We start from the raw sequence: 144,179 nt of genomic DNA, 5'->3' as shown, positions 1-144,179 counted from the left end.
AAAGGTTTTTGATTAAATAGCGGAATAGAAAATATGATCCAAAAAAAGTGTATGTATATCACACGTACACAACCACACTAGGCCCCAATTACTATTGTTTGTACCCCTAAAAGGCTAGGAGTAGGGGGGGTATGGAACAGGCAGCACCCTCAAACCTTCAGAAGTATGAGATGAACCCCAACAACTTGGAAAGGTGGATCTCTCTCACACGTACCAACACAGACTATCCCCCAATTTAACTGATCCCCAAAGGTTTTTGATTAAATAGCGGAATAGAAAATATGATCCAAAAAAAGTGTATGTATATCACACGTACACAACCACACTAGGCCCCAATTACTATTGTTTGTACCCCTAAAAGGCTAGGAGTAGGGGGAGTATGGAACAGGCAGCACCCTCAAACCTTCAGAAGTATGAGATGAACCCCAACAACTTGGAAAGGTGGATCTCTCTCACACGTACCAACACAGACTATCCCCCAATTTAACTGATCCCCAAAGGTTTTTGATTAAATAGCGGAATAGAAAATATGATCCAAAAAAAGTGTATGTATATCACACGTACACAACCACACTAGGCCCCAATTACTATTGTTTGTACCCCTAAAAGGCTAGATGAGGAGTAGGGGGAGTATGGAACAGGCAGCACCCTCAAACCTTCAGAAGTATGAGATGAACCCCAACAACTTGGAAAGGTGGATCTCTCTCACACGTACCAACACAGACTATCCCCCAATTTAACTGATCCCCAAAGGTTTTTGATTAAATAGCGGAATAGAAAATATGATCCAAAAAAAGTGTATGTATATCACACGTACACAACCACACTAGGCCCCAATTACTATTGTTTGTACCCCTAAAAGGCTAGATGAGGAGTAGGGGGGGTATGGAACAGGCAGCACCCTCAAACCTTCAGAAGTATGAGATGAACCCCAACAACTTGGAAAGGTGGATCTCTCTCACACGTACCAACACAGACTATCCCCCAATTTAACTGATCCCCAAAGGTTTTTGATTAAATAGCGGAATAGAAAATATGATCCAAAAAAAGTGTATGTATATCACACGTACACAACCACACTGGGCCCCAATTACTATTGTTTGTACCCCTAAAAGGCTAGATGAGGAGTAGGGGGAGTATGGAACAGGCAGCACCCTCAAACCTTCAGAAGTATGAGATGAACCCCAACAACTTGGAAAGGTGGATCTCTCTCACACGTACCAACACAGACTATCCCCCAATTTAACTGATCCCCAAAGGTTTTTGATTAAATAGCGGAATAGAAAATATGATCCAAAAAAAGTGTATGTATATCACACGTACACAACCACACTAGGCCCCAATTACTATTGTTTGTACCCCTAAAAGGCTAGATGAGGAGTAGGGGGGGTATGGAACAGGCAGCACCCTCAAATCTTCAGAAGTATGAGATGAACCCCAAAAACTTGGAAAGGTGGATCTCTCTCACACGTACCAACACAGACTATCCCCCAATTTAACTGATCCCCAAAGGTTTTTGATTAAATAGCGGAATAGAAAATATGATCCAAAAAAAGTGTATGTATATCACACGTACACAACCACACTAGGCCCCAATTACTATTGTTTGTACCCCTAAAAGGCTAGATGAGGAGTAGGGGGGGTATGGAACAGGCAGCACCCTCAAATCTTCAGAAGTATGAGATGAACCCCAAAAACTTGGAAAGGTGGATCTCTCTCACACGTACCAACACAGACTATCCCCCAATTTAACTGATCCCCAAAGGTTTTTGATTAAATAGCGGAATAGAAAATATGATCCAAAAAAAGTGTATGTATATCACACGTACACAACCACACTAGGCCCCAATTACTATTGTTTGTACCCCTAAAAGGCTAGATGAGGAGTAGGGGGGGTATGGAACAGGCAGCACCCTCAAACCTTCAGAAGTATGAGATGAACCCCAACAACTTGGAAAGGTGGATCTCTCTCACACGTACCAACACAGACTATCCCCCAATTTAACTGATCCCCAAAGGTTTTTGATTAAATAGCGGAATAGAAAATATGATCCAAAAAAAGTGTATGTATATCACACGTACACAACCACACTAGGCCCCAATTACTATTGTTTGTACCCCTAAAAGGCTAGATGAGGAGTAGGGGGGGTATGGAACAGGCAGCACCCTCAAACCTTCAGAAGTATGAGATGAACCCCAACAACTTGGAAAGGTGGATCTCTCTCACACGTACCAACACAGACTATCCCCCAATTTAACTGATCCCCAAAGGTTTTTGATTAAATAGCGGAATAGAAAATATGATCCAAAAAAAGTGTATGTATATCACACGTACACAACCACACTAGGCCCCAATTACTATTGTTTGTACCCCTAAAAGGCTAGGAGTAGGGGGAGTATGGAACAGGCAGCACCCTCAAACCTTCAGAAGTATGAGATGAACCCCAACAACTTGGAAAGGTGGATCTCTCTCACACGTACCAACACAGACTATCCCCCAATTTAACTGATCCCCAAAGGTTTTTTATTAAATAGCGGAATAGAAAATATGATCCAAAAAAAGTGTATGTATATCACACGTACACAACCACACTAGGCCCCAATTACTATTGTTTGTACCCCTAAAAGGCTAGATGAGGAGTAGGGGGAGTATGGAACAGGCAGCACCCTCAAATCTTCAGAAGTATGAGATTGTGTTCACTGTACCCCACAAAGATTGTGTTCACTGCACCCCACAAAGATTCTGTTCACTGTACCCCACAAAGATTGTGTTCACTGCACCCTAAAAGGATGTTGTTCACTGCACCCCACAAAGATTGTGTTCACTGCACCCTAAAAGGATGTTGTTCACTGCACCCCAAAAAGATTGTGTTCACTGTACCCCCCCAAAGATTGTGTTCACTGCACCCCACAAAGATTGTGTTCACTGCACCCCAAAAAGATTGTGTTCACTGTACCCCCCAAAGATTGTGTTCACTGCACCCCAAAAAGATTGTGTTCACTGTACCCCCCAAAGATTGTGTTCACTGCACCCCACAAAGATTCTGTTCACTGTACCCCACAAAGATTGTGTTCACTGCACCCCAAAAAGATTGTGTTCACTGTACCCCCCCAAAGATTGTGTTCACTGCACCCCACAAAGATTCTGTTCACTTCACCCCACAAAGGATTTTGTTCACTGCACCCCAAAAAGATTGTGTTCACTGCACCCCAAAAAGGATTTTGATCACTGCACCCCAAAAAGGATGTTGTTCACTGCACCCCAAAAATGATTTTGTTCACTCCACCCCAAAAAGATTGTGTTCACTGCACCCCACAAAGATTGTGTTCACTGCACCCCAAAAAGATTGTGTTCACTGTACCCCCCAAAGATTGTGTTCACTGCACCCCACAAAGATTCTGTTCACTGTACCCCACAAAGATTGTGTTCACTGCACCCCAAAAAGGATGTTGTTCACTGCACCCCAAAAAGGATGTTGTTCACTCCACCCCAAAAAGATTGTGTTCACTGCACCCCACAAAGATTGTGTTCACTGCACCCCAAAAAGATTGTGTTCACTGCACCCCAAAAATGATTTTGTTCACTGCACCCCAAAAAGGATTTTGTTCACTGCACCCCAAAAAGGATGTTGTTCACTCCACCCCAAAAAGATTGTGTTCACTGCACCCCAAAAAGATTGTGTTCACTGCACCCCACAAAGGATTTTGTTCACTGCACCCCAAAAAGATTGTGTTCACTGCACCCCAAAAAGGATGTTGTTCACTGCACCCCAAAAAGGATTTTGTTCACTGCACCCCAAAAAGATTGTGTTCACTGCACCCCACAAAGGATTTTGTTCACTGCACCCCACAAAGATTGTGTTCACTGCACACCAAAAAGGATTGTGTTCACTGCACCCCAAAAAGATTTTGTTCACTGCACCCCAAAAAGATTGTGTTCACTGCAGCCCAAAAAGATTGTGTTCACTGCAGCCCAAAAAGATTGTGTTCACTGCAGCCCAAAAAGATTGTGTTCACTGCAGCCCAAAAAGATTGTGTTCACTGCAGCCCAAAAAGATTGTGTTCACTGCAGCTCACACACAGAAAAATGGATGTGGATCACTGACACCTGCCTATCTCCAATCCCACACCACACAGCAATATCGATTGTAGTTTGTAGAACACAGTTTCCCTAAAATTCAGCAGACTCTGTCCCTAACAGGATTGAGAAGAGATCGTAGATCAGGATTGAGTGCAGATTCACCCCACCCCCCACACAGCAATATCGATTGTAGTTTGTAGAAGACACTGACCCTATAATTCAGCAGACTCTATCCCTAAAATGCCTACAACTCGCCCTGCCTAAACACTCCGACCTGTCCCTCAATTCTATCCGGACACAAATGGTTTTTTCCTGCCTATCTTTCCCTAATCAGCAGCCAGCACGTTGATGTGTGCTCTGTCCCTGATATAAGCAGCATAATGACGCCGCTGCGGCTGCCTCGAACTTATAAAGACTTGGTCACATGCTTCAGACGGCCAATCACAGCTACTAAGACATTTGCAGGCATGGCTGGGATGGCTTAAGGCACACCAGTTAAACGATTGTTGATTGGCTGTTGAAAGCCCGCCATGAAAAGAGCGCCAAAGCATGCAAAACCCGGAAATAAAATGACCGAACACGGATTTTTACCCGAACATACAGTAAAGTGTCCGTGTCCGTGTTCGGGTACAAAAAATCCAATTATTCGGTACGAACACGAATAATACAGTCCGTGTTCGCTCAACACTACTCCTAACACATCCATTTTAGGTAGGCTTTGCTTAAATCAGGGTGTACACCGATGTAGCTTATTCCTATGTCTATGTAATCTTACAGTTTATGTTGTTAAGACAAAATACTTTACCAATAAGCCACCCTTCGGGCATTTGTCCACTTTCAAACACCTCGTACAGAGTACTTGTTCTTAACATACTGGAATCATGGCACGACCCTGGGTGACCAGTGTTGACACTCATGATGCGCTGTTTGGCGTCACACACTAATTGGACGTTCACGGAGTGGTACTGCTTGCGGTTCCGGTATTCACTTTCGTGGCTCCTTGGGGGCCTAATGGCTATGTGGGTGCCATCGATTGCCCCTAGGATTTGCGGCATGTGTGCCCGCCGGTAGAAACCCAACTTGACTTCATTCCACTCATTTTCATTCTGTGGCCAGTGGATAAAATTGGGCACTATATCCACTATGGCATTAATGACCAACATGAACACCCTTGAAACTGTGGGCTGGCTAATGCCCATGATACTTCCCGAAGTGGCTTGGAAGCTGCCACGCCCTAAAATATACAAAGTGGCCAGCAATCTGGCCATGCCGGGCACCGCATGGCCGCGCTGTGTGTCCGGGTCAATTTTCTCTGCTATGAGCTGGTAGAGGTGTAGAATAGTTCCTCGCTCGAGCCGGAACTTCCTCCTGACATCAGAATCCCGCAGCTTGTCCAAATAGATCCTTGGAGCAAAAATGCGTGGCTGGCGAGGTAAGGGCACACGGACTGGAGGTGCTGCTGCTGGAGGTGCTGCTGCTGCTGCTGCAGCTTCCCCACCTTCTGCTGCCTCCTGTGCCAGGGCCTCCTCAAACAAGGCACCGATAAATGCCAGCATTGCACCATCTAATGCGTCTGGGATATCGTCCTCCATTTTGAACGCGCAAATTCGCGAATGCGCAGATATATATAGAAACGGCCGCTAATTATCACACCTGTGAGCCAGCTATAAAAGGAGCACATGGCCAATATGGCTGCTGGATGTTATAGATCGATGTTTCTTATGTGCTAGCAAGACCCTGTGACCCACAACCTACATTATCTGGAGGTAAGACAATTGTATCTCTCTCTCCCAAAAAAAAGGAAGGAGAGAATTTGTACTTATCTTGGGTGTGCTTAAGTTGTCTATGGTGAATCCCCTCCAACCCACAATAGCTTGGGAACCCCTCAAGTGTCTTTTAATCATTGGCAGTTGGCCCCATGTGCATGTGGTTTGGACATGTGTTTTCTCATGTTTGTTAAAGGTGTGCAGTCTAGATTTGGCATCTAAACCTGCCCCCTTACCTTCCCAGCTTCCAAAGACACCATTTTTGCTTTCCTGATAACTGTAATTTATTATGTGCACGTATGTAGGTCATGCGATTTCTCATGTATGTTTAATGTTTGCAGCCTCCTTTTGCCTATAAAGGATTACACCACCCCCCCTCCACCAAGTCTGTTTGTGCCATTAGGTAAGTGTTTGGAGGGCCTTGTGTGATTTGTACCCATATGCGTTTTCTTATGTGTTTTTTTTTTCCATTTCTTTGCAGCCTCTTCTGCTCTTTGCCACCACCACCACCACCACTGTGTTTGTGCCATTAGGTAAGTGTTTGGAGGGCCTTGTGTGATTTGTACCCATATGCGTTTTCTTATGTGTTTTTTTGTTCCATTTCTTTGCAACCTCTTCTGCTTTTTTTGCCACCACCACCACCACCGTGTTTGTGCCATTAGGTAAGTGTTTGGAGGGCCTCGTGTGATTTGTACCCATATGCGATTTCTTATGTGTTTTTTTTTTCCTTTTCTTTGCAGCCTCTTCTGCTCTTTGCCCACTACTACCACCACCACCACCACCAAGTCTGTTTGTGCCATTAGGTAAGTGTGTTCTGTAACTGTTCACTAATTATACTGTATATGAAGAGCAATCTGCAAATCCTGTTTTTTCTGTTTTCTCTTTTGTCATTTCAGATTTAGGAGTTTGGGGCTCTTTGCTGCTGCTGGACAGCCAGATTCTCTGCCCACCTCGTGCTCCCATGGCCCCACCCACTGGAAGGATGAGAAGGGGCAGGGTGGCCAGGGTGGCCAGGGTGGGCAGGGGGGGCAGGGGGGGCAGGGTGGGCAGATCGTCTGGCTCTGGTGTGAGGGAGGCTCCAGCTGTATCCATGAGGGAGTCCACCATCCCCATCCCGGAGGAGGAAGCCGGGGGAGGTGGTAACACACCAAGTGGACAAGCTGGCTCTTCTGACAGTAGTCCTGGAGCGGGTCCGTCCACCAGAGTCAGCTTGTCCACATTATCCCGGCTTCCCCGTTTCAACCACAATCAGTGCTGTGCCCTGGTCCACGCCTATATGGCCAGATATCAGGCGATACATGGGACCAGGGCCGCGTCTTACTCAGTAACAGAGAAGAACAGATTGTGGGATGAAATCCGGGATGCTGTAAATGCACTGGGTGAAGCACCTTGCCACCGTGACAGTGTGCGGAAGAAGGTCAACGACATCTGTGGGTCCGTTCGGAAGAAGCTAATTGCATGGGCTGCGGAGGGTCTTTATGACCGACAAGGTCGGCTGGATGAACGTGCACGAAGTTCTCTCTGGGATTATCAATTACCTTTCTTGAACATCATAGGACCTGATACCATCTTTACCAGAGAGGACTTAGATTCGGATGCTTTGCACCGAGGTAGGATATTATCTTGGATGTCAATTGTGTGAGTTGTTTGGAAAAGATTAACTACTATCCTATGTGTGACATTAATAGAATTTGATACTTGCCCTTCCAATTGTCCTTTTTTTGTTTTCCCCAACCTGCAATTTGTTCATCTGTAGCACGGATCTCAGCCCCTCCACAGCCCATGCAGCTTGGCGAACCAGACGGACTCACAGGTGTTGACATCAGTGCTGACCCTCCTCCTGGTAGGTCCAATATCATACTGTGCCAAACAATGTAGATGTTTTTTTTTTCCAAGATAGCTCATATTGCTATGTCCTTTACAGAAGATCCGCAGCAGGGAACACACCCAGTGCAGCTAGGCCTGGAGGAAGGTGTTGGTATGTCTAGTCAAATAATGTTTTTTGGAATCTTATTAACCCCATTAACACACATGTTTTTTCTTATGAAAGAGTGTTGCCTTTTAGATGTTTACCCTGCAAAACACAGTTGACAGCATTAATGGGTGCCGTCATTAGTAGGCAGACCAAGCCTTCTTAACCTTTGGGAGGGTTTAGCAAGTGTCCTATGAGCCCAGGAAAGCACTTTTGAATGTTTGGCCTCAATGCTTCATTCATGAAGCTAGGAGGGCAATCTGGCCATAATCATTACTGACTAAGGTTATGTACTAAACATGTTTTTTTTTTTTTGTTTTTAAAAGAACATCAGGCCCCTCTTGACGTTGCAGCTGGAGTTGGATCAGGAGCTGGCGACGATTCTGCATCCAGTGCTGTGGTATGTGATATAAGGGAACAAGGTGCACATGTAACATTTCAATGGTAGCATTGATTTCGGACTAGATGTGGCTTACATTGTGTGTGTTAAATTAGTGCTATGACATTCTGACGATGCACCAGCACAACAAGAGTTCTATCTTGAACATCAGGGAATTATGTTATAATTTGGTGTGCCACTAATGTTCCAAAAACATCCAGGATCTTTAAAGTCCGGCCCGTCTTTGATTTTCCAGGTCCAAATTCATGGGTATCGTTTGGTTGGGTTGTCCTCTAGCCGATTGATGGCAAGATTTTAGACAACATACGTAGATGTATAAAGTCATTGGTGTAGTAACAGATTTACCAAAAGCATAAACAACCTACCACACCAGGGTTAATTGGGAACACCTTCATGTTGAATCTTTTTTGCCTTTGTCATATTAGTCCTACCAATATAATATGTACCCATTATCAGAAGTGTTGCTAGCTTGGATAATCTTACAATGAACAAGTACTCATTAGAAGCACATCAAACTTTTCAACGTTCTGCTTGGGGTGTTAAGTTGTCAAACTAATCTGAAATATTTAGTCATGATGTTTGATAATGATTTGGTCTATTTCTTCTGCTTTCAGGTAGCCTTAGATGCAGAGGGATTGTCACCTACCCAACTTCGTCCATCTATGCTGGATGTAGCCGAGAGGCTGCTTGATGAGTATCAGGTCCAAAATGAGTTAAGGAGGCGTACTCAGCAATCTACTGAGGCAGTACGTCTGCTCGGGCTCATACAGGAATCTGTAGCAACAATGGTACAGGTTCACCAGGATATGTTACAGGTTCAACAGGATATGCGTAACAGCTTGGTAAGTTTAGCAGACAAGCATCAACGGGATCGGCAAAGTGTTGACACTCAGGTGCTGGCCACACGCCAATGCCTGTTTGGATCTGAAGATGCCCCATTGGCAGAGCCCTCCCAAACATCTCACTCACCTGCCACTGCAGGTTGTGGTAGTGGGAGGGTAATGCCAGTGTTGGCCACTTGTCAGGCAGCTGGGGATGGGACAATTCCTCCTGTAGCCACTCCTAGCACTTCACACTCCGTTCGGACTCCCACACCCCTCAATGAGCAATCCTCCTGCACAACCTCAATGCGCACTGGTTCCACAGTACCCCTTCCACCTGACTACATTCCCTCCACACCTTTATCACTTCACTCCTCCCCAGGCCGTTCTTCTTTTTTGTCACCAATGCGACATGTCGTTTGCCCCCGCACCGTGGACCACAACAACCAATCAACCACCACTCCCCACACATCTTCACAACCCTTGCACCACCAGCAGCATCAAATAGCCTTGGAGCAGCAACGATCCCATCTCATGGTAATGGCACACGTTACCCAAATTCTTAGGCTGAGCACAGAGCAGATGGGACTATTGGCACAAGATCTTCAGTCTGGGACATTTCCAGGGTTCAACACCCTGCATCAGCAGCAGCCTCAGACACAAGATCTGATCCTAATGGGCCACTTTACCAGAACTCTAAGGCTAACCCCAGAGCAGATGGGACTATTGGCCCACCATTTGATGGCAGGAACCTTTCCATTGCTCACCACACTGCTTCAGTCACCACCACCACCACCAACTTAATTTCTTTTTATTTTTTTTTTGGTTTAGTTTTGTTAATGATTGTTACATTGGCCAATTTGTGGGGCCATTTTTTTTTTTAATTTGAGGGTGGCACAATATGATTTATTATAGTGCTTTTTTTGGGGATGAAATAAAATTTTATGCAAAATGATTAGTTTGTGTTTGCTCTTTGGTTTTTTAGGAGTGTTGGTGGCCAAGTAATGGCCCTGGTTAATGTAGGCATTTATACACACGTGCTTCTCGATCTCCAAACATATGATTTCATGTAAATTTAGATAACTCAATGTTCACATAACGACCCAAGAAAAGGTCTCCCTTCAAATGTAGCTTCAAAACAAGTCTCAAGGCTAACATAAACCAAAGCCAACATACTAACAATTACAGACCACACCACTCGACTAAACAAATACAACACAAAAGACATTCGATGTGTACACCAAAAAGAAAACTTGGGTAATAAAATAAATGTTTTAATAACACATGTGGGTGTCTACCAACTGTAGCGTACAAAAAATATATTACAATATATAATAGAATGAACTAAATTGCCAATGTAACATTTGTGTTGCAAAGAGCAACATACTTTAATTTTATTTAGATAAACATATTTTATGTGTTTTATAATTTTTTTTGAGGTTTTCACTAAAACAAGTCTTTTTTGTAAACATTTTTGGTTTAGTTTGTTACCAAAAACAACAAGGCTTTTTTGTAAACATTTTTGGTTTTGTCGGTTGCCATAAAAACAACAAGGCTTTTTTGTAAACATTTTTGGTTTTGTCGTTTGCCATAAAAACAACAAGGCTTTTTTGTAAACATTTGTGGTTTTGTCGGTTGCCATAAAAACAACAAGGCTTTTTTGTAAACATTTGTGGTTTTGTCGGTTGCCATAAAAACAACAAGGCTTTTTTGTAAACATTTGTGGTTTTGTCGGTTGCCATAAAAAGAACAAGGCTTTTTTGTAAACATTTGTGGTTTAGTTTGTTACCAAAAACAACAAGGCTTTTTTGTAAACATTTGTGGTTTTGTCGGTTGCCATAAAAACAACAAGGCTTTTTTGTAAACATTTGTGGTTTTGTCGGTTGCCATAAAAACAACAAGGCTTTTTTGTAACATTTGTGGTTTTGTCGGTTGCCATAAAAACAACAAGGCTTTTTTGTAAACATTTGTGGTTTTGTCGGTTGCCATAAAAACAACAAGGCTTTTTTGTAAACATTTGTGGTTTAGTTTGTTACCAAAAACAACAAGGCTTTTTTGTAAACATTTGTGGTTTTGTCGGTTGCCATAAAAACAACAAGGCTTTTTTGTAAACATTTGTGGTTTAGTTTGTTACCAAAAACAACAAGGCTTTTTTGTAAACATTTGTGGTTTTGTCGGTTGCCATAAAAACAACAAGGCTTTTTTGTAAACATTTGTGGTTTTGTCGGTTGCCATAAAAACAACAAGGCTTTTTTGTAAACATTTGTGGTTTTGTCGGTTGCCATAAAAACAACAAGGCTTTTTTGTAAACATTTGTGGTTTTGTCGGTTGCCATAAAAACAACAAGGCTTTTTTGTAAACATTTGTGGTTTAGTTTGTTACCAAAAACAACAAGGCTTTTTTGTAAACATTTGTGGTTTTGTCGGTTGCCATAAAAACAACAAGGCTTTTTTGTAAACATTTGTGGTTTAGTTTGTTACCAAAAACAACAAGGCTTTTTTTGTAAACATTTGTGGTTTTGTCGGTTGCCATAAAAACAACAAGGCTTTTTTGTAAACATTTGTGGTTTTGTCGGTTGCCATAAAAACAACAAGGCTTTTTTGTAAACATTTGTGGTTTTGTCGGTTGCCATAAAAACAACAAGGCTTTTTTGTAAACATTTGTGGTTTAGTTTGTTACCAAAAACAACAAGGCTTTTTTGTAAACATTTGTGGTTTTGTCGGTTGCCATAAAAACAACAAGGCTTTTTTGTAAACATTTGTGGTTTAGTTTGTTACCAAAAACAACAAGGCTTTTTTGTAAACATTTGTGGTTTTGTCGGTTGCCATAAAAACAACAAGGCTTTTTTGTAAACATTTGTGGTTTTGTCGGTTGCCATAAAAACAACAAGGCTTTTTTGTAAACATTTGTGGTTTTGTCGGTTGCCATAAAAACAACAAGGCTTTTTTGTAAACATTTGTGGTTTTGTCGGTTGCCATAAAAACAACAAGGCTTTTTTGTAAACATTTGTGGTTTAGTTTGTTACCAAAAACAACAAGGCTTTTTTGTAAACATTTGTGGTTTTGTCGGTTGCCATAAAAACAACAAGGCTTTTTTGTAAACATTTGTGGTTTAGTTTGTTACCAAAAACAACAAGGCTTTTTTGTAAACATTTGTGGTTTTGTCGGTTGCCATAAAAACAACAAGGCTTTTTTGTAAACATTTGTGGTTTTGTCGGTTGCCATAAAAACAACAAGGCTTTTTTGTAAACATTTGTGGTTTTGTCGGTTGCCATAAAAACAACAAGGCTTTTTTGTAAACATTTGTGGTTTTGTCGGTTGCCATAAAAACAACAAGGCTTTTTTGTAAACATTTGTGGTTTTGTCGGTTGCCATAAAAACAACAAGGCTTTTTTGTAAACATTTTTTTTTTTTGGTTGCCAAAAACAAGGCTTTTTTTGTTTTTTTATTTTTTTTTGGTGCCCAAAAAAAGGGTTTTTTTTTAATTTTTATATTTTTTTTGTTTCCCAAAAACGAGGGTTTTTTTAATTTTTTTTTTTTTTTGGTCCCAAAAAAAAGGGTTTTTAATTTTTTAATTTTTTTGTTTCCCAAAAACGAGGGTTTTTTTATTTTTTTATTTTTTTTGGTCCCAAAAAAAAGGGTTTTGAATTTTTAAATTTTTTTGTTATATTTTTTTTTAGAATGTCGAAATGTGACAGTTAAAAAACATTGTAAAATTAACCAAACAAATTAAAAAATAAAAACTATAATCTTTTTAAGGGTGACACATTCCTGACAAATGGCTCCTGAGGGGCTGGATCGGCCCCATAAGTTTCTTCCAAAACTAAGATTCGGTCTATGCACCATGTTACGTATTCCAAAAGGACCTCATAGGTGAGGTGCGTGTGTCCTGGGTAGAAAAAGACATGACAATTAGTTTTATGCAAAATGATCCAAACAACGATTGTAATTAATGTGCCTCAACAAATATGCTTAGGAGTCTATTGGTTGGCTTTTATCAACACTCTGAAGCAAATATGCTAAATTGCTGGTGTAAACCTTAAACTCAAACTTTCACAGCAAATTGTTCAAAAGGTTACATAAGATGGCTTGGATTGTTAGTAGCAGTTCCACCAAAGCTAAGTAAAAGGCTTTTCTTCATGTCAACACAAGCAATCATTTAGAAGAATGTAAGGTGTTTTGGGTTCAATTAGTCAACACGATACATGTGCACACATTTATCTCTATCACCATTGGAGTTTGTGTAGCGTTCTCTCTCCCTCTTACTGTCTATAGATTGAACCTGACACATAGTAGAGACTTACCCTTTGGAATTCGGAGGGCCAGTTGTGGACGGAGCAGATGTGTCTGCTCCCCTGATCTCCTTTCCGCCATCCCAGCTGTGTTAAGAGAGAAGAAAAAGTTTATCAACAAATGGACTCACGCTAACTGTAGGTTAGGCAGTCATGAAAACGCTCTAACACCCACTCATTACCCCTCCACATTTCCCTGAAAGTTTTATTTAGACTTTGATATGGTGGTGATGCAGATTTGTACAGTGCAAGCGTCATTCTACTGGGTGAAGCTTGTAGCGTTAAGGATACGTACTCCCTGCTTTTGTGCTGATTGTGTTTTTCGGATGTTTTTGGTGCCTCAGCCCTGCCTGTTCTAAGTGTTGGAAACATATTTTGGGAGGGCTGTGGAAAACTAATCAGGTTAGACTTACACTCTCTAGGTTTTTGGGGACAAGATAAATAACAATCCTCCTTTTTACATGGCCCCTGTACACACCTCTAGGCACCTCCCTCCTGTTGGTTGACCCCACAGCAGGCAGCTTGCTATGGAGGCACATGAGATGAAGCCAAGCACCCTGTGCCTGTTCAGGCACCTAACTGTGAGCCAGCCTTGCCCCCCTCCCTTCCGATGGTCTCAATGATTAGGAGTGACAGCATCAGGAGGCAATATTGGCATGCTGTCACCTCAGTTAAGGAGGAGGGGGAGTCTGTTCCAGACAAGTATTAGTGCAAAAATGTGGACAGTAAAAAATGGTCCCAGTAAGTCTGAGGGGGAATATGCACACCTATCACTTGGAATACTAATGCATAGAATGCATTCACATAAAGAACCTGCTGCCTTTAGAGGAACTTGAAGCCTGAGCGGGGACATACACAGTTAGCATTTCTCCACTTACTAAGTAGACACATTACTGGAAAAGCACACAACTTACCATCATCAGTTTTTTTTTGGGCCCCCGAAGTTGATGGCGTGGCTGGCTCGGGAGAAACTGCACAAAAAGAACACAAATTGTGAACTGGAATGTGGTACATTACCGAGGAAGAGTATTTATGAAAGATTGACAAACACACATTTTCAGTGTTGACTAAATCAGGACATGATTAAATTACAATGTCCACAAAAAATTTACAAGTACAAAGCACACCATTTCCAATGTAGAGAAACTAACACCAATTTAGAATAGGGTGGCTTGAGATAACTTACAAAAGATAACATGTCCTGTAAAGCTCCCCAAAATCACCTTGCAAACATGAAGGTTAAGCAAGAGTGTTTCATGACCAACCTTCCTGTCACATATAGCAAAACTACACTTGCTTAGACTCCAACTTAGATTATCCTAGATACACATCATCCTAGCACACACAATTCATGTGAGAATCTAATTTTAGGTACTTACAGACTAGTTCAGGGGAGCCTGGAGTGGGGGAGGATGGGGGAGACCCTACATGGGGGGATGGTGTCCCTTCATGGGGGGATGGCGTCGTATCTCCTAGAAACACAAAGACACAAATACAATCCTTTAACCAAAGCTATTTGATAAAGGCACACAGAAAGTAGTTGGGAAACATTGAAGGTAGTAGTTACTTTGGACTGGGTAAGCAGCAGCCCCTCTTCCCCAGTCCTCCACAACTAACATCCTCAATGTCAGCTGCTACATAACCCCAATGGCAAAATATAGATATTACAGCCCTTAGATTTCCCAGGACACATTGAACACACAAACACATGTAGAATACTTACTTCCCATTTGAGGAGAGCCCAGGTCCTCATCCGGTTCAGACGAATTGGCCTCTTCTTGGGCAACAATGTGTTCCTGGCCCGGATCCAGGCGACTTGGCCCTGCCTGAGGCTCCTCTCTTGCTGAAGTTACATCAACCACAAAAGAAAACAAAACAAACAATCATTCCTCCAAGTTCGACCTAATACACAACACACCAGCACATCCACATTACTTACAGGGGGCCTGAGAAGGCTGAGCCTCCACATCCTGATCACTGGTTTCTAAAATAAAAGAAAAACATTATATATTATTTATGGACACAAATAGGCAGTAACCTCTCATCATGCTAGCACCATACTCAATGCCCCTACAATTCAGAACATAGAAGTGCACTTACACCAATGAGATGCATTGACCATGTTTTAAAACAGGAGGGCACCATGCAAATTAAGCGGGCGCCTAAGGCCTCGCACCTACAGGGGCCTTGCGGCCAGTGGCGGAGCACCAACATTTCGAAGGGCGCAGTCAGGGAAATCTCCCAAGTAAAAGATTGCTTTCAATCCTCGGATCAAAAAGTTGCAGCAGTGTGCTGCAGTCCCTTCACTGCGTCTGCCAGGTGTCTGTTGTCCGCTGACACTTACTCCTCCTTCTCTGCCTGGGGATTGGCCGTCTGATCATGTTATCCTAAGATGTGGAGGAATCGGTAGGTGTGTACCTGCACCAGTAGGAAGTGACTGGCCGGTCAACTCACTCTGCTATCATCATTTGTTGCTCTGGGAGGAGAGCTCCGCCCTGGACCCGGAACATACAGGTAACCAGGCCCAGACTTGATATTTTGCAGGCTGGTCATAGATTTGTTGTGTCCACTATGCAAAGGGGTTGAGTTGCCCAAGGGAAGTTGGAAGAGTCTGAAAATGGTTGGTGGAGGAGGAGGAGAAGAAGGCCCTGGGTGGCTGGGGGACAAGGAGAGGGCCCCTGGGTGTTTTCTAGAGGAGGAAAGATCCACAATGACGCCAGAGTCAATTGCCAAGGAAGAGAGTGGAGCTGAGCAAGTCCTGCCTATCTGACCTGAAAGCCAAACATGGTGTAGATGGAGCCCTTTGCCCTACACAATGACAGCACCAGAGGTGGAAGGTGAGTGGTAGCGGGTCTTTGACATTATAGAGCATATGGACTCTGTCCATTATTGGTAGTTTTGTTTGGAGTTGTCCTTTAGATGTTTAACTGTGTTGTTTTTGACCCGAGCTGTGAGGGACTGAGGTATGACAGCCCACTATGCTGAGACTTATAGTGCCCTAGAATGTTGAGGACTGAGGAATCCTTAGTCCCTAACAGAGGGCACTACAAGTCTTAGCATAGCAGGCAGTATTTCCTCATTCCCCTACAGAGAGGATTACAAGTCCAAGCAGGTAGCCTTCTGCAGTGGGACTTGTTGTGCCCTTGACTGTGGTGGACTGAGGAAGGGAAGTGTAAGAGGGTCTCTGTAAGCTCAGATGTATGGGGGAGCTTTGGGGAACACAGAGTTCCCTTTTACACCAGAGTCCCCAGCTTCCCCCCTCAAATAATGGTTCCCAAACTCTCCTTATATCAGAGTCTTCACACTTCCCTCTTACAGTGTAGTAAGTCTGGAGACTCCGATGTAAAGGGGGCTCTGTAAAATGTGATTAGAGATTAGAAATTTCTAACATTTTTATTTTCTACTTACGATCCACAATTTTCAGCTGCTCAAATGGCTCGCTGCCTCTGAATGCATATTGGAGTGTGGCCGTCCTCCTCCTCCCCTTCTTCACCAAAAGCACAAGAGGGTGCCGTCCGTCCGCTTTGGCTAGAAGCAGAAGAAAAAAAAGAAACATAAAAAATACGAATGTACATAGTAGTATTAAAGGTTGTAAAGAGACACTTGATGGAGGTAGGAAAGGTAGGAGCGAGAGGGAGGGGGGGGGGGTGTTGGTATTAGTGTTGTTGCATAGCTAAACACATGTCCACCTACCCAAAAAATTGTAACCTATCTGGTCACATGTAATGTATATTTTTACTTACCGGAGATTTGCTCCACAGCCTTTAGCAGGAGCCTGGGTGAGCGCCTTTTGGCATCACTCCAGGCCCGCTGCAGATCCACTATATCAGGCAGGAACTGAAATCTCCGCTGCAGCCTCATCCGGAGACGACACATCATCTTGTGCTTTTGGTGAAGATGCGTATAAACTTTATCATACCCCCAGAGGAGGAGAAGCTGTGGAAAGAGCAGTGTATGTTTGAGTCCAAGTATGTCCAAAATAGTACAGTCTTCAAATAACATGCTAGGTCGTCTTTGAGATATTGTAGAACAAAGAATTCCATTTCTGGTGATACATATACATCGATGTCCAAATCTACCTCCATGACATAGGTTGCCCCACACTGGTGATTTCCTCTACATGATATAGCCATTTTCTCAATTGGCCTTTCATGACACACCCAGGGCCGCCATCAGGGGGGGACAGGCAGTCACTGTATTTACAACCTTATTGCTGTCCATTTAGCAGGGTGCAAGTAACTTTACACACATGTAGCATAGGTATCAACTTTTGTCACCATGTTAAAAGGACAGCAGTATGGGTAGCATTACAGTGACTGTTATTAGTCCAGGCTCACTAAACTAGCCAATGCTTGGAAAAGCAAGCCATGCAGATTGCTTTTCAGGTCCCTTTTAACACGAGCTGTCTGATTGGGTGTGGCTGTTAATTTTTAACGCAGACCTGATAAGCCCCTCAATTCTCCCTTATGGAGTGTTATATGTAAATGGGATTGCCTCATTTGAGATGCAGATTTAAACTGTGTATGGCCAGGCTGAAGGTACCCAAGTTGATTGGTCGATCACCTGGAGGACAACGTACAACCAGTCTGTCAGATTTTACACACACTTATCGCTAGCATCTCTTGTAGCCACTAGCAATAATCACTGTGTTTTCCTGGCAGGGGCAGCACCAGGAGAACACAATGGCTCCGCAGGAGGGTTTCCCCTGTCTGTGTTGATGGTGGAATCAAGGCAAAATGTTTTTCCTGCAAGCCACGGGACAAACAAAGATAGTTTTTTAATTAATCCATGATTTTGCCAAAATGGAAAAAAAAAGATGTTTGCTTTGTATATTCTTAAGTTTGCTACATAACTAGAACATGTAACAGTGTTATATCATTGCAGGAGATTTCCCTTCACTTCCTGTCTTGGTGTCACCAGGACAGGAAGTGAGGGAATCTCCCGTGGGGATATAGCCAGCAATTCTTTCCTTTTATATATACTATGGACATTATAAGGCAACAATTGCAAGCTATTTCCCCACAGTGATATTCCCCTCACTTCCTGTCTTGGTGACACTAAGACAGGAAGTGAGGGAAAATCTCATGCAATGATATCACCCTACTAGAAATTGTAGTTCCGTCTAAAAAGTATACATAAAGTAAGCACTTGGTTTCCAAAGTGGCAAAATTATGGAGGAGTTAAAACCCCATAGTGTGATCGGGTAATCTGACGGTGTGTTCCTACACTCCTCAATGTGTCTGTTCATTAAGCTGTGCTGAATTATCCTTGATTCACAATTCCTGCAAGAGTTGCACATGGTATGTGGGAGATGCAAATTTAAGGTGGCATAATTATCCACACAATCACACATAATCCTTTTTAAAGGTCCCCAGCAGAATTTGATGGCATAGTGGTTCACAGCAGTGCCATCAGATTCCAGTTAGATCTGTAAATTAACAAAGCAATGTGATCTGGGGGTGTATTTAACTTGCAATGGACACCCCCATTCATTATCATATGGCAGTGTGAGATGGGTGTGTTGGGAATGTGATCCATTGAGACAAGTGATTATACACTCATGTGTTTCTTTTAGAGGTGATTTGTTCAAGGCAATCCTTTGAAGACATGACCATTCCAGATTTTTGTGATCACTGATTCCATCTCAGGTGAACCAATTAGCTGCTGTGTGCAGATCCAGCTTATGATGGTAAGAGTGTCAGACAAGACAAACGGTGCCGAGCTTGCAGTGTGTATGGATGTATGTAAGGCAATAATTTTTGGCATTATGCATTTAGGGAATATAATGTTTCTAATCTTGCATATATGAAAAGGGTCAATACATTTGTCTTTATCGAGACAGATTCCAAAGCGTCAGAGCAATCTGTCACAGATAATTGGGTTTCATTTTGTGTAAAAGTTGAAATGAATCAAATCTATCTATATACAGGCATAGCCCACTTTAAGTACACAATGGGACCAGGGCATGTATGGAAACTGAAAATGTACTTAAAGTGAAGCAATCCCTTTTTTCTTTTCTCGATGCATGAAAATACACCAGCTCCATTGTAAATTTTGGCCACATTGACATAGCCTTACTCCCAAACCATGTGGGAGCATGTTAAGGGGATCCAGGACTATGACATGATAGATTACCTAGGCAAGCTGGCCAGCCACAAAATGGATATGGTGTAGTCCTGGGTACCTGGGTACCCTGTCGTTGCTCCCTAAGTTTGTTATCCCTGTCACTTATGGTTTGTGAGCAGTGTCATGGCAAGCTGAACAAGCTGTGTCCTTACTCACGATTGTATATAAAGTGAGTGTACTTAAAGCAGGGTATGCCTATCTATATCTATATAGAAAGTTCAGAGATGTGAACCTGTTCCCTATTATATACACTAATATATGGTATATAACATATTCTATAATGTATCTAATGTATATATATTGTATATAATATATACATAGTATATATATTGTCTAATATATATTTTGTATAATATATATTTTTTATATACACATACATATATATATATATATATATATATATACACACACACATACATACATACATACATATACACATACACACACACACATATATATATATATATATATATATATATACACACACATACATACATACATATACACACACACACACACATATACACATATACATACATACATACATTATATATATATATATATATATATAGGGAACAGGTTCACATCTAGGAAGTTTCTATAACAGGAAGCTTCTAGATCACGTCTAATAGGCAGAAAGTGCATGCGCAGATCAGCAGACCAAAAGTTTCTTGCACACCCGCTAGATAAGCGACCCACCCATCCCCCATCCCCCATCCCCCATCCCGCACCCTGCACATTCACACCCCCTCCTTACCTTACACACAAATGCCACTATTTCGGCAGTAAACAGTGCAGGAGCCATGATGCACTCTTAAGACAGGGCCTGGACAATTTCCGGAAACGTGTGCACGCACCAAAAGTTTCGTTTCCGGTTTCATGTATAAATGTGAGAACGCGGTTTTGTATATTCGCGAATTCGCGAATAGTGAACATACACAACCATTAAGCAGATTTAACTTAGAAAAAGAAATACAAATACATACATTTGTGGACACCAGAAAACTTTATTTAGACACATGAAGACATTTTAAAAAAAAATTGGAAACATGCTGTTTATTACATTTGTATTTTTCAAACCAAAACAACCTTTGTACAACATTTAGACCATATACATCGACAAAGAGCCCATAATCAACAGATGCATGTGCAGATTGACAGAATTATGTTAACAGCAATAAATACTTACAGAGAGTCAACACACAACACAGCCAAATCTCACCTCCATAAATAACAAAGGGCCAAAAATGTTACCCATAAAACATGTGACACACAAATATATTGGACCTCTTCGTAGGTCAAATCTTTCCTGATGTCTGAGTGAGCTATATATAATCCAAGCAAACACACCCAAAATGGTAACGCCCAGTCCAAAAATTAACTGTGTGTGTCCTGTGTGTTTTGGAGCATGCTCAGTTGCCAAAACAAGGGAAATAGAAATGAGGAATAGAAATGTATGTAGGTGTGTATAGTATATGTGAATTGAAAAAATTCTCTCTTGAAGTTTGCTAGTCATTATTTAGAATGTTTAGATACAGGAATACATACATATATATACAATTACGTGAGAGAGAGAGAAATATATATTTAGGTAAACAATTGAAACACACCTTTTGGGATTTGGGAAGTGAGATTGTGACAATTGACCAGATATGTAAGCCAACAATCTGACTCATCACTCATGAACATCCCTAAATTTGGCGTGGCAATTATATCAGGCGTTCTTATGTGCATTTTGGCTGGCGTTTTCACAGGCGTTTTGACATGCATTTTTTGGGCAGGCATTGTTATATGAAATCACCTACAAAAGCCCCAAAAACAGACCACAAACACGTACATGTGAACGTAGCCCGTTTGGGGGCGTTTGAGGGGGATTTGTCCAGCTCAAGGATCAGCTCCCAAAACAGGCAAAAAATCCAATCCTATTCAGTTCAATGGCCCCTGTTCCCATGTGAGCATTTTGACGGCATGAGGAAAGCACCCAACGCTCACTGAGAAATAGCACAATGATTAGGGAGTCTGCCTTCCTGCTGTAGGTTTGTAAGTTCGAATCCGGAAGGTGCCCTCTGTATGGGCAACACTTGGATATCTCCAATCCTCCAAATGTTGACATCATTAATTTTGTTCATGTTTGAAAAAGGCATGTGTATCAGCAAACTTTTAATCTAAAGACATGAACAAAATACAAAAGATGCCACATAAAGTCAATATGTAGCAATATTGTGAGCTAAAGCTCTATTTGTTTGTTGGGCATACTTTGCTAATTAGCCAAGTATAAGGGATATATATATATATACCTTCAGTTAAATGTGTAGTAAAATGGTAACACTTGGCCATACCCATATGGAAGAAAATGTAGTATTTGCAATATATTTCTAAAAACATTCTTTGGAAACACATAAAATATTGTCAAAATTGTGACATTTCCTTGATATGTGTGAAATGCTAATAATCTTTCTTTGAAATATGTTTTACATCTATTTTTTTTCTATCTGACGACCAATTCCCCAATGTAATATTTTGTGGGTTTTTTCAGAGAATGTGGAGGTTCTATATAAACACTGTAGATTTGACTGCTATGATTTCGGAGTTAGCAGGAAAGGTGTATGGAATGTGATGGTGTTTACTAAAGGATCCCTTGTTGGAAGTGTGCATGTTTTTCCAATTCCGCCGGTTTTTGCCATTTTCTATGGGCGAGACAGCGGATTTGCAAGCGGTATTCAAAAAAAAATTGACCCAAAATCGCGCTGGCGAAATTTTTTGAGCCAATTTGGCGTTGCGCATGCGCACATTCGCGAGTTCGCAGCTCGCGGCTGGAGGAGCTGTTTAACCTTTCCACACTTTCGCAGATATCTCTCTTTCTAAGTCAGTTTTTGAGATTTTTTAAACGCAAGTCATCTCCAAATTGACTTCCACACCTTCCACAGTGATTTGGGATTTTTGGGGGTACAGGGGAAAATTTGGCTAAACTTTAGTCGAGCTTTTAGCTGGCGTGGTTTTAAGTCGCGCTCTGACCATATTGCATCTTAATGAATCTCACACTAGGCGCTATTTTCCGCCCGCCGTTCTTTGAATGCCAATTTCAGACTTAAATAGTCGCCGCTTCGCAAAATCACGCCGAAACGCCAATTCACCGTACTATGAATCAGGCCCTATATGTCTTGGCTAGAACCTGGATCCCAGTGTGGTATTTCTGTATGTAGCTGCAGCTACAGCTACATACAGTTTTTACCGTACATCCAGCAGCCTCACATGTTAGCGAGTAACATAATATTTTTTGGGCCAAGCTGACCCAAACAAATTACACTATTTACCAAAAGTATTAGGACGCCTGTCTTTACACAAACATGAACTTTAATGGCATCCTAGTCTTAATCTGTAGGCTTCAATATTAAGTTTGCCCACCCTTTGCAGTTATAATAGCTTTAACTCTTCTGGAAAGGCTATCCACAAGGTTTAGGAGTGCGTCTATGGGAATGTTTGACCATTCTTCCAAAAACACAGTTTTTGAGGTCAGCAACTGATGTTGGAGAGAAGGTCTGGCTGGCAGTCTGCATTTTAATTTATCCCAAAGATGTTCTATTGGGTTGAGGTCAGGACTCTGTGCAGGCCAGTCAAGTTCCTCCACCCCAAGCCTACGCATCCATGTCTTTATGGACCTTGCTTTGTGCATTGGTCAAAATCATTTGGTAGAGGGGGAATTATGGTGTGGGTTGTTTTTCATGGGTTGGGCTTGGTCCCTTAGTTCTAGTTTAGGGAACTCTTAAGGCGTCAGCATGCCAAGGCATTTTGGACAACTTCTTGCTCCCAATTTTGTGGTAACAGTTTGGGAATGGCCCTTCCTATTCCAACATGACAGCACACCAGTGCACAAAGCAAGGTCCATAAAGACATGGATGAGCGAATTTGAAATGGAGGAACTTGACTGGTCCTGACCTCAACTCAATAGAACACCTTTGGGATGAACTAGAGCAAAGACTGCGAGCCAGGCTTTCTCTCTAACATCAGTGCCTAACCACACAAATGCTCTTCTGGAAGAATGGTCAAACATTCCCATAGACACACTCCTAAACCTTGTGGACAGCCTTCCCAGAAGAGTTGAAGCTGTTATAGCTTCAAAAGGTGGGTTAACTCAATATCGAACCCTACAAACTAAGAGTGGAACCATTAAAGTGATTGTGCATGTAAAGGCAGGTGTTCCAATACTTTTTGTAATATAGTGTATGTAAACAAAAGATGGAGTTCAGCTTTAATGAGGCAACAAAGAGAACATTAATTTTTGAATTCACAGAATTAACAACAGAGTAGGAGTGAGACATAAGCATAGGTCATGAATGTTGTGGCAGATAAAACGAAAACCATTAAACTGAAGCAAAGGGTACCTTAAAATAATCAGTAAAATTGGGCAAGGTATGGGAGAGATACACTTGAGGTAGTTAACACATCAAGGCCATGCCATCAACGTAGGGACATAGTTGCAATAGGTACAAGGTATGGCAGCAAGCAGGACAGGAACTAGGACACAGACTCAGAGGAAAAGGGCAACCCAAATGACAAGAACCTGAATATACAGAACACTAGTAAGCAGAATACAAACTTAATCAATTCTGGAATTCAGACTTATTCAGAGGAACTAATCTCTAGAAGCTGTGCCCAAAAATACGTTCTCTTGTTGCACAGTAATTAAGGAGTATTTTGTGTGTACAATTACTGCTACATATACAGTATGTGCATTATATAAAACACATTGAGATAGACACTCTTTGATTCATTCCCCTCGTCACTGTAAGGCAACTGTTAGGTGCAATATGGCCGTTCTCACCATTTGCCGTAGAGTTGTTTTTCTCAGAGTGCCTCAGGGTGCTTGAGGTCTTTCACAATCCGAGAAATACCCCTGTATGTGTGGTGTGCAGATGCAGAAGCCTGACCCTAGAAGCTATGTGGCCTTTTTCTTGTTCAAACTACATAGGTGAGTGGTCACAGGATTTCTTCCACATACCTTTGTGTACAACAGGACACAGGACACAGTAGATCCTCTCACTCTCACCCTGCATCTTACCCTTTGTGACTAGGTAAAATGGTTGGCAACGGATTAGGAACACAATATAACATAAAGCAAAGTAATTTGTTTTAAGTGGCCCCAGTGCTATTCATACAAAACATTATCTTTGCGACAGACTGGTAAAATTAGCAGGTACCCAAATATTAAAAAGGTTCATGGTCGCCACACTTTCTGACTTATAGTAAATCAGGAAAAATTCCCTATTTAAGGCTACATTTACATGGGTAGCCTGGGTGAATAATTTGCTACATTTGGCAGTGGCTAAACACTGCCTTTGGACACAATATACTGTGCTATGGCTGCATGCAAACTGGCTGTTTGGTATAGCCAGTGTGTGTGTGTGATCAGAAACTAAGCAGAAACTCTGAGCCTGAATACACACTGTCTGCATCCAGGGTTGGTCAGAGGCTAAATTTGCATGTAACCAGATGAGCATATACAGTATATGGAAACAACAGCAGCACTGGCCATTGATGTGTACAAATCTCACAGTCTCTACTGACAGCTAAGGTTTGATGTAGACTGCTGTTTAGTCAGGGGGAATTTATAAAGGATGTCAAAGAAATGCTTTAGAATTTCTTTCGGGAGGCAGCACCAAAAGTATCGGTCGCTCTTTCGCTACCCTTCCCATCTGCTGCTTCTGTCACATTGACAGTAGCATGGCTTAGGTGACTTAGGAGTTTTGTACTGGGGTGGGTGAAGTCTGATGGGGAACTGGGAGACTAGTTCCCCATCAGATCCACTTTACTTTTCAAAAACTGTGCACAGCAATGGGCAGCCCATTAGCAGCTTTCTGCCCGCTGTAATTCTGTCAATCAAAAGTAAATGAGAAACTAATGGGAAACTAGTTTCTTAGTTCAACATCAGACTCCTCCCACCAAGTAACAAGTAATTTCCCAAATATGGGCATTGCCCATATTTGGGTAATAGCATCACTGGTATCTCCATTTGCATTTTGCTTTTGGGCAAACAGCTAAATGGGGCCAGGGATACAGCTCTGTGCTGGAATCTGTCAAATACATTCCAGTTTCCCAGCACATGCACGGTTCGCCCTGAGTTAGAGTTAATGACCACCAGTTTCCTTATTTGGGAAATGGTGTAATTGTTCAGGAATCTGTTGCTACCCTATTGTCAAGTTCCTAAAGTGGTGGTAGTAAGAAGTACCTGAATTTGTTGAATTTGCAAAATGTTTTAGTAATGTTACCAATGCTAGCACAAATGCTTGCCTGTGAGTGAATGAATGAATGTAGTCTAAATGATTGGATGTTGGGACAAATAACACAGGATTAGTCACACCCCAGTCAATCATTGTAACATAACCTACCCAAGTAATAAGTAGTATAATTCCTTATTGGATAAACATAATTACTAAGCATACTTCAGAAAATTGAAAGCTAAGCCTACATGTTACTGCAGTTTTTCATCCAGGCAGCCGGTCAACTTTTTTTCACAAATTGGATGGCCCTGAAACGTGCCTGCTTGTGATTCTAAAACACAAACACTGTGGGCTCTAAGCCTATCTTGAATGTTTGAATGTAGAAGATAATGGAGTAGGCAAAGAGGGGGGAAATTAAATAATATAGGCTTCAGGAATTGTTGTGAAATTTGGTCAAGATCACTCATTCTCATGGTTAACAAAATTGTTTATTGACAACATACACGTGTACGGACCAGCCCTGCAAAAGGACTGGCCAAGAGCTGTTCTTTTTACATACAGTATGGAAGACACATACCTGGTTCAACATTGTTTACAGATAATTGCAGTCTTGTCAGCATGACTGATTTGAACAGATTACCAAGTATGGCATGTCACTCAAATAAACCACAAAAAAGGTACTGATAGCCTTCAACATGTTTTTCTAGATGACCATGTCATAAAGCATTCTTAGCTTGCTTGTTTTAGCTACCTATAGGTCCCAGGGAGATTATGACACAGGTAAACCATAATGTCTAGAGCAGCAGTTAAAACATAGTTATGTAGCTTTATTTGATATCTAAGGCCTAATTCCTTGACATTCCTCCCTTTTGTTTGCAATTTAGCAAACATCTAATACTCATTCATACAACAACCCTGCCTTTCCTGACTTTGTCAACTGTGGGCCTCAGTTACCTCAAGGAGTTCTTCTGTTCCCACAATGTACAAAGCTTCTGGTTTCTGGGAGAATGGTTGGTGTCACACAGACGTCGCTGTGGTGGGATGGAGTTCCACCCTCTGCGGAGTCCTTTGCAGCGGAGCCGGACTTCAGCGCCTCTCTGGGGAAGAATCACCGAGACCGGACAGGATCCGCTTCTTTCTGTGGAGGGAGAGCCCCGGGATAGCAATGGTGGGAGCTGCCCTGTGATCAGAGGCTGTGTGGTGGGATATCGCAGAGAAACGATCTACACACTGCATGACATCGATTTTCCTCTCCTATAATACTACATCCCATAATGATGTTCTCTATATATAATATTATACTCTATAATGTCCCCTATATATATTATTATACTCTATAATGTCCCCTATATATAATAGTATACTCTATAATTTCCCCTATATATAATATTATACTCTATAATGTCCTCTATATATAATATTATATTCTATAATGTCCCCTATATATAATATTATCTATAATAATAAAATGCAAGTGTCTCTGCGTCCAGTCCCTGTGTCCGTGGGATTGTGCTACTGCGCATGTGCCCCACGGACAGCCGTTGGGACTTGGAGCGCAGAGACTTCGGGCGGCCGTGCGCCCCGAGAGCACGCCCATTGTGTTACAATAGCGAAAGAAAATCCGCTATTGTCACACGGATCCTCCTCCTGGCCAATCAGGGAGCAGGTCCTCCCACTTCCTGATTGGCCGAAAGGCCAACCCCATGCCATTGGCCGAGAAGGAGGTGCCGGGACGACTGAGGAGACGCGGGAAGCCGGGGGTAAGTGCACGGACGGGTCTCGCGTGGGGGGGGACGCTGGCATCTCTGCATTGATTGGGGGCAATGCTGTGGCACTCTGCAATGATTGGGGCAATGCTGTGGGCACTCTGCAATTGATTGGGGGCAATGCTGTGGGCACTGTGCAATTGATTGTGGGCAATGCTGTGGCACTCTGCAATTTATTGGGGGCAATGCTGTGGCACTCTGCATTGATTGGGGTCAATGCTGTGGCACTCTGCATTGATTGGGGGCAATGTTGTGGGCACTCTGCATTGATTGGGGGCATTGCTGTGGGCACTCTGCCTTGATTGGGGGCAATGCTGTGGCACTCTGCAATTGATTAGGGGCAATGCTGTGGGCACTCTGCATTGATTGGGGGCAATGCTGTGGGCACTCTGCATTGATTGGGGGCAATGCTGTGGCACTCTGCAATTGATTGGGGGCAATTCTGTGGCACTCTGCAATTGATTGGGGACAATGCTGTGGCACTCTGCATTGATTGGGGGCAATGCTGTGGGCACTCTGCAATTGATTGGGGGCAATGCTGTTGCACTCTGCAATTGATTGGGGGGAAATGCTGTGGGCACTCTGCATTGATTGGGGGCAATGCTGTGGGCACTCTGCATTGATTGGGGGCACGCTGGTCACTCTGCATTGACGTCCCCCCCCCCCATTGCTCAGTCTAAGTTTGCGCTCAGAAATTTTTTTATTTGCTCAGCACAGTAAAAAATTAGAGGGAACATTGGCGGCCGGTGTTCTGTCAGAAAACCCTACCCCATCAGATTTCCCTACCTACGTCATTTCCGGTGCAGGTTCGTCATGCACCAGCTGTAGTCACGTCACACGTCTTACTGCGCATGCGCAGAATAGGTAGGGAATTTTGATAACATCGTAAGGGCTGAGGCACAAGTCCTACTGCGCATGATCAGGCACATGCGCATCAATGGATCGGGCAGCGCCATCTCTTATAACAAACATACATCCCATCTCCATGGCACACACTGCGCCGATCAGACAATCCTATTCCCTACCCACCCACGCACACCCACTGTCTCATTGTCGGGTAGGTGCAGTGTGGGGCATGGGGATCGGATTGTCGGGACGGTGCAGTGTCGGGTCAGCGCAGTGTGTGCTATGGAGATTGGATGGATGTTTGTTATAAGAGATCCCGCTGCCCTACCTGTTGGTGCGCATGCTCTGGCGCATGCACACTAGGACTTTTGTCTGACCCCTTACGATGCTATCATAATTCCCTACCTATTCTGCGCATTCCCAATAGGACATGTGACGCGGCTACAAGCTGCTGCATGACGAATCCACAGCTGATCTCAACGGGAAATGACGTAGGTAGGGAAATCTGATGGGATAGGGAAATCTGATGGGGTAGGGAAATCTGATCGAACACCGGGCGAAACTTTTGAAGCGGCGGGTGTGCGCGGGCACGCGGCGGATGTGCGCTTGCGTGGACTTACTGCTAAGTGGCAGCGGGCGTTACAAGTGGCGGCGGGCGAGCAATGTCACGCGAGAGCCGCTCGGTCAGCTCTGCGTGTGTCCCCGATGTTGCTAGGGCAACAGGGACGCTATGCGAAGAGCTGGCTACGTCATGCGGCTCTCGCGTTGTTAGAAAAAAAGAACGAGATAAGCAAGAGCCGCTCAGTCAGCTCTGCGCATGTCCCCGACGTTGCTAGGGCAACAGGGACGCAGAGCTGACAGAGGCTCTCGCTTAACTGGAACAAGTCTGTTTTTACAAATGTTTGACCACATATGTTCTAGCGCCCGTTAATTTAACGGGCTTAATGTCTAGTATACATATAAAATGCATTAAAAATTTGCATAAAAACATTTTGTTAAGGTATTACTACCTTGTGCCAGTGTAGTGAAGAAATTTATAAGTGTCACAATTGTAAAATATACTCGGTAAAATTATAAAGACAACAAAATTATTCACCATCAATGTTCCATTATTAAGGTGCAATATAGATCATCAAAGTGCTGACAAATGATCACTATGTGGATTATTGACGTCCATAAAGTGCAATAAATACCGTTGATAAAGTGCTAACGAATAATCACAAAGAGGAAAAAATGTTTACAAACTGGGAAAAATATATACATAGTCCGTAGTGCAATAGTGCTGGTATTGGATAGTGCAAATAGTGCAAAAAAAAGTCCTTTTAGTGCAACTATAACAAGTGCCGGTGCAAGTGCATATGTTTATGCAGCAGTGGTGTTACCCTCCACTTCACCTCCGGTGCTGAATGGTAAGATGGCCCACTTACCAGATCCAATGGATTCCTGTTGGCGTACGCCAGCAGAATTCAGTACAGGCTTGGTCTCGGTTGTTCCGGATCCCTGGTGGTATATGGGGGTCCACAGCTTATGCCTGTGTGTGCTCAGGATGTAAAAGAAAAAAGGCAAACAGTTAAAAAAATCCTCTTTATTTTAAAAGCTTCACGCAGTCACAAGATAAAATATAACGCTGTATTGGAAAAACTGAAAAAACTGGTGCCCTTGCAGACTTTGCAAAGCCTTGCGGCTATCTCCAATGTCTGCTAGTTACCTGGAAGTGGGGAGACAGCGTGCGGTTCAACTAAGGGCCCAGAACGAGGCAGCGTGCGTTGCAACTTGACGCATTTCGCTTAAGACAGTAGCAATGTAATAAGGACATCCACTCTTTACCCAATGGAAGTTCCGCTTGTGGGAGGACAAATTGAAACAAAAGCAGCCTGTTGGGCTTAGGAAATTTTTGTCAGGCTAAAAGGCAGCACATAAGCAGCAGCAAACAACAAACAACTTTCTTGTTGGAAGGCTTCATTTAGCTCAAGGAGCATCTTGTTTTACCAAACAGTGACATTTCCTTTTGGCAGGTTACCTAATCACAGAAACTGCCTAGGGTGCTTTCATCTCAGAGGGAGTAAAATATCTGCTATGGTAGGGGTGAATCCAGGTGGGCTTGTTCTCACTCTTGGCATAGTAGTCCACAGGACCTGGAGAGGTTTCTCCCGGTGGGGCTGCAGAGGCTTGGCAAAGTGCTGCTTGACCAATTCTAAGTCTCCAGATAATGAGACAGTGAAACATGTCTTTTAGCCCAGGATCTGGCAAGACACTTGGGAATGCAGATCAGTAGGTGCATGACACAAATGCATTAGAAGCCTACTCAAAACTTCAAAAGATGTCTGTTATGAGAAAAACAAAACTCTTTGTCTCTGGTGCTTTATCAGAAATCGTAATTCAAAAAGGAAAACTTCAAGACTTTCTAGGTGTGTGCCTAATGGACATAATCTCTGTGCATCTGTCCATTTTCATTCCTGCAACAATTTAGCAAAATTGATCTTTTTAAGGTAGCAATATATCTGTCAACATTCTCATTATTTTGGGAGGAAAACACATTTAAGAAAAACTGTTAAGCAACCCCCCTCTGTTTTATAGGGACTCAACTATTACATATTAAGTTGTAAATTACTCTCCCTATCCCAGGAAAATGCTGCCACCTACACAAAACATACATAGTCATATAGAATTTAAAAAAAAATATAGAGCTGCTTTTCTCATTTCTTTGCATTACTTCCTGATAACATACCTCACTTACCTCGTATATATATATATATATATATATATATATATAAATATATATATATACAGTGGGTACGGAAAGTATTCAGACCCCTTTAAATTTTTCACTCTTTGTTATATTGCAGCCATTTGCTAAAATCATTTAAGTTGATTCTTCTTCCTCATGAATGTACACATAGTACCCCATACTGACAGAAAAACACAGAATTGTTGACATTGTTGCAGATTTATTAAAAAAGAAAAACTGAAATATCACATGGTCCTAAGTATTCAGACCCTTTGCTGTGACACTCATATATTTAACTCAGGTGCTTTCCATTTCTTCTGATCATCATTGAGATGGTTCTACACCTGAGTCCAGCTGTGTTTGATTATACTGATTGGACTTGATTAGGAAAGCCACACACCTGTCTATATAAGACCTTCCAGATCACAATGCATGTCAGAGCAAATGAGAATCATGAGGTCAAAGGAACTGCCTGAAGAGCTCAGAGACATAATTGTGGCAAGGCACAGATCTGGCCAAGGTTACAAAAAGATTTCTGCTGCACTTAAGGTTCCTAAGAGCACAGTAGCCTCCATAATCCTCAAATGGAAGACGTTTGGGACGACCAGAACCCTTCCTAGAGCTGGCCGTTCGGCCAAACTGAGCTATCGGGGGAGAAGAGCCTTGGTGAGAGAGGTAAAGAAGAACCCAAAGATCACTGTGGCTGAGCTCCAGAGATGCAGTCAGGAGATGGGAGAAAGTTGTAGAAAGTCAACCATCACTGCAGCCCTCCACCAGTCAGGGCTTTATGGCAGAGTGGCCCGACGGAAGCCTCTCCTCAGTGTAAGACACATGAAAGCCCGCATGGAGTTTGCTAAAAAACACCTGAAGGACTCCAAGATGGTGAGAAATAAGATCCTTTGGTCTGATGAGACCAAAATAGAACTTTTTGGCCTTAATTCTAAGCGGTATGTGTGGAGAAAACCAGGCACTGCTCATCACCTGTCCAATACAGTCCCAACAGTGAAGCATGGTGGTGGCAGCATCATGCTGTGGGGGTGTTTTTCAGCTGCAGGGACAGGACGACTGGTTGCAATCGAGGGAAAGATGAATGAGGCCAAGTACAGGGATATCCTGGACAAAAACCTTCTCCAGAGTGCTCTGGACCTCAGACTGGGCCGAAGGTTTACCTTCTAACATGACAATGACCCTAAGCACACAGCTAAAATAACGAAGGAGTGGCTTCACAACAACTCCGTGACTGTTCTTGAATGGCCCAGCCAGAGCCCTGACTTAAACCCAATAGAGCATCTCTGGAGAGACCTAAAAATGTCTGTCCACCAACGTTTACCATCCAACCTGACAGAACTGGAGAGGATCTGCAAGGAGGAATGGCAGAGGATCCCCAAATCCAGGTGTGAAAGACTTGTTGCATCTTTCCCAAAAAGACTCCTGGCTGTATTAGATCAAAGGGGGGCTTTTACTAAATACTGAGCAACGGGTCTGAATACTTAGGATCATGTGATATTTCAGTTTTTCTTTTTTAATAAATCTGCAACAATGTCAACAATTCTGTGTTTTTCTGTCAGTATGGGGTGCTATGTTTACATTCATGAGGAAGAAGAATGAACTTAAATGATTTTAGCAAATGGCTGCAATATAACAAAGAGTGAAAAATTTAAGTGGGTCTGAATACTTTCCGTACCCACTGTATATATATATATATATATATATACAGCTGCAAGAAAAAGCATGTGAACCCTTTGGAATGATATGGATTTCTGCACAAATTGGTCATAAATTGTGATCTGATCATCATCTAAGTCACAACAATAGACAATCACAGTCTGCTTAAACTAATAACACACAAATAATGAAATGTTGCCATGTTTTTATTGAACACACCATGTAAACATTCACAGTGCAGGTGGAAAAAGTATGTGAGCCCTTGGATTTAATAACTGGTTGAACCTCCTTTGGCAGCAATAACTTCAACCAAACGTTTCCTGTAGTTGTAGATCAGACGTGCACAACCGTCAGGAGTAATTCTTGACCATTCCTCTTTACAGAACTGTTTCAGTTCAGCAATATTCTTGGGATGTCTGGTGTGAATCGCTTTCTTGAGGTAATGCCACAGCATCTCAATTGGGTTGAGGTCAGGACTCTGACTGGGCCACTTCAGAAGGCGTATTTTCTTCTGGTTAAGGCATTCTGTTGTTGATTTACTTCTATGCTTTGGGTCATTGTCCTGTTGCAACACCCATCTTCTGTTGAGCTTCAGCTGGTAGACAGATGGCCTTAATTTCTCCTGCAAAATGTCTTGATAAACTTGGGAATTCATTTTTCCTTCGATGATAGCAATCCGTCCAGGCCCTGACACAGCAAAGCAGCCCCAAACCATGATGCCCCCACCACCATACTTCACAGTTGGGATGAGGTTTTGATGTTGGTGTGCTGTGCCTCTTTTTCACCACACATAGTGTTGTGTGTTTCTTCCAAACAACTCAAATTTGGTTTCATCTGTCCACAGAATATTTTCCCAGTACTGCTGTGGAACATCAAGGTGCTCTTGTGCAAACTGTAAACGTGCAGCAATGTTTTGTTTGAACAGCAGTGGCTTCCTCTGTGGTATCCTCTCAGGAAATCCATTCTTGTTTAGTGTTTTACATATTGTAGATTCGCTAACAGGGATGATAACAATTGCCAGTGACTTTTGTAAGTCTTTAGCTGACACTCTAGGATTCTTCTTCATCTCATTGAGCAGTCTGCGCAGTCATGGGTCTCTTGCAGTCATCTTTACAGGACAGCCACTCCTAGGGAGAGTAGCAGCAGTGCTGAACTTTCTCCATTTATAAACAATTTGTCTTACCATGGACTGATGAACAGCAAGGCTTTTGGAGATACTTTTATAACCCTTTCCAGCTTTATGCAAGTCAACAATTCTTAATCCTAGGTTTTCCGAGAACTCTTTTGTGCGAGGCATCATTCGCATCAGGCAATGCTTCTTGTGAAAAGCAAACCCAGAACTGGTGTGTGTTTTTTATAGGGCATGGCAGCTGTAACCAACACCTCCAATCTCATCCCATTGATTGGATTCAAGTTGGCTGACATCTCACTCCAATTAGCTCTTGGAGATGTCATTAGTTGAGGGGTTCACATACTTTTTCCACCTGCACTGTGAATTTTTACATGGTGTGTTCAATAAAAACATGGCAACATTTCATTCTTTGTGTGTTATTAGTTTAAGCAGACTGTGATTTTCGATTGTTTATGACCAATTTGTGCAGAAATCGATATATCGATATCATTCCAAAGGGTTCACATACTTTTTCTTGCAGTTGTGTATGTATATATATATATATATATATATATATACACACACAATTATGTGAATACCCAAAATTCTCTCAGAACTAAATATTTGATCCCTAACATAGGGGAAAACTATAGATCATTATCAACACTTGCCATGCCCTGTGTGATTCCCTGTGTGGAATGTGAAAAGAGTAAAGCATCATTCATGACAATCAAGCCCATCCATTTCAGTTTTTCCGACAGACAACGTCTAAGCTACACATGCCTGTTGTACCTATTAGAAAATTTTCAGCGTACTGGAGAGTTTTGTGACTGGCCTATGTACATCTTGCATTAACAAAAGATAAAAACTTATTACCGCAAAATACAAGTGGTTTGGTCATTTGGGTACTCAAAGATCAGCTGAGCATGGCCAGTTCAAGGAAGTGGCAACCAAAGCAAAACTCTTCATTAATGCCAATATATGCATTTGAAATTCCTTCTCTTCCCATCTACTTACTTAAAAACTCCTTGTGTGTTACTTAAAAATACAATTAATCACATTGTTGAGGTCTGGCCTCAGGAGGCTGCACATGAGGTTCAATGCTTCATACTCATTAATGCAAAATAGCATAATAACATTGCATTGTATTGTCAGAAAAACATTCTTAGCTTGCTTGTTTTAGCTACCTAAAGGTCCCAAGGAGGTTAGGACACAGGTTTGAACCATAATGTCTAAAGCAGCAGTTATAACATAGTTTATTTATTTTATTTGATATTTAAGGCCTAATTCCTTGACAGAAGTACAGTCCTACGGCTTTCCTTTACTTTTAATGTTGCCTAGAATTACTCTTATAAGCATGGTTTTCCAGTAGAGAATTGTACACTGGAGTGAACTAATTAAAAAGGAAAAAAAATAAAATGTTTGTAAAACAAACAAAAAATCTTGTTACTATTCTATTATCGGATTGTTGCTATTTGAATTTGCTAAAAGATCACAGCAACAAAAAATATTTAAGTGATTATATGCGATGATATGTGAAGACAAGTGGACAGGTTAGGAAAATCTATGAAAGATTACCAAAGCAAAACAAAATATAATTAAAATGTATATCAATGCTGCATGTATTCTGGGAATCTAACTCAAAAGTGGAATTAAATATTAGTGTGCTTTAACTTTTTCCATGTCAGAATTTGCTAATGTTTAGTAGGGTAAGTACACAGATCAAATATAAATTAATATTATTTTGAGGTAATATGTTACAGGAAAATAGGTGCTCTGCTATTCATACATACTTATGGTTATTATGTAGCATAGGCAAAATTCATAGTGACTTTCTCTAGCTGTGCATGTTCCTGCAGGAGCCCACGCTAATGATCGGCAGGAACATTGACTGATAATGTAAACCAATAAAGATGTAATAAAAAAAGCCACAGGCAGAGAAAATGTGTGAGCATAAACTGCACATATGGTAACTCCCTCTCATATATTCCATACTTATGTATTGCGTAGTTAAAGGCTGTTCAGAAATGTTGCAGTGCTATTTATGTAATCTTTGCCATTATAGAGAATTCTTGTGCACAAGAAAGAATCTGCCTGTAAATACAATGTGTCTCCTATTTGATGTCCTTCTGAAGTCACTTTGTTTTCACCCTGATTGCATTGCTTTAGTATAAGGGAAACTCATTTATACAAGAAACAAATGCATTCTGCTCATGAACTGGAAATTGTCTCTTTAATTACCAGCTGCTGAAAATGATTTTCTTCTGATCATTTTGAATTTCATTATCTGCCAGCCCCCCAAATCGTGTGTATCTTATTGCCTTCTGTGTTCGAATAGCCCACCTGTTTCCAATTTATCAAACTACTGAAGCCCGCATTAGCCTCTTTACATTGCTTATCACAGCTGCTGGACCACTGCCTGTATACATCAGTAACTCAGTCATATACCATATTGCAAAGGTAACAGAGCTTATCCAGCTACAATGCTAAAACTATATTGACATCTCAAAACACTAAAGTACTGTTCACTTAGTATAATTCAATTTTGCAGTTTGAAAAAAAAAAAAAAGTCAAGACAGTGCCACTAAGTTTTAAAGGAAATACATACTCTCTTTAAATATACGTTTGCATGTGTGGGTAGATTTGTTTAGGATATGTATGTGGAAATAATGTATATTTGTTGGAATACTGTCTATCTATCTATCTATCTATCTATCTATCTATCTATCTATCTATCTATCTATCTATCTATCTATCTATCTATCTATCTATCTATCTATCTATCTATCTATCTATCTATCTATATACAGTATCTCACAAAAGTGAGTACACCCTTTACATTTTTGCAAATATTTTATTATATCTTTTCAAGTGACAACCCAGAAGAAATTACACTTTGCTACAATGTAAATGTGACGGGAGTCACTTTGGGCATGGGGTGACCAGGAAACTGGGGGGCACTGGGGATATGGTTTGGATGGCTCCAAATGGGACAGTGATATTCAGGAATGATGTCTCTCTTAAAATATGAAGATTTTATTCCCTGTACAGTATGAGGTCCACGACCAGGAAGTACAACTCCTAATATGGGCATTCCAGGAAGTTCAATGTGAAGACTGACTATCTAACGATGTTGCTTTTGTCTGAGTTGGCTTTCCATTCACCTATTGTTAAGTGTGCTAATTAACTCACCTGTTGTCTGCTAAGGGATGTATTGACACTATATTTGGGTCATTATCCTGTGATGACTGCATTACTTCTAACGTGTATATAAAGCATGTATTCCTTTTCAATAAATAGTCTGATTCCTGCTTGACCCTCAATACAGAGCCTCTTCTCGTACTTGGGGGGGGGGGGTGATTATTCGTATGGATTTCTTGTTTGGCTCTTGAGTGGAGTGTCTGGTAGCTGCTTTTGTGTTCTGGAATGAAATGTCCTAAACTACTGTAACCCCTTTCATACCCGGGGTGTCGTTACAATTGGTGGCAAGCGGTGGTATAATTCCCACAGCCCGGAAGGACAGCTACAACAGGACACAGGCCAATGGAAGCACAGTTTGAATGGCTAAAGCGCTCTACCCTCAAGGACTTACTGGAGAACCGGGGCCGACCGGCCAACAACCGTAAGAGGAGGGACATTATCGCAGAACTTGTCGAAATGGATAGAGCTGAAAGACCCAACATAATGGAAAGGCCCATCATAACAGACAGGACACCGGAAGAGGCAAGTTTTGATCGGGCTGTTAACATAAGACTGGCACATTATGGTCCTAACCCTACAGCGGACATCATAGACTGAGTTATAGCGGCTGTGGAGGCAAATTGGCTACAGCAAAGAGGTGCTCCGGCAGCAGAAGTCACAGCAGCATCAACTGAAAGGAGAAAGGTACATTTTGCTGCTTTTAAAAATTTAATTGAAACGGAAGGGGAGATTGATGGGTACCTTGCCGATTTTGAATGGCAATGTGCCCTACACCGGGTGCCCACAGAAGAATGGGTTACCATTTTGTCTGGGAAATTGTCCGGCCGGGCCAGTGAAGCGTTCAGGGCCATCCCAGACGAGGATATTATGAACTATGGGCTGGCAAAAGAAGCACTTTTGGCCAGGTATGCTGTCACTCCGGAGGCATACTGGAGGCGGTTCAGAGAGACTAGCAAGCAGACTGGAGACTCATATACAGAGTGGGCATGCCACCTACACCACATGGCATCTCACTGGGTCGCTGGATGCCAAGCAGTATCCGGGGAAGAGGTGCTGCAGCTGTTCCTGCTGGAGCACTTCTTTGACAAGCTGTCCCCGGAAGTCAGAGAATGGGTCCGGGTCCGAAAACCCTGCACCTTGCCTGAAGCAGCTCGCCTGGCGGACGAATACACAGACGCTCGCAAACTGGATAACCCTGTAATCAGGACAACAGCTCCCGCCTACCAACTACAGATGTACCACCCTACAGAACTACCTCCAGCGGCCACTTATTCTCAGCAGCCCAGATTCAACTCCCAGGACTACTCACAACCCATCAGGTGTTTTGGGTGTAAACAACTAGGGCACAAAAAGCCAAACTGTCCGTTGAATCCAGCCAGGCAGTCCCAGTCTGGGAGAAAGCCAGCAGGGGGGAACCCCCGCACACCCATGCCTGGGGCCCACTATGTTGAGGAGGTAGAACATTGGGACGTCCTGCATGAGGCTGATACAGTACAAGCGGCTAACCGGGACAACAGGCAGCAACACAGGCAGACTGTCTGGGTTAATGGAAAGGTAGCCAATGGCCTACGTGATACTGGCACCACCATGATCCTCCCCAGAGAGCCAACACACCGGAGACACTGTAGTCGTAAGAGTAGCGGAAGGCACCATTTTCCGGCTACCCATTGCCCGTGTTCACCTGGATTGGGGAGTTGGTTCGGGACACGTGAATGTGGGGGTAATGAAGGATTTGCCAGCAGATGCACTACTAGGGAATGATTTGGCCCCCGTTGTTTCTGCTTACGCCCTGATGGGCACCGCTGAAGCCAACCCAGTAACTACCCATGCCCAGACCCATGCTGCTGGAACCGGCCCGCGCGCTGCTGAGACCCTGGTAAGACTATCTTCCTCGACATGTACCTTAATTCAGGCTCCCCTAGGCTGGGATACCCCAGAGGCATTCGGGAGGGAAACCCGAGAGGACCCAAACTTACACAAGTATGGGACTAAGGCAGATACTCAGGAAAGAGGAATAGATGGGGAGCTTTATGAATGGCTGGGGGATAGACTGTATAGGATCCCTAAGCCATCCCCGAGAAGTAAAGCCCATTTGCAGAAAAGACAGCTGGTAGTGCCTAAGAAATACCAGCTGGAGATTCTGCGAATCGGGCCACTAGCACTAGCAAGACATCTAGGGTCCCGTTGCACAGCCCATAGGATTACACAGAATTTCTTCTTGCCCAATTTTAACCAGGATGTGCGACAATACTGCAAAATGTGTGACACGTGTCAACGGGTAGGTAAGCGGGGGGACCACCCTAAGGCCAGACTTATGTCCATGTGTCCATGCCTATTATTGGGGAGCCCTTTTACCTCATAGCTGGTGACATTGTGGGTCCCTTGGCCAGGCCTAGTCCATCTGGGAAGAAGTATATTCTCACCGTGGTGGACTACGCCACCCGTTACCCAGAGGCAGAAGCTATGTCCAACATTGAAGCAGAGACAGTAGCTGATGCCCTGGTTAAGATATTTACTAGAGTGGGGTTCCCTAAGGAGATTCTCTCTGACCATGGAACACAGTTTATCGCTGTGCTCACCCAGCAGTTGTGGAAGGTGTGCAATATTAAGCCCTTGCTGAGCTCACCTTACCACCCCCAGACTAACGGTCTCAGCGAATGCTTTAACGGGACCCTCAAGCAAATGCTGAGGATCTTTTTGGATGTTTGCAGAGACTGGGAGAGATTCCTGCCTCACCTGTTATTTGCAAACAGAGAGGTACCCCAGGAATCTACTGGGTTCTCTCCCTTTGAGTTACTCTATGAAAGAAGGGTCCGCAGGCCCCTCGATCTCATTAGAGGACACTGGGAGGGAGAGACAGAGCAGGAGGGGACCTGCATAGTGCCCTATGTAATGGGAGAATCTCCAGGCAGCTCAGGGGAGACCGAAGAAATGGTACGATCGGGGGGTCCGTCAGCGTATCTTCCAGGTTGGGCAGAAGGTCTTAGTGCTCAAGCCGGTGAAGACCGACAAGTCACCCATTCTCCCACAGCCATTACGGCTATATTGGAGAAATATTATGTAGATTTATATGCTAAAGTGTCTATCGACTCAGAAGCAGCATTGGAATTATTGAACGATATTAATCTCCTTTCCCTTTCAGAGGATCAAATAGGCTTAATAAACGCACCAATATCTCAAAGCAAAATAAGCAACATTATTAGAACACTAGCGAATGAAAATGCCCCGGGACCTGATGGCTATACAAATGAATTCTATAAGAAAATGCTGTACAGTTTGCTACCCCATCTTACATCCTTGTTTAATGAACTATGGACAAAAGGCACTTATCTCCCAACAGGGTACGAAGCATATATTAAACTTATCCCTAAAAAGGGTAAGGATATTTTACAGCCTGGTTCGTACCGTCCAATTTCGTTTTTTAAACATAGATGCAAAGATTTTGGCTAGGTTAATATCCTCTAGAATAGCAGTGATCTTACCATCTCTTATTCACGAGACACAATCAGGTTTTGTTCAGGGCCGGTCAGCTACTTTAAATATTCGAAAGATTATCGCAGCTATGGAACATGCAAAGGCAAACCTGACTAAATCAATGGCCATAGTCTCTCTTGATGCAGAAAAAGCCTTTGATAACATCAACTTGGAGTGGCTATTTCTGAGCTTGAAGAGATTCGGCTTTATGGGATGCGCCTTAAATTTCTTGCGAGCCATGTATGCTAAACCAACAGCAAAAATTGTATCCTCAGCGGGGATCTCTGCCTCTATATCCTTATATAAGGGTACGAGGCAGGGATGCCCGCTCTCCCCGATTCTTTTTAACCTTGCCTTGGAGCCCCTATCCAGTTTTTTTCCTGGAACAAGCCCCAATACAGGGTATCCAAATAAGGAATGAAGAAATAAGAACGGCATTATTTGCCGAGGATATGCTGATATTCACGTCCAATCCCCAGGCCGATTTAAAAACCATTAAACACATCTTAAATTAATTTGAAAAACTTACAGGTCTTAAAGTAAATTATAACAAGAGTGAGGTTCTTCCGCTTACTTCTCCTACTATACTTCATTGGGATACATCCTGTCCCTTTCCTCTAGTACAGTCATATATTACATATTTAGGAATTAAAATTGGCAGAGAATTATCCTCATTATATGTGTTAAACTTTACTGCAGTGCTTGAAAAGATAAGGAAAGAACTGCTTATGTGGCAAAAACGACCTCTGTCATTCTTTGGGAGATGCCACCTAATTAAAATGATCAGCTTCCCAGGTCTACTATATCAGCTACAAACGATACCGCTTCTATTGAAGCATAAAGACGTTCAAATTTTGAACCAAGCTTTTTCAAAATTTATCTGGCAAGGTAAACTATTCAACAACACGTTTTGCTAAGAGATACCTTTATAGCCTGGAGTGAAATTCGTAAGAAACTACACGTACCACTAGGTATTTCAAAGTATTTACCGTTGGTGGGAAATCCAATGTTTCCTCAGGCAAGGGATCATCTAGCCTTTGAAAGCATATTCTTTGATACAAATGGAAAGTGGGACCTCTAGACTTACATTTAAACCTTTCCAGGTTCTTGCTGCAGAATATGATCTTCCTAAATCACATTTTTTGGCCTACCATCAAGCAATTTCGTATATATCTTCATGTGCTCCAAGCCTGTCAGAGGGCTTCTAACATACAATGATCGACACTCTGATACAACAGAGGTCCTATTCAATATCTATGATATTTAAAACCTTACAAGATGAACTGCTTCCTCCCTCTACAGATAGGCTTTTTGAAAAGTGGCATAAAGATTTTCCTGGACCAGAATTTTCACACCTGATACTTCAGGGCTATAGGCATATCAGGGCACTTACTGTGAATGAAATATGGAGAGAGACTCAATTTAAATTTATTGATAAAGCCTATATTACAGCTCTCTTCACCAGAGATAAGAGAACCAAAGCAGTATGTCCTCTCTGTATGTCAACGAGACCCACATTGGCCCACAGATTCTGGCACTGTCCCAGAGTGACTCCATACTGGGATAGGGTGGTAAACTATGCCAACACGGTAATGAATACCCGTCTACGGAAATCCCTGTATCATATGTTATTTGGAATTAACTTGCCGATTACTATTGCCCAGGTGAACCTACTGCCTACCGTCCCTACGTGGACACATCTATGTTTTTTAGCTGCTAAAAGGACCATCCTAAAATCATGGATTCAACCTAGCCCTCCTACCCTATCTGCTCTTAAAAGGGAACTTCGTTCATTATTGTATAAGGAATGTATGGAGACAGTCCTACAACATTATATTCCTACAAAAAGGTTTTTTGACAAATGGCAACCCTTCATAGAGCAAGAACTTACGGCCGCGGACATCCAATATTTTATGAAACCTGTCAGATTCACGGACTGGTATTTAAAGGCGGAGATAACAAGAACCTTGGGAAAATTAAAGATAAGTGTTCCGTAGGTCTGACTATTATGATTGCTCTCCTTCTTAAATTCCTAAATTGATCAATTGACTTATTTCCTGTCTATATTAAGGCCTTGTATGTATAAATGTGATGTTGATGGACCAATATTCTAGGATATATATGAGAATACCCATCTGTGGGTAAGATTGGCCAAGTGGACCAGCCTATGTTGAGATGTTGAGAAAATATATATTTTTTTTGTACTATATATATATTTTTTTTTCTCTTTTTTTTCTCTCTATCATAGAGTATAGATTTTGATATTGTGATCATTATCTTTTTTTTTGTCTTCTTCTTTTTCTGTATGATTGTTGGTTATAAAATTAATAAAAAAGAGATTTAAAAAAAAAAGAAAAAAATGTCTAAGATGCATACTATATCCTCTGTAGACCACGTGGGCAAAGATTTTTCTGTAAAAAAAAAAAAAAAAAATTAAATGTAAATCGCATGCCTGATTGCAAAAGGGAAAAACATTTTGGTTGAAATAAACTTTAATCTTGAAAGACCGACAAGATGCAGGCATCTTGGCAGGGCCCGTATAAAGTAGTAGCCCAGGTATGTGATACTACCTATGTTATTGCCAGCTGTGCAGATGAAAGAATTCAGCGAACCTTTCATGTGAACATACTGAAGGAGTATCAGGAACGGCAGGAGGATGTTGCTGCAGTATGTGCCCCTGCTGCGGATGACTCAGAAAGTTTACCCTTCCCTGACTTACTAGAGAGAGACCCCCAGACTGACCTCACTAGCCTTGTACAGCTAGGGGACCGGTTAAGCACCACAAAGAAGGAACAGGCTAAGCGGCTTCTGTGGGAGAAACAGATGACTTTCTCCCAAGAACCGGGTTACACGACCCTGGCTGTGCATAAGGTAGAGACCCCGGGACAAGCACCCTTTCGACAGCCCCCCTACCATATCCCTGAAGCAGTCCGAGAAGGAATGCGGAAGGAGATACAGGAGATGACTCAGTTAGGAATCATTGAGCCCTCTGACAGCCCTTGGGCCTTGCCTGTAGTCCTGGTGCCTAAGAAAGACAGAACTTCCCGGTTCTGCGTGGACTACAGGTGACTCAATGAGAAGACCACCTCTGACGCCTACCTGATGCCCAGGGTACATGAACTACTAGATTGTATAGACAGGGGACGTTATTTAACTACAATAGACCTGTGTAAGGGCTATTGGCAGATTCCCCTGGCCGAGGATGCTATCCCCAATTCAGCATTTGTTACCCCATTTGGCCTGTACCAGTTTAAGGTCATGCCATTCGGGATGAAAAATGCCCCGGCTACCTTCCAACGTATGGTGGATGAGCTCCTCGATGGCTTCCAGGATTTTGCATGTGCATACCTGGATGACATTGCGATCTTCAGTGGGTCTTGGGAGGAGCACCTGGTTCTGGACAAGATTCGGGCCGCAGGGAATGTGTCCTGGATAGCATTTACTTTTATCCGATATTTGAGCTGTGATCATTTTAAGGGGTCACATTTTTGGAGACATTTGCTGAGTACTCGGGAATTCTCATTCATGCAGGATGAGATGTTCTGGGGAAAGTTTGGCTGAAGAACACTGATTTCCAGTACTGTCTGGATTGATAAGTCCAAATTAGGGTCTTGGGATTTTGGAGGTTCAAAGAGTTTTGGGTGGAATGAATCTCCAAACCCTGACTACCAGGACTTTGGTTTCAAAAGGGTTAAGCCCCAGGCAAGGGAAGCTTGAAAGGCAGCAGAGGGAAATTAGCACCTGTTTCAGTAAAGCAGTGTGGAGTAGCTCACAAGTTGTAAGCAAGGGTGAATGCTCTTCGGAACTGAGACACCTGTTACTGCACACCTGTGGTCTGCTCGGCATCCTGAACCATAGAGGAAACCTACCCCAGTGGAGGAGAGACCAAGAGTTTGGCTGTGAGTTAGTTGTATGGTGCCTTGTTTCACTGAAACGGTGAACTCTTTATTTGGTTTTGTGCTGAAGGGAGCTGTTAGTTACCTGTTTTGGAGGAGTTAATGAAGAACTGTTTGCTTTTACAAAAGGCTGTTGGTGTTCTCAGGCCCCCATATCACAATATATACTATAGAGAAAGAGAGAAAATAGAGGTTAAGAAAGACAGAAGAAAATGTACATACCATAAACCAATACAGACAAAGCACTTTTAGCTTCCCGACTAGCTCAAGTCTGAATATTACCTTCCCTAATAAGTAGGCTAACTAAATAGCATGTTCACCCTCCTGGATAAGCAAACCTCCCGTGCCTGTTGCTTGTCATATACAACTTAATAACATTTCCCAGCCAGTTTTGTTCTGTTTGTAAACAAAATTACTTGCATCACCCATACCAGATCCTAATCCTAGAGAAGAAGCCAGGAATGTGGGGAAGAGGATGATATTTTACAATCACTTTAACCCTTTTACTGCCAGGTCCATACGGCTTACGGACCTACAGAACTGCTTGTGTTATGAGCTCATGGTCACATAAGTGAAAGAAAAGCACACTGGGATGGCTGTGCCAGAAATGTCATTAGAAAATGCTTCAATTTATTATGAAAACTGAAAAGGTAAACTTAGCCTTGAAGCCTTGACAAAAAAACTGGAAGCTGATTGGTTTCTATGCAGAGCTGCACCAGATTTTGCACCCTCCAGTTTTAGTAAATCAACTCCATTATGTCTGTTGGGAACTGTTAAGCATGGTGGAGGTTCGGTTATGGCGTGAGCAACCTTGTTATGTGAGTCATTATGTCAGAAGATAATTCCTGTTCATGGCTAAAGGAGCACCCTTTGGTACAAACACTGTTTCTCCATGATGTCCTCATATTCCACCTTTTTAATGTCCCCACGCACATTACTAAATATGGTTTTGGCCTTTAAAAAGATTGCTAATGCTTCGCTGAGTTCAAGGCTCTATTCCGTATTATAAACAAAATTAAGATAAAAAGCATAGACAGCTGTGAAAATAACTTTCAGGTAAAAGTTAAAACAACTCCACACATTTGTCACAAAATGCATGATTTTAAATAATACATTTATAGCATTTGTATAGCATCATTTCAGGTTAATAAGACAATATTTATGGATTTGCACAAATGGAATTGCAGCTGAAACACTTTGTAAAAGAATTAATGTTAAAGAAACTAACTGTACTTTCCAGACCATTCTCCTTTTCCTCTTGTGCTTTTGATTATGATGCATTTGTACAGGCCCATGGTAGATTGCTTTATTTGCTTTGCTCTGTTACAGTTATTTTTTACAGCTTAGTTTCAGCTCATGGTTTTTTGGAAACCACTGAATGGAAATTTGTTGGATTAAATATTGTGCAAGGTTGAGCTTCACATATTTTTGGTAACTAATTAAACAAAGTGAGCCAAGGCATGTGTGACCAATAACAACAAACTGTAAAAAACTCATATAATTGACAAAATCATTGGACAACAGATTTTTGTGCATTTGATAACAGCTGTGAGTTGGATCCAGTGGAGATGATGCACAATAGAAATTTTATTGCCTACTTTCTGCAGATGGGATGAGACCAGTAAACGCAATCCATCTGCCTGCTGAGGTCACTGCAGATATCAGAAAAGGACAAGGAGCAAGCCAAACAGCTTTAGCATTCATTGATTTGTCTGTCTCTCAGAAAAATAATTTCACTAAAGAACTTAATAATATGATTTTGACAGTGAATGCTAATGTTGCCATGGGACTATTGTGTGTATGTTTTATATTTATGCATTTATTCACTGTATATATAATTAATTACATTTACATGGGCATTTATTGACCCATCAAGTTTGTCTGCAAAGGTAATTTTGCAGTGCTGACAAATTTCACTTTTATGAAGAATGAAGGGTACACCCCCAGTCAAACCTGATGATTTACCATGGCAGCATGGACAATTAACTCTGGGTTAATTGATTTAAAATACAAAAATACAAAAACACATTCTGGCCACTATGCTTGGAAGTAAGTGCAATGCATTATGTGTAATAAATATGCTTTTAGGCACAAAATGCATAGTCTCTGCTAGCGTGACATTTAGGAAAGCAGCATTTTATCAGTCATTATTGATGATACAGGACCCCACTGTCACCCTCTTTCACTAGTGATACTATACATTGGAGTCTGTTTTGAATAATCACCACTGCAGTTCTTGACTGACATATTTATCATCTGTACCTGACTGCTAAAAGGCTTTATATCATTGACATTCTCTCAGCCTTTTACCTCAATGCTCAGACTGCATCCAGTACTCCAGTACTTTGCTCTGGCCTCTAAATTATCTAATTACCCTAAACCACAGCTAAGCCTGTTCTCTTTTTTGCTCTGTGTCTTTTCTACCCAGTACCCAGCCTTATGTAACCTTGTATTTGCATGCTTGTTTCTTTTTTTTCATCCTTTTTTACCTTTGTCTTTGGTTCATTATTCTTATCTCTGCCCTATATTTGCATTTAGATCAATCCTGTGACTTTACTACTTTGTTTCTATGTTATATAACCCTTATTATATATTGTGACAAACAGCTTTGGAGAGCATAGGGACTTTACCTTGATGGGTTTTATGTATCTGGTTGAGAAGTCAAAGGTGAAGTTCTGTTAGAGACAGACTGAAAGTCCATGCTAAGTTGAGTCCAAAACATTTTGAAATGTTGGTCTTTTGGAAAAAAAAAAAAAAAAATGAAATGTTGGTCAATAGGTTGGAATATTGTGAGGTGTTTAATGTATCCTGCAAAGGAAGGCTATGTTATTACTTTCAAAGAAAAACATGCAAGTATGGCAAACCAAGCAAAATCCTCTAGGGGGCTTACTTGTGTGTTTATACCCCAAAAAAATGTGCTAAAAGGATGTTTTTGGAGTGTTAGGCTAAGGCCCCTTTCACACAGGCGGACCGTTCAGATCCGCCTGTCCGTTTTTTTGGCGGATCTGAACGGTCCCCCCATGCATTCCTATGGGGCATCGGATGGCAGCGGAGACATGTCCGCTGACATCCGACCCGATCCGATCCGTCAAATCTGGACGGATGGAAACCCTATTTTCCATCCGTCCAGCGGATCGGATCAGATGGGATCGGGTGAGAACGGACTGACGGTCCATTGACATCCGATTTCCCCCATAGAGATGCATGGGGAACTGTCAGCTGTGTCTCCGCACACAGCGCAGAGACACAGCTGTCCTCCTGCTGCTCAGCGGGGGATCGGCGGCTCGATCCTCCGCTGAGAAAAACGGACTCCGTCCAACAGACGGAGTGTGTGAAAGAGCCCTAAGGCTACACTGGTAATTTTAATCTCTTTCTATCAAGAGATTTAACATTTCACTGGCAGTCACCTAAATAGGCGCAAGAGCTTTTTTGGTAGAGCAAATATTGTCTTCTGTAACTTGAAGGAATGCAAACAGAATAACTTTGGTGTTATATGAAAACAATGTTTTATTTCTATGTTTTAAAGAAGAAGCACCATTTACTTTTCAAGTAAAAGTTCTTTATTTCTACATTTTCTAAATGCCTGAACATTTTTTCATTGTTTTTCAATTTCCCCATAGAAAGAACTCTGTGTACTAAAGAGGATGAGAGGGTTTGATAGGATACTTGGAGTGTGACATGGAACAGTCTGCCTGTTTCATGTGAAGCTTTGGGATGAAGCTGTGACTGGTGCCATAGCAAAACATGTCTCAAACATACTTAGACATGTACTGTATCTGAAGAAACCTATCATTCGTAAGCAGTGCAATCTCAGTAACATTTGACTATCTTTCTATTTGCTACAGGCAATATTGATCCTGAATATTACCCTGTTGGAGCAATTTGGACCATTTTTTGTTACCCTTCTCTGGATGAGCTGTGTGTTCTTTTTATGGAGGTTTTTATTATTGGTTGAATGTAATGAACTTGTGCCTTTTTTTCCCCTTGACTAAATACAGTATGTTACCATGTTAGTATGCTACTTTTTAATGTGATGTCACACGCAGGATGGTACATTTTGGAAGATGTCTTAGGGCTTGAGATTGGCTGCTCTTTTTTTGGCCTTTAAAAATGAATAGGCCTACAAGGAGAAATCTTGAAAGTTCCAGTGGGATAAACTCTTCTCGTGCCAGCATCAATGTCTTTACAGCCTACTGTCACATGCAAGACAGAGAAATGACTTGGTTCTCTGATACCAGGAAGGGAAGTAAATTGGACACAAGCCTCTGTTTCTACCTTAGAAAAATATTTGCCTTCTGCTCTTACAGATCTAGGGAACTATTGCTGTCGGTATGCACAGATTGCTCTGGGATCACACCCGTGACCAATCTTAGAGAAAGTGTGGAAATTGTAAGCAATTACTTTTTAAACTTATTCCAGAGTGTTGGTTCAGGAGTTCAATAGCAGGTTAAACAGTTTAGATGTGCAGAAAGTTTAGTAAATAAGAACACATAACAAGAGCAGGACTGTAACCAGAGCAGGCTTGTTGTGCACCACTGCAGATGTAGGTGAAACAGCAATAGACTGGTGCGTAGCAGGAGCAACTCAGGACAGCCGAGTTGTAATGGGGAGTCTGGTAATACAGAAGAATCAAACAAAAAGGTAGTCTAGACAAACTGGGTCACACATGCATAGATTAGAGTTCAAACAATACTGATTCAGCAGTGAGGAAAGCGCAGGGTCAGAACAAGCCATGACACACACATGTATGGCTCCTATATAGTATACTCAGAGAAGTTACCAGCTGGATCAAGCAAGAGCACACAAAAGTAGAATTCACTCTAACTAGCACTGGTGGTGTGTTGAGACATGTTTTAATGGTGAATAGTAATGAGCTGGTCAATCACCATCACTTCCTAGGCATGGGCTGTCTCAGGTGAGTTTTGCTCAGTTTTAAAGGGACAGCCTGGATCTTGGTACTCACATAGCACATTCAAAGCTTAAATACTTGCAGGTCGATTGGGGTAAAGAAAAGGCCTGGAGAGTCTTGGGAAATCTCTCGCTCGAGTCATCAGTAAATCATAAGACCCAGTAGACGCTCTCCAAAAAGGAGCTACCTGTGGAAAGGACACCAGAGATTATACTGGGTGTGCCCTAAACCTCTGATGTCGATAGCTCTGTGGAGGTCTTTAATGTAGAAGACAGGGAGGTTGGAGCTGCACTGTCCCTAAAGGGCCAGGAAGAATGGACTGAGGCTAAACCTGCAGAGGCCTCTTTTGCTGACTACATTGAAGATATTGTCACCAAAATCACTGGCAATCTATCCCCTGTTTCCAATTATCATGATTTACCTTGTTTGAGGAAAATCATTAAGTTCTGATCACGACTCCAATGACTCCACAGATACTGTAAAAAAATGAAAAATAAAAAAGATAGGACATCTACTCCAAACACGAGATTCCCATCCAGTTAAGATGTTTCCTTCTCTCCTCTCTTACCCCTGCAAGAGCAGCCTTGCAAGCCAGCACTGAAATGTTTTTGTGACATGTGCCATAATTTCATATCTTCCACCCATAGAAGGATCAGGCTGTCATCTTACTAAAATTCTCCAGATTACAGCAGTTCCGCAAGTGCAGTTGAAGCATGGTTTGGAATTTTCATATGTTTCAGAGAACTTGTTTGATGAACTGGGGAAACAGCAGCAGGCAATCTATGATTGTGCAGGTCTGTGGGTTCCCAATTAATTTCAACCACTAAGAGAGAAGGAAACCTGATGCTGCTGAAAACTTCTGTAACTTAATGGAAAACACAGAGAATACGTATTTGTGATGTTATTTGAAGAACTTGTTTTGTTTATCTGTTTTTAAGTAAAATGTATTTATTGCTGCATTATCCAAATACCTGCATATATCATTTATTTGTGATTGGTACCTGACTGCTGAAAGAAAAAAAAGTGTTATAGAAGCAACCACACAGAGAGGTGTCTGAGGAAAACTATTGCTCCTAATCAGTACAATTCACTAATCAGGAACTAACTGTTTTCCTTTTTCATCTATATTTTTACCCTCGTAATGATCATTTTATTTCAACCTAAAACTAAGTAAGTTCCAAGTGCTATATATGTAATTTATCAGGTGCTGAGTGGATCAGCACCAATTTGTTGCAGTCTCACACTAAACACAATCTGTGCTCTTGGATCTTTGCATCTAAACCAACTGCTCCTGCTTTAGAAATAGATAAAACTGTCAAAGTTAATACTTCAAACTAATGTACAACAAGATTTTTTACATTTTTAAAAAATAGACCTAAAAAATACATTTAATAAACAATAAGTAAAGACTAGTATAAAGAATAACATTATATTTGTTTCAATTGGTAATGAGGTTAAAATGACAAATTATGCACATTCAAATGCCAGAATATAAAATATCAGATGTGGAAAATGGCAGAATTGCTTTCTAAGTTTGAGATCAAAATGCACATTAACTTTCAATACATCCATCTGTGACACTTTTTCATGGAATTTATTAGGACCATAACTGCAATCATCAGAATTTTATGTATATGGAAGAGAAACAAAACAATATTAACAAAAGATGCAATATGTACAGTAGCTAGCTCCTTTAGAAACACATTTATGATTTGTAGATAAGCAATAGACAGCTGCTCTAATGATCAAAGATTACATTTCTTGCTTGATTAGTACCATAAAGTAAATGTAATAAAGTTTAATAGCTGCTCACAATTAACAAAAAATGAATGCTGCTCTGGTAACAAGTAGTAAAAGCAACATTTCTGTTCTCCTTTGAATCTTGAAGTTCTGTAAACTTGATTTGTTAAAGAAAAAAATGCAATGCTATTCAACACACTAGAACGGACAAAAAAAGTACCCACACCTCTTTTTATTTTTTTTTAACTAGGCCACCACAATGCGCAGTAGTGTAGTCTTAGGCAATATAGGTGTGTAAGGCCCCATTCACACCTCAGCGTTTTGTAGCTTGAAACTCGAAGCTCCAAAGCTCTGGAGGAGAAAAAAATCAATTATTCTCTATGGAGATAGTTTACATCTCCACTGCAAGTCACCTGAAGTGAAACACTTGAAGCTCAAAAAAGTTCTGGAGCTTTTTTTGTAGCTCAAATTGGGCAGATGTGTGTGTTTTTGAAGTGTTTTTTATCCCATAGATATGCATGGAAATGTGTGTGTTTTTGAGTGTTTTAGAGTGTTTTGCCTCACTTTTCTGAGTGTTTTTCTGCTCAAATGCAATAAGTACAAATTGATGACTGATACCGCAGTTTAATAGTATAGTTTTTTTGGCAGTGTTGGGAAAAAGAAAAGAAAACATATTTTATCTGCAGCTCAATGTGTAAGTTCTAAGTGTATTTTTACAGGCACTGAAGGCCTTACGGTCTTGTGAACAGTGTATAATACTTATATAATTTTCCATCTTGTTCTGTTGAATCATACTATTTCACTTACCTATTAGTAATGGCATAAATGGTTATAATCAAAAATAATTAAGGGAAAAAGAATAGAAAATAGGAGATAAGGAGTTGACAATAGATGGGCTGTTACAAGAATGTTTGGGTGTACAGATCTGTGCACACAGGCAGGGGAAAATAATTGCTCCAAAAATGCATAGGCATGCACACAGAGTATGCCAAACGTGCCTGGGCACACCAAATCACCCCGTGCGCACAGGGCTTTTTTCAGGCAGAATGTACTGGAAAGTCCAGTCACCTCCGGAGCTAGTCTCTTGCCTGCCACTCACTACTGTCACTTACACACACAGAAGCCCAGTTTCTGTGTGTATAAGTGACAGGCTCCTCTCTTGGTGGGGCATGTTCTGCACTATCCCTATGAAAGCAGGAATAGATAGAGGTAGGAGATGTGCACTACTCTAGTGGCTCAGGGTTAGCTCCTCCTAAAGTTTGTGCTAGCAGCTTGAACACTGCTACAGAAGTTTTAGCAGCCCTCTCCTGATCTTTGGTATTCTTTTGGTAGAGAGGATTTGGGGGAGATAATACAGCTCTATACTGGAAGCAAAGGGTGGGTTTGGGATAGTGATGGATGAACATCGGCCGGGGCGGTTCGCGAACGTTAGGCGCAAACTTTTTCAAATGTGCGCGAACCGCAAGTTTGCGGCGGGCCCCATTGACTTTAATGGGAGGCGAACTTTAAAAACCTTTAGGTCATATTTGCAGCCACAAAATACTTACTAGCTGTGCACAAATAGTCCCACCACATGGACAATGGCATAACAGAAGTATTGCAATTGGAAAAGTTGCCCTAAAAATGTATTTATTTATTTTTTTACAGCGAAAAACATTTTTTTCCCCTAAATCAGCCAGAACTGACAGCAGCCGGTAAATACAAGTCAAATACATATAGGGTCCATTCACACATCTGTAAAATGGGTCCGCATCTATTCCACAATTTGGAGGAACGTTTACAGACCCATTGATTTTCAATTCCAGTCAGAAAAATTAGGCATTCACAGGATAAAGAGTAAGTGTCAGCCATGAAAGGCCCCAAAAATTAGCCCACATGGGTTTACCTGACAGCTAAGAATGTTTTATTCTGTGGCTGAAGGTACATTAGGCATTCACAGGATAAATAATTAAGTGTCGGCCATGAAAGGCCCCAAAAATTAGCCCACATGGGTTTACCTGACAGCTAAGAATGTTGTATTCTGTGGCTGAAGGTACATTAGGCATTCACAGGATAAATAACTAGGTGTCAGCCAGTATAGGCCCCAAAAATTAGCCCACATGGGTTTACCTGACAGCTAAGAACTAGGGATGATCGAACAGTTCGGGTCGACCATCGGTTCGACCCGAACATTGGCTGTTCGAGGTTCGGCCGAATTTAGAACTTTTTGCTGAAAAAGTTCGGAATTCGGCAACCAGAACCGACCAAAATGCAATGGGTCAGGAAGTGGGCTTTAAAAGCCCGTGATTGGACCAGAACCATTAGTAAAAGCCAATTGAGGGGGCAGGAGAATGCTAGGAATGTGATTGGAGTGACTAGGGGGTTCCTAGACCAATCATTAGTGAATACGACCCCCAGTATATAAGATAGCCCCGGCAAATTCCTAGCATTGTAATACAGGGACATGGAAGAGAGTGGAAGCGGTTCTGTTAAATTTGCTTCAAAAGTGTCATTTAGCATTTATTAGTGTGAGGAAAGGGATATCTAGTATAGTTAGAGTGCTCTTTTACACTTTAGTTAGATGCAAAAAATTTGTTTCTGTAGGGAAAGTGTTAAGTGCCAGGGTGACCGTAATGTAGTGTAGGGTGAACTGACTCTGACTGCTATGGCAGGGTGACCAAACCCTTCCATATCAGGGTAACCGCAATAGAGAAAAGATTGTTTCTCTTATGTCACATTCAGAGCACTGATATGGCTTCCCACCGGTCAGCTTGCTTTTTGGCTGCAGGCGTTTATAGGGATTTTTTTAGGACATGTTTGGAGTCAGGCATGACATCTGAACATGTGTATAGGGGGTATATATACACACCCATGTATGTATATATACACCTGCACATATATAGGTGTGAAAGGAGCAGAACACTATACTTGCGCTAATTAAATAATTAACACCAATATGGCTCCGCTCCTATAACACCTATATATGTGTAAGTGTAAAATACATATAAGGGTGTGTGTACATATATACCCCTATACAGAAGTTCAGATGTTTTCCTGCCTCCAAAGAACCCAAAAAAATGCCCAAAAAAATGCTAGCGCCAAAAAAAAAACGCCCAGGTGTGTTGTTGCAGGCATTTTTGGGGGTTTTTGGAGGCAGGCAAAACATCTGAACTTGTGTATAGTGGTATATATACACACATACTTGTATGTATTTTTACACTTACACATATATAGGTGTTATAGGAGCAGAGCCATATTAATGTTAATTACTTAATTAGCGCAAGCATATATTTCTGCTACTATCACACCTATATATGTCTAGGTGTATATATACATATAAGTATGTGTGTATATATACCCGTATACACAAGTTTAGATGTTTTGCCTGCCTCCAAAGAACCCAAGAAAATGCCCAAAAAAACGCTAGCGCCAAAAAAAAAACGCCCAGGTGTGTTTTTGCAGGCATTTTTTGGGGGTTTTTGGAGGCAGGCAAAACATCTGAACTTGTGTATAGTGGTATATATACACACATACTTGTATGTATTTTTACACTTACACATATATAGGTGTTATAGGAGCAGAGCTATATTAATGTTAATTATTTAATTAGCGCAAGCATATATTTCTGCTACTATCACACCTATATATGTCTAGGTGTATATATACATATAAGTATGTGTGTATATATACCCGTATACACAAGTTCAGGTGTTTTGCCTGCCTCCAAAGAACCCAAAAACATGCCCAAAAAAACACTAGCGCCAAAAAAAAAAAAAAAAAACGCCCAGGTGTGTTGTTGCAGGCATTTTTTTGGGGTTTTTGGAGGCAGGCAAAACATCTGAACTTGTGTATAGTGGTATATATACACACATACTTGTATGTATTTTTACACTTACATATATATAGGTGTGAAAATAGCGAAGCCATATCCCTGTTCTATAAGGGACATAATACAAACAATCCTTTTTTTTTCTGGTTCTGGACATGCTACAGAGCTGAAACTTCACAGGTACACCGTTTAGACCCCCCAGACACTAAATCCAAAGTCAAAATCAAAAAATCTAAAAATTTTTTTCAATAATTGGCTCTCTATCAAAAATGAAAATTTTTAAGAACTTTTTTTGTGTGATTAATAGTCCCTGGGGCATGACCCAGAACCCTAGGCACTTTTTAGGGGCATTTATTGGGTTTTAGGGCTTCAAAATTGTGTTTTTTGATTACCGAAGTTCGGGTCCCATTGATTTCAATGGGTTTCTGAAATCCGGGCAGAACTTTCGGGAAGTTCGGATGTTCTGGCCGAACCGAACTTTTGAAAAGTTCGATCATCCCTACTAAGAACGTGGTATTCTGTGGCTGAAGGTACATTAGGCATTCACAGTATACAGAAGTAAGTGTTGGCCAGTATAGGCCCCAAAAATAAGCCCACATGGGTTTACCTGACAGCTAAGAATGTTGTATTCTGTGGCTGAAGGTACATTAGTAGAGTTTAGCGAACACCTGGATGTTCGGGTTCGGCAGGTTCGACCGAACTTGACCCGGACTTAACCCGAACTTTGTCCCGATCCCGAACCCCATTGAAGTCAATGGAGACCCGAACTTTTGAGCACTAAATTGCCTCTAAAACAAACATGGAAAGGGCTATAGGGCTGCAAATGGCAGCAAAGTCATCTTAAGAGCATGGCAAGTGCTCTGCAAACAAATGTGGATAGGGAAATAACTTAAAAGAACAGAAAAAAAACAGAAAAATAAAAAAAAAATCATCTTGAATGATGTAGGAGGAGGCCGAGGTCCATATGGAGTAGGAGGTTGAGGTGGCGGAGGATATGGCGGTGGATATGGCAGTGTAGGTGGAAGCAGCGGCGGCAGTAGAGGAGGAGGATGAGGTCGCCAATGCTGGTTTTGGTTTTTATTAAAAAAAATTTTTAATTCGGGTACACCCCAAAAGAGTAAGAAAGATGAAATCCAGCAATGGCTGGGTAAGGCCGGTATACATGACTATTCTTCACAAGGTATGGACAAGTCCTGTGGGATCCATGCCTGGTTCATTTTAATGAACGTAAGCTTGTCTACATTGGCTCTGGACAGGCGGCTGCGCTTGTCTGTGATAACGCCCCAAGCCGTGCTAAATACACGTTCAGATAATACACTGGCTGCAGGGCAGGCCAGCACCTCCAAGGCATAAAGGGAAAGTTCAGGCCATGAGCCCAACTTGGAGACCCAGAAGTTTAACAGGGCAGACCCGTCATTCAGTACGTCTAGGCGTGTGCACACATACTGCTCCACCATGTTAGTGAAATGCTGCCTCCTGCTAAGACGTTCCATATCAGCTGGTGGTGCTGCTGCTTGTTGTGGCATGCTGACAAAGCTTTTCCACATTTTGGCCAAGCTAACCCTGCCTTCTGAGGTTCTGGTGGTGCCTTGGCCTTGTGCTTCCACTGTGCTCCCGATGTCAGGTGGGAATGCCACCAGCAGCGCATCTACCAGCGTGCGCTTGTACTCGCGCATCTTGCAATCCCGCTCCAGTGAGTGAATTAAGGACGGTACATTGTCCTTGTAACGGGGATCCAGCAGGGTGGCCACCAAGTAATCAGCACAATTTACTATGTGGGAAATTTGGCGGTCGTTGCGGAGACACTGCAGCATGTAATCGCTCATGTGTGCTAGGCTGCCCAGAGGCAACGAAAAGCTGTCCTCTGTGGGAGGTGTATCCTCTGTGTCCTCCGTATCCCCCCAGCCATGCACCAGTGATGGCTATGAGCTGGCCTGGGTGCCACCCTGCTGTGAACATGGTTCCATATCCTCCTCCATCTCCTCCTCCTCGTCCTCGTCATCCTCCAGAACTGTGCCCCTGCTGGACAATTGTGTACCTGGCGTTTGTGTGTGCAGGAATCCACCCTCTGAGCCACTTGCGAATGACTGCCCTGAAAGCCTTGGAAATGTTACCTCTTCATCCTCCTCATCCTGTGCCACACATCATTGCCTGAAGTGTTTTTTCAAGAAGGCATAGAAGTGGGATAGTTAAGCTGAGAACGGCGTCATCGGCACTGGCCATGTTGGTGGAGTACTTGAAACAGCACAACAAGGCACACAGGTCTCGCATGGTGGCCCAGTTATTAGTGGTGAAGTAGTGCTGTTCCGCAGAGCGACTCACGCGTGTGTGCTGCAGCTGTAACTCCACTATGGCCTGCTGCTGCTCGTACAGTCTGGCCAGCATGTGCAAGGTGGAGTTCCACCTTGTCGGTACATCACATATGAGGCAGTGAGCAGGAAGGCCGAAGTTACGCTGCAGCGCTGACAGGCGAGCAGCAGCAGGGTAAGAACGCCGAAAGTGCGCACAGACGGCCCGCACTTTATGCAGCAGCTCTGACATATCGGGGTAATTTCTAAGGAACCTCTGCACCACCAAATTCAGCACATGCGCCAAACAAGGGATGTGTGTCAAACTGGCTAGGCCCAGAGCTGCTATGAGATTTTGCCCGTTATCACACACCACCTGACCAGGCTTGAGGCTCACTGGCAGCAACCACTCATCGGTCTGCAGTTCAATGCCCCTCCACAACACCTGCGCGGTGTGTGGTTTTTCACCCAAAAAGGCAAGTTTTAAAACTGCCTGCTGTCGTTTACCCCTGGCTGTGCTGAAGTTGGTGGTGAAGGTGTTACACTGACCGGAAGAGGAGGCGGTAGAGGATGAGGAAGCGGAGTAGGAGGAGTTAGGAACAAGAGGCAAACTGAAGCGCCCTGCAATCCTCGGTGGTGGAAGGACATGCGCCAAACTACTATCCGCCTCAGGCCCAGCCGCCACTGCATTTACCCAGTGTGCTGTTAGGGAGATATAACATCCCTGACTGTGCTTACTGGTCCACGTATCCGTAGTTAGGTGGACCTTGCCACAGATGGCGTTGCGCAGTGCACACCTGATTTTGTCACCCACTTGGTTGTGCAATGAAGGGATGGCTTGCCTGGAAAAGTAGTGGCAGATGGGCACGACATACTGTGCGACAGCCACCGCCATAAGGCTCTTGAAACTCTAAGTCTCCACCAGCCGGAATGACAGCATTTCAAAGGCCAGGAATTTTGAAATGCTGGCATTCAGGGCCAGGGATCGCGGGTGGGTAGGGGGGTACTTCCTCTTCCGCTCCAGTGTTTGGGAGATAGAAAGCTGAACGCTTCCACGGGACATTGTGGAGATGGTTATTGGTGACCCAGGTGGTGTTGTTGCTGGTGGATCCTCTGCGGGGTGGCAGGTGCCACTGTCACTACAGAGGTGGATGAAGAAGCCGAGACTGCAGCAGAAGAGGAAGCAGGAGGAGTCAGAGACCTTTCTTGGTTTTTGAGGTGTGCACTCCACTGCAGCCCATGCTTTGCACTTAGATGCCTGGTCATGCAGGTTGTGCTCAGGTTGAGAAGGTTTATGCCTCGTTTCAGGCTCTGATTGCACAGCGTGCAAACCACTCGTGTCCTGTCAATATCACATTGTCTGAAGAATTGCCACGCTAGGGAACTCCTGTGAGCTGGCTTTGGTGTGCTCGGCCCCTTGCTGCGATGGGCAGTAACAGGCATAGTGTCTAGGGCACAGCCGCTCTGCTTTTGCAACCTGCTCACTCTTCTGCTGTGCTGGTGGCTCTGTGCGTCTCTTCCTCCAAACTACTCAGGTCACCTGCATGACGTTCATTCCATGTGGGGTCGAGGACCTCATTGTCCTCCACATCAGTCTTCACCCCTGCCCTCCTTGCCGGTCTCTACAATTCGGAGTTCCGCAGCAGTTGTCACCTGTGTTTCGTCATCGTCCGAGACATGCTGCGATGGTCCTCCCATGTACTCATCTTGAGACATAAGTGGTTGGGCATTGGTGCACTCAATCTCTTCCACTTCTGGGGCAGGGCTAGGTGGATGGCCCTGGGAAACCATGCTAACAGAGTCATCAAAAAGAAGAAGAGACTGCTCAGACTGCTTGGCTGATTTGCAAGGGGGTGAGGTGAAAGATTGATCGACATCGGCTGCAGGTGCCAACTCTGACCTTACAGCAGAAGACTGGGTGGGAGACAATGTGAAGGAACTGGAGGCACTGTCAGCAACCCAATCTACTATCGTCGGTACTTGTTCTGGCCTCAACATTTTTAGAGGCACATTAGGCCCTGCCAAATACTGCTGCAGGTTCTGTCGCCTACTCAAACCTGGGGAAGGTGTTTCACTTGTGCGTGTAGCTGTCACAGATCGACCACGTCCTCTCCTTGCAACAGGAGCTCCACCAGCAGCACCACGACGCAGGCCACGTCCCTTATTTAACCTTCTCCTCATATTTCTCTAATTTAGGATCTTCACCTAAATTATGTGTTTTTTGATAAGCGGAATACAACAACAGTATCCAAAGGGTGTATCTCACTCATACAAATACAGACTGGGCCACAATTTAATATTTTTTCCCTAAGTGGGTGTTTATTGAATACCGGACTAGAACAACAGTATCCAACGAGTGTATCTCACACGTACAGATACAGACTAATTCGCAATTCAATATCTTTTTGTCCCCTAAATATTTTTTTTATTGCAAGGCGCAATACAACAGTATGCAATGGGTTTATCTCACTGTAACATACGCGGACAGGGCAGCAATAAACTCTTTTGTCCCCTAAATAGTTTTTTTTTATTGCAAGGCACAATTCAACAGTACGCAATGGGTGTATCTCACTGTAACATATGCAGACAGGGCCGCAATCAACTTTTTTTGTCCCCTAAATGTTTTTTTTTTTATTGCAATGCGCAATTCAACAGTATGCAATGGGTGTATCTCACTGTAACATAAGTGGACAGGGCTGCAATCAACTTTTTTTGTCCCCTAAATAGTTTTTTTATTGCAAGGCGCAATACAACAGTATGCAATGTGTGTATGTCACTGTAACATATGCAGACAGGCCCGCAATCAACTTTTTTTGTCCCCTAAATAATTTTTTTATTGCAAGGAGCAATTCAACAGTATGCAATGGGTGTATCTCACTGTAACAGATGCGGACAGGGCAGCAATGAACTCTTTTGTCCCCTAAATATTTTTTTTTTTATTGCAAGGTGCAATACAACAGTATGCAATGGGTGTATGTCACTGTAACATATGCAGACAGGCCGGCAATCAACTTTTTTTGTCCCCTAAATAGTTTTTTTATTGCAAGGCGCAATTCAACAGTATGCAATGGGTGTATCTCACTGTAACATACGCGGACAGGGCAGCAATAAACTCTTTTGTCCCCTAAATATTTTTTTATTGCAAGGTGCAATTCAACAGTATGCAATGGGTGTATCTCACTGTAACATACGCGGACAGGGCAGCAATAAACTCTTTTGTCCCCTAAATATTTTTTTTATTGCAAGGTGCAATTCAACAGTATGCAATGGGTGTATCTCACTGTAACATACGCAGACAGGGCCGCAATCAACTTTTTTTGTCCCCTAAATAGTTTTTTTTATTGCAAGGCGCAATTCAACAGTATGCAATCGGTGTATCTCACTGTAACATATGCAGACAGGGCTGCAATCAACTTTTTTTGTCCCCTAAATAGTTTTTTTTATTGCAAGGCACAATTCAACAGTACGCAATGGGTGTATCTCACTGTAACATACGCGGACAGGGCCGCAATCAACTTTTTTTGCCCCTAAATGTTTTTTTATTGCACGGCGCAATACAACAGTATGCAATGGGTATATCTCACTGTAATGTATGAATGAAAAACTGAAAAATACATTTTTTACCCTAAATACTGTAAAATAATTATTTTCCCCTCACATTGGTGCTTTTAGAAGAGCAGGTTAGAAAAGCAATGTCTGTCAGATATACAGTCTTTAAAGTTAAATATCAAGGAAAAAATGTTTTTTTCCTTTTTTAAATGCAGATTAAGCACACACATATGCACTGAGGTTGCATGAAATGTGCAGCACCGCACGCCTAACAGGTTGGATACTGTTGTTCTATTCCGCTATTGAATAAAAAAAACCCCATTTGAATGAAAAACTGAAAAATCATTTTTTTACCCTAAATACTGTAAAATAATTATTTTCCCCTCACATTGGTGCTTTTTGAAGAGCAGGTTAGAAAAGCAATGTCTGTCAGACATACAGTCTTTAAAGTTAAATATGAAGGAAAAAAAAATGTTTTCTTTTTTAAATGCAGATTAAGCACACACATATGCACTGAGGTTGCATGAAATGTGCAGCACCGCACGCCTAACAGGTTGGATACTGTTGTTCTATTCCGCTATTGAATAAAAAAAAACCCATTTGAATGAAAAACTGAAAAATCATTTTTTTACCCTAAATACTGTAAAATAATTATTTTCCCCTCACATTGGTGCTTTTTGAAGAGCAGGTTAGAAAAGCAATGTCTGTCAGATATACAGTCTTTAAAGTTAAATATCAAGGAAAAAATGTTTTTTTCTTTTTTAAATGCAGATTAAGCACACACATATGCACTGAGGTTGCATGAAATGTGCAGCACCGCACACCTAACAGGTTGGATACTGTTGTTCTATTCCGCTATTGAATAAAAAAAACCCATTTGAATGAAAAACTGAAAAATCATTTTTTTACCCTAAATACTGTAAAATAATTATTTTCCCCTCACATTGGTGCTTTTTGAAGAGCAGGTTAGAAAAGCAACGTCTGTCAGATATACAGTCTTTAAAGTTAAATATCAAGGAAAAAATGTTTTTTTCTTTTTTAAATGCAGATTAAGCACACACATATGCACTGAGGTTGCATGAAATGTGCAGCACCGCACGCCTAACAGGTTGGATACTGTTGTTCTATTCCGCTATTGAATAAAAAAAAACCCATTTGAATGAAAAACTGAAAAATCATTTTTTTACCCTAAATACTGTAAAATAATTATTTTCCCCTCACATTGGTGCTTTTTGAAGAGCAGGTTAGAAAAGCAATGTCTGTCAGACATACAGTCTTTAAAGTTAAATATGAAGGAAAAATATTTTTTCTTTTTTAAATGCAGATTTAGCACACACATATGCACTGAGGTTGCATGAAATGTGCAGCACCGCATGCCTAACAGACGGATACATTTTTTTGTTTCTCCCTTCTCCTCCTCACTTGGCTCAGGTCAGGGCATAAAGATCGTTCACTGCACCCCCACACAATACAATCAATGTAGATCGCTGTCTGATTAAAGCAGATTGTTCCTCCTATGCTTTCCCTACAAGCAATCTCTCCAGCCTCGCCCTATAGTAAAGTCCTATCTCTCCCTCAGCAGCAGCAGTCAGGAACCTCTACCTACAGTAGTATTAGCAGAGTGATGTGCAGCGCTGTGTGACTCCAGCTTATATAGAGTCTGGGTCACATGCTGCACTGGCCTATCACAGCCATGCCATTAGTAGACATGGCTGTGATGGCTTCTAGGGCACACTAGTTAAACGCTTGCTGATTGGCTGCCTTGCACCTGCTAAAAAGCACGCCATTAAAACTGCGCCAAAACATTAAAATAACGTTACCGAACAACAGACAGTACCCGAACATACAGGGAAATGTCCGGGTTCGGGTCCGGGTACCGAATAACCAAAAGTCCAGTACGAACACAAACAATACAGTCCGGGTTCGCTCAACACTATACATTAGGCATTGACAGGATACAGAAGTAACTGTCGGCCATAAAAGGCCCCAGAAATTAGGCATTCAATGGACATGAAATGCCTTTTATGCCGCTGTATTTGCCGACGACAACGATCATGAATTGTTGTGGGTGGATGGTGGTCTGGCGGATATTTGTGGCCCGTCATGAGGAATTTAAATGAAACATGGTCTACTCGTCACATGTGTTAAATTCCTCAGAGATCCATGCCTCATTAATTTTTATAAATGTGGGGTAGTCTACACTGTCATGAGCTAGGCAAGTGCGCTTATCGGTCACGATCCCCCCTGCTGCGCTGAATGTCCTTTCGGACAGAACACTGGATGGCGGGCAAGCCAACAGTTCCATTGCAAGTTGTGCAAGCTCTGGCCAGAGGTCAAGCCGCCCCACCCAGTAGTCTAGGGGTTAATCACTCCTCAGAGCGTCCACATCGGCCGTTAACCCGATGTAGTCGGACACCTGTCGGTCTAGGCATTCCCTGATGCTGGATCCGGAGAACAGCTGTCGATGGGTCAGCTGAAAGAAGGATCTCATATCTGAATTGACCAACACATCTTCATACCGCCCTCTTCATGCAGGCGCTGTTGGATTGCTACCCGCAACTGTCTCTCTGTTACTGGAAATTCCTCTGCCAGTGCATGCAAAAGCTGAATGCAGCATTTCTCACAGCAAGGCCTGGAAGTGCTGCATTCTGACCGCCCTCTGTGATGGTGGTAACATTTCCGCCATTTTTTGTTTGTACCAGGGCTCTAAGTATGTTGCCACCCAGTACTGGTCCTTCCCCTTTATGCTTTTTATACGGGGGTCCCCCTTAAAACACTTGAGCATGAAGGCCCCCATTCGCACAAAACTGGATGCGGTGTAGTGAGCTGGCTCCAGCTCATCATCCAGGATAATGTCATCCTCGTTCTCCTCCCCCCATCCACGGACAACACCAGGGATCCCAGACAGGTTTAAAACATGCTCTTCTTGCTCCTCCTCATCCACCCCGGCACCATCCTCCTCTGACTCCTCTTCAGATTCCTGTTGTTGACTTGCCTCAAATGGAGTAGCACCCCCTGGGAATTCATCCAACTTTGCGACTTCCTCATCTTTCTGCTCCTGCTCCTCGACGGCTTGATCAATGACACGCCGCAATGCATGCTCCAGAAAGAAGGTGTAAGGTACGATGTCACTGATGGCGCCCTGGCTGTGACTGACCAGTTTGGTGATCTCATCAAATGGCCGCAGAAGTCTGCATGCGTCGCGCATGAGCAGCCACTGGAGAGGTGAAAAAAGCCCAAGCTCCCCAGAACCTGTCCTGCCACAGAGTTCATACAGGTAGTCGTTAACTGCACGTTTCTGCTGGAGCAGCCTATCAATCATATGCAACGTTGAGTTCCATCACGTCGGGCAGTCACATATATGATGCCTGATGGGCAGGTTGTGTCGCCACTGAATCTCAGCAAGGCGAGCCATGGCTGTGAAAGATCTTCTGAAATGGCCTGAGATTTTCCTGGCCTGCCGAAAGATGTCCTGGACCCCAGGGTATTTGGCAACGAATCACTGCACGACCAAGTTCAGGACATGTGCCATGCATGGCACGTGTGTTATTTTGCCCTTTTTCAGCGCGCTCAGTAGATTGGCACCGTTGTCGCACACCACTTTACCAACTGTCAAATTGAGCGGTGTCAGCCACTAATCTGCCTGTGAACGCAAAGCTGAAAGGAGTAAAGGACCAGTGTGGCTCTTGGTTTCCAGGCACAACAGACGCAGCACATCATGGCAACGTCTCACCTGGCATGTGGAATAGGTTCTGGGGATCTTGGGCGGTGCAGCAGAAGAGACGGTAGCAGCGGAAAAGGAGGAGTCAGCCGAGGAGGAGAGGGAGGATGGAATAGGAGGAGGAGAAGAAGAGGCAGGCCTGCATGCAATCCGTGGCAGTAAAACCAAATCTACATGGGTGCCACAGTTTACATGCTTGACGGCCATCAGAAGGTTCACCCAGTGGGCAGTAAAAGTGATATACCTTCCCTGCCCGTGTTTGCCAGACCATGTGTCTGTGGTCAGATGTATGTTGGCACCGACACTGTGTGCCAGGGATACATTCACTTGCCGCTGAACATGGCCATACAGCTTTGGAATGCCCTTCTGCGAGAAATATTTCCTGCCTGGGACCTTCCATTGTGGTGTTCCAATGGCCACAAATTTACGAAAGACCTCAGAGTCCACCAGTTGATATGGCAGTAGTTGGCGGGCTATCAGTTCCGACAAGCCAGCAGCCAAACTTTGGGCAAGAGGCTTATCCGGTGTCATCATTTTTTTACGCTCCAACATTTGGGCCATGGAAGCCTGCCTTTTTCCAGAACAACGTGAGGACGGCATGATGGAAGGTGGAGTGGAGGACAATTGTGAGTAGAGAGAAGAAGGAGAAGGAGAAGAGGTTGGACGGTGAGAGCCTCGAGTGTGCTTTGTGGGTTCTGACGGCGTTGCTCCCACTGGGCTCGGTGATGGGAGTTCAGGTGCCTTCTTAAGGCGGTCGTCCCTAGGTGAGTGTTGGGCTTACCACGACTTATGGGTTCACTGCAAAGGTTACAGATGGCAACACTGTTGTCAGCAGCGGACACATTAAAAAATCCCACACTGCGGAGCCATGTGCCGGCGTCCTGGGAGCACCAGATGTGACAGTACATGGTTGATGGCTCACTCCTGATACATTTGCAGTCTGCTTTGCCCCTCCTATGCAATGCAAGTTCTGACTGCTTCCCCTCCCTATCTGCCGGTCCGTCTCTCCCTCTGAACTCCTCTTCCTCTCTTGTGGGCACCCATGTGACGTCCATAGACACGTCATCATCCACGTCACCTTCCTCACCACTAATATTCGAGATCTTGGAGTAGGCAGCAACAGCGGGGACCAACCTCCTTGGGCTGATGTGGGTACTGTCGTCAGACTGCTGAGTGGCGGCTGTTGCTACCTCCTCTTCCTGATCCGATGTCATCAATGGCTGCAAATCGCAAATGTCTTGTGATGGATCAGAAAATAATTCCAGTGACTCAAGCAGAAGGTATATGGTGGTGGTGGTGTTGGTGGTGGTGTCTTTGGGGGTGCACACAGCAGAGAGTGAAGAGGGTGCACATAGAGAGGAAGAGGAGGGTGCAGAAGAGGAAGGCTGAGTGAGCCACTTAACCAAGCCTGGTGCGTCCTTTGACATAATCGAATGCACCTTCTGAAACTTCACACTTTGGCTCCGGCCTACTGCTCCTGCCCTACCCCTACCACCGAGTACCCGTCATCAGAGTACCCGAATACCCGTCATCAGAGTACCCGAATACCCGTGGGGCGCGCATTGAGGAGGGAACGAGCGGCTCGCACTGGAGCCGCTCATGTGATCGGCTGTGATTGACACAGCCGATCACGTGGTAAACAGCCAATTTCATTGGCTGTTTACCGCAATCGGGATTGGGCTCAGTCCAAGGGACGAGCCTCACCCCCGATCAGCGCGCAGTAGCGGCGAGACCGGGTGGACGTCATATGACGTCCGCCCGGATCGAGAAAGACTTCCTTCCGCCGTCATTTTATTATGGCGCGGTATGAAAGGGGTTAATAGAGCGATTTGTGTCACTGACTATCTGTCCCATGTGCACACAGCAGACCTCTCCCTACACTGACAAAAAGCAGAATGTGAAATGGCCGCCAGCTCAGGTCTGTTTATAGGGTAGGGGGTATGTCCATGTGCTGCAATGTTTCAATTGGCTTTCCCGTTCCACCTGATGGCTGTGTCATGGGTCAAAGTTCTCCCCAATGTAAACTAATATGGCTGCCGCGAACAACGCCATATGTTCGCAAAATCGGCGGGCTACGAACAAGCAAAGTTCACCGCGAACCGACCGCCGGGCGAACCGCAAGGCCATCCCTAGTTTTGGCATCCTGTAAATAGCGCGCTTCTGAGCAGTGCACCCTGTATATAGCATAACTCTTTAAGTTGTCACCCTGTAGATAGTGCACCTCTTAACTCTGCACACAACCTGTACATACTCCTAAGCCCTGTGTCCTATACATAGTACACTGCTGAGCCCTGCACACTGTACATTGCACATTCCTTAACTCTGCACCCTGTATGTATATATATATATATATATATATATATATATATATATATATATATATTGCAAATATATAAGACATCTGTTGCTAAACGGTTGTGGCCATATGTTAACACTTAAAAAAAATTTAAATGAACCCTTTTCACACTGTCATACACCCTTACATTTATCTAGCAAACTTTTGCATCAAAGTAGAGATTTTTGGTGCACATACATTGCAATCAGAAGCAAAATTAGAACCTTCAGGGCCCCAGTGAAAGAAAATATGTAGGGCCCATTGACCCTCCTCCCCCTTCCATCTGAGCCCTGGGCATCCAGTTCTGGGGGGGCATCTATGGACATCCTCCCAAAACCATGCCTCCCTTCGGCCCTTTACTATATGATTAGCTTATCACGTGTAAACAGACTTGCCACTTATCAACAGTCCTTTCTTCCCATGCTGTGTCTGTGTCACCTATCAGTGCTCATCAATGTCGCCATTCAGTGTCCATCAGTGCTGCCTATCAGTGCTGCCTATCAGTGCCCTTCAGTGCCACCTATCGGTATCCATCAGTTCCATCCTATAGTACCACCTATCAGTGCTCAGCAATGCTACCTATCAGTGCCCATCCATGCCACCTATCAGTGCTCATCAATGCTGCCTATCAGTGCCCATCAGTGCTGCCTATCAGTGTTTATCAATGCCACCTATCAGTGCCCATCAGTGCCACATATCAGTGCTCATCAATGCTGCCTATCGGTGCCTATCAGTGCAGCCTATCAGTACCTCCTCAGCAGGATTCTGAGCTGAGAGCGCATCTCTCATACAGCCCAGAGCCTGCACTGAAAGTTTCCGTTCCCTGGCATGGATGAGAAAGGAGAGAGCTGATCTGCACCTTCTCCTCCCGCCCCTCTCCTCCAGCATGCACCACGGGAAGTGTGAAACCTAGCAGCTGAATGATCAAATTCAGCTGCTTAGCTTCACACCCCCCAGGGTGCACAAGGGATGGTATATAGGATATTATACACCCATACATGTTTCTATCAAACTTTGACAAGGTTAGCTAGAAATATGTAAGGGTGTAAAGCAGGGTACAGAGGGTTAGTTCAATTTTTTTTTTCAGCTGCAAAGGGAAACACAGCAGGGGTATCATATGTCACCTCTCCTATTGATCTGGAAAAAGCAGCAGGCTAGGATATGACTCTCAACCCTGCAATATAGTAAAGATTCTGGAGGCTTAGCAGTTCCCACCTGCGGCCCAGTTCCAACAACTAGCTGGATGGGACTTACTGGACAATGCAGATCCTGTGGTGGGCATAATTACTCTCCCACACCCAAACTTGTTTGCACTTTTTCATTTGGAGTTGGCTCTCCCTGCCCTTCTCCCCCACTACCCAACTGCAGATCTTTTGCAGAGACTGTAGAGACTGCGGAGCACGTTAACAGCCTCTTTACATGCCTCAGGCTACTTGAGTAGTACCCAACTTTGGAACAGCCCTAATTATACCAAACTGGCTAAGCTGGAGGGGTTTTAGGTTTGGAAATGTATTGCACAATTATATTCGGAGCAAATATCAAAATGTTTTGCATAGCTGGAATCCGAATTAACGCTCTCACATTTGATCAAAATCTCCAGCTATGCCATACCCTACAAGCACAATCACACATAGACAACCTTAAACAAACAGAATCTATACTCATCACTGAAGTCACTCAGGTGGCTCAGAAAAAGTTATGATATTGCGCATTTATGTAAGCCTCTTAGCTAAGATTCAAAATCATGCTAACTTAAAATGTACACTGGGCAGCAGATATAGGGGAGATTAGTGAGGATATTTGGGAGTCAGCATTAGAATGGGTTCCTTTAGTTTACCTCCTGGCTTCCCACAAACTTACTCACTCGTTCATTCTCCACCACATCTATAAGACCCCAGATAAATTGTACCAATGGGGTAGAACAGCCTATTTGTCCCATGTGCAATATACATAGAGAGGATTTTATTCATATGTTATGGCGCTGCCCAAAGCTGATAAGGTTCTGGGCCGAGGTCTACCAACTGCATAATGGTTGCCAAACATACTTTTCCTCAAGACCCAGCAATATGTTTGTTGGGCACATTGGATTTGGAAACATATCAACCAGGGGCGTTCAATTACTAGAAAACGAATAGCCAGGCTCTGGATGTCAACCAGCAATGGGTTGGTGGGATAGCTTTGATGTGATAATGGGCAGCCGCTGAACCTGTGAGCTCCTGCTTCCACTGGGGATCTTAGCTGGAATCTGGAGGGACTCTACACCTGACACCCCACTCCACCATGCAAGAAAGCACAGTGCACTTCCTCCCAACCTCCCTATACACCGCACACTCACTCAGTAGTCCTAGACTCTTACTTTGTCAGCGATCCCAGCTCCCGCACATAGAAACAGGAGCACCGACAATCACAGGTGGCTTTCTTTGCAACAACTCCAGCTCTCACTGCTCCAAAGTCTCCTGAGCAGCTATACCGTGACAGCTCGGCCCTCTCCCATTCCTTATTGTGGAATAGAATAGAGAGGGGGCACTGGAATCAGTTATTGTTTTTCCTGTATCAAGTTGCCCCCTACATAATACCTGTTCTGTATATATTCTTTTCATTGTGACTGTATGTTTTGTTTAGCTGGTTCCTTTGAAGGGTTTTTCCTCTGGGTTGTTTTAGTACATGAGAATGTACCTGCAATTTTAAGATGCCATTGGTTTCCTACATACCTTCCTGCTTTGCACAAAAGGGTCTCCTGAATCATTCATCGATTTAGTCTTAAACCAACAGACACATGGTGACTAAAATGAAAATTCTCTCTTATAATTTTTTTTTTAATGAAACATTTTATTGAACATTTTTATAGGCATACAGGTAAGGTTACATTGAATGCTTATATAAAATTTAGAGAAAACCAAAATGCAGTTTAAACAAACCTCAGTAGTTGTAACAATAACACATGACAAACGGCACATAGTTAATAACAAAGAACCTATTGAACCATATAAAGCAGAAGAGGCACATTAGCTAGTCCAGAAAGTCAAGGCCGTTTGAGCAATAGGGAAAGCGTTTGAGTAACAAGAAGGGTTCGGACTGAGGGGAATGCGCGCCCTGAAGGCAAAAGGCTGTGGGATCCCTTGGCTGTATTAGAGGGAGATGCGGTCCATGCGATGGAAACTTAGGAGGCCCCTGGGTACACAAACGGGAGGGGCAGACACCCCCAAGGGGAACACACTGTGTCCGCGGTCCCTGAACGTGCGCCCGAGGGGGCTGTGAGAGGACCATGTTCGGAGATGGAGGGAACACAGGGATCAAGCAGAAGGGAATGTTGGAGAGGGCGGATAATTGGTAGGTGCATGTGGACTACTAGGTCATCCACAATATTTTAGGGAACGGGGGGAGAGATAAGAGGGTAGAAAAAAAGGGGTGGGAGTGTGGCGATGAGACAGGAACAGGAGGGGTGGTCAAGGAGGAGAGGAGAAAGCGGGGAGAAGAAGGAAAAAAAGAAAAAAGGGGGGGAAGGTATAAAAACAGAAGAACCCGTCACATCTACGACTGAAAGACAGAGAAAGCTACCGGTTAGCCTGCCGCGCCTAGTAGTTTACTGTATTCGGAGGAGAAGGAGAAGTGTAGCCAAGTGGCCCAAGTGGTGTAAAATTTGTCAGGGGAATCGTGGACTTGATGGGTCAGGTCTTCCATCTCCGCTATCCTACCCACTCTGCGGAGCCAGTCCGCTACAGTGGGAGGATGGGGCGACAACCAGCGACATGGAACGCACATTCTCGCTGCGTTAATGAGATGGAGAGTCAATGATTTCTTGTATGCTTTTTGCGGGATGGGCATATGGTGGAGGAGGTACTGAGCCGGGGAAAAGGATGGGGAGTAGGTGGTGATGTGTTTAATAAGAGAGTGGACCTCCTGCCAGAACGGTTTTATAAGAGGGCAGTCCCACCAGATGTGCAGAGTACTGGTGTGAGTGTTGCACCTCCAGCACATAGGAGATGTATCCGACGAAAATTTGTGCAAAATATCAGGGGTCCTGTACCATTTAGAGAAGATTTTAAAACCACTTTCTTGCACATATACATTCCTGGAGCCCTTGTGCATGTGGGCGAAGATCCTATAATTCTCTCTTATAATATCTGGGGACTGTGTTCTCCTCTAAAACATGGTAAATTGTGGCAGGAACTTTGCCATGTTGCCCTGCACATTCTGTTGTTTCAGAAGACCTAATTCACACTGTAATCTACACCTAAACTGCCACACTCGGTATTTACACAATAGTACTGTTGCCCATCCCCAATACCCAAAGCCATGGGAGTAGAAATTGCTAATAATAAGACCTGTCTCTTTGTACTGTTATCACAACTCACCGACCCAGATGGAAGAATTGTGTTTATAAAGGGCAGTGTCCAGGATAGGATTTTTAACCATAGCCAATATTTAGTCCCCTAATACTCTTACGATTAATTATTTTGTAGAGTACCCTGAGGAGGTTGACTGAATTCCAGGACGGTCTCTTAATTTGGGAGGGGGGTTCAATTTACCTCCAGACCCTCTATTGGATACATCCTCTGGGAAATCTTCCTTTTCCTTTAAGGCTCTGAAATACTTGAAAAAATGCTTGCTACCCTGTATCTAGTGAATTGCTGGAGAGCTAAACACTCCTCTGATAATACAGCTATTATTCTAGTGTACATGACTATAATTCTAGGCTAGACCTTAATTTTGTTGACCAAAATTACCTTCATTGTGTCCAAAACACATCTATTGGTCACATTATCATATCTGACCATGTCTTGGTCTCTGTTACTTTATCCCTCACCGATATTGGCCACAAAGACTGGACCTGGCAGCTCAATAAAAACCTCCTAGATAATAGCACTGCCCTAGCAGACCTGGAAGCCTCACTTCAAACTTATTTTGAATTGAATACCATCTATGAGGTCTCTGCACAGGCTTTATAAGGCAGTTATCTGAATAGCACATGGTTCTGGAATTAAGAAGCCTAAACTCCAGGAAATTGATGGTCTCCTAGAGGAATTAAAAAAATTGAGCATAGACACAAAGCTCTCCTGCTACCCACAGATGCTGTCAAGCTGCTAGAGTTACGGTCTACACTCTCCGATTGTTTTGTTCGTAAAGCCAGAAATAATTTATAACAAGCTATAATAAATAAGGTAGTATGCTCATGAATTTTAGACTTTTAGCACACACGCTGCAGAAAAGGCAAAGTCTGTGCCATGTGTATAAGCGGACACCACTTACATCACCCAGGAGTTTGAGTCTTTTTTATCAGTCTCTGTATACCCTTAACTCCCCTCCACATCCTTAAAGCAAACATATAAAAACGCACCCTTATACAACATTACCTATGGGAAGTTGATAATCCTAGTCTATCCTGAGAGATTGTTCAAGATATGGAACACCCATTCATCTCTCTAGAACTGGTTTCTGTGATTGCAGAACCTTCAAAAGGAAAAAGCCTGGTCCCTGATGGTTTCCCTAACACTTATTATAAGAAACTGTCACACCTTCTGCTGGAACCCATGTGTGACTATTTTAATACTATATCTTTTGACAGCCCCTTCCCCAGGGAAGCTTTAATGGCACATATAGTGGTTATGGCTAGACTGCGAAAAGACCGAACAGTCCAACAGTCCAACAGACCGAACAGTGTATCAGAATAATACAGTCCATAGATATATACACACACCTCCTTGGCCAACGCCTCTCTTTTCAACCCCCCTGGAAAAATTGCTCCCGCTGTCCAGGTCTTCAAAGACCTGGTTCTGAATGATATTGATAAAATCAAAATAAAAAAACCCTAACAATGATGAATTTCACACTGGCTTAAAAAAACTTTGTGATAACAAGGACATCGTGATCCACCCTGCCAATAAGGGGGGCGGCATAGTTGTCTTAGATAAGACGGACTATGTTACAGAAATGGGAAATATCCTCAGCGATAGAGACACATATAAAATCCTGGGATCAAATCCCACTGTGAAGTATAAAAAAGAACTTCAATCTTTTTAATAGATAGAGCATATGGGGAAGGGATCTTAAATAAGAAAAAAAAAACTTTTTTGATGCCTTCTGCTGCCCGTCTGCCTATCATATACTTTTTTACCAAAGGTTCACAAGAACCCCACCAAACCCCCGGGACATCCTATCATCAGCGGGATAGATTCCCTTTGTTCCCGTGTGGATAAATATGCAGACGAGTTTCTACAGCCTTTGGTAAAAAGGATCCCCTCCTATCTCAAGGACACCACCCATGTCCTTAACATTCAGGACATTCCTTGGAAGGAGGTTTACATCATGGCCACAACAGACGTGGCATCCTTATATACGATCATTGACCATGAACAAGGTTTGGAAGCCATACAATACTATCTGGATTTATGGAGTCCTCTCCCCTGTGAACAAAAGAGGTTTATTGTGGATGTCATTAGGTTTGCTATGACCCATAATTTCTTCTGGTTCGGTAATACTTATTACCTACAGAACAGGGGAGTCACGATGGGGGCAAAATTTACCCCTAGTCTAGCGAGCCTATTCATGGCTAAATGGGAGGAGGATGTTATCGATTTTGAACCTCCGCCGCAATTGATTTTGTGGCGGCAGTATATTGATGACATCCTATGGGAAGGTGATTTATCATCTTTAGAGTCCTTTATTTCTGGGCTTAACATCAATGATAGAGGCATCAAATTGGATTATACCAGCAGCACAACACATATTACATTTTTGGACCTTAATCTGGTGGTACATGATGATAGAATTATTACCACCACGTTTTTTAAAAAAACCGACAGGAATAGTTTTATTCCTAATGATAGCTGCCACCATCAATCGTGGCTTAAAGCTATACCAAAGGGACAATTTTTATGTTTGCGTCGTAATTGTACTCGACTTGATGATTTTGTCCATCAGGCTGGTGCCCTTTAAATTAAAATTTCTTGACAGGGGCTACGATGCTGCCCAATTGGACACTGTCATCAAGGATACAGCAGCAATAGATAGGTCTTCCCTACTAGTCCCTAGTTCGAAGAGGAATGACAATCAAAATTTCAAAAACTCGTTTGTCACTTCTTTTTCGACCCAACATTTTTTGATAAAAAACATCATCAAGAAACATTGGCCGGTCATCAAAAATGACCGTATCTTGGGCCCTATTCTATCTGATTATCCTAAGGTCATTTTCAGAGGAGCTCCTTTGTTGAGACATAAGATCGCTCAGAACGTGATTGAAAGACCAGTTCAACCTACCTTCTATGGTGATTTTAAGGGATACTATACTTGCCACAGGTGCAGGATTTGTTCCCTTAATTCCTTTAAGGTTAGAAAAATTGACAAATTTAAATCATCGAGCACCAGCCGTTAATACAATATTAATTCTTTCATCACCTGTTCATCCACCAATGTGGTTTACCTGTTACAATGTTTGTGTGGTAAACAATATGTGGGGCGTACCACTAGAAAGATGCAGATCAGGTTGGGATTGGGAGAACATGTAGGGAATATCAATAAGGGTTTCCCTGGACACAGCGTGTCTAAGCATTATGACCAATGTCATCAGAAAAACCCTAAAAATACATTGTTCATAGCCATTGACAAATTTTCACCCCATTGGAAAGGATCCAATGTTAGGCGTGAAATTTCACGAATGGAAACACGCTGGATATATTCCCTTAAGACCTATGTCCCGTATGGTTTGAACATCGAATGGGATGTCAATTCTTTCATCAACAACAGTTGATTTTAATATTTTTATCTTTCAAATTATTTCATGTTTTTACTCCTGGTTTTATACATGATTTTATTGTTATGTCCCATCAATATTTTTACATATATGTCTTTGTCTATGTAATTCATTTTTTATATGGTATGGGTATGTATGGCATATACCCTGTGCGGTCCTTTATTAATTACATCTACTTTCATAATTTATGATGTTCGCCATCACACTATTTTTAAAAAAAAAAATTAATTTTTTTAGTGTTTTGTAGTGTTGGAATTTTTTTTGTTTTATTTGCTTGATTTTTTTTCACCTTACCCCTATAATATTCACATATTATATTCACAGTTTTTTTTATAGGTGGATATATGAAGTGCAGCTATTAGGTATGAACTAAATGCTCCTCGAATATATACGAGTCTTTATTTAATTGAATAGGAACTTCATCGTTCTATCGATTATGATTATAATATTCACTACATAATTTTTTAAAAAAATTATGTTCAAATGATGGCGTAAGTATTTACTTTTTATTTTTGTTTATATGCACGAGTCACTTTGTCACCATTTTTTAGATCCACTTTTTTTTAATTATATGGATATTTGTCCTTCTAATAAAATTTTGGAGGGATAATACACCCCTGATTTTATCCTTCATTGGGAATATTCAGATTATAAAATGTCTCTACTCAATCATATGAGAATGTCGCATATTTTATTTTTATTTTTAGATATAAACCATCTATCACCAATCATTTGTCTTAATACTTTTTGTCCACATGATGGCGCCAGCCTATATATACACTTTTTTATGCGCAGGTTATCATGCCATACAAGACCCATCCATTTTCTATATTAAGTGTTTTTAATATAATGTCTATTAGTATTGGATATGTTCCTACATTCTTGGATGAATAAGATTCTCCCGAACCTAGTCCAATCGAATATTCTTTGTGTTTAATATTTTTTATTACTCACATGAAAATATGGCACATTTATTGCCGTCTTTGTTATCAGGGTGACTGGTATACACATATACCACTTGCCCTTCCTATAATGATGCGGTGTACAGCTCTCCGTCTTTGCAGTGGTGTGATTGGTCGAGTCATCTATCATTCACCTTACGGTCTGTGTCACGTGAGGTTGTGGACTCCGCCTCCGCCCTCCTGCCATTGGCCGAGATGCATGTCACTCATCTAACTCAAGGGGGTTATATGGCGTGTGTTTTGTGTCTGGTAGTCACGCCCAGACGACGTCTTTTGATGACGAAATGTTGGCGACTCCAGACGCAACGTCCACACACCCCTTCTCTGAGCCGTCTAATATTGTCTATGCTGACTGGATACATGCGGGACGCCGTGATTGAATCCCCAGCCACCATTCTATATGTGCTTGCTTGTACTACAATTATTTGAGTAGTTTTCTTAAATAAACTTCACCATTGTCATTTATGGGATTACGCTATGGTCTTTTGTATATTCTTTTTCCACACATCCATCTGACCACTATGGAGCTTCCTTGAGGAATTTACTATTCCACAGCGCTACCCATGGTTTCTCTGAGTTCCTGAGATCTGTGATATGCTTTATCTGGCGAGGCTTTCTCATTCTTTTGAGTAGCCATGGCATTTTGGTAAGCTGCTTCCCACACTAGTGCACTGTGGTGTCCCCACTCTACACATTCCCTGGGTGTCACAGGAAGGAAGGACTGTTATCACAATTACCTTTTTGGATTTGCTTCTTTTTGGACTTTTCCTTGGGAATTTCAGTCACTATATACTTACTTCTTTATGTTTTTTTCAAAATGTTTTCTGAACATATTTTTTTTGTCATTGCACTTATTATAATTGTTTATACTTAGCGCTGCACTTTTTGTGAATATTTGTACCTTCGATCACTGTCTGTGGATCTTGTGCTTGCTGCTTTTTTTCACCTAATTTTTCATATTTATATCAATCATTAGCGCAGAAATACCCCTTTACTTTTCCAGTGTATCAGAATTATCACCCAATTTCCCTTCTAAACACTGACACCAAAATTTTCTCCAAATTACGGGCCATAAGATTGCAAGTGCACCTCCCTACAGTCATCCACCCTGATCAAACAGGCTTCATACTGGGTAGAGAGGCCTGAGACCACACAGTCAGGATCCTTAACATCCTTTACTGGATGTGCATGGGCCCCTCCCAATCTCCTTCCCTGATTTTATCTACAGATGTCAAAAAGGCTTTTGACCTGCTGGATTGGCTGTTTATGGAGGAGGCCCTGCGTAAGGACTGGACTGGAGGAAAAAATGTTGGGGCGAAATCTGGGTGTTTTTGTAGATTATAGGCTTAATAATGGCTTACAATGCCAAGCTGCCCTTTCCAAAGTGAGCAAAATCATTTTCTTGTCTTGTATTAACCACTTGATGATTGCCTAACGTACATGTACTGTGGCAGGTCGGTTCTATTACGCGAAATCACGTACTTGGAAGTCATTTAGTGCAATAGCCACTAGGGGCTCTGCCGGAGGTGTGATCGCACACTGATTGGACAAAGGGGAGCCAATCAGCGGATTCGGCAGGAACACGGATCTTTGTCCTCCTCCATTCAGAGCAACCCCCACACAGATAGCAAGCACCCTCTAGAGACAAATTTAACCCTTTGATCGCCTCCGATGTTAACCCCTTCCCTGAGAGTGTCATTAGTACAGTAACAGTGCATATTTTTAGCATTGATTACTGTAATAATGTCACTGGTTTCCAAAAAGGTGCCAAAAGTGTCAGTTAGGTGCCCGATTTGTCTGCCGCAATGTCACAGTCCCCCTAATGATCACTGATTTCCGCCATTACTAGTAAAAAAATAAAATAAAAAAAATGCCCTATAAAATATCCCATAGTTTGTAGACCCAATAACTTTTGCGCAAGCCAATCAGTATGTTCTAATTGGAAATTTTTTTACCAAAAATATTTAGCAGAATACATATTGGCCTAAATTGATGAAGAAATTTGATTTTTTTATTGGATGTGTTTTATAGCAGAAAGTAAAAAATATATATTTTTTTTTTTTCAAAATTGTCACTCTTTTTTAGTTTATAGCGCAAAAAATAAAAACCGCAAAGGTGATCAAATACCACCAAATAAAACCTTCAAGTGCTGAAGTTGTTAAGAGTGGTATGGACTCCAGAGACAAATCATAAGTAAGATCCCATCTGGAGATGAGGCTGCCCTCAAAAGGGCACATTTCTACATCTTTGGTGGTATTGCCCTAAGATTCAGCAATTTTAAAGGGAAATATCCCCTTCGATACAAAAAAACGACATTACAACCCATTGATTTTAATCCCCTACAGTACCTATTTCCCTGATAGAGTATAAATGCAGTGTCAACCCATATTTATTAAATGCAGCAAAAAAGTTTAGTACCTAAATTTTGAAAACAAAGTCAATGTCCGACTTTATGAGGTTGGCAAAGGAAAGTAGAGAGGACTACTGTATGAAAGTAGAGAGATGGGTCCATGTTGCTAATAATACAGAGGAACATTTTTGAGACATCTGGTCTGGGTAGTTGAAAGTATTACTCCTTAGGAATTGAAAAACATTTTTGATTAAACCTCTTTCCTCATACCTCCATCTTAGCCGTCTTTACTTATGGATCCCCCACAAGCACTCCGCAAGACCAATGCAAGACCAATTAATCTCATGTACTATTTTGATTTGGGAAGTTTTCTATGGTTTTTTGTTTGTCATTTGTTTTTTTTTGTTTTGTTTTTTTCTTTTTAGGGTCTGTGGTCACCCATTTGTCTTTCTTTTTGGATTGGCAATAGTGACCATGGTTCTACAGCTATGCAATATCTAATGTGTCTTTCTCGAGGTGTTTCGCCTCACCCTTTTTTTATGTATTTGTGCAAACCTTGAGACTTCCACGCCCAGGGTTTTTGTGGTGGTGGAACTCAATAAATGTTATGTATATATTACTGGCTATCTGTTGTCTGTATCTTTAGGTGCACTAAGATGTAATTGATATTTAGGGAATCAACAATCCCTTTTCCTTTTCTGTGTTTTCGAGTTTTAGAAAATGTATGTAATCATGTAAACAATGTAAACAATGTAATCAATGGGAACAACTCACGTACCAACACCTTAATGCCCACCACTAGAGTTGAGCGGACACCTGGATGTTTGGGTTCGACAGGTTTGGCAGAACTTCACAAAAAAGTTCGAGTTTGGAACCCAAACTTAACCCGAACTTGACCCCGAACCCCATTGAAGTCAATGGGGACCCGAACTTTGAGCACTAGAATGGCTCTAAAAAGTCATGGAAAGGGCTAGAGGGCTGAAAATTGCAGCAAAATGTTGTTAAGAACATGGCAAGTGCTCTGCAAACCAATGTGGTTAGGGAAATAACTTAAAATAATATAAAATACATAAAAATAAAAAATAATAATCTTGATCTAGGAGGACAAGGTCCATATGGAGTAGGAGATTGAGGTGGTGGTGGATGTGGCGGTATAGGTGGAAGCGGAGGTGGAAGAGGACGAGGGAGCCAACACTGGTTTTTGTTTTTAATTGTATTTATTTTTAAATGAAAGGAAAATGAGCAAAATTTTGTGCCCCCTTTTCCTCATGGAATGGGGACAGGGATTATAACTTGGTGTAGGCTAGTTATTAGCAGTCACAGGGTGAGGTAAAATTTTTGCTGGGGAAAGTTTAGTTGACCGTTATGACCTGGGGTTATTCAGCCGCTGTTCCCGCTCAAATTTTTCCCTGTATCTGGCGAGATTGGGCCGCTTCTCCCTCTTCCCGCTCAAATTCCCTTGTATCTGGGGAGGTTAGTTGAGTTTTCCCCTCTTCCTGCTGAAAAATCCCGCCTAAACCCCTGGTTTAGGGGTATTTAAGAGGGACCCTCGCAGCTAAGGGCTCAGCCACCTCACTGGAATGGAGTTGTGGTGTTCACCTCCCTCCCTTGTTTTGTCCCGGCCAGTATTATTATTTGTAGGGTCACCTTTGTGTTATGCAAAGGGGGACAATGTATATATAGATACGATTTGTTCTGGATAATTTTATTAAGTTGAATTTGTTTATTCTTACAACCTGGGTCGTAGTGACCGGGTTGTTTTGAGTGTTTTATAATATTGTTGAAAATCTTATTTCATGTTTGTTTAAATAAAGAAATAATAAACCGCCACGGCCTTAAAGATTTTCCAACCAGATGTTGTGTGGTGTCTCATTATTGTAAATTTATTATCTGTTATTTATTAATAGTCTAGGGAGTCCTGTCTACTATCCCATTAGGGTACACCGCAAAAGAGTGAGAAAGTTAAAAAATACAACAATGGCTGGGTAAGGCTGGTATACATGTCTATTCTCTCACAAGGTGCGGACAAGTCCTGTGGGATCCATGCCTGGTTCATTTTAATGAACATGAGCTTGTCCACATTGGCTCTGGACAGGCGGCTGCGCTTGTCTGTGATAACGCCCCTTGCCGTGCTAAATACACATTTAAATAATACATTGGCTGCAGGGCAGGCCAGCACTTCCAAGGTGTAAAGGGCAAGCTCAGGCCATGTGCCCAATTTAGAGACCCAGAAGTTGAAGGGGGCAGACTGATTATTCAGTACGTCTAAGCATGTGCACACATACTGCTCCACCATGTTGGTGAAATGCTGCCTCCTGCTAAGACTTCCATATCAGCTGGTGGTGCCGGTTGTTGTGGCGTGTTGACAAAGCTTTTCCACATTTCGGCCATGCTAACCCTGCCTTCTGAGGTTCTGGTGGTGCCTTGGCCTTGTGCTTCCACTGTGCCCCCACTGTCAGGTGGGAATGCCACCAGCAGCTCGTCTACCAGTGTGCGCTTGTACTCGCGCATCTTGCAATCACGCTCCAGTGAGCGAATTAAGGACGGTACATTGTCCTTGTAACGGGGATCCAGCAGCGTGGCCACCCAGTAATCAGCACAAGTTATAATGTGGGAAACTCGGCGGTCCTTGCAGAGACACTGCAGCATGTAATTGCTCATGTGTTCCAGGCTGCCCAGAGGCAACGAAAAGCTGGCGGTGCCCCGGCTGCATTGGCTACCTCTTCCTCCTCCTCTGCCTTCGCCTTGTGCTTCCACTGTGCCCCCGCTGTCAGGTGGAAATGCAACCAGCAGCGCGTCTACCAGTATGCACTTGTACTCGTGCATCTTAGATCATGCTCCAGTGAGGGCATTAAGGACGATACATTGTCCTTGTAACGGGGATCCAGCAGCGTGGCCACCCAGTAATCAGCACAAGTTATAATGTGGGGAACTCGGCGGTCCTTGCAGAGACACTGCAGCATGTAATCGCTGATGTGTGCCAGGCTGCCCAGAGGCAACGAAAATCTGTCCTCTGTGGGAGGTGTATCATCTGTGTCCTCTGTATCCCCCCAGCCATGCACCAGTGATGGCCATGAGATGGTCTGGGTGCCACCCTGCTGTGAACATGGTTCCTCCTCGTCCATCTCCTCCTCATCCTCCACCTCATCATTCTCCATAACTGTGCCCTTGCTGGACAATTGTGTACCTGATGTTTGTGGGTGCAGGAACCCACCCTCAGAGCCACTTGTGAATGACTGCCCTGAAAGCCTTGGAAAATATCCCTCTTCCTCCTCCTGTGCCACATCCTCTTCCATCATCACCCGAATCATTTTTCAAGGAAGCAGAGAAGTGGGATAGTAACGCTGAGAACGGCATCATCGGCACTGGCCATGTTGGTGGAGTACTCGGAACGGCGCAACAAGGCACACCGGCCTCGTATGGAGGCCCAGTTATTGGTGGTGAAGTGGTGCTGTTCCGCAAATCAACTCACGTGTGAGTGCTGCAGCTGACACTCCACTATCACCTGCTGCTCGCACAGTCTGGCCAGCATATGCGAGGTGGAGTTCCAACTTGTGGACACGTCACATATGAGGCAGTGAGCGGGAAGGCCGAAGTTACGCTGCAGCGCTGACAGGCGAGCAGCAGCAGGGTGAAAATGACAAAAGTGCGCACAGACGACCCACACTTTCTGCAGCAGCTCTGACATATCGGGGTAATTTTTAAGGAACCTCTGCACCACCAAATTCAGCACATGCGCCAGGCAAGGGATGTGCATCAAACCAGCTAGGCCCAGAGCTGCTACAAGATTTCGCCCATTATCGCACACCACCAGGCCGGGCTTGAGGCTCACTGGCACCAACCACTCATCGGTCTGTTGTTCAATGCCCCTCCACAACTCCTATGCGGTGTGGGGTTTTCCCCCCAAACAGGCAAGTTTTAAAACAGCCTGCTGTCGTTTACCCCTGGCTGTGCTGAAGTTGGTGGTGAAGGTGTTACGCTAACTGGATGAAGAGGTGGTAGAGGATGAGGAAGCGGAGTAGGAGGAGTTAGCAACAGGAGGCAAACTGAAGCACCCTGCAATCCTCGGTGGTGGAAGGACATGCGCCAAACTGCTATCCGCCTCAGACCCAGCCACCACTGCATTTACCCAGCGTGCTGTTAGGGAGATATAAGGTCCCTGACAGTGCTTACTGGTCCACGTATCCGTAGTTAGGTGGACCTTGCCACAGATGGCGTTGCGCAGTGCACACTTGATTTTGTCCCCCACTTGGTTGTGCAGGGAAGGGATGGCTCGCCTGGAAAAGTAGTGGCGGCTGGGCACGACGTACTGTGGGACAGCCACCGCCATAAGGCTTTTAAAACTCTGCGTCTCCACCAGACTGAATGACAGCATTTCAATGGCCATGAATTTTGAAATGCTGGCATCCAGGGCCAGGGATCGCGGGTGGGTAGGGGGGTACTTCCTCTTCTGCTCCAGTGTTTGGGAGATAGAAAGCTGAACGCTTCCAAGGGACATTGTGGAGATGGTTGGTGACCCAGGTGGTGGTGTTGCTGGTGGATCCTCTGTTTGCAGGGTGGCAGGTGCCACTGTCACTACAGAGGTGGATGAAGAGGCAGAGACTGCAGCAGAAGAGGAAGCAGGAGGAGCCAGAGACCTTTCTTGGTTTTTGAGGTGTCTACTCCACTGCATCTCGTGCTTTGCACTTAGATGCCTGGTCATGCAGGTTGTGCTTAGGTTGAGAGTGTTTATGCCTCGCTTCAGGCTCTGATTGCACAGCGTGCAAACCACTCCTGTCTTGTCATCAGCACATTGTCTAAAGAACTGCCACGCTGGGGAACTCCTTGGAGCTGGCTTTGGTGTGCTTGGTCCCTTGCTGCCTCGGGAAGTAGCAGGCGTACTGTCTAGGGGATGGCCGCTCCGATTTTGCACCCTGCTTCCACTTCTGCTGTGCTGGTGGCTCTGTGCCTCTTCCTCCTAACTACACAGGTCACCTGCATGACGTTGATTCCATGTGGGATTGAGGACTTCATCGTCCTCCACATCATCTTCCACCCAGTCTTCACCCCTGCCCTCCTTGTCGGTCTGCACAATTCTGAAAGCTGCATCAGTTGGCACCTGTGTTTCGTCATCATCCGAGACGTGCTGCGATGGTCCTCCCATGTACTCATCTTCAAACATAAGTGGTAGGGCATCGGCGCATTCAATCTCCTCCACTTCTGGGGCAGGGCTAGGTGGATGGCCCTGGGAAACCCTGCTAACAGAGTCATCAAAAAGCAGAAGAGACTGCTACATGACTTGGGGCTTAGACTGCTTGGCTGACTTGCAAGGGGGTGAGGTGAAAGACTGATGGACATCGGCTACAGGTGCCAACTCTGATCTTTCAGCAGGAGACTGGGTGGGAGACAATATGACGGAACTGGAGGCACTGCTAGCAACCCAATCTACTATCACCTTTACTTGCTCTGGCCTCAACATTCACAGAGCCGCATTAGGCCTGACCAAGTACTGCTGCAGGTTCTGTCGCCTATTCGCACCTCAGGTGCGACCACGTCCTTTCCTTGCAACGGGAGCTCCACCAGCAGCACCACAACCAGGGCCACGTCCCAAAATCCCATTTGACGTTCTCCTCATATTTATCAAATTTAGGATCTTGCCCTAAATGGGTGTTTTTTGAATAGCAGAATAGAGCAACAGTATCTTAAGGGTGTATCTCAGAATGACAGCTGCAACAAGGGCTATGAAATTGTGGATTTTAGCCTAAAAGGGTGTTTTTAAAAACCAAGAAAATGATAGCTATATAGCTTAAAATGCACACTGAATAATGCAGCAGAGGCCCCAGATGGAGGGTATTGCCAAAAATGGGTGTTTTTTTCAAAGCCTGAAAATTCTTGAAGTATTTCAAGCTTGTGTTTATCACAGATGCACCAAGCAAGGGCTGTAAAATTGTGTATTTTGCCCAAAAAGGGTGTTTTTTTACTAACACAATATGACAGCAGTATATAATGCTTGGATTCTACACGTACAGATGCAGCAAGGGCTATAAAATTGTGGATTTTAGCCCAAAAAGGGTGTTTTTTAAAAACCCAGAAAATGATAGCTATAAAGCTTAAAATGCACACTAAATAATGCGGCAGAGGCCCCAGATGGAGGGTATTGCCAAAAATGGGTGTTTTTTCAAAGCCTGAAAATTCTTGAAGTATTTCAAGCTTGTTTTTATCACAGATGCACTAAGTAAGGGCTGTAAAATTGTGTATTTTGCCCAAAAAGGGTGTTTTTTTACTAACACAATATGACAGCAGGATATAACATTTGAATTCTACACGTACAGATGCAGCAAGGGTTTTAAAATTGTGGATTTTAGCCCAAATAGGGTGTTTTTAAAAACCCAGAAAAATATAGCTATATAGCTTAACTGCTTGCCGACCGCCGCAAGTAGATTTACTGCGGCGGTCAGCCCCTGCCAGGCAGAGTGACGTTAATTAACGTCACTAGCCTGGGAGGGTCTGGGTAGCGAGCGCGCGCCCGCGGAGGCGCGCTCCCGCTCCCGCGCGGTCACGGACCCCCCCCCGCGTGTGTGACCAGCGGACCCGATGTCCGCCGGTCACTCGGCGATCGTCGGGGGAGAGGGAGAATGTCAGGCAGCTTGTGTAAACAAGCCACCTGTCATTCTCCTCGCTGTAAAGACACTGATCACACGGATCTACTATGTAGATCCGTTGATCAGTGTCCTTACAGCTCAAGCCACAGCCAATCACAGTAGAAAGCACGCCCCTAGGGACACACACAGCCCCTCCCTCCCAAATAAAGTTAACCCCTTCACTACCAGTGTATTTTTACAGTAACAGTGCATATGTATAGCACTGATTACTGTAGAAATGTCACTGGTAACCCCAAAAGTGTCAAAAATGTCAGTCAAGGGTCCGATCTGTCCGCCACAATGTCGCAGTACCGCAAAAAAAATCGCAGATCGCCGCCATTACGCGTTAAAAAAAAACAACAAAAATGACAAAAATCTTTCCTTTTGTTAGTAAACGCGATAACTTTTGCGCAAACCAATAAAAATACGCTTTTTGCGATTTTTTTTACCAAACATAGGTAGGATAAAACAAATTGGCCGAAAACGTTAAAAAATTTTGATTTTTACTTTTTTTTTTGGGGAATTTCATATAAAAAAAATGTGAAAAATATTGCTATTTTTGCAAAATTGTCGCTCTTTTTTTGTTTATAGCGCGTGATCAAAAAATCGCACAGGTGAGCAAATACCACCAAAAGAAAGCTCTGTTTATGGGAAAAAAGGACGCCAAATTCTTTTAGGTACAGTGTCGCACGACCGCGCAATTGTCCGTTAAATTCACGCAGTGCCGAATCGCAAAATACCCCCTGGTCTTTTAGCAGGAAAATCCTCCGGGGCTTAAGTGGTTAAAATGCACACTGAATAATGCTGCAGAGGCCCCAGATGGAGGGTATTGCCAAAAAAGGGTGTCAAAAATGTCACAAAAGCACATATGCAGTGCCGGTGCACTGAGCTTGCACAAAATGGCCACTGCCCACCTAACTAACAGACGGATAAAAGTAATTTTTCTCTGTCACTGGGCTCAGGGCAGGGTAAAAAGATTGTGCACTGCACCCACACAACAAAATCTATGTAGATTGCACGCTGACTGAGTTCTGATTAAAGAATAAAGCATCCGGGTGTGTTGTGGTATTGGGGATATAGCCTGTTACAGGTTTTCCACCTGTTATGTTTATGACTGGCCTGCCTATTGTTATGTTTTCAGTGGCTTACCTATAGTAGCATTCAAAGGATTGCCACGAGCTGTTATGTTTGATCCTATCATCTAATGTGTTTTATAGCCTGTACGCTACATAGGACATGCTATGCTTTCTATATTGTTATATTTTTCTCTTTTATCTAATGAAAAAATTTTGGATGTAAAAAAAAAAGGAACCTCTTTTTTTTTTTTCTTTTTTCTTACCTGCAAATTAAAGGCATAATGTGCATATTTACAGTACTATAATAAGGCTTACCTATAGGTACAAACATTAGAGGGAAGTTTACTTCCTCTTTAACAGCTGGAAAAAAGCTTCAAAGCAGAACAATTAGGTCTATGTAAGTGTGAACACAGGGGGGTGCACAAGGGTTTGTAGCTTACCACACTGCATTCTATAGTATAGCGTTGATTAGCACTGTAAAGTACTATAGTACAGTATAATATAATATGGCACAGTATAGCATTTTACAGCACTGTATAGCACAGTATAGTAACGGATAGCATAGTATCTCCCAACACAGGTTTCAAACCTTACCCTAGCCAGCTCTAACACACAATGATAATGTGACTGATGCAAGCCCACCCAATAATAGTAAAGCACTGGCTTGTCTACATTGTAAAGGACACATCTGATCAGAGATTTGGGACATACAGTCCATTATGGGCACAGGCTCCAATGTTGGGCCATGAATTTGGAATTTTTCCAAACCACAAAACCACAAGATTCGCCTCAAACCCAATGTTGCTCCAAATGTAATCTCTACATACAGTGACTTTGAAATAAGGAAATGTGTCAATAAAAATCATATTTATAAAAATCAATTTTATCCAGTGGGGGGGGGGGGGGTTGTTCCATGCTTAGTACATACTCTTTTGCTGTATGAGAACATTTACTGAGTTAGGCTGACCATATCTAGCAGATTCCTCTATCCATACAAAAGGCATGAGTGGATATTTCTTTCTACTGGGCTATTGTATTTTGACGGCCACGTCTCTCTATAGCCTAACTCTTTACAATAGCTTAAATCTGGCCTTACATGGATTGAAATTAAGCCAGTTCAGCAGGGACTGGCCGAATTTTGATTCATGTATGGGTTAGCTGGTTGTACACAAGTCAATCTATCGATCAGCTCATGTACAACAAGCCTGTTGGGTTACCCCTGAATGGTCAGTGCAGCCAGCTTTAGCCAGCAGTGCTGATCATTGTATTCTGGTGGCAGGAAGGCTCCCCACCGCCAGAATACAATAGCTCAGCGGAAGTGATTGGATTTGGATGGGGGAATCGGTTCATTTTTTTCAACATAAATGCCCAGCCTAACTGTGGATTTTAGAACATTTTTCAAAACTGGATAAAGCCTGAATAAGGAGTCTAAGGTGTTCCAAAAGCTTGGATAATTAAGAACATTTTATTAACTTAAGTTAGCCAAAAAAGAATATCACTTAAGCCCCGTACACACGCACCGATTGTCGGCCGAACGATCAGCCGTCTTTTGTCCAGTGCTGTCGTGTTGGTTGAAAAGTGCTCAAGACTGCACATGAATTTTGTAGGCCAACAACAACCAACTTCAGAAGTGATGTCATGTGATGGTTAACTTTCCGTGTGTTTTTTCTTCTCTGAGCATGCCCAGTCTTGCTCATTTGGCTTTTGTCGGCCGAAATCTGTACTAACTGACAAACAATCGGCCGTTCTTTGTTGGCCAACAAAAATTTTATAGCCTGCACATCAGATTTTGTTCGGCCGAAAAGTCACAGTCGGTTGTCGGAAGCATCATACTAACAAGCCGACAATCGGCCGATCGGGCGTTGGCCGAATATTTACGGCCGACAATCGGTATGTGTGTACGGGGCTTTAAACTTTATAATGTCTGTATTTGTCCATTAAATATCTAAATAAGATTTCCAAGTACTAGTAGTTCATGGGTCAAATGTTTCAAGCTAGGACAAATAGACAGATACTGTAGTTAAAAAGACAGTTGGTAATCCCTAGCGTAACATGCATGAAGGTATTTTGCATTTTGTGCTTATAATAAGATTAATCTCATAATGTTTATGGATGCAGTTATTTCCCTCAAGCAACTGAAAAGCCTCCATTTATGTCATCTGTGCCAACTACACTATAGTAGAATGTGCTATGAATCTAGAAAATAAAATAACTCCTCAGGGAGTTTTTCCCCAGATAAAACATACAGGCTAGTTACCAGCGAGTACCAGATGCAATTTTGTCATCATCAGTTTTGCCTGTGTGCATGAAATATACTTTATACTCTTCTTTGCCATTTATATGCCTGCCTTGAGGTAAAAATCCATGCATACGCTCATGCTACTACTGTAAGTTGTTTGTGATTAATTGATTGCCACTAACTTTGTATACAGCACAGATTTCTATTGAATGTTTAGATAATGAATAGCAACATGCATTTATTATTTTTGTTAATATTGTGCAAAGTGCTTAAATGTCTTTAGAATTAATAATATGCAAATAACAGCACAAAGTTTTAACACTGTGCACATAGTGTACAATATTTATTTATTTTTTATTTTATTGCAGACACTACACCATATTTTTTGGTAATGTTTCTTTTCATTTTTTTTTCCGGGTTATTTCTTCTATATCACCTCAATCACCTCAATAGAGCTTTTCATTCAGCAGAAAGACAGCTAAGTCTGTGTTCAACAATTCGACTGAAGCTAACTTGAAAATTTTATTTATTTTTAAAACACATTTTTTGGCTAGAATGATAAACAATGAAAAACACCTTACTGTATTTACCACAAAAATGAAACAAATGTTACTACAGTGTAGCATTACAAATGATAATACAAGAGGCATCTTTCAAATTTGGGTTTAGGCAAAAGAGTCTTTGCAAAATCGTTCACAGTGGTCGTACATGTAGCAGAAGGAGAGATCAGTGTGGTCAAAAGCCCATCAAAGCCGCCCCCCTCAAAAAATGCACTCACCAGAAACATAAATGTATGGGGCCAAAAAGCATAATCACTCTAATTGGATAATCTCCACACCTTGGATCGATCCTCTCATCACCTCTCCTCAAGAGGTCACAGGAGTAGAGACCAAACGATATACCAGGAGAAAAAGTACAGACTAAAGCCCCGTACACACGTACTGATCGTCGGCCGACCGATCGGCCGTCTTTTGTCCAGGGATGTCCTGTCCGCTGAAAAGTGCCAAAAGACTGCACACAAATTTTGTCGGCCAACAACAGCCGACTGCAGAAGTGATGTCATGTGATGGTTAACTTTCCCTGTGTTTTTTCTTCTCTGAGCATGCCCAGTCTTGCAAATCTGCTGATTGTCGGCCGAATTCTGTACTGACTGGCGAACAATCGGCCGTTCTGGTGTCGGCATACAAAAATTTTAATGCTTGCACGACAGATTCTGTTCGGCCGAAAGTGTGCTGTCGGCTGTCGGAAGCATCATCCTAACAAGCCTACAATCGGCCGATCGGTCGTCGGCCGAATCTTTACGGCCGACAATCGGTACGTGTGTACAGGCCTTTATAGTGAAGCCTGTTTGAACTGTTTATGAAAAAAAAACTTCCCCAAACAATATGCACTTACAAAGTAACAATCAAAAGATAGCAATAATGCAGACACTTCACAGCCGCGATACCGGCTAGCAGCGTGATCTCACCGCTCTCCGTCCAGCGGTGATCAGTGAGGACAGCCTGCAGCTCAGTCCTGGCAGTAGTGTAGCGTGACGAGCAGTGTGGTCCAGCCCTGGCGCGTATCGTCATGTGACTTCCTCAGAGGGCGTGGCCACATGGCAATGCTCTCACCACTATATAGGGAAAAATCACAGGGATGCAACCCTGTGTGTGCCACTATCAATACTATAGCATGCGTCTCATATATAAACCTTCATCTCTAAAGGGAAACATGTAACACTTCATCTTGAAAGAAAAAACATCACCACCAACCTCTAATTAAAAAATGATAATGGATTGCCATTCAGTACTGAATGATAATATATGTAATGTAATGTCTCAAAATCGTTGCAACAAAAAAATATAAATAAAAATTGCAACACATAGAAACAAATATAAATATATCCAAATATAAAATATATTCATTCTATATATATAAGGCGGCATCTGAGAAAAGAACCGGTAATATAATCATAACAGTATATATATAAAAGAACAACTCAAATATATATATATATATACATAACAGTTACTAAAATAATTACTAAGGTAGAGGCTCCATGATGGCCATCAAACAAACCATAGATAAATACCGCCAAAAAGTGCAAAAAAATGGCGTCCAGTATCCTTCCAACAGACAAACTGGCATTACAATAAACAAAATAATAATAATAATAAGATCATGAACATACAAATAAAATAATTAAAAATCACTGATAAAACAGTTTAGATCCAGTTCTACGTTCATTCCCTTGGGACATAGAGTTTCAGTCAAATAGATCCATCGTGTTTCATTTTTTGACAGTTCTCTTATTCTATTTGAAGCCGTCCATGCTTGTAAGGTAACTGCTATGCCCCAAAATTTTAGTCCTGAAGGATCCCTGTTATGCTTCAACCTAAATAGTTAGCACTGTTACTGTAAAAATTACTATAAAAATGTATTCCGAAAAAAAGTGGAAGCACACCGGGGGCTCATACTGTGCCCCAGAGAGAAGCGGCATAAGGAGGCAAAGTGAGAACAAGCAGGAAAACAGCCTAGGTCACTGATAGTCTAAAGGGAGGGTAATCAATTCCGTCAGACATATGTAATAAATGTGTATTAACCAAGAACTACCAAAACAGTGACTGTAATAAAAACCACATATGCCTTGCATATAAACTTAACAGGGAGCAGGATAGAAGTAGTGGGAAAAAGGCGATAGGAAAAGAGGAGACACACCAGGAGGGGAAGGAGGAGAAGAAGGGCTAAGAGGGAGAGGATAGCGAGTAAAAGAAGGAGCCCATGGTCCGATCTCACCCCACTCAAAAAAATAAAAAAAACAACTAAAATAAAAAAGTCCATCCGCCCGCGCCTACCTCAGAGGGTTACATTTACAAAAGTCGCCCAGGGTTCCCAGATTGCCTCAAACTCTGCCTTGGAGTCGTTCAAGATACTGTACATCTTTTCCTGGGTCATTATCCAGGAGATTTTACGTTTCGCAGCAAGGAAGGAGACCATAGGTTGTTTCCAATGTTTAGCTATTGTAATTTTAGCTCCTATAAATATATAGGAAATGAGGGCCTGGGTGTGCCTAGGGACCTTGGGAAAACGACTGCCCAGAAGGGCATATACAGGTGATTTTTCAACCACTACCCCCGTAACGCGTCGCACTGTGCGGAACATTCGATTCCAAAAATTACGGATCCTGGAGCATTCCCAGAAAATATGTAAGTGACTACCCAGAAGGTCACAGCCCCTGAAGCAGACCGGGGAAGAGTTAGGGAACCATCGCATTACCATCGCATTAAAACTTTTGCATTGGCCTCCATGAGACCCACATTGTGTGTTACGGAACAGGGCACCCCTGAGCAGGTACCTCCGTTGACAGATGCTCCTAGTGCTTCCCGAGGGCTCCAAGCACTCCACCAGACACCGTAAGCACTTCAGACTCCACGAACCGCCGCAGCTTGGTTAGGGTCTTGGCATCTCCTACCCACCCTGGACCAACAACAAGGCCCCAGGTTCCTGTGGGTGAACCTCTCTTTCCCCAGAGAGTGCAGCAGAATAAGCTCTTACACAAGCTCTTACAAGAGCTCAGTGATTCTCTAAGGGAGTATGGAAGACCATAGCAATCCCTGTAGCAGATTCCCACAATAACGAGACAAAGCTCCGAGATGAGGGTAAACCAGGAACAACATTTATTGGAAGAACAGAGCACACTTTTATACAGAAATTGGAACATCCCTCCCCCAACAACCGCCTTCCCATTGGTCAATTGCAAAGCACTTGCAGTTCTCACCAAGGTCCTCTCCAGTATATGCAGATAAGGGCTTGAAAATGAGTCAACAGGGATTGGTCAGATAGCTTTGACCAATGCAAGGAGACGGAAGCCCCAGGGGGCAATCCATGTACACAATAGTCAGACACAGAACAATGGTTCCCTAACGAGCCCTCAATACACATTACTCTGAGTGTCAATAGACCGCCCGTCTCCTCAGAACTTCCTGTAATACCCATATTAGGAGTTGGCTTCCTGTTCCTTACAGTTTACAGGAATACGTTTTAGCTTCCAGGAGAGGCAAGGCTCCATTAGCCACATGTTTAAAGAAACACAAAAATACACAAAAATGCATAACTCCCAGTCTACTGAACAGAACCCCTACATTCAACCCATCCCCAGATAGCCTGGATCTGAGCGCTCAACATATCCAAACAGCGCTCAGATGCCACAAACACAGTCAAATCGCCATCGAGCCAAAGTCTTTTAAAGTCTGGTCCATAGTCCAAAGGCAGCAGGCGGGCAACCAGGCTCCTCCAATGCAATGTGGCGAGACTGGTCTCGTCACATCTCTCCCCCTTTCCAAAAAGACTAACAGGGTACCTGACCTTCTGCCGGTCAGTGCCCTTGTTAGTCCAGCAGCCCATCCACAAAACAGAAACAGCAGTACAGCCCACCCAAAAGAACTGGCTACTACACCTGGGTAGAAGAGAAATTTGTCCATGTCCAGGTGCCTCACCTTGGCTGTGTGGGAGACTGGCAGACTGCCTTGGTGGGTTGCTGAGTGGGCAGAGACCAGCGGTACTCTGCCCTGGTGCCAGCGCTACCACAGAAGTAGCCTGGTTGGAGACGGGTTGTTGGAGGGGGAGACCGACTGTCTCCCCTTTGGCTAAACAGCCCTGTTGCTGGGGGTCAGGACCGACTGTCCCTACCCCCTGTGCTGTGAGTGCAGAGACCACGGTCCCATCTGCACTGTTGGGGGGCTTACTGTCTCCCCCTGGTATGTTAAGCTGCTGCTGTGGGATGGAGACTGGACTCCCAATTCCCAATAGCTCAATTTGCCGCTGGGGGACAGGACCAACTGTGTCTGCCCCCTGTAACTCAATCTGCCGCTGAGGGATGGAGACTGCGCTCCCAATTCCCTGGATATCACTCTGCCAATGGGGAGAGGGGGTAACAAGCTCCTCTCCCAAATAGACTTCCAGCCCCTGGGGAGGGAGACCGACTGTCTCTGCTCCCAATACAGTGTCCTGTTGCTGGGGAAAGGAGACTGGGCTCTCTATTCCCTGTAGGATACTCTGCCGCTGGGGAATGGAGACTGGGCTCCCAATTCCCTGCTGTATCTCCCGCTGGGGAATGGAGACTGGGCTCCCAATTCCCTGCTGTATCTCCCGCTGGGGAATGGAGACTTGGCTCCCAATTCCCGGCACATCACACTGCCGCTGGGGAATTGAGCCTGGGCTCCCAATTCCCAAAAAATCACGCTGCCGCTGGGGAGGGAGGACACTGCTCTCCTCTCCCTGTACTTCACACTGCCGCTGGGGAATGGAGACTGGGCTCCCAATTCCCTGCAGGACCGGTGGAGAGACCTCGGTCCCATCTGCACTGGTGGGGGGCTTACAGTCTCCCCCTGGTACATTAAGCTACCGCTGGGGAGAGGGGGTAACAATCTCCTCTCCCATACATACTTCCAGTCTTTGTGGAGGGAGACCGACTGTCTCTCCTCCCAACACAGAGTCCTGCTGCTGGGCGACAGGACCGACTGTCTCTGCCCCCTTTAACTCAGCCTGCCACTGGAGAATGGAGACTGGGCTCCCAATTCCCAATAAATCAGGCTGCCGCTGGAGAATGGAGACTGGGCTCCCAATTCCCAATAAATCAGGCTGCCGCTGGGGAATGGAGACTGGGTTCTCCTCTTCCCTTAACTGTACCTGCCGCTGGAGTTCCTCCCAACGTGCCAGCTGGCCCTCTCTCTCTGCCCTGTCTAGCAGAGTCCCGAACACTAAGTTCTTCACGAACCGCTTGGATCTCTCCAGTGGATTGAGTCCGAAAAAGTTCAGCCGTAACCACACCATACGGTCATATTCTCTCAGAGAGTATCTGTACTCCACTGCTGGTTCCATCCCGTCGCTTGCCACCAATTGTTACGGAACAGGGCACCCCTGAGCAGGTACCTCCGTTGACAGATGCTCCTAGTGCTTCCCGAGGGCTCCAAGCACTCCACCAGACACCGTAAGCACTTCAGACTCCACGAACCGCCGCAGCTTGGTTAGGGTCTTGGCATCTCCTACCCACCCTGGACCAACGACAAGGCCCCAGGTTCCTGTGGGTGAACCTCTCTTTCCCCAGAGAGTGCAGCAGAATAAGCTCTTACACAAGCTCTTACAAGAGCTCAGTGATTCTCTAAGGGAGTATGGAAGACCATAGCAATCCCTGTAGCAGATTCCCACAATAACGAGACAAAGCTCCGAGATGAGGGTAAAACAGGAACAACATTTATTGGAAGAACAGAGCACACTTTTATACAGAAATTGGAACATCCCTCCCCCAACAACCGCCTTCCCATTGGTCAATTGCAAAGCACTTGCAGTTCTCACCAAGGTCCTCTCCAGTATATGCAGATAAGGGCTTGAAAATGAGTCAACAGGGATTGGTCAGATAGCTTTGACCAATGCAAGGAGACGGAAGCCCCAGGGGGCAATCCATGTACACAATAGTCAGACACAGAACAATGGTTCCCTAACGAGCCCTCAATACACATTACTCTGAGTGTCAATAGACCGCCCGTCTCCTCAGAACTTCCTGTAATACCCATATTAGGAGTTGGCTTCCTGTTCCTTACAGTTTACAGGAATACGTTTTAGCTTCCAGGAGAGGCAAGGCTCCATTAGCCACATGTTTAAAGAAACACAAAAATACACAAAAATGCATAACTCCCAGTCTACTGAACAGAACCCCTACATTCAACCCATCCCCAGATAGCCTGGATCTGAGCGCTCAACATATCCAAACAGCGCTCAGATGCCACAAACACAGTCAAATCGCCATCGAGCCAAAGTCTTTTAAAGTCTGGTCCATAGTCCAAAGGCAGCAGGCGGGCAACCAGGCTCCTCCAATGCAATGTGGCGAGACTGGTCTCGTCACATTGTGGAGCCCACGAAAGGCACTTGCAGCACGGGAGTGCCAAACATCCAGGTCCCAGTCTGTATTCAGGTCCTGTTCCAATCTTAACATATATGAGGTTTTATCCTCAGGAGCCATCAGTGAGGCCTAAATGAGGGATATCCCCCCCTTGATATCTTGAATTCTGGAGCACGAAAACCCCACCTGGAGCGCGTGCAAAAAGTGTGAGATCTGAGAGAAGCAAAATCGCTCCCCAGGTGGCATCTTCAGATTACTTATACAATGTGAGTAAGAGAGGGGACCCCTAGCATCAAAAAAGTGTCCAATTCTATAGAGGCCTTTATCCGTTCACCATTTGAAAGCCAAAATGTTAATTCCAGGAGGGAAGTCAGGATTATGAAAAATATGTTTAAGCGGACCCCAGGGCGAGGAAATCTTATTGGATTTATGAATAAGGTCACAAAGGGCAAAGGAATGTGATAGAGTAGGAGCCAGGATTGGGGGACGGGAGGCAGGGGGGCTCCAGAGCAAGAAATACACAGTATGGAAAGGGATAGCCTGTCTTTCCATATAATACCAGTCAGGGTTTTCACCTTTTAAATATATAACTGAAAATTGCGTCAGTTGGGCCGCTAAGTAATACTTCCAAATGTCCGGAACCCCGAGACCCCCATGCTTACGTGATCTAAAAAGTGTGGATTTGTTGATTCTATGACCCTTCTTAACCCAAATAAATCTGATAACGTGTGATTGCAGGGATTCAATTTGTGACTTTATAATCGTGATGGGGCGAGCGCGAAATAGGTATAAAATGCGCAGGAGCAGGGTCATCTTGACCACGTTGATTCTTCCCAGCCAAGAAATATTATATTTTGACCAGGCCTCTAAATCCTTTCAGTTTATTAATAAGCGGAGGATAGTTGGCGGAATGCAGATCGGAAATCGAGGCTGTGATACGCACTCCCAAGTAAGGTATAGAATCAGAATGCCATGAAAAAGGGAAGTGTTCTTTAAGGCAAGAGACCAAGGAATGTGAAAGGTTGATGTTCAGAGCCAGGGACTTGCTCATATTCACCCTCAGGCCCGAGACTGCTGCAAAGCTATTAAGGAGTGATATGATGTTAGGGAGTGAGATGAGGGGGGAGGTGACAAATAGCATGATGTCATCAGCGAATAAAGCACATTTATGCATCGTGTTGCTGCATTGTATCCCGCGTATATCAGGATGGTGACGTATGGTAATAACCAGGGACTCTAAGGCGATAGCAAAAATTAGGGGTAAGAGGGGACATCCCTGCCGTGTACCCCTGTGAATAGTAAAGGAATCAGAATAAAGACCTTGCATTCTGACTCGGGCCGAAGGGTGGGAGTACAAAGCCCAGAGAATGGCCAAAAAGGAGGCAGTGGCTGAGTGGCAGACAACAGAGGGTTGTAGTCAATGGAGAACATTCAGAACAAGGTCATGTTACCAGTGGGGTACCTCAGGGATCTGTACTGGGACCAATTTTGTTTAATATCTTCATAAGTGATATTGCAAAAGGCCTCTATGGTAAGGTTTGTCTTTTTGCTGATGACACAAAGATATGTAACAGGGTTGATGTTCCTGGAGGGAAACGCCAAATGGAAAAGGATTTAGGAAAACTAGAAGAATGGTCAGAACTCTGGCAACTGAAATTTAATGTGGATAAGTGCAAGATAATGCACCTGGGGTGTAAAAACCCAAGGGCAGAATATAGAATATTTGACACAGTCCTGACCTCAGTATCTGAGGAAAGGGATTTAGGAGTAATTATTTCAGAAGACTTAAAGGTGGGAAGACAATGTAATAGAGCAGCACGAAATGCCAGCAGAATGCTTGGATGTATAGGGAGAGGTATAAGCAGTAGAAAGAGAGAAGTGCTTATGCCGCTGTACAGAACACTGGTGAGACCTCACTTGGAGTATTGTGCGCAGTACTGGAGGCCATATTTCCAGAAGGATATAGATACTCTAGAGAGAGTTCAGAGAAGAGCTACTAAACTAGTAATGGATTGCAGGAAAAAACTTACCAGGAAAGGTTAAAGGACCTTAACCGCTTCCATACAGAGCAGTTAGACACCCTTCCTGCCCAGACCAATTTTCAGCTTTCAGCACTCTCACACTTTGAATGACAATTGCTCAGTCATGCTACACTATAACCAAACAAAATTTTTATCATTTTTTTCACACAAATAGAGCTTTCTTTTGGTGGTATTTGATCACAACTGGGGTTTTTTTTTTTCGTGATATATGCAAAAAAAGAGCAAAAATTTTGAAAAAAAAACACTTTTTTTTAGTTTCAATTATGAAATTTTGCAAAAAATAAATTTTTCTTCATACATTTGGGCCAAAATGTATACTGCTACATGTCTCTGGTAAAATTAACCCAAATTAGTGTATATTATTTAGTCTGTATGAAAGTTATTGAGTCTAGAAGCTATGGTACCAATTACTGAAAATTGATCACACCAGATGTACTGACTGCCTATCTCCGTTCTTGAGGCCCTGAAATGTCAGGACAGTACAAATACCGACCAAATGACCCCTTTTTGTAAAGTAGACAGTCCAAGGTATTTAGTAAGAGGCATGGTGAGTTTTTTGAAGTTGTAATTTTTTCCCACAATTCTTGGGAAAATGAAGAAAAAATTTTTTTTTTCTTTTTTTTCCCACAAAGTTGTCAATTTATAAGCTATTTCTAACACATAGCATGTACACAGCAAAAATTACACCCAAAAATACATTCTGCTACTCCTTCCGAGTATGGCGATACAACATGTGTGAGACTTTTACACAGCCTGGCCACAAAAAGAGACTCCACGTCCAAGAAGCACATTCAGGCGTTCTAGGAGCATAAATACACATAAAACTTTCTTACTACCTATCACACTTTTCAAGGCCCTAGAGCACCAATACAATGGAAAAGTCCACAAAATGACCCCATTTTGGAAAGCAAACACTCCAACGTATATTCTATGAGGCATTATGGGTCGTTTGAACATATCATTTTTTTCCACAGGTTTTTGGAAAATGTGGGAAAAAAATGAAAACTTTTTTTTTTTACACAAAGTTGTCAATTTATAGGATATTCCTAACACATAGCATGTACACAGCAAAAATGACACCCCAAAATACATTCTGCCACTCCTCCTGAGTATGGCAATACCACATGTGTGAGACTTTTTCACAGCCTAGCCATATAGAGGGGCTGAACATCCAAGGAGCATCATCATGCATCCTAGCCACTTGCCTAGGCCTATTTTTGACATTTGGTGTTTACAAGCTAAAATCAGTTGTTTTGCTAGAAAACTGCTTAGAACCCCCAAACATTATATATTTTTTTTTAGCAGAGACCCTAGAGAATAAAATGGAGATTATTGCAATATTTTTTATCACACCGTATTTGCGTAGCGGTCTTCCAAACGCAATTTTTTTGGAAAAAATTCACTTTTTTTAATTAAAAAATAAGAAACCAGTAAAGTTAGCCCAATTTTTTTCCATAATGTGAAAGATAATGTTACGCCGAGTAAATAGATACCCAACATGTCATGCTTCAAAATTGCGCACGCTCACAGAATGTACATATGTGGGCGGGGTTTCTGTATGCATTCGCTTCTGCGCGCGAGCTAACGGGGACAGGGCGCTTTAATTTTTTTTTTTTTTTTTTTTACTATTTATTTTATTTATTATTTTTTATTTTTGCACCGTTTAAAAAAAAAAAAAAATTGATCATTTTTATTTCTATTAAAAGAAATGTAAATATTCCTCGTAATAGAAATAGGCACGACAGGACCTCTTTTTTGTGAGATCTGGGGTCAAAAAGCCCTCAGATCTCACAAGTACACTAAAAAATAGAAAAAAAAAAAAAAAAATAATTATAATATAAAATGAAAAAAAAAAAAAAAAGACCTTTAAACCGGTTGCTAGGCAACAACATTTTCCGTAGCTCCGGTCCTCCAAGACCATAGAGTCAAGTGAGGGCAAGCTTGCCCTCACTCGACATCCTGTCTGTGAGGATTCGGGACCGGATCGTTTTCCCCGCTGCCGGCGGGTCCGGTAAGCGGGGAAAAGGACCGGAACGCGTCGGGAGGGGGGGGGGGGGCGCCTCTTCCGCCATCCCGGAAGGGTGATCCCACAGCGAATCCGCCGCTGGGACCACCCTTATCGGAAAGCCAACCGTCCACCGTTTAAAAAAATACCAGGGTTATGGCAGCTATCTGCTGCCATAACACCGGTATTTAGGTTTAAACGGACGACGTATATAAACCTTTTTGGACTTGGACATGGTGGCTGTATGAAGGGTGACAGGTACTCGGGTACTTTGTTGGGCAGGTGACAGGTACTCTGGTACTGATGAGCAGGTGGCAGGTACTCGGGTACTCCGATAGGCAGGTGACAGGTACTCGGGTACTCTGATGGGCAGGTGACAGGCAGGTGATAGGTACTGATGAGTAGTACTCACTGACTGATAGGTGATAGGTGATACTGTACTGATGGGTACTGATGATCAGTACTGATACGTGATAGGTACTGATGAGTACTGATGAGTAGTGATGGGTACTGATGAGCAGGCGGCAAGTACTTGGGTACTTCAGGCGTCAGGTACTCTTGATGAGCAGGTGGAAGGTACTCGGGTACTCTGATGGGTAGGTGACAGGTACTCAGGTACTCTGATGACGGGTACTCCGTTGACAGGTACTCAAAGTACCCGAGTACCTGTCATCAGAGTACCCGAGTACCTGTCATCAGAGTACCCGAGTACCCGTCATCAGAGTACCCGAGTACCTGTCATCAGAGTACCCGAGTACCCGTCATCAGAGTACCCGAGTACCCGTCATCAGAGTACTCGAGTACCTGTCATCAGAGTACCCGAGTACCCGTCATCAGAGTACCCGAGTACCCGTCATCAGAGTACCCGAGTACCCGTCATCAGAGTACCCGAGTACCTGTCATCAGAGTACCCGAGTACCTGTCATCAGAGTACCCGAGTACCTGTCATCAGAGTACCCGAGTACCCGTCATCAGAGTAACCGAGTACCCGTCAGAGTACCCGAGTACCTGTCATCAGAGTATCCGTCATCAGAGTACCTGAGTACCTGTCATCAGAGTACCCGAATACCTGTCACCAGCCCATCAGAGTACCCGAGTACCTGTCATCTGAGTACCTGATGACAGGTACTTGGGTACTTTGATGGGCTAGTGACAGGTGCTCTTTATTGGGGGGGGGGCAATCAGTGTGTTTGGGGTGCACTGTAGTTGGTAACTAGCTGTTACCACACTCTCTTCCTCACACAGGATCAGTGTGTGAGGAGGAGAACACGGTGACAGCTAGTTACCGTGTTCTCTGTTGACATTTGTGACCGGCTGTGATTGGACACAGCCGGTCACGTGGTAAAGAGCCAATTTCATTGGCTCTTTACCTAGATCGGGGATCGACTCTGTCCGAGGGACGAGCCTCGTCCCCGATCGCTGCTCTGCGCGCCCCCGGGGGCGCGCATTGCAGAGAGAACGAGCGGCTCGTGCTGGAGCCGCTCATGTGATCGGCTGTGATTGACACAGCCGATCACGTGGTAAACAGCCAATTTCTATTGGCTGTTTACCTTGATCAGTGATGGGCTATGTCCGAGGGACAAGCCTCATCCCTGATCGCGCCGCTGCGCGCCGCCGGGGGCGCGCAGTAGCAGCTAGAACGGGCCGACGTCATATGACGGCGGCCCGGATCTAGACAACCACTTTGCCGACGTCATTTTACATGACTCGGTATGGAAGTGGTTAACATGTATAGCTTGGAAGAAAGAAGAGACAGAGGGGATATGATAGAAACTTTTAAATACATAAAGGGAATCAACTCGGTAAAGGAGGAGAGCATATTTAAAAGAATAAAAACTACCACAAGAGGACACAGTTTTAAATTAGAGGGGCAAAGGTTTAAAAGTAATATGAGGAAGTATTACTTTACTGAGAGAGTAGTGGATGCATGGAATAACCTTCCTGCAGAAGTGGTAGCTGCAAACACAGTGAAGGAGTTTAAGCATGCATGGGATAGGCATAAGGCTATCCTTCATATAAGATAGGGCCAGGGACTATTCATAGGATTCAGATATATTGGGCAGACTAGATGGGCCAAATGGTTCTTATCTGCCGACACATTCTATGTTTCTATGTTTCTATGTTTCAAACGCTTGCTGTTACAGTGATCATCACTGTAACAAGCTATCACAGTGTAAAAAAAAAAAGAAAAAAATCTCTGATTACCCCTCCCTCCACAAGGGCAGTACAGTGTCACTCTGATAACACTGAACTACTGTGATAAAAGCATGCAAATAAAATGTAAATAAATGTTAAAAAAGCAAGAAAAAAAAGGTTAAAAAATTTAATGAAAAATGATTTATTTAACACACCACCAACAGCACCTTAACTCCCTCTCCTATGTGCCTAAATGGGAACGATACCTGCCCCCCTATTGCCTTTGCAGACTAGAGTAAAGCCTGGTCCAGCAAAGCGAAGTGCTCCTTTAATACAGCCATGTTGGAGGCAGCCTATAAGGTCCTCTTATACTTGTACTAGGTCTCAGCCCTCATTGGAAAGTCAAACCCATTCTACAGTGCTTGATGCATCCGGGGGTGTGGTCAGTGAGGAGATCAAATACACATATGGTGGTCCTACCCCCGCTTTGTGGGATTTTGGTCAAGGGACTTTGGACTCCTATCTATCCTCTTCCATGTACCTTTCCATAAGGACCGCAAACTTGCATTGCTCTATTGTCCAATCCCAGGCCTCTTCTCTTACCAGCAGAACTAGCCACAAAACTGTTTATCGCAGCTAAGCGCACAATAACAAGAGCCTGGAAAAGGTTGGCTGTATCATTTCTGAGGTGAAGAACACCTTGGCGACCCTCATGATCCATGAAAAAATTACCAGTATCCTTCACAACTTCCGTACTAAATTCCTCAAAATATGGGCACCGTGGTGGTCTTATGCATTCCCTACTCTACACCCACCAGCCTAGGCCTCTCAAACTAACTTAACCCCATCCCCAGCCTGGGGGAACTTCTTTTTCCCACCTCCTCTTCGCCTCTCCTCCTACCTTTTCTATTTTTGGCCTCTTGCCCACTGCATTGCTCTTCCCCTTCCCACTGACTCGCTGGCATTGCCTTTAACCACTATGTCATTCTGTACTGGATGTTCCCAATGGACATGCACTTAGCTGGGGAGCTCGGGGAGATTCCCTCTGATGGCACTCCTTTGCAAGCAGCTAAAGGCAATTGCAGGGAGTCAGTATAGGACAGCCAAGAGAAGCCCCGGGGAATCCATCACCAACACCCCACATTTGCATGGTGGACGCATCTCCATAAAAACCCGGTGTAAAACCGAAGCTACAAAGCCAAAAGAAGCTAGAGCTGAGACGAATCAGGATGATTACCCACCTTCCACTGTGACAGCAGGGCATAAGTTGCTTGCTAAGGCAGGGTAAAATTGCTCGCTCCTACATAAATTCAAACATGCTGTTTCTGTAGGATCGTCCTAAATGTTTGAATGTGAAAGACATGTCATAGGGGTGGAATCGGCTCCTCAGAGAAGTGACTTCCCCTTTTTCATACTATTAATAAAGCTCCACCAGAAGCAGTGTTACAGACATTCAAAAGTAGCCTGTTCACGCTACATACATATGGTTGGCTTCTGAACTAGATTCCGCTCACTGATGATAAGTGCACAGTGACTTCTCTATGGCAAATCCAAACAAGGCTAATACAAGTTATCTACATCCTATGCAACAGTGAAATCGACAGCGTAGAGGAGTAACTTTTATGATTTAAAGGGGAGCCCCGGGACCTCTGTGTGCTGTTACTCAGGTATTCCTAATAAAAGGGAAAACTATTTCCCCTCTTTTTCATATCAATAAGAAGAGTTCTGCACAGATGTATGCAGCACACATAGATTATTAGTCCGGACACACTTACATAGTGACATTGTTTTTAGAGGTGTGGTTAGGGATGTTCTTGGTGGACCGTGTGTTTGCTATGCATACGTATACAGAGATGTATAGTAACGAAGTAGAACTACTTAAGTACTGTACTTAAGTACCGAAATGCGGTATCTGTACTTTCCTAGAGTAGAATTTTTTTCTCCTACTTCTACTTTTACTTCACTACATTTTTTCGATGATTTCGATACTTCTACTCAAGTATTTTTTTTTTGTGCTGCATAGTTACTCGTTACTTTTAAAAAAATTACCACTGCCAGAACAGTAGATGGCAGGTTACATAAAGCTCAAAAAAATGTGTATAATGTCATTTGTAAATCAGCGCATACGAAAATAAAGGCTGTGTATAATAAAAGCTGCTATACCAAATCTTTCCAATAAAAAGAAAATATGAAACAAACAAATAAATTGTGCTACAGCGCTTAAAGTGCATCAAGAAACTACTAACAAACACAACTTGGCTGTGCGAATAAAGTGCCTGTGCAATCGATATAATATCATTGTTGCCCCCAGTGCCCTGCCCACACTCCACACAGTATCAAAAATAAAGTGACATGAATGTGCTAAAGCCTAAATGCAGTGAAAATAATTATTCCCACAATGTAACAGTAAATTCATTTCATATAAAATATGACAATAAATCACAATAAAATAAATTATGAAATAAGTTAGGTCAGGTGCGTGCAACAAGTTGAAGTGTGTAAACCTATCTATAACGAAAAGTCCATAAATGAATTCCAGTGTGCAAATCTAAAGTGTCACTTCACTTGTTAGATGCTTCCACCTCCTTCAGTGCTCGAGTGACCGACCAACACACTTAATGGTGGTGGCACTGGTGGATAGCGTCTGAGTGGCACTGGCACTGACTGCACTGGTTCAAAAAGCCATATATATTTAATTATTTCAATTCTCAATCCCATAGGTCCTCTCCTCATAAGATATTAATAACTTAAGATTAGGTGATGAACTTCTTGGCGGCCCTGGCAGGATGACGGGGACACCCGCCACTTCTGGAGCCGAGCCGCTGTGATTCCCCAACATGTGACAAAGTGACAGCCAGGAGATCTAGTGGCTAGTAGTGCTCAACAATACCGCTTTTATATATAAAAATGAAATAAAATATACTGACTCACAATTTAGTAGTAGGTAGCGTGTAGCAGTAGGCAGCACAACTCAATTCAATCAATCCCACAGCCTCGCTCGCGCCGCGGCCCGCGGAATCACTGTCATGATCATCAAGTTAAGACCGCACTGGAGGAGCCATGCTGCCGTCTTCCCGCTCGAGGTCTCTGCCTCTAAACGTGTTGTGTGTCACTCAGACTCCACCCCTTAGAGCCCTTACTGAGAGGAGTTGTGACACGGGCGGCGGGACGCGGGAGCATTTTCTTCGTCATCTCATCTTCTTCTCTATGAGGTGAGTGAGGTGGACCGTGGAGAGGGCCTAATCCTTGCCATGGCAAATGTGCCATTTGAGAATCAAATAATCAATATAAAATATTAATATATTATATACACACGGGTCATGGGTGGCTTTTTTGAACCAAGAAGAGTGAGACTGACGGCTATGATGATTATCCGACCATCCATGGTCCATGGACCATAAGTGTTGTGTTGTGGTGGTGCCTGTGCTTCCTGCGGCCTGCCTCTGCCTGTGCGGCTGTGCCTGCACTGCAGTGGCCACTGGCAGTGGCACTTGACTTGAGCAAAGCAAATGAGCACTACTAGTGTGAAGGACAGGTGGTGGAAGCATGTTCTGACAAGTTCTTATAATGAAAATAATATAGACAGCTTTTTGAACCAGTGCAGTGCCAGTGCTACTAAGGTGAGAGGCAGAGAGAGAGGCTATCTAGTCCACCACTTTACTTGAGCAGATGACAAAAGAAAGGTGGAAGCATCTGACAGCAAGTGACAACACTTCTTAGATTGCACACTGGAATTCAGTTATGGACTTTTCGTTATAAAGTTTAGTTTACACACTTAAACTTGCACCTAACTTATTCACAATCACAACTTATTTTATTGTGGTATTGTCATATATATTTTATATGAATTACATTTACATTGTGGGAATAATTTGCACTGCATTTAGCACAGACATGTCACTTTATTTTTGATACTGTGGGCGATGATTTTGAATACAAGAAGAATATATATATATATATATATATATAATTGCAGGCACTTTATTAGCAATTTTAGCACAGCCACTTTGTTAGTAGTTTTTGATGCATTTTTCACTTTAAGCGTTGTAGGTTTGATGAAGCTGGCCTGGCACATCATCATCAATTGAGCAAATCAAATCAAACCGCGATTAAGAAGACTGCGCATGCTCCTGTTCTGCCTTTTGATCAGCTGAAAAGATGGACGAACCAAAAACACCACCTTCCACCCCTGGCCCTTCAACTTCAAGTGATCTGCCTGGCTGTGAGAGTGAGGAAGCTCAGGAAGGAGACCACCCCTGGCTTTAAAAGGTGGATGCTTTAAAAGGGGAAGGGAGGGACATACTTTATCTGTTTTTTGTTTACAGAAAGTTACAGCCTAAGGAATTGTGATTGTCCTTTAGGTTAATCATTTGAATAAATCATTTGAAATAATAAAAAACAATATGATGTTCAAACTTTTGACTTCTTTCTTTAATAACTACATAACACAGTACTTGTACTTCTACTTTCAGTACTTGAGTAGAAATTTTTTTTCAAAACTACTGGTACTTTTTACTTTTAGTACTTAAGTAGCAATTTTTTTGAAAAAACTACTTGCAATACTTAAGTAAAAAAAATGTTGAATACTTTAGTACTTCTACTTAAGTAACGTTTTCTGCGAGCACTTCCACTTCTACTCAAGTCACTTTTTGATCGAGCACTTGTACTTTTACTCAAGTAGAAATTTTGAATACTTTATACAAGTCTGTACGTATACTCTTTTCTTATTGAAAATAATGTTTTTATATAATAAAATACATGTTTCCAATCCAATCCAAAAAGTCTAATTTCTGTCAAATTAACCACTTAGTTACCTATAGAGGGATCTTTACCCCCCTCCCCTTTTTCTTCCTATTTATGCTTTGGGTTAGAGGGCAGAACAACAACTTGGTGTTTTAGTCCCGGTTCACATATGTGCGATGACAGATATTGCATGTGATTTGAAGTGCACTGTGCGATGCAAATTCAGCCATACAGATTGTATGGCTGAATTTGCATCGCATTCAGATACAGCTTGCACAGGACCCTTTTTTTGGTCCCCACCAGAATCGGATTGCATGGGTGTTCACACCTATGCGATCCGATTCATGTCCGAACTGACAGTTCGCACTGCGATATGCAAAGTGATCTGGGGGTGTCATTATCTTTGTCTTGAAATCCCCAGCAATTCGCATATGGCAGTGTGAATTGCCTGCGCGTTGAATGCGATGCGGGAACCCGCAGTGGATTCGCAGGGTTCCATCATCGCATGTCTGTGAACTGGCACTTAGACATTGGTACTGTGACTTATTTGAATTTTACCCCCAGCCTTTTCTTTTGTTTCTCATATGATGATGTGAGACTGCACTCTGACAGTATGTAAAAAATAGTGAAAAAAATGTATTTAAACAGATTATAAAGTCTTGTTTAAATAAATAAATAAATAAATAACGAACATGTTATACTTACCTGCTCTTTGCAGTTGGTTTTGCACAGGGCAGCCGGGATCCTCCTCTTCTCGGGTCCCTTGTTGCTGCTGCTGGCCCCTCTCTTCTATCGAGTGCCCCCACAGCAAGCAGCTTGCTATGGGAGCACCCGATTCCATTCAGACATGGAGCTGTCATTCGGCCCCACCCCTCTCTTTACTGATTGGCTAACTGACTTTGATTGACAGCTGTGGGAGCCAATGGCACCATGACTGTGTCTCAGCCAATTAGGAGAGAGAGTACGAGATGGCAGATGGCCGGACAGAGATGGGGCTCAGGTAAGTATTAGGGGGTGCTGGGGAGGCTGCTGCACACAGAAGGCTTTTTTATCTTAATGCATAGAATGCAGTAAAATAAAAAACCTTCTTCCTTTACAACTCCTATATTTCTTAATTTACCAAAACATGTGACAGCTTCAAAAAACTCGCTATGCCTCTTACTATAAATACCTTGGACTGTCTACTTTCCAAAAAGGTGTTATTTGGTCAGTATTTGTGCTGTTCTAGCATTTTAGGGCCTCAAGAAATGAGATAGGCAGTAAATACATCAGGACTGATCAATTTGCACATCTACAGTATATAATATAGTTTGTAGACTCTATACGTTTTACACAGACAAAATAATATACACTGATTTGGGTCATTTTTACCAAACGTAGGATTTTCTTTCTTTGTTGTCAGTAGTAACGGTAAACTGGACAAATAGAGAGGGGGAATCTCCATAATGAGGACACAGGCAGCAATAAAAATAAAAATTATAGGTGTTCTAATTCCCCTCCACCCTAAACACAACTAGAAAAAAACAGTATTGTTTGAGTTATACTTTAAGTTGGCTAATAAAACATATAATTTAATTGTATATTTTCTATGATATGCCACAAATAAATTATAAAGAGCACTAGTGACATTCTCATGTATGCTGTGTGTATGAAGCATGGAACTGTATGCCTTTGAACACCAAGCAACAGTTCATGCTTTGATTAAAATTAATGTTTCCAAAACTTTGATCAAAATCTTTGCATGCCAGCCTTGAAAGTCTCAGAATTTAACTTCATTAAAATTAGGACTGAGGGCCTTATGTGTATAACTTGTGTAAAGGATCTATTTGTAAAGAATGCTAAATATTCATTGTAGTTAAATTGTCCTAAAGGCATGTGTTTTAAATTACGATTGATTCACCACCAGCGAATGTTTGCTGGAAGTCACAGTCACTTTTTTATAAATATGCTCCTAAACGTACCAAAAAAAAAAACCTTATTGCCCACAGTAACTAAGCAAAATCCTTGCTTCATTTTTAACTAAAGTCTGCCAAAATTACCCCTTCTAGCATGCTGGAACAAAACGTATATGCCTTTGAGAAAAAGGGGAGTTTTTGGGGACTTTAAATGAGGTAATGACAGGGTAGGGTCATATGCCTCTATACTATCACAAAGGAGCTGATGCCGCTCCAGGTGAGAGATAAGTATCCAATCTGTGCTGGGTGCATGTCTAGTCCGTGGACCATGGAATTATCGATTGTATAGGAAATGGTTTGACAGCACTCCAGTGCCAGCGGATAGAAAGTCTTTATTTCTCAGAAAACATGACAGCATAATGAACAGATGCCTCAAACAGCAGACGCGTTTCACGAATCAAGTTTGCTTACTCATTGCTCTACCCTGACTGGTGCGCAGATCGGCGATCGGTGGTGCGGTGTGTCACTCTGACTCACCGCATCTCTGATCTCGGTAAAGAGCCTAACGACGTAGGCTCTTCACCATGTAACCAGCGGTGTCCAATTACAGCTGGTCACATAGCAAATAGGAAGTGCCGTTGATCGGCTTTCCTCAGTTCATGCCTGACAGGCACGGTGGCTCTCCTGACAGGGGGGGGGGTCTGTGTTGGTAATCAGAGCATTCATTAACAGTCAGTCCCTTGGGGGGTGCCACTAGAGCCACCAGGGAGTGCCCACCCATGGCCACCAGGGATGCCCACCCATGACCACCAGGGATGCCCACCCATAGCCACCAGGGATACCAATCAGGGTTAAGGGACCCTTTCAGTGTGCTCCTCATCAGAGCTGCCCATGATTGCCATCTCTCAGTGCCACACCATTGCCCATCATTGCCATCTATCAGTGCTGCCCACCAGTGCCCATTATTGTCCATCAGTGCCGCCTATAGTGCCCACCAGTTTCGCCTATCAGTGCCCATCAGTGCCGCCTATCAGTGCCCACCAGTACCGCTTATCAGTGCCCATCAGTGCCACCTATCAGTGCCTATCAGTGTTGCCTATCAGTGCCTATCAGTGCTGCCTTTCAGTGTCCATCAGTGCCACCTATCAGTGCCAACCAATGCTGCATATCAGTGCTACCTATCAGTGCCAAATATCAGTGCCCATCAATGCTACATATTAGCACCGCCTATCAGTGCCCATCAGTGCTGCAGATTAGTGCCACCCCATCAGTGCCACCACATCAGTGCCACCCCATTAGTGCCTCCTCATCAGTGCCTGTCAGTGCAGCCTCATTAATGCTCATCAGTGCAGGAAAAAACGTATCTATTTGCAAAATTTTATAACATAAACAAAAAAACGTTTTTTTTTTCAAACTTTTCGGTCTTTTTTTATTTGTGTAGCAAAAAAGAAAAAAACTTACGGTGATCAAATACCACCAAAAGAAAGCTCTATTTGTGGGAAAAAATGACATAAATTTGGTTTAGGTACAGTGTTGCATGATTGAAAGTCATTCAAAATGCAACAGCGCTAAATTCAGCCCCTGTAGGGAGAACTTCACCTATCAGGATCACGGCTGGGCAAACTTGTTGGGAGACTCAATCCTGCCTCCACTCCACCCAAAAAAGGGTGCATTATTTTTTAGGAAAACTAACTTTTTATTGTTAAAGTTATTAAAAAGTTACTCACAAACATATGAAAAGTCACAGCATTGTATGTAGATCTGTAGTCACAATCAGAGGATACACTTCCGGGTATGCTGCTGGCGCGCGTTCCACAGTGACGTGGTGTGACGAATAGCTGTCAGGAAGTTACGTCGACGCGTTTCGCCTGCCTATCTTGGGCGTCATCAAAGACATCACTTCCTGTAGCAGCGGAACTTATTCATACTAGACTGGCATTCGCTTTAGCCAATTGGAAGGGGAGGAGGACGCCAATTAGGTTTGAATCGCTTCCTGTCAATTGTAAGAATGCACTGGGTGTCCCCAAAGTAAACAGGAAGTATAAAATAATAACATGCTTAACAACAATGAGTATTAAAATTCTATATGACAAAAATTACTTGGCGTGTGTTGCTATCACTAGTACACCACCTCACTTTCTTCTCCAATGCAAGTATTTCTTTATAAAATTTATTTATTTAAAAACATATTAAAAAACTTCGAAGATGACCAATTGGGGGGGGGGGGGGGGAGAAAAACAAACGCCAATCACATTAAGATCTCTTCCTGTTGAGTATTAGGGCGCACCATAACAAACAGGAAGTTCAGTGTGATCCTTGCCATAAATTATAATATTATATGATTAAATAGTAAAAAAATATTAGTAAAAATTATGATTTGGAGGTGTAGCTGGATACTCTTAAGGCTCTTAATTCTCCTAAGTCTGGTGAGTGGATCCCCAAGAGGGTTCTTTGGAAGCACTGGTCACTTTTTGTGTGGAGCACGATATTCAGCACCTTATATCCAAGTGGACTATTCACCATTTTTGGACTGCACTATATTTATATATTTTTTGCACATTTGGCACTTTATATTTAATATATTTTTTGCACTTTAACCATTCATATGGTATATAATTCTGTATTTATTCATGTGATTATATAAGCATATATTTTTTTAGCACTGATGCACTTTTTTGATAATATCAGTTTTAGAGATTTTTAGTGCACTTTATATTTATTCCTATATGCCTGGTAGCGCTGTTTTAAAATTGTATTCCATTGCTTTCTTATTCTTATTCTAAGTGTACAGCAGCTGCAGGTAGGACTAACACATATTTAGTTAGCGCGGGTTTTAATATTATTTTTGTTCACACCTTTATTGAAGTGGTTAAATGAAACACACCGCTGAAATCTGGGAAGATCTGATAGATCTATAAACTCACATTTAATAATACATATATGTACACATATTGTCATGACATAGTACAAATTTATAGCATCACATTTATTAATTCATCAATGTATCAATGTGTCATCATAATATTACAGTAATAAAAGTATTGCTAATTGGTAACACATTATTGTTCCACGTATTCCATCATAACCTAATACAATTGTACTGTACATAATGATGTTAATTACGAACCTAAATACCTGTCTAACCTAACATCTACATAAAACTGTAGAGATGGATCATAATTGCAAGGTATTCATAGAAGTGATCTGATGATTAGCACATGATTGGTATAACATAGCCTCCAAAACAGCTCTACGCGTTTGTGCATTTTTCCACTCATCAGGAGCAGATGCAAAGTGCATATGTACGTACTGTATCTGCAATGAGATACATAATTGTCAATTTGGTCTACCTGTTTACCAAGGAAAAAAGGGGAGAAGGAAAGGGAAAGGGGGGGTGGAGGGAAGAAGAAACATCCCCTGTGTTTACTTACAGATCAACCGTAAGTTTAATATGTGGAAATGGGAACAAAAAGTGTGTTGAGGGCATCATTTCTGGGAGCAGTGGCAGTATGGTCCATGGCAGCAAGTCAATGCAAGCAACATGGAACAAGCATCTGTAAGTGGGTAGTCCCCAAATAGTGATCAGAAGAAATATGGTAAATATCTCCAAGGGGCTGTGGAAAATAGCTAAGTATGTGTAAATATATAGTAACATGTCTTATCCTAAATTGGAAACTATAGCCCAAAAGGATGATACCAGGGATAGTGCCCCACGTGAAATAAGAATATAAAATAGTATACTGAAAAATTAAGGCATGTAACTCTATCCAAGGAAGATTAAGTAATAGAAAAAAGACAACATAAAAAAGTGATACCTTGTATTTCTAAATACAGAGACTATGATCGAAGATAGTGCATATTATCCTAAAGTGGCTATAGGTATATGCCAATATAGCAAACAGAAGAAACATATTGCTACAGCCTCCCTTATCTTGCTGTGAGTTCCACAGTTTATGTTTAAAAGTTATTATGACATTGGCATGTTCTGTATGCATTCAAGCTGAAAATATCTTAGTGCTGCTTAGACCCTAATAATTAGTGTTAGTACTCCTCATTCATCCTCATCATTAGTATATTATCTAACCATTCCAGCGCCTTTTTTATGCATATAAAAATAAATCTATTAGATTGAGTTCAGCGCTACAACACACACTATAATTAATAGTGTATTCAACTTTGTGCAATACCATCAAAGGGCATGAATATGCTAAAGTTGCTACTCATCAAATATAAACTTAACAATAAACTACATTCATGTAATAGATAATATAGAATGTTAGTAAGCATAATTCTGCAATAAATGTGAAAATTGCAATAATAAATACACATTTTTTCATGTGAAATAGTTCACAGTTGAATCTCCACTCCAATTTCTGTGCAATATTGATTTCCTCCTGAAACAGTTTTGCACCAGATCCTAGAGGTGTATTTATTTAAAAAAAAAAAAACTAGGAGGTGTATTTATAAAAAAAAAAAAAAAAGTGATTTGCCCAGTAAGGCTCTATTTACACCAGGTGTGCTGGCTCATAGTGATCACCGTATGCCCGCACAGTTTCATATAAAAAGAAGGGTTTGAAATGGAAGTTGTTCTCACAGATATCATGCAGTGCGGCTCAGTGCACTGCCTAGTGCTGAAAAAAAAGAAGAACATGTCCTACTTTTTTTTCACTGCACTGCAAGCAAACGCAACAAAAACACAAAACCTCACTGCAATGTATGTGATGTCAAAGCTTTACAGAAGAAGCTAGGCAATACTACTGTGCATCTGTGTTCAGGCAAGACAAGAAGTGACAAGAAAGAAGGCTACTGTGACATGTGTGCTGCAAAGAAGAGGGTGGTGGACACTGTGCAGTTCTGCAAACTTGCAAAAAAACTGCAGCAAGCATGGCATCAATGGAATAGCTGGATGTGGATGTGCTAATGAGCCTTGTGCAGGATCACCCAGAAATGATACACAAGATTGTCTGTATATGGATATAGGAAGACTCAAATCTGGCATGAAACAGCCAGTACAACCTAATGCAAACTTTTGTGTTAATCTATAACCCCTTGCCCTCCGGAAGGTTGTACCCCCTTCATGACCAGGTCCTTTTTTCTGTTATTCGGCACTGCGCTAGTTTAACTGGCAGTTGCACAGTCATGGAACACTTTACCCAAATTACACTTATAGTATGTTTTTCCCCATAAATAGAGCTTCCTTTTGGTGGTATTTAATCACCACTGGGTTTTTTTTTTATATAGATTAAAAAAAGACAAAATAATAAAAAAAAAAAACAATATTGTTTTACTTTCTGCTATAAAAACATAGCCAATATGTATTCTGCTACATGTCTTTGGTAAAATATAAAATTAAAAAAATCCCAAAAAGTGTATATTATTTGGTTTGCATACAAGTTATAGTGTCTGCAATCTATGGTATATATATACTGGAATTTTATATTATATTATACTAGTAATGATGGCAATTTGCAACTTCTAGTGGGCAATCTGACACTAGCTGATGCTGACTGGGGGGTACAATAACTGTTTAACTGACACTGACATCAATAGTGACACTAATACGGTAATCTTTGCTAATACTATACACTGTTATTGTACTAATGACTGGCTGGGAAGGGCTTAACATCTAGGGCGATCAAAGGGATAACTGTGTGCCTAACAATGTTTAATGGGTGTAACATGTGCTGCTTTTACTAAGGATCTTGTCATTTTTTTTTCCCTGCCTAGCATGCAGGTGGTCTTTACAACATTTATTGCATTCTGTGGCTATGATATCATAGATGTGTGTAGTATATTCCATTTGTTTGCTAGTATACCAAACATGCACTCAACAATCCTGCTTGTGGCAATGGTTCACTGTGTGAATATAGTCTCCTATGGCAAATGCCTCATTGCCCTCAACAAAAAGGTAATCTGGCTGACTGGTTCTAGGCCACAGTCTGTTAGGTGCAATATCCAGGTGGTTATTACGCAAACTCTTGGCAAGTGAAGAATTCTTAAAAATTGCTTCCAAAAGCCCCAAATATGGGTGAAGCAGCAATCAGCATCTACAACTGCTAAAAGAACCACAGAAAAATATTTCTTGTAGTTGAAAAATTGCTACCACTACCCATTGACTATTGGATTTGAATATGCTTCCCATCAATTGCACCAAAACAGTAGGGAAAATACATCTTGACCAAATTGATTCTGCAATATCACTCCACATTGCTGCTGTGGGTGTTGGCATGACTCTTTCCTTTAAGGCCTGCCAGATTACTTTGCAGGTAGAATGAACATGTAATAGATAGTAGATTTTGCTAGGTGAAACTCCAAATGGATGAAAGTAAATAAATTGCTAGTTGAAAAAAAAACCTAAAAAGAAAAAAAATATTTCCCCTGGTCTATGTTTTTGCAGTGCAATCATTGAAAGCCAGATGGAGAAAAATGCATGATTATTAGCAAAGAGAAGTACATAAATAGCGGATTGACATATATAGTGGTTTGGGCTAAAAAAAACACACCCCATATGTTTATTTTACTCAACTGGTATTTTGGCACCCCATCATGGAGCTTCATCCATAAGTATACATAGCTGCATAGCTAAGTTATCAAGTATAGTTTGTAATCCTTCTTTTCTGTTTCAGTTACACAGAACTGACAGTAACTTTGATAATGATGAGGAGTCATTGGAGAGGGAAGTAGAAGAGACTGAAAAGAATACTATGGTGGAAGGGGATCCATTTACAACATCAAAATCAACCACTCCAAATACTAATGTGGAAAGGGTAGCACCAAGTCAGTCAAGAGCTCTACCGCCCGCTCGTACCACAGTGCAAAGGCAAAACACAAGTGGATCCAGTTGTAGATCCAGAATCCAGTGCCTTGACAAAATCTTGGATGCACTCCATTTTTCATAGTTAAAAGGAAGGCAGAGAGGGGAGGGGAACATTTTCACTTTGCTTATACCCTTATCCCCCTTATGGAGGAAGTGCTCCTTCACAATATTGTGGATCAGAATAGATAGACATACATATAGTGAAACTAATCAGCGCAACCAACCTTACACAATACTAATAATTAAACCCTAACACCCAGGCAAACTTACTGCTAGCACTTTAAACGTGCGTTCACTTCCAACCACCATATAATGTTTCTTGAAAATTATATACATTTATATATAAAAGTGCAGCGCAATAAAGAGTAAATAAACTAAAGACTAAGGAATACGTGCACACAAATGAACATCAACACATATGTGAAATGCAAAATAATATTGCAATAAAGTGTACCATAGAACATGAAAAAAATATAGTGAAATTATCAAATGTCCACTTGTCTCTGTTGTCACACAATTGTGTACACAAAAACCTTGAATGACATTGCTGCAAAACAAGATGCCCCACAGTGAATATACACAATTACAGACTCCAGGATGCAGGAAGTGACAAAACAGGAAATGTCCTTTGAAAAAATGGTACAAAATGTATACAAACCTTCTTTAAGGAGTAATAATTAATACTTTTACATGGATCCCTGGGTAAAATTACACATTTTTCTTTTACCAGCGTTACATGACAAAGATGATATTATACCAAAGATTAGTATCTCACATAATGCCACACACACCCCAGAGGAATATACCTGTATCTATACACTCGATAAGTAAAATAACATATTAAAATTAACCCAGGAATAAACTATTATATTCCATATAAGAGTGAAATTATTAAAATCCCATTTTATTCCCAAAAAAATTAATATAGGGATTCTAGTCTTAGAGTGCCATCTGGCAGATTAAAAAAAAAAAAAATCACTGACTAGCAATTAGGTAATCAGTAATGTTACTCCCCAATCAGAAGTAAGTAAATAGACATGTGCAATTTGTTTTGTTACAAATTTTTTTCAGACAAAATTTGGCATATTCGTTTATTTGAGAGCATACAAATGAGCGAAAGACTCTTTGACAAATGCGTACAAAAAGGAATTGTCATAAAGAACAAAAATCCCAAAGAACAAAAAATATTCAACCTACCAGTTTAACGAAGCGATTACATTTGGATAATTCAGTTTTTAGAATTTTCATTCTTTTCGACTTCGTTATTGCTGAAAATAAAGAGATAATGAATGAATTTGTATTACTTTTGGATTTATTTAGATTCATTTGATTTCAAAATGGGCAGTGTTAGTGATGTCATGTGTTATCTCGAGTAAGCTAATGCCTTATTCCCTTCTGTCTTCAGCAGTCTGCACTGCAATGCAGTTCTAGTGGTCTAGTGGTGAGTTGTGGAGTGAGAGAGAAATTCATAATTTCTAATTAAGCTTACTTTTCTTCTTAGTAGTAAAATAGGATTTCCTGCAGTTCTATTTTTTTTTCCTTTAGTGAGACAGTGTGGGTTTTCTTATGGTTGTGAGTAAGCGATCCTCTGTATCGTGAAACGCATCAACCTGTCGCATGCCCCGATGATGCACTGTCTGTAATGATCCTTCATGATGAATAAAGGATATTTCTAATTTCATTTACTCTTGAGTGCAGTCCATTTTCCTTTTGGTTTATCAAGTTTTGGATGGCGGATCCGACCTGCACCGGAGTGCTTTGTCTCACCTGAGCGGCTTTCCTTCTCAGCTTTTGGTTTTCTTACCTTGCTGTGTGTCTGCAGCAGTCTGCACTTTTTAAGTTAAAAAAAAAAAATATTATTTTTTCCTGCAGTTTACTTTAGTGAGATAAGTGTGGGTTTTATTATTTTGCTGTCTGTCTTCACTGCCGATTTTTTTTGTTGTTTTCAGCCATCTACTAGATAATGATATTGGTATATCTTTGTTTTAATGTTAAGCCTGGCCAATTCTAAGGACCGGGCAGTAATACTCCTTCTCTATCCCTTTCTTTTCCTGATACTATTTATTTATTTATTTATTATTTGTTAGATAAAAAAGCTAAATAATTTATTAGTACTATTTAAACATAGTTGACATCCTCTCATCTCTGCTCCTTAACTCCCACAAAGAATAGTTACATGGGTAGGGTTATTTAAGGGAATGGTGCATGCTGGTCATGCTACCTGATTGGCTGCACTGTGGTAAAGTGAATATAACTGTGTAAGAGGAATTATGTGATTCTAATTTATTATTATACACAGTTTCTAAGTCTAACACTTTAATGATTGTTAATTGTCAGTTATGTTCTTTAAATACATGTGCTAGTAGGTAGCTGAGGCCTACTAAATTAATCTCAGCATTGCATGCCGATTCGGAAATAAGGAATATTTCTGTATCAATGAAAAAATTGGAAATAACGAATTATCTAATAAAAGTATAAACTGAAAAATCCAAACTAACAAAGATTAAGAATATAACCAATGTCCGAATGAACGAATGGTCTGAGTTCGAATACGAACACCATCTGAATTTATGAATGATCTGAAGCAACGAATGCTGATCATAACTAATGATCCAATAACAAAAAAAAAAAAAAAACTAATTAAACGAAAGCTAAACGAAATAAATTTTTCAGCAGTGCACATGCCTATAAGTAAATATTGCAAACTACACCCTCTGGGCTAGTCCCTAGATTATTGGATTTTTGGGAATAAAATAGGGAAATTCACAGAGAAATGGGACCTCCATCCTAATCATTATCTTGATCCATCACCGTATTCATCTTGCTCCTTCACCTTCTATCACCATTATCTTATCCAGAGCTATCATTATCTCTTCAGCTTCACCCTCCTTAATCAGCATTTTTGATCATCATCATTTTTATCATCACCATCAACACGCTCTTGTGCAGCACGCACTCTTTGTCTGAGACGTTCAACTGATTTCCCTGGATGTCCTACTGAAGTGTGGCTTTAAATTCAACACCAATCAGTTTCTGTAATGTGATCATTACCTTGAAAAATTCTCTCTTACACCTAAATATAACTTACCTAGATATTTTTCCTTATTTTTGTGCTTTGGATTTTGGCATTACCTGCGATCACAGTATCCCTTTTCCCTTATTCCTTTATAATCCCTTAGGGAATAGGTAAAAAAAATCCAAGCTGTATCATCACAATCTGTACATAGACTCAACCCCTCTTTTCTGCTGCAGAGAAAGCAAACAGGATGTCTGATAAATTCTGTCCTAGTTGTCTGCAGATTATCATTGATACCTATGAGTGGACAATAAATCATCCAATTTATCCTATTATTAGGCATACAATTGTAGCTGTATAAGCCGTGGTTCTAGTTGCAAAATATAAATGTTATGTATCTATGTCATACTATCAATCCTGCTGCTATACTTGATTGCTAGTGACTTAATTGTTAAATAAGTCTTAATTTATTTTTCAATTTTTGTAGCCCATACTTTCACACAATTTTATTGTGCTTAAAATATCTGCATAGGGCACAAATTCAGGGAATAACTAATTGAGTCAGTGTAAATAAATGTAATAATTTTTTTTTATAATGTAGGCACCGTCATATTTTGTTAAATTAAGTAATCAATATAACTGGCCCTATTAATCGTTCAAACTTCCTGACATATACAAGCAACGGGGAAAAATGAGAAGCACTAAGACTATACAATGTGAATATAGGTATGTCTAATATATTGTGCTTACACTTTACTATACTGTATATACATCCAAAATTATGATTTTGTTTCTATCTGCATCTTAAATACACAGTTTTGAGGATTAAGATCACAGTTACATAATTTTTGTATAGTTCCTTTACCATAAATATTTAGTCAATACACTGCAGTCATTTTTCAATGTGCACAGTATATCTTTGAAGGATGATTTGGCCTTCACCTGTATCTTGAATGCCCAATGATTAATGACAAGGATTATATTTACAGATATATTAACTATGATTTCTCATGCATGTATCATACATTAGATATTTATTTATTTTATGAATATGTATAATGTATACTTTATGCAAATAAAGTCTCCTATACTATTACCAGCGAGTAATCTACTCCTCTTTGGGTACTTGGAAGAATATGACATTTTGTTGAGAAGCGTAACCAAATGATACTGATAGAAAAAAGATTCACTGTCTATTCGTTATGTTTTCAAGTCCATAACACTAAATTATAAACATCAAAGCTCTTTATTGTTACTATAAAACATCATAAAAGTTCACACCCATCAGTACAACTTCTGGAAAAAACTGGATACATATGGTTGATAGGGATAAAAAAAAAACTACACCAGTAGTATTAATTGAATTATATTGAAAGAAAGCTATAGCAATATTGTATAGAGCATACACTACATTTCAGCGAAATTTGCATCATTTGTTCAGATAGACATTAATTATTCAACTCAACGGCAACATCCAATAAACTTGAACCAATAATTTTGTTCCCATTTGCCATTGTAAGGGTGATAGCTTTGACTGGTATGCAAATGTGTACTATTATTGTTCTGTACATTATTGTGCAGTTGCCAATACCCAGTGATAAAAAAAAGAATAATATTATAGTAGATTTAAGATGTAAGTCTGTAACCTCTGATAAAATACAAAACACTTAATATGATTAGTTGCAAAGTCTTTTGCAGAACCTAGTAGTAATATTTTCAGAATATTTTGCTAGTGGTTTCTATAATAGAAGTTACAAATAGCCTGTAACTATTGTCTCAAATTTTTTTTACCAATATATTTATCTCATTTTTTTTTTGGCTTTTAAAAATTTACAAAAATGTTTCCCTTAGCTAAGTAATTAAGGTGAAGCTGTGATTACTTCCATCCGCTAATCATGTGCAAGCAAACATTTTGTATTCTTTGCAAAGTGAAATTTTGCCATATTCCCTAAGGGAAAATCCCCTTGCAAAATGAACACTTAAATCAAAAATTAAAACTCTTGATTACTGACTCCGGCTTTATTGGCACCTTCAAAACAAGATCCTACCAACAATACAGCACCGTTTTAAAATCAAAACCTTACTACTGTCCTTTGATACACTTGAGAAAGTCACATGTGAGAGTGACGTAACGCGTTAGATAGAGTCGGGTGACGTCACTTCTGGTCTACGGACGTGACCAAAAGTTTACATTCTGTCTATATCGCGATTGAGGGGAAAGAGTACTTTGTTTTAAATGTAAATAATTTATGTTTTTTTAATAAATATTTTGATGTACTACACCATGAGGCCCCTTCTTGTTATATCCTTTTGAGGGAGAGAGACAAGCGGACCCTTTGAAAAATAGGAATCACCATCCATCAGCTTTCCTGCTACCCTGGTTGGAGCCATATAAGAGATAGTATCTCTATACCACGCTTATTACAACTATTGTAGAGGTTATCGGCCATTGCACTCAGTGTCGGATTCACTGCGAGGGTTGTTCACATCGGTGACCCTTTTGGAATTGAGTGCAAATCACGTTATTTCGACCACCATTGTTTGCTGCTGTTTGCACTTTTTTGCACATGAACTTTTATTATGAACTTTTATACACAATAATCTTTATTTATTTATATCACGTATCTTCACGTCAGCACTTTATGGACTAAAATATATATATTTTTGGGTCATCATTATGATACATTATTGATATAGTGATATCATTATTTCACATATATCTTTACATCAGCACTTTATGTTTTTGGCATATTATGTGATATATTTATTTATATAATCACGTATTGTTGCACACTAGCAATTTATGGACCATTTTGCATTTTTGTTTATTTTTTGGTCCTTCTGAACAATACCTTTGTTTGTAATTTATTTATTAATTTGCACTTTATACCGTGTCCATGTGTTATATAATTTAGGATTTTTTTTGAGTTCACTTTGAATTTAGTGATGATTTATTTTAGTTATTTGTTTGCTACTGTCCTGTTTGCATTCAACAAGTCAACCCTGTTGCATTTGATATTTAATTCACTGAACTTCAGCATTTTGTAAAAAACATAAAATTATAGATCACATTTTGAAAAATGAAATTGTATTATAAATGTGTTTGAAAATAATTGGAAGCCTTTAACACAAGGTATTTTTGATGCAATTAATCCATGCTGTTGCCATATTGAATTTAGGTGTAATCTCCCTTATCGTTTTGTGATGATGAGGAGATTATGTATAAATCTCCATTGTAGAGATTGTAAATATTTATGTAAATATATACATGTATGAGATATTGAGTTTTGGATTTTACATTTAGTTGAGATAGGATTGTCAATTATATGAAGCTGGGTGACTTCCTTTAGCAGTCAGTTATAGGAACCGGTTTAACAAGTCCATTTAAAATGCAGGCCTGAACTACCAGGGGACAACTGCTGTTTACATATAAAAAACTACGGATAGTATTAACCTGTGATTACATCTTTGAAAGCTAGACTTTCTGGGGCCACAGGCTTCCAGGACACATCTTGCATATCTTAAAGCGGAGTTCCACCCAAAAGTGGAACTTCCGCTTTAGGGAGTCCTGACCCCCCGACATGCCACATTTGGCATGTCATTTTTTGGGGGGGGGAGCGGGTACCTAGTTTTGACTGGTACCCGCTCCCACTTCAGCTCGGAGCGCCGCGGCACCCTGAGCGGAAGTTCTCCTCTCCCCCTCCCTCCCTGCAATCTTCTGGGACACGTCAGAGGTCCCAGAAGATTGCCGGCCAATCACGGCGCGCAGCGCAACTCGCGCATGCGCAGTGGGTACCCGGCTGTGAAGCCGCAAACTGTAACAGCCGGGTGCCCACAGCAGTGATGCCGGCGCCGAGGGAGAGGATCGAGGCTTCGGGCGGCCGCATCGCTGGACCATTGGACAGGTGAGTAAATGGCTGGAACTCCGCTTTAAGTAGCCATTTCAGAGCTCCTCCACAGTGAGGAGTAAACGCACCCCCCCCCCACACAGAGAGGAGTGGTTAGAAAGAGGCATAACTATGGGAGGGGGAAATGGTCCTATCCTGAACGAGATACGCCCAGAGGAAGTGACAGAACATGATAGCTGAACCAATGAGAATTGTCCTATACAAGGCTATGGGAGATGGGTCTGTATGAGGAAAGATGAGATAGAGGGACTTCCTGTTTGGCATGGGAGAGCGAGAGCCATCACTAGAGGTAATTATGGATTAAGGATTAAGGGTTTACATTGTATATTTTATTTGTGTCGGTCATAGTGTGTGTATATGAGTCTATACTCTATGCATTGTATTTGTTGAGTTAAACTAGGAATCTTTTACATTTTGTAGTATGTACAATAGTTGGATTGTTGTAAATTAAGTAGGCTTTTCAACCTAGATACAAATAAATAATTGTTGTGTTAAAGTTTTCATTCAGTCATAGAACTCTCATTATTAACCCAAATATTGTCTGAGATAAATTAACTCTCATATATTTTTGGTAACATAATTGGCGACCATGAAGCATTGATCAGTCTGAAAATTTTTAATACAGCAAATACCAAGATTTGTGTAAGGTTATAAAGCTGGGTTTAGTCTGAAGGCCACAGCAATTAATCTAGGAAAAACAATGAAAAATTGTTTTAGTGGGTATTTGAAAAGGATACACCACAGAGTTTTTTTTTTTAAAAAAAATTCCCATAATTGTGTATATATATCAGATGAACTTTTTGCATACTGGTCACTGCAATTGGGAGGATATATCTTTAACGGGAAAATTTTGTTTTTTATTGCTTGTTTTGTTCTGTGAAAGCTTACCAAGCATCATTTCTTGCGGTGGCTACATGAATGAAGTTGTTATTTGAAAACCACCGAAAGGGTGTAGTTTTTATTGTTGAGTTTTGAAAAATCTCACAATTTCTAGTTTTTGTTTTTAAAGACACATAGGATTAGCTTGATTCAGGCTTCCTCTGGTGTTCTTTTGTTGAGGAAAAAGTTCAACAAATCGGTGCGTGGTTTTAAAAGTTTTTTTCTTCAATTTTTAATATTTTGTTTTTTGTTTTTAAAGACACAAAGGATTAGCTTGATTCAGGCTTCCTCTGGTGTTCTTTTGTTGAGGAAAAAGTTCAACATATCGGTGCGTGGTTTTAAAAGTTTTTTTCTTCAATTTTTAATATTTTGTTTTTTTTTTTTTTCCAAAATATTTTTATTAAATGAAATTGAACAAGTCATACAGCAAGACTGGAAAGGCATTTGGTGAACATAAAGTATTGCATTGAACAAGGAGAATACAATAATCTTATAACCAAGAATGGATAACAAGTCAACCTAAACATATTGTCAAGAGGAAAGGTATTTGACAAATAACGAAAAGTCAAGTACATCGTGAGAAAGGATTTATCTTGAACATGCCAAAATTAGAGAGCTAGATAAAGATCGGTTCATGGGTGTGAGTGAAAGGCATAAGGGGTTGGTAAAGATCCGACTATAAGAATAGGATCTCCTTGTGGTTTATTCCATAGCTGAGATCTGAAGGGTATGGAGAAGGTGTTGTCTAAGTGATAGGTAGGTCAGCTATGTTGATTATGTAATAATCTAGGGGTAAATAAATGTATGACTGGGCGCTTGTGGAGGGTCAAGGTGGTACCCTGATGTGGCCAAATTAACCCTCCGTTCAAATGCGGTTGGGAGGGAGGTAAGGGGGGGGGTAGGAGAGGGTTAGGGGGGGAGTCTGACTCAGTCCCTGTTCCGGGGTCGTTCACACTTAGTCTAATGTTAGAGGGATGGGTTGGGCAGAGTGAGTACTATTAAGGGCGGTATGGAGGGTTCTCATCCGATGAGAAAGGAAAAAGACACGATGAACTCCCACTTTCCACCCTTGTTTAGGGGTGGGAGCATCATATAGTTGGAAAAATAAAATTCGGATGAGTCCTCCACTTTTCAATGTGTATCGGATAAAGAAAAATTAAGGGGTATGTGTCAGGATGGTCCAGTGTCACAAGTCATTATTGGGAAGAGAAACGTTGGTGTTATTATGCGACATAAGTGCGTTATAGGTAGAGGATGATTTAAAAGTGGACCATGTAGCCCAAATGTGAGCGTATTTATCAGGTGAGTCGCGTGCAATTGCTATGAGTTGTTCAAATTTTGCAATTTTATCTATTCTTTGGATCCATTCCTTTATGGAGGGTGGGGATTGAGACTTCCAGTGTAAAGGGATGCATGCTTTTGCGGCATTGATCAGAAATGGTGTTATAGATTTGCAGTAGCGGCGTGGAGGGGTTGTGGTGTGTTGTAGTAGGAAATGTGCCGGTGCGTAACGTAGTGAGATATTTAGATGTGTCGTTATGATTTCATGGATTTTGGACCAGAAAGGTTGGATTCTGGGACAAGTCCAGAAAAGATGAAGAAGTGTTCCTTGATGTTCGTGACATCTCCAGCAAGTCGGGGGTGAATCAGGGTAGAATTTGTGTAGGATCGTTGGGGTCCTGTACCACCTGGTCAAGAGTTTGTAGCATGATTCCTGCATTGAGACGTTGAGGGAGCTTTTATGTGTAATAAAGCAAATATTTTCCCATTCGCGTTTAGTGAGTTGAATGTTCAGGTCTGATTCCCAGGTATGTATAATTTTGGCTGTGACTATCTCCGAGTCTGCGAAGAGCATATTATAGGTTGTGGAAATCATATGTCGTTGGGGGGTGTTGCTCGTGCATAGAGTTTCGAATGGAGTTAGAGATCTGGTTAGGTCATTGGAGCGGTTCTGCGTGTTTAGGAAGTGTCGAATTTGGAAATAAATCCATTGGGGTATGGGGGGTGAGTCGGATATAGATGGAAGCTGGGATCTTTCAAGAAGGAGACCGTTTCTATAAAAATGGTATGCTTGAATTGTGTCGTGTCTCCAGGTATTTGAAAGGAAAGATGGAGACATTCCCGGAGGAAAGTCTGGATTGAGTTTCAGCGGTATGAGGGGGCCCGGAGTGGAGGAAATGAGAGAGTTCGAGCAAATGTCTCTGAAGGTGGATAGGGTGGCAGATATCAAAGGATGAGATTTAAGACAGGGAGGAATATTTTGCGGTGTTAGCCAAGGTAATGATTGAATGGGGATGCCGGCGATCGAGTTTTCCAGGGAGATCCAGTCTTTATTCTCCCTATGTAAGGACCAATCTAAAATTCTTGTCAAGTGGCAAGCCCAATAGTATTTTTTCAGATCTGGGAGACCGATACCACCCATAAGTTTCGGTTTAGACAAAAGATCAAATGAGAGTCTTGGTCTGGATTGGTGCCAAAGAAATTTAATACATGTGGATTTGAAGGCTTGAAAAAAGGTGGATGGTAATTTAATGGGGATTGTCTGTAGTAGGTATAGGATGCGGGGAAGGACATTCATTTTAATGATAGCTGCTCTACCGAACCACGAGAAATGGGGTTTGGACCAATTGCCAATGTCTTCTTTAATGGTTTTTAATACAGGGAGGAAGTTTTTGGCAAATAGGTCTTTTAAGTTTGTTGGTAGGTGTATGCCCAGGTATTTTATGGACTCTTGTTGCCATTGGAAGGGAAAGTTGCATTTACATTGAGCTACTATCTTCGAGGGTAAGGAAATGTTCAGTGCATGTGACTTTGAAAAATTTATTTTAAAATTCGAAATGCTTTGAAAAAGTTTAAATTCGTGTAGTAATGTAGGGATGGATAGTAGTGGTTGGCCAAGGAAAAGAAGAATGTCGTCTGCGAAGGCAGCTAATTTATATATTTTGGTGCCAATTGTGATACCATGGATATTTTGGTTGGCGTCTAAGGAGCGCAAGAAGGGTTCTAGAGTGAGTATAAATAAAATAGGGGATAGGGGACAGCCCTGTCTGGTGCCGTTACCGATGGAAAAGGCGTCTGACAGGTGTCCGTTGACCTTGACTTTCGCTGAAGGGGTGGAGTATAGAGACATGATAAACCGTAATAATCTATCTGGAAAGCCTAAGTGTTTTAGAACATCAGCCATATAGGTCCAGTCAAGCCTGTCAAACGCCTTTTCAGCATCTAAGGACAGCCTAAAGCCTTCAAGTTTGGAAGTGGACATCCAATTGTGTACATTTATTGCTTTTATCGTATTGTCGCGGGCCTCGCGGCCTGGAACGAAACCTACTTGGTTTTTATTGATTAGGTTTGGGATGATAGGGAGAAGTCTGTTTGCTAGGATTTTAGCAAACAATTTGATATCAACATTCAATAAAGAAATGGGTCTATAATTCGTCACTGAGGTGGGGTCCTTTCCTTCTTTGTGTATGACAGTAATATGGGATTCTAACAATCTGTTTGGAGGGAGAGGTGGAGATGACAATGAATTAAAAGTCTTTATCATGGGGCCAGAGAGAATGTCTAGATAGGTCCTGTAATATGGGGCGGTAAAGCCGTCTGGGCCGGGACTTTTGCCAACTTTAAGTTGTTTAACTTCTATATTAAGTTCATCCTGGGATATGGGTTTTTCTAGATCTTGGGCTGTTTCAGGAGTGATGGGAGGAAATCACGGATCAGGGTGGGTTTGTCATTTTCAGCAGGAGAAGGGTTAAGATTGTATAGTTTAGAATAGTAATGTTGAAATTGGGCAGCGATATCTGGGGAGCTAGCGGAAACATGACCTTGGCCGTTTTTAATATTGCGAACAGAAAGCGACGCTTTTTTGGCCTGGAGGGCTCTTGCTAGATATTGGCCGCTTTTGTTACCATGCTCATAGAATAATTTCTGTTGAAAGATGAATTTGCGTCTGACTCTAAGATTCAGTTCGTCTAGGAGAAGTTGTCTATTTTTGATAAGGTCATTATAGGTGTCTTCAGCTTGTGTACGCTTATGTGAGGCCTCAAGGGATTTAATTGTCTGAATGAGTGAATTGGTTTTGGTTTGGTGTGCTTTTTTCTTAGAGGCTTTCAGAGCTAGTAGTACTCCTCTTATAACGCATTTATGTGCTTCCCAGATGGTAATGGGAGAGGTATCTGCGTTATCGTTCAACGTGAAGAAGTCAGAAATCGCCGAGCGGATGTGTTGGACGTCTGAATCAAGAGTCAGCAGCGAAGCATCTAGTCTCCAGAATTTGGAGTGGTAGGTATGGGATGGGAGAGAGAGTGTCAGCGATACAGGATGGTGATCAGATAAGATTAAGGGTTCGATTGTGGCTTTTTTGATGTAGGGGAGATCTTTTTGAGACAGAAAAATATAGTCGAGTCTGGAATATCTGTTGTGGGGGGAAGAGAAAAAAGTATAATCTTTTGTGGATGGGTGGGTAGTGCGCCAGGAGTCATGAAGTAAGAGATCATGAAGCTGTTTTCTGATCTGTTTCAGGGCTCTATAGGGCAGAGAGGATGAGCCTGTGGAAGTGTCTAGTAGTGGATATAGAGCGACATTGAAGTCACCGCCTAGAATCGTGATACCTTTTTGGAAACCCGAAAGGGTGTGTGCAATTTTCCTGAAAAAGGAGATCTGGGCCGTGTTTGGGCTGTAGATGTTGGCCAGTGTGAAAGGTTTATTGTCTATTTGGCCCTTGAGAAAAATAAATCTACCTTCTGGGTCAATCACCGAGTCATGGAGCGTCCAGTCAAGCTTTTTGGAGATCAATATAGCTACCCCTTTAGTTTTGCCTAGGGGGTTTGTAGATAGATAAACCGTGTTGTATATGTGGTTTGAAAATTTAGGAGTGTCTCGGGAGCGGAAGTGTGTCTCTTGGAGGTAGACAATATCTGCTTTGAGTTTTCTCATAAGGTCAAGGACTTGTGAGCGCTTTTGTGGAATATTCAGGCCTTTGACATTCAGAGATACTATTTTAAGTGGGACTGAATTCTGAGTAGTGGGAGTAGAAGTCATGTTGAATGTCAGAAGTAGGTAGCGTTGGTGTAGGGGTATAGATCGGATGGGATTTTCTTGTACTCGAAAGGGGCTTAGTTTGAGTTTGAATGTAGACGGTGGAACAGGGACCGGTCAGAGTTTGGGGGGTAGTGGGTGGGGGGATGGGTAAGTTAAGGTTATATATGGGGGATGAGTAAACGAGACTAGGGAGGTGGAGTATATCCCACCCTAGTTGAATAGTTACAGTTCGAGAGAGTTCGACAGGGAAGAGAAAAAATCAATTCCTGTCTCTTGGAGGTGTAAATGACGCTCGGGTTGGAAATGGATCCCAAGGGGTCCCATGCCAGCCCAGGGGATGGGTGGTAAGGTTTGGTGTACGGCTCGTCTGGTAAAATAATTTGCTTAAGGGATATGACAGGTTGCCGGGGAGCGAACAAGGGGGGATGAGGAGATGTATACAGAGGAAAGTTTATTTTACCAAAACTGGAAGATATATTGGCCAGAAGGAGGATCAGAGGAGTGTATAGGGACTTCTGAGTGTATCCCAATGTCAGTCCAGAGAAGTTAGTTAGAGGAGAGAAAAAAAAATAAATAAAAAATCAAAAAATTAAAAAAAAAAAAAAAAAAAGGGGGTGGGTCTTCAGGTGGGGGGGTATAAAGACTATGGGAGTACGTGTGAAGCCAAGAGGGATCAGTAATGGAGAAGGTTAAATAGTGTGTATGATTACTTGTACAGGGGAAAAGAGGTAATTACACAAATATATATACCTGTTAGGACATATTTCGAGGCATGTGTATAGCAATACAGGAGGGAAGGAGGTAGGAACCAGGGGAGAGTGGTGCATCAAATGAGAATCATAACATACATGAAGGGTCAGTGTTCCGGAACCTCTGTTTATATTAATTAAAGGATAACAAGGGTCTAACAGACTTCCTTTATTTTTTAATTTTTCTCTTCCCTTCTTTTTTCCTTTTTTTTTCCCTTTCCCCTTCTTCCTCATCTCTCCTTTCCCGCCTCTCTCTTCTTGGGGAGGTGGAGGAAAAGGGTACCTTAAAGTAGGTGGTTTATATTGCGAGTAGGATTGGGAGGGAAAGGAAGTTTTTAGGCTTAAGTTTAGCATATCTGGAATATGGGGTAATTGTGTAACAGTGGAACTGTGGGGGGACCGGAACACTGATTCCCACTATATTAAAATACATTACCAACAAGGTCAGGATCAACGATAGAAAATGCTGTTAACAAAATTAGCAGTAGGTATAAGACAATCAATGTTGTCAATTTCAAAACTAGGTATTCAAACAGTGATCACAACTGCGATCCTTGACAAGGTCCATTGAAATGAAGAGTAGGTTGATCAGGGTGTAGAATGAGGTGGAGTTGTATTAGTCTTTTAAATTGGGATTGCAAATTGGGGGGGGAGGGGGGGGGGGAACTTTAGGTCCGTATTTCAAGATGGACATAGTCTGTAGTTTGAGGTGGGGAGAGGGATATCTTTGGATGGGGCAATGCGGGATGAATCAAACATAAGAGGGAGTGGGTGGTCCGGAGACTTAAGATGAGTGTGTGAAACCAAATAATACATTACCAGTCCCTAAGTGGAAGGTAGAGGCAGGTCTTTAGAAGAGCAAGTGAACCTTCAAGTTCGGAACTTGGTGAAGTCTGTGGGTGCGCGGTAGCTTTGCAGAGATGAGACTTCTTACTTATGCGTAGATGAAGGTAATGTTCTTGTGGCTGAAGGAGTCTTTAAGTTGAGAATATTGTATCTGTAAAAAGAGGGTTAATGTAAGAGAGAAAAAAACAAAAAAAAAAAAACGAAAAGAAAAAAAAAGAGAAGGGGGGGTGGGAGAAAAACAAGGAGAAAGAGAGTCTCTGGGAAAGGATTTTCCTGAAGAGGTGGTTTCTGTGTGTTTTAGATCGGATCTTCATGACGAGGTTTTCTATGGACTGGAGATGCTGTTGGGCTTCCATTGTTGTTCCTGTGGGGTTGAGATTGAGAGAAGAGTTCACGTCTCGGGGAGGCTGATCTTTGGCGTCTCTGGTGAATATCCTCTCTCTTCGGAATAGTGTCCATAGACGTCACCCTCCGAACGGAAGGGAGTTGTGGAGGTCTGTACCAGTCGGGGAGGTCGATGCGCGGGAGATCTAGGATAGCGCAAAAGGACGGCAGATCTTCCGGGAAGCGTAGGGTTGCAGTTCGGCCATTAGAGGATGCTTGCAGGCAAAACGGGAATTTCCAACGGTATTGGATATTTTTGTTGCGGAGTGATTCCAGTAGGGGACGAAGGTCTCTTCTCCTTTGTAATGTGATTGGGGATAAATCTTGATAGATTTTGATTTCGGAACCCTGGAATAGGAGTGTATGGCGGTCTCTGGCCCGTCTAAGTATATCTTCCTTAAGTCTAAAATTCACCAGACAGCACACTATGTCCCTGGGAGGATCAGTGTCTCTCGACCTAGGTCTCAGGGCCCTATGTAGGCGTTCAAATTCAATTGGGACTTCTGGTGGTCTGCCAAGGATGTCGTTGAAAATCTGTGTCGTTGCATTAGTGATTTGGCTTGGTTCCACTGTTTCAGGGAGACCTCTTACCCGAAGGTTATGACGACGACCCCTGTTGTCCAGATCCTCCATGTGTCGCTGTAATTCTCTCAGTTGGGAGGAGTGGGCAATGGATGTGGTGTTAAGCGCAGTGATCTCTTCCGACTGTAGTTCAGATCTCTCCTCAATTGAGTCAATTCCGACTGTGATGTTCTGGATGTCTCTTTTTATGTCTGTCACAGCCAAGGCCAGAGAGGCTTTTATTTCATCTGCTATGGCTCTCAGGTGAGTGAAATTGAGCGGCGTTGTAGTCGGAATTATTGTTAGGGGATTCTGGTCCATAATCATATGTGGTTCAAGGATCCCATAATTGGAGCAAGGATTGTTAGCAGATTGGGTAGTGGGGAGAGAGTTGGTAAGATTTGCAGGAAGTGCAGCGGTGGCGGTTCCCTTCGTGACATCAGAATAGGCTTGGGTTGAAGCTGGGGCCTCGCGTGCTTGCTGTTGGCGGAACAGATCGGGGATGCTTTTACACGATTGCATCGTCGGGTCGCGGGGGGACCGAGAGCGGGAAGGTGAGGAGTGGGTGGACGATTTCCCCTTGCCTGTCATTAGCGTAGTTGAGGACGAGCAGCGCTAATTGTGGTGCTTAATCCCCTGGGCTGGCTGGGAGCTATGGAGTTAGGCAGCCATGACCAATGATCGCCAATTCACGCCCCTCAGGGTTCGCTTTGGGTGAGCAGTGTGGGGTGTTGAGTGCTTACCCCGTGGCTGATGTGTGGATGGAGTCTGCAGAAAAGATCACTGCATCCAGGGCTGCTAGGCCTCCGCTTTGGGTGTCTTTCTGATGCTAAATAGAGTCACTGGCAGGTGGATGGCGGGTCCTGTGGGCTCTAGCAGGAGTCGGATGCCTGTGAGGGGGAGGCAGTGAGTCTAATTGGGCCTGTGTAGCCGCCGCCGCGCCGGACGTCGGACCGCGGCGACCGCTAGGAAAGTCCGCGGCTTCAACAGGTGTGTAGGCCTCAATCTCGGAGCTCCGGATCCCGGCCGCCTAGGACGAAAATAGGCAGATCGGTCTGCACAGGGGATCGCGGAGGATCAGTGGCAGCCCAGTGGGTATATTAATTGGGGGTCTAGGCGGAGGATGCTAGAGGATTGTATGGCAAGATAGCCAGAGCTCTCTGCTAGCAATATTTTGTTTTTTGTTTTAAAGACACAAAGGATTAGCTTGATTCAGGCTTCCTCTGGTGTTCTTTTGTTTTATTGAGTTCAACAAATTGGTGTTCTTGGTTTTAATAGTTTTTTCTTCAATTTTTTTAATATTTTGGTGTTTTTGTTATTTTTCTTTTAACTATTTTGTTTTTGTTTTCAAGACACAAAGGACTAGCTTGATCCAGGCGTTCTCTTGTGTTCTTTGTTGACAAGTTTCAACAAGTCTTAGTCGGTTCTTCTTCTTTCTCCTACTTGCCTTTACTCTAAGTGACTGTATAGTACAGGGGAAAGGTGACTTATTTTTAGCCTACCAATTGTGCATACTTTCTGGGGGTTATGGCGGCCATGTCCAGTTTAGAAAGTTTTGTAGCAACGTATACTCTTAAACATAAGAGTAATGATTTTGCCTGTGATGCTAAAATTAAAGAATCTCCTTGGGCCTATGTCCAGGAGTTATTTGAAGAACAAGTAAACACCACCAAAAAGAATAAAAAGCCCAAAAGTCTAGCCATAGCAGGCATGTATGCTGCTTGCATGGCTATGAATGCTAAAATATCTCAATCATTAGACAAAAACTTGTACTAGGCTGAGCAACTCAGTGGAAGGGGGGAGCTCTAATGAAAGTGCCCCATTATCTGGTACACTGCCAGAAAAAGTTGCTAATCCAGTTGTAGGCATTGAATATTCACAGTCTATAACCACACCAGTGGTTAAGAGACCATTTAAAACATTACAAAAGGTAAAATGCTACACATGCGGATTATTTGGCCACATTGCAAAATTTTGTTTGTCTCTTGGTGAAAAGTGACACCCAATCAATATAGGACCCAGAGGCGGGAAGTTGAAGTGTATTCACCACACTGGGGAACCTGGCCTAGGAGTACTAAATATGAAAAGATCAGATCAGGCATTCCTTCCGCAACTATGCACGCTGAGAATGAATATTTGCCGTATGAAATTCAACAGCTAAAAGTGGAAAGAGATGATTTTGTCAGAGAATTCCACACTTTAAAAAAAAAAAATGTTTATCGAATCCTTGAATTGCAAAGATAAGGAAGGAGTAATTTGCACAGTGGAAAGATCCCAAATAGGAATGGGGAAACAAAGAATATAACTTATATTTCGGTGGTCTAGAATGTTGTACGGTTTGATTTCAGTATGTTTTATGGAAAACGGCTAGATTACTAACTTTCATCTATAAGTTTATATTTTACAGGCTCAGTGAATTCATAAAAAAAATACTTACCCATAAAGCAGGGGTGTATAGAGATGTGTATATATATACCTAAAAACACACACACCTAACAAAGGTAATGTATTCTAGGCTAGGTACTAGGAGTTAATTGTATTATTCTTTTTTATGTTTCTCTTTCTTTCCTTTATCACCTTACTTTGTAGGGGGATTCCATGTTTTTGGTTTTTGCTATAAAAAAAAAAGAGGGGAGTATGGGGAACATTATAGTGAGAACATTGAAATATTGGTATAGCATATGAAAGCTTCCATAGAGCATTGTGTTTATGGGCCAGTTCACAACAGTTTTGTATCCCTTCCACCATGGAATAATTGTGTTATATACATTTATTGAAGCTCCCTCTAGTCATTTAGCTATTACCAACTATGGCAATAGGAACAATAACACCAGGTTTTGGGCAACAGTCACTCAACAATTGTTTTTTTTTGTACATGGTACACAAAGTCCGCTCTACAGCTCAAATATGTGGCAGTCATCACATGTAGTCAGTTTATTTTTCTTTCTCTCCAAATTAAAATCATTTGTCAATTTTTTTGGGTGCCATGATTAAGTTCAAAGAGCATCGCTTGCATATCATATAGATATACTGGGACTTGTGAGACTCATAGTGATTGGCAAATAGCTGACCTGGTATAGTACAATTGTACTTAAAAGTAATGTAATTTAGTTTAGTGATTCCCGAAGCCACGAGTAACTGGTGACATCACACTTATCTGCATTCTGACATTACGTCATTTTGTCTGCTTGGTTGACACTGCCTACTCTGTTCGGAGCCTGCTAAAGGAATGACCTCTGTCTCACAGCCTGACAAAAGGCATGACTCCTACAGTAGCTACATACGTTAGCAAAGGACGAAACTACGTGCACAATTGTGGGGCACCAGCCAAGAGCCCATCGGGGTTTGGATAACTGAACACAGTTTCAGTAAACAGAGTCAGTGGTGAGTTGCGGGTAGCAACAGAACCCCCTGGAGACTTGAAGGGTCACACACCACACAGTGGTAACCAGCAGAATGCAGGGCAGAGTTATCTGCAGGCATATGACAATGGATGAATAAAGGGGGTGATGAAAATCTAGAAGCACCTGGCTGAAGGAGGTAACTATTCAAATTGATAAACAATCCAATGAAAAAGGGTCTCACTATTAGGTCACAGTAAATCTATAGCAAGGCTAAACAAAGGTCCTTACTACTCATAATTACAAGATAAGCAGTCATTTGAATGCATATGTCTGAAAAGTACACGTGTTTCTCTCCCTACCTGTGTCCACAATAATAAAGTATAATCACAGAAAGCCAGGAAAGCTGGTCCATAGCCTTATACGGAATACGCTTTATCCATTTGGAATCCCCATGGAAGGCCGTCCCAGAAGCAAGAGCAACAGGACCAGATTTGCATTATGGACTTTCATACTATTATTATTGGACTATTGGGAACTCTTATCCTTATTTTTTTTTGTGGTTTGGACTCTTAGTATTTTTATTTTTTTTATTTTTTTTTCCTTCCATCATTATGGAGGTATTACATCCAGAACAAGTAATGAACTGCTGACACTGAGATCCAGGAATGTGGGTCTGTAGAGACGGAGAGTTTATAGAGCTTTTTTTTTCCAACTAGTTTTATTTCAGATAGAGTGACAAACGCTCAAAAGAAGATTACACCTAAACCATTACGTTATGTGGGGCCTTTGCTTTCTGCAGGCCCCAAGCGGGCATTTGTTGCCATATTGAATCTAGGCGTAATCTCCCTTACCGTTTTGTGATGATGAGGAGATTATGTATAAATCTCCATTGTAGAGATTGTAAATATTTATGTAAATATATACATGTATGAGATATTGAGTTTTGGATTTTACATTTAGTTGAGATAGGATTGTCAATTATATGAAGCTGGGTGACTTCCTTTAGCAGTCAGTTATAGGAACCGGTTTAACAAGTCCATTTAAAATGCAGGCCTGAACTACCAGGGGGCAACTGCTGTTTACATATAAACAACTACGGATAGTATTAACCTGTGACTACATCTTTGAAAGCTAGACTTTCTGGGGCCACAGGCTTCCAGGACACATCTTGCATATCTTAAGTAGCCATTTCAGAGCTCCTCCACAGTGAGGAGTAAACGCACCCCCCCCCCCCACACAGAGAGGAGTGGTTAGAAAGAGGCGTAACTATGGGAGGGGGAAATGGTCCTATCCTGAACGAGATACGCCCAGAGGAAGTGACAGAGCATGATAGCTGAACCAATGAGAATTGCCCTATACAAGGCTATGGGAGATGGGTCTATATGAGGAAAGATGAGATAGAGGGACTTCCTGTTTGGCATGGGAGAGCGAGAGCCATCACTAGAGGTAATTATGGATTAAGGATTAAGGGTTTACATTGTATATTTTATTTGTGTCGGTCATAGTGTGTGTATATGAGTCTATACTCTATGCATTGTATTTGTTGAGTTAAACTAGGAATCTTTTACATTTTGTAGTATGTACAATAGTTGGATTGTTGTAAATTAAGTAGGCTTTTCAACCTAGATACAAATAAATAATTGTTGTGTTAAAGTTTTCATTCAGTCATAGAACTCTCATTATTAACCCAAATATTGTCTGAGATAAATTAACTCTCATATATTTTTGGTAACAATGCCTTTAATAAAACTCTGATAAATAGGAAGAATTTACAATATTAGTCAACAGAGACTCATGTGATACTGCTGAAAGAAAAACAAAAGAGATTTCTTTGTGTAAAAAATATTTCTCTATTTCTGCCCAAAATGTTTTTATGGAGCCACCAGTATCTCAGCTGATTAAATAGGCAACAAAATACTAATCTTAAATATATGGCAGACCAAAGACACCAGTTTTTCAATGCTTATGTAGGGCATTTAGGTTTTAGGCTGGGTTCACATTTCACAAATTTCCCCTCTGTTTTCTCTGTGAATTTCCTAAGCATCTGTTTAATTCTTCAGCTTTGAATTTAGAAGCGGTTCAGATGCAACTTTTTGTAGCCAGCAGCCACCAGCATCTTTGACGCTAGCTGATTGTTAAGGAACAGGCCGGTAAGGGTCCTAAACAATGGATAACTCATCAGCTGCCAGCGGGATTCCCTGCTGCCAGCTGAATGTAAAAAAAAAAAACATGGCCAGCAATAAAACAAATGTGAAAAAAAACATGGTGTGGTGTCCCCCCAAATCAATACCAGACCCTTATACAAGCATGCAACCTGGCAGGCCAGGAAAAGGGAGGAACGAAGAGGAGTCTGTTATAGCAGAAAATTATGAAGAATTCTAACCACAATTTTAACAGACCCCTTTTATGCTTAGTTAATTCATTGTTATCCTTTCTGTTTTGCTGTCGTTTTTTTCATCTCAACTAGAGCATTAGTTTTTTAATGCAATAATTAAAATTTCTTTTTAAGTGTCATTAGACATATAGATGTGTGGGCAATTTTACAAAATACAGCAAGGATAATCTGAATCTTTAAAGTGAGATTCTTAAAAAATTTGAGTATAGCTTCTTCAACCACCAAAAAACCAAATACTTTCACCCCTTTTTTGCCCAGGCCATTTTTCAGCTTTTAGCGCTGTCACAATTTGAATGAAAATTGCTCAGTCATATAGCACTGTTCCAAAATATTTTTTTTAGACAGAGCTTTCTTTTGGTGGTTTTTAAGCACTGCTGTTTTTTTTTTTTTTTTGCTATATAAACAAAAAACAACTAAAAAGAATCTGCTCAAAACACTTTTTTTTAATTAAAAATAACTTTCTGTTATAACATTTTCCAAACAAATAACCTTGTTACATACATTTAGGCCAGAATTTATTATGCTGCATTTCTTTAGTGAAAATAACCTACATCAGTGTATATTGTTTAGTGTTTGTGAAAGTTATAGAGTTTACAAACTATTGTACAGTGGTGATCGAACGTTTGGGCACCCCAGGTAAAAATTTGTATTAATGTGCATAAAGAAGCCAAGAAAAGATGGAAAATCTCCAAAAAGCATCAAATTACAGATTAGCTATTTTTGTAATATGTCAACAAAAGTTAGATTTTATTTCCACGTTCAAAATAACAGAAAACAAAAAAAATGGTGTCTGCAAAAAGTTTGGGCATCCTGCAGAGTTAATATCTTGTACTGCCCCCTTTGGCAAGTATCACAGCTTGAAAACGCTTTCTGTAGCCAGCCAAGAGTCTTTCAATTCTTGTTTGAGGTATCTTTGCCCATTCTTCCTAACAAAAGTCTTCCAGTTCTTGGAGATTTCTGGGCTGTCTGTCACGCACACTGCTCTTTTAAGGTCTATCCATAGATTTTCAATTATGTTGAGGTCAGGAGATTGTGAAGGCCATGGCAAAACCTTCAGTTTACACCTCTTGTCCCGCCGTGGATTTTGAGGTGTGTTTAGGATCATTATCCATTTGTAGAAGCCATCCTCTCTTTAACTTCAGCTTTTTCACAGATGGCATTAAGTTACCACCCAAAATTTCCTGAAATTTTATTGAATCCATTTTTCCTTCTACTCCTGAGATGTTCCCTGTGCCACTGGCTGCAATACAACCCCAAAGCATGATTGATCCACCACCATGCTTAACAGTTGGACAGAGGTTCTTTTCATTAAATTCTGTGCCCTTTCTTCTCTAAACGTACCTTTGCTCATTTCAGCCAAAAAGTTAAATTTTAACCTCATCGGTCCACAGAACTTGTTTCCAAAATGCATCAGGCTTGTCTATATGTTCATTTGCGAAGTTCAAACGCTGATTTTTGTGGTGAAGACGTAGAAGAGGTTTTCTTCTGATGACTCTTCCATGAACACCATATTTGTACAAGTATCTCTTTACAGTGGAATAGTGTACCACAACTCCAGTGTCTGCCAGATCTTTCTGGAGGGATCGTGTAGTCAAACTTGGGTTTTGAATTGTTTTTCTCACAATCCTGCAAGCTGTTCTGTCTGATATTTTTCTTGGTCTTCCAGATCTTGCTTTAACTTCCACTGTTCCTGATGACTGCCATTTCTTAATTACATTCCAAACAGAGGATATTGACATCTGAAAATGCTTTGCTATCTTCTTATAGCCTTCTCCAGCTTTGTGAGCGTCAACTATTTTCAGTTTCAGACAACTGCTTAGAAGATCCCATGGTGCTGATTGTTGGGGCAAGGTCAGATGAGTCTGGGCATTTAAAACCTTTGAGATTGACATCACCTGGTCTTCCCAGATGATGATTGAGAACAATCCATGACACTGGCAGGCCTCAGCCTTGCAAAGGGGGCAGTGCATGCTATAAATTCTGCAGGGTGCCCAAACTTTTGCAGACACCATTTTTTTGTTTTCTGTAATTTTGAAAGTGTCAATGATGGAAATAAAATCTAACTTTTGTTGACATATTATAAGAATGTCTAATCTGTAATTTGATGCCTTTTGGAGATTTTTCCACCTTTCCTTGGCTTCTTTATGCACATTAATACAAATTTTTACCTGGGGTGCCCAAACTTTTGATCCCCACTGTATATATATATATATATATATATATATATTTGAAAATTGGCCAATCTTGATGTACTTTATGACTAATTTATTGAGGCCCTAAAATGCCAGGAAAGTACAAATACTCCCCAAAATTATTATTTTTAGAAATAAGATAGTCCAAGTTATTTGGTGAGTTTTTAAAATTTTTTGGAAAATGAGGAAATTAAAATCTTTTTCCCACAATGTTGTCATTTTAACAAGTTGTTTCTCACACACACAACATAGACATACTTATAATTACACCCCAAAACACATCCTGATATGCCTCTTGAGTATGAGAACACCAAATGTGTGAGACCTTCACAGTCTAGACGCATCTAACTTCCTGACTACCTTTGGAGGCCCTGGAGCACCAGGACAATGGAAACACTCACAAAAAAACTGCATTTTGGAAAGCAAAAGTTTTTTGTAAAATGCAGGAAATAAAATTAAAATTGTTATTTTTTATTTTTATTTTTTACTCAAATGTTACGCAATGTTTTCAATTACTATGACATTTCTAACACACAACATAGGTATACTAAGAAACACCTCCCAAAACAAATTCTTATACTCCTACTGAGTATGGCAATACCACATGTGTGAGACTTTTTTACAGTCTAGATTCATAGAGAGACACGCATTCCAAAGAGCACCCTCAGGCATTCTAGGAGGGGCATAAATTAAGCATCCAATTTCCTGACTACTTATAACATTTTTGGAACATTTTATTCTAATTGTCTCCTCTTTACAAGTGGTCAGGGAATATAGCTTAGTGTAGTGTCGCCTATAGCAGCCCAGATCCTATAAGCCAAGCAATCCTAGCCTACTGGTACTTGGCTGCTCACAGGAATGCCATGTCCAGTTCCCAGGAAATACAGGAGGCTTAAGAAAAAAAGAACAAAAGAGTTCCTATGGTTTCAAGAAGCGGATGGCTGGGACCAGTGTCTCACAGGAACATAGTCAGTCAGACGTTCTTTAATGGCTTACATAGCCATGATGACCATGTAAGCAATTATTTCTCCCAGTTTCCAACTATATTCATGCAGCCATTGAGAACTACTGTGATAGCTTCCACAGCTATCATGTGCTACGTGATTGGCCCCATACCATGTGATAACTGTGACCAATCACAGAGATCACAGTAGTTCTCAAAGGCATCATCAATGACAGCCATTGTTTACTAGTGGACATATGATCACTGTGGCTGGTTACAGTAATCACCTGGTGCCAGGGCAGAGTGGCCTGGTACACTGATTGGTGATACGCTGTGTCCAATAAACACAGCGGTCACAGATCAAGCCGCTGTGCACATGTGTTTGCATGACATTTTTGAGATGATGTACTTCCTCCCAAAATTATGCTATAAAGGTTATTGATGTACCAGATACAATCAGTCTGATGGAGTGTGTAAAGTTTATTGGTAAATAGATACAGCTTTTGCATATAATGTTTTTTCCTGTGTAATCAGAACAGTTACAGAGAGCTCCTAAATTAATTATAAAGACAAACTGGCAGATATGTCAGCTAATATGGGCAGCATTTTTCAGCTGATTATAAAAGGGTACAGGGGGGTGGCAGTGCAATGCCACGCCAGGGTGATGTTAACCAAAGATTCTCAACCAGGCAGGTTGAGAGGCTCCAGGGGGTTGCCAAATTAGGAGGAAACTGGCTTTTCAGTTTCTTAATTGTTTAGAACAATTGTTTTTGGGACCTGGAGCCTGGAGATTTCTAAGAGATCAGGTGGGATGAAATCTGCAGTCCTGGGTCCAGTTTTTTTGAATAGCCAGCACACATATAACACAGGTGTATGCAGGTCTTTTTGTAGAGACCTGACCATGGTTCTGGGCTCCACCCTGGCAGACAGAGGATATCTCTGTTCCAAAAAATAGATGGGAGCCAGAGCAGCAAGGGGCTGCCAAGTTTAAGGATCAATATACTAAGTCATACTGTGCAATGGTCTGTGGGACCAGAGTAAAGGCCAGGAGGCTGAATGTTTTTTTTTGTTTTTTTTCAGATGGAAGATAAATGCTGAATATCCCTGTGAGGGAAACTCATGTTATGGTGTTTCTCTGAACTTTCTTTTTATAAAATTAGGCAAGAAAAGCCCTTAAAAAGAAGAAGAAAGCCAGTGGCTTAGTCCTTAAAACTCTACTTTTGATGCTAGTTCTCATGATGGGGGTAAGAAAGGTGAAATAAAAAAAAAAAACCCCGGAGGTTACCTCATTGTCTCAGGCTATGAGAGTTTCAATAGTAGAAGATGCATAAGAAATGGAATGAAGAGGGTTGAGACAAATCATTTAAGGTATTGTCAAGGGTGTTTATAATGGTCAGCTTTCATTCGCTGAGTTAAAACATATATCTCAAAGGAAAAATTATTTTTTTAATTAGTTAAAAAGTGTTAACTGAATTGAATTTGTAAGTCACATATGTAAACATAGAAACATAGAAACATAGAATGTGTCGGCAGATAAGAACCATTTGGCCCATCTAGTCTCCCCAATATATCTGAATCGTATGAATAGTCCCTGGCCCTATCTTATATAAAGGATAGCCTTATGCCTATCCCATGCATGCTTAAACTCCTTCAATGTATTTGCAGCTACCACTTCTGCAGGAAGGTTATTCCATGCATCCACTACTCTCTCAGTAAAGTAATACTTCCTCATATTACTTTTAAACCTTTGCCCCTCTAATTTAAAACTGTGTCCTCTTGTGGTAGTTTTTCTTCTTTTAAATATGCTCTCCTCCTTTACCGAGTTGATTCCCTTTATGTATTTAAAAGTTTCTATCATATCCCCTCTGTCTCTTCTTTCTTCCAAGCTATACATGTTAAGGTCCTTTAACCTTTCCTGGTAAGTTTTTTCCTGCAATCCATGTACTAGTTTAGTAGCTCTTCTCTGAACTCTCTCTAGAGTATCTATATCCTTCTGGAGATATGGCCTCCAGTACTGCGCACAATACTCCAAGTGAGGTCTCACCAGTGTTCTGTACAGCGGCATAAGCACTTCTCTCTTTCTACTGCTTATACCTCTCCCTATACATCCAAGCATTCTGCTGGCATTTCGTGCTGCTCTATTACATTGTCTTCCCACCTTTAAGTCTTCTGAAATAATTACTCCTAAATCCCTTTCCTCAGATACTGAGGTCAGGACTGTGTCAAATATTCTATATTCTGCCCTTGGGTTTTTACGCCCCAGGTGCATTATCTTGCACTTATCCACATTAAATTTCAGTTGCTAGAGTTCTGACCATTCTTCTAGTTTTCCTAAATCCTTTTCCATTTGGCGTTTCCCTCCAGGAACATCAACCCTGTTACATATCTTTGTGTCATCAGCAAAAAGACAAAACTTACCATCGAGGCCTTTTGCAATATCACTTATGAAGATATTAAACAAAATTGGTCCCAGTACAGATCCCTGAGGTACCCCACTGGTAACATGACCTTGTTCTGAATGTTCTCCATTGACTACAACCCTCTGTTGTCTGTCACTCAGCCACTGCCTAATCCACTCAACAATATGGGAGTCCATGCTCAATGACTGCAAAACCCATCTAAAACCTACTAGTCCATCTAATACTACCCTCTTGAGAAAGTGCATGCTCAACTTAAGCACTCTAGACTATAAAAAAAAGCCTTATCAACATAAAATAAAAAAACCTAAAACATAATACACACCAGACAAATTTAAGGGGAAGCCTAGCAGCAAAATCAAAAGTTTGCAATGGGCAAGAGAACAACTAAAAGGGACATAGTTACATAGTTTGTGAGGTTGAAAAAAGACATCAGTCCATCCAGTTCAACCTATGATGTGTGTGTGTGTTTGTTGTTAACCGTACCTTGTATACCCCTGTATGTTTTGGTCTTTAAGGGTCCCATCTAATAGTTTTTTGAAACTATCGATGATCCCTGCTGATACGACTGTTTGCGGAAGAGAATTCCACATCCTTACTGCTCTGACAGTGAAGAACCCCTTACGTATTTTAAGGTTAAACTGCCTATCCTCTAGTTTTAGTGAATGGCCGCGTGTCTTATTGTATTCCCTTTCTCTCAATAGTTTGTTCCTTATGCTAGGGTTGTCAGAACAGTATTTGTACATTGATTTCATATCCCCCCTCAATCGTCTCTTCTCCAGAGAGAATAAGTTCAGTGCTTGTAGTCTTTCCTCATAGCTGATGTCCTCCATTCTCCTAATTATTTTTGTTGCCCTTCTCTGGACTCTCTCCCATTCCAGCACATCCTTCCTGAGGACCGGTGCCCAGAACTGGACAGCATACTCCAGATGTGGCCGGACCAGAGTCTTGTAGAGAGGGAGAATAATCTCTTTATTTCTGGAGTGAATCTCCTTCTTTATACATCCCAGTATTCTGTTGGCTTTGCTTGCAGCGGCTTGGCATTGCATGCCACTGCCAAGCCTGTTGTCTACCAGTACCCCCAGGTCCTTTTCCATCCTAGACTCACCCAGAGGTTCCCCCCCTAGTGAGTAGCTTGCTATCTGGTTTTTGGCACCCAAGTGCATTACTTTACATTTTTCAACATTAAACCTCATCTGCCATGTAGTTGCCCACCCTATTATTTTGTTCAGGTCCACTTGTAAGGTTTCCACATCCTGCATAGAAGATATTGGCATGCTTACTTTAGTATCATCCGCAAATACTGAGATTGTACTAGATATCCCCTCCTCTAGATCATTTATGAATAAATTAAACAGAATTGGCCCCGGGACAGATCCTTGGGGGACCCCACTTTCCACACCCGCCCAATCCGAGTACTCCCCATTAATTACCACCCTTTGCACTCTCCCCTGGAGCCAGTTCTCTATCCAGGTACTCACCTTATGGTCCATACCTACCTTCCTTAGTTTGAACAGTAAGCGTTTGTGGGGAACGGTGTCAAAGGCCTTTGCAAAGTCCAGATACACCACATTCACAGGCTTACCTTTATCTAGGTGGCAGCTCACTTCATCATAGAAGGTTAATAGATTGGTTTGGCAAGAACGATTTTTCATGAATCCATGCTGATTACTACTAATAATACCATTTTCATTACTAAAGTCTTGTATGTGGTCCCTTGACATCCCCTCCAAAATCTTGTAGACTACTGATGTTAGGCTGACCGGCCTGTAGTTACCCGGGACATATCTCGGCCCTTTTTTAAATATTGGTACCACGTTGACTTTTTTCCAATCAGCTGGCACCATACCCGTCTGTAAACTATCCTTAAAGATCAAGAATAATGGTCTGGCAATCACCTGGCTGAGCTCTTTAAGAACCCTCGGGTGCAAGCCATCCGGTCCCGGTGATTTATTTATGTTAAGTTTCTCTAGTTTAGTTCTAAGTCTATCTTCTGTTAGCCATGGCGGTACTTCCTGAGGTGTATTATTTAGTTTGGCCTTACAAGCTGGGTTAGTGTAGCCCCCCAATTCTTTTGTGAAGACTGAAGAGAAGAAATTATTTAACACTTCCGCCTTTTCTCTGTCCTCTGTGGCCAAATCTCCTTTGTCGTCTTTTATGGCGCCAATGTGTTCTGGCCTCGCTTTCTTACTCTTTATATACTTAAATAATTTCTTGGGGTTCCTTTTACTCTCCTCCGCTATACGTCTCTCGTGTTCTATTTTAGCTGCCTTGATTTCGTCTTTACATTTCTTATTACACTCTTTGTAATGCTTGAATTCTGCCAATGACCCCTATTTTTGAAGGCCTTTTCTTTAGCATTTATATGCATTTTTATGTTGGAGTTTAGCCACCCAGGGTTTAGTTTTGCTCTTTTAAATGTATTTCCCTTTGGAATGCACTAGCTAATCCCTTTGTTAAGTATGCTCTTGAAGCACTCCCATTTTTCCTCCGTGTTCTTTGTTCCCAGGGTTCTATCCCATTTGATATTTTCTAGCAGCGAGAGCAGTTTTGGGAAATTGGCTCTTTTGAAATTCAGTGTTCTTATATTACCCTTGTGTTTCCTATTACTATGATTAATACTGAAACTAATTGACCTATGGTCACTGTTTCCTAAGTTGCCCCATATTTCTATATCCGTGAGCAGGTCTGTATTGTTGGTAATCAGTAGGTCAAGTACCGCATTGTTTCTTGTCGGTGGATTCACCATCTAACCCATGAAATTGTCCTGCAAAACATTTAGGAACTGCCAAGCTTTGGCTGCATGCACGGTTCCTTCTGCCCAGTCTATATCTGGATAATTGACAAAATAAAATGAAAGTTTGCAGTTTGTCAGTTTTCTCTATGCTTTTCCTACAACAGCTTCTAATTTACTGACAATATGATTGCTCTGTGCCGCCCCCCCCTTTTATATTGCGGGCCTGTTGGCTATTGTATAAAGGTCATATAGTACATAATGCTTAAAAAAAGTATCAGGCAAATCTTCACAAAAAGTCACAGGTCTTTAAATCTTAAACTCACAGGAGTCACCTTAAACTTATGATAGTGATGAATTTAAACATTATTCTAGTCCACAAAAATGCTGTGTGTTGTCATCACTCAACAGAGCTTAGGAACTGAGTCAATTTCGGGTAGATCAACACATACACAAGGAGTGTATTTATAAAACATTTGCACGGTTATATGTCCTGTGAAGCTGTGCATTCATGCTGTATGAATGGGGCTAAAACTCATATTTTAGA

This window comes from Pelophylax lessonae (assembly GCF_965119305.1).
Source record: "Pelophylax lessonae genome assembly, chromosome: 3".
NCBI classification, from domain to species: Eukaryota; Metazoa; Chordata; class Amphibia; order Anura; family Ranidae; genus Pelophylax; species Pelophylax lessonae.
The sequence above is the reverse complement of the archived record's forward strand: the minus strand, read 5'-3'. Positions refer to the sequence as shown.